The sequence below is a fragment of the Ochlerotatus camptorhynchus genome, unplaced genomic scaffold (assembly GCF_037179485.1).
Source record: "Ochlerotatus camptorhynchus isolate MF236.1 unplaced genomic scaffold, CSIRO-AGI_Acam_v1.1 ptg000265l, whole genome shotgun sequence".
Classification (NCBI taxonomy): domain Eukaryota; kingdom Metazoa; phylum Arthropoda; class Insecta; order Diptera; family Culicidae; genus Ochlerotatus; species Ochlerotatus camptorhynchus.
The window spans coordinates 2,326,692-2,470,870 of record NW_027040755.1 but is presented as its reverse complement, the minus strand read 5'-3'; the positions used below and the strand labels follow the sequence as shown (position 1 = coordinate 2,470,870).

The 144,179-nt window shown below is 37.4% G+C and overlaps 10 protein-coding genes across 15 annotated transcripts; 7 read left to right on the top strand and 3 right to left on the bottom strand.

The window, feature by feature from the left end:
- The first annotated feature begins 59,470 nt into the window (after window positions 1-59,470).
- Window positions 59,471-64,460, top strand: pds5 (cohesin associated factor B pds5). The gene is made up of 9 exons (XM_065227010.1): window positions 59,471-59,608; window positions 59,833-60,371; window positions 60,435-61,008; window positions 61,069-62,766; window positions 62,831-62,967; window positions 63,045-63,121; window positions 63,184-63,446; window positions 63,508-63,726; window positions 63,954-64,460. Exons 2-9 carry the CDS (start codon window positions 59,905-59,907, stop codon window positions 64,098-64,100), a joined length of 3,582 nt encoding a protein of 1,193 aa, XP_065083082.1. The 5' UTR covers window positions 59,471-59,608; window positions 59,833-59,904; the 3' UTR covers window positions 64,101-64,460.
- Window positions 64,461-66,212: 1,752 nt separating this feature from the next.
- Rs1 (Dead-box helicase Rs1) lies at window positions 66,213-69,197 on the bottom strand. Its single transcript, XM_065227069.1, has 5 exons — window positions 68,981-69,197; window positions 68,061-68,909; window positions 67,019-67,854; window positions 66,484-66,912; window positions 66,213-66,411 (listed from the first exon to the last, which is right to left on the bottom strand). The coding sequence occupies exons 1-5, from the start codon at window positions 69,119-69,121 to the stop codon at window positions 66,252-66,254; spliced, it is 2,415 nt and encodes an 804-aa protein (XP_065083141.1). The 5' UTR covers window positions 69,122-69,197; the 3' UTR covers window positions 66,213-66,251.
- Window positions 69,198-71,099: 1,902 nt separating this feature from the next.
- Window positions 71,100-74,484, top strand: LOC135705326 (uncharacterized). 3 transcript variants are annotated; one of them, XM_065226997.1, is made up of 7 exons: window positions 71,100-71,236; window positions 71,586-71,866; window positions 71,935-72,222; window positions 72,317-72,337; window positions 72,406-72,885; window positions 72,950-73,191; window positions 73,250-74,484. In XM_065226997.1, the coding sequence occupies exons 2-7, from the start codon at window positions 71,600-71,602 to the stop codon at window positions 73,599-73,601; spliced, it is 1,650 nt and encodes a 549-aa protein (XP_065083069.1). In that variant the 5' UTR covers window positions 71,100-71,236; window positions 71,586-71,599; the 3' UTR covers window positions 73,602-74,484. The 3 variants fall into 3 exon arrangements, with proteins under 3 accessions (XP_065083069.1, XP_065083070.1, XP_065083071.1); XM_065226998.1 differs by having other exon boundaries at window positions 71,581-71,866; XM_065226999.1 differs by lacking the exon at window positions 72,317-72,337 and having other exon boundaries at window positions 71,101-71,236.
- Window positions 74,485-79,540: 5,056 nt separating this feature from the next.
- Window positions 79,541-81,922, top strand: l(3)02640 (porphobilinogen deaminase-like protein l(3)02640). Of its 2 annotated transcripts, XM_065227067.1 has the most exons (5): window positions 79,544-79,645; window positions 79,713-79,854; window positions 79,955-80,064; window positions 80,221-80,293; window positions 80,354-81,922. In XM_065227067.1, exons 3-5 carry the CDS (start codon window positions 80,011-80,013, stop codon window positions 81,832-81,834), a joined length of 1,608 nt encoding a protein of 535 aa, XP_065083139.1. In that variant the 5' UTR covers window positions 79,544-79,645; window positions 79,713-79,854; window positions 79,955-80,010; the 3' UTR covers window positions 81,835-81,922. The 2 variants fall into 2 exon arrangements, with proteins under 2 accessions (XP_065083138.1, XP_065083139.1); XM_065227066.1 differs by having other exon boundaries at window positions 79,541-79,854.
- Window positions 81,923-82,270: 348 nt separating this feature from the next.
- On the bottom strand, window positions 82,271-82,738 carry LOC135705373 (protein anon-73B1). The gene is made up of 2 exons (XM_065227068.1): window positions 82,541-82,738; window positions 82,271-82,473 (listed from the first exon to the last, which is right to left on the bottom strand). Exons 1-2 carry the CDS (start codon window positions 82,691-82,693, stop codon window positions 82,369-82,371), a joined length of 258 nt encoding a protein of 85 aa, XP_065083140.1. The 5' UTR covers window positions 82,694-82,738; the 3' UTR covers window positions 82,271-82,368.
- Window positions 82,739-87,682: 4,944 nt separating this feature from the next.
- On the top strand, window positions 87,683-89,021 carry LOC135705324 (uncharacterized). The gene is made up of 3 exons (XM_065226995.1): window positions 87,683-88,121; window positions 88,185-88,606; window positions 88,668-89,021. The coding sequence occupies exons 1-3, from the start codon at window positions 87,776-87,778 to the stop codon at window positions 88,881-88,883; spliced, it is 984 nt and encodes a 327-aa protein (XP_065083067.1). The 5' UTR covers window positions 87,683-87,775; the 3' UTR covers window positions 88,884-89,021.
- Window positions 89,022-89,226: 205 nt separating this feature from the next.
- Zmynd10 (zinc finger MYND-type containing 10) lies at window positions 89,227-91,149 on the top strand. The gene is made up of 4 exons (XM_065226994.1): window positions 89,227-89,612; window positions 89,669-90,706; window positions 90,811-90,951; window positions 91,017-91,149. Exons 1-4 carry the CDS (start codon window positions 89,521-89,523, stop codon window positions 91,078-91,080), a joined length of 1,335 nt encoding a protein of 444 aa, XP_065083066.1. The 5' UTR covers window positions 89,227-89,520; the 3' UTR covers window positions 91,081-91,149.
- On the bottom strand, window positions 91,094-91,997 carry RpS12 (ribosomal protein S12). Its single transcript, XM_065226996.1, has 4 exons — window positions 91,910-91,997; window positions 91,690-91,710; window positions 91,294-91,627; window positions 91,094-91,227 (listed from the first exon to the last, which is right to left on the bottom strand). Exons 2-4 carry the CDS (start codon window positions 91,704-91,706, stop codon window positions 91,156-91,158), a joined length of 423 nt encoding a protein of 140 aa, XP_065083068.1. The 5' UTR covers window positions 91,707-91,710; window positions 91,910-91,997; the 3' UTR covers window positions 91,094-91,155.
- A 6,135-nt stretch (window positions 91,998-98,132) lies between these two features.
- LOC135705330 (uncharacterized) lies at window positions 98,133-118,849 on the top strand. Of its 3 annotated transcripts, none has more exons than XM_065227007.1 (4): window positions 98,133-100,750; window positions 113,099-114,638; window positions 114,706-114,859; window positions 117,649-118,849. In XM_065227007.1, exons 1-4 carry the CDS (start codon window positions 98,747-98,749, stop codon window positions 117,857-117,859), a joined length of 3,909 nt encoding a protein of 1,302 aa, XP_065083079.1. In that variant the 5' UTR covers window positions 98,133-98,746; the 3' UTR covers window positions 117,860-118,849. The 3 variants fall into 3 exon arrangements, with proteins under 3 accessions (XP_065083079.1, XP_065083078.1, XP_065083080.1); XM_065227006.1 differs by having other exon boundaries at window positions 113,099-114,650; XM_065227008.1 differs by having other exon boundaries at window positions 113,099-114,650; window positions 114,706-114,843; window positions 117,649-117,780.
- A 4,315-nt stretch (window positions 118,850-123,164) lies between these two features.
- On the top strand, window positions 123,165-125,642 carry LOC135705371 (uncharacterized). The gene is made up of 7 exons (XM_065227065.1): window positions 123,165-123,515; window positions 123,602-123,693; window positions 123,860-123,985; window positions 124,040-124,153; window positions 124,216-124,410; window positions 124,475-124,683; window positions 124,739-125,642. Exons 1-7 carry the CDS (start codon window positions 123,455-123,457, stop codon window positions 124,779-124,781), a joined length of 840 nt encoding a protein of 279 aa, XP_065083137.1. The 5' UTR covers window positions 123,165-123,454; the 3' UTR covers window positions 124,782-125,642.
- Window positions 125,643-144,179: the final 18,537 nt, after the last annotated feature.

Here is a 144,179-nt window from a genome sequence, read left to right as displayed (position 1 = left end):
ATTTAAGGATGACAATAGTTCTATAGAATCAATGCTATGTGATACGATATCGTTTACGAAAGAAATCATAGCAAATTCACGACGCTCGGTTAATGTTTGAATATTTATGAGCATACACCGAGCTGTGTAAGATGGCAGAGGAAATACAGTCCAACCTAACTTGCGGAATGCATACAATAGAAACTGCTTTTGAACGGACTCTATTCTTTCTTCGTGTGTGATTGAAAAAAGGAGACAAAACTATGCTGCAATATTCTAATATCGAGCTTACATAAGCATAATATTACATAATGTTTTTATCGTATAAGGATCATGAAAGTTATAGCAGAAACGTTTTATGAAACCAAGCATGTTGTTAGCTCTGTTAATAATTGTGTTATAATGATCGGTGAAAGTAAGTTTTGAGTCCAAAATAACACCTAGATCCCTGACTCTATCACACTTTTCTACGATCTGGTTTCCGAAAGTGATTGTTATATCGGGTAGGATTCGTTTTCTACTAACGGTTTTGAGTTACATTTTTTTAATATTTAATTGAAGCAGGATTTTTTGGAACCAAGTATGGAATATCTGTATTTCCTCTTTGAATGTGATGATGTATTTGGCATCTTTTATTTAAAAAAAAAGTTTAATGTCGTCAGCATAGATTAAAACTTTCAATTTCTTGCTGGCATATGGTTCTAAGGTTGGGCGCATCGCTAATTAAAATGTGTGCTACTACTGAATTTATGAATGGGCCCAAATTAGGGACATTTAGGCCGACATTAGAGCCGTTGTCCCTATCTCGAGATTTTGGCAAGCTGTAAGGTAACTTTCTATGACAAACTTGTTCTGGATACCAAAGTCAATATGATGGGCAGTTAGATCAGAATGTATTCACTACGTAGCGCTAGTATACACGAAGTAATATCTCGAGATATTGACCAGCTTGAAATTAGCTTTTAAAAGTAACTGAAAGTTGTTCAGGAAATCAAGGCCAACAGGATAAGACTAGTTTGGTCCAGGCTTCCAGTGCGCGCGCTACCGGATGCGAGACGCAATACGAATAGTCTCATAATCATAGCAGTCTCATGCGCAAGAGATTTGTAGCACTCTGTTTCTCACTCTTCAGTTTTGTCGCATCTCACATTCTCATAATTTCTGTGTGTCGCACTGTTTTGTAAGCACAGCACATTTGCGGATGTATGCGTTTCATGAAAACGAGTATCATGCGACGTCGCGTGAGCCGAAGCTCATGCGCTTTTCGCAATGAGACGTCGCTAAGCGACGTTTCAATGCGACATCGAAATAACAAACTCAACTGGAAGACCAACTCGTGTTCTTGATGTGGGGAAAGTGTTGTTTTGTTTTGGAAACGATGGAAAGCGACCTAGCTACTACACTCTTATCGAACATGGAGAAGAGGTGTCGGATGGTTATGACCAACAAAGTTTTCCTAGCGGCAATTTTCGTTGATTAAAGGATTAACTTGAAAAATAGCCCATTCATAACGAACGAAGTAAGAGATGTGGCTTTGGTAAGCGAAATGTACAATCAAGTTGTGGTTTATTTGCTCGTTAATATTCTCTTTTTTTTTTAATTTCACCGAGGGTTCACGGTACTAACACTAGGACTATTTAGAAATCTGTCGTCGCAAATTGATTGTTTCAATTCAGCATCATGGTGGCTGATATGAACTATCCTGTGAGCGCTAACACATCTGAAGAATTCAGTTGCTGCCGTAGTAAGTTTTGTTGATTGACTGGTATTCAATACAATTCCTGAAGCAAGAAGCTTAGCAACAATCCGTAATACAGATATGACACAAATTGTTCCTAAATTTATTACTTTAACCTTAATCCAGCATTTCGTACCTACGTACACTGTGGTGCAAAGTTGATCGGACAAAGGTCGTTTTCATACAAACTAGCCAAGTTTAACATGTTATAAATGTGTTCTGTTATGATCGATTGGGCTGAAATTTTGACGCAAAACTACAAATATGTTGAATTTCACGTGTAAGAAATACCAAATTTTTTGAAGCACCTGCTGGAAGGTGACAATAAAAATAAAATTTGTGCATAGCTGATCGGACAAAGGTCAATGGAAAAGCAAGTTTTTTGTCAAAAATTTCAACTCAATTGATCTGACAGAACACATTTACAACATGTAAAACTTGGTTAATTTTTAAGTGCAGACTTGTGTTTATGCAATGAGAAGTCACCACCAACGTTTTTGCAAATAAAAATATTAATCTTCAGAGTTCTATCATTACTAGCGTGTTGATATGATCGGTCAAGTCAGACCGAAATGGGAATTTTTTATTTGATTTTGAGAAAAAAGAATTTAAAGTTTGCTGTTCAATATTGTGTCTTATGTAATGGGAAAAACCATTTGACCGTTTTCTCGTGCTACTCTAATTTTTCAAACCTGGCTGAAAAATTGAAATGTAGCTGAGGGAATTCTTGATCTTATGATATCATTAACTAATTTTTTTGTTTTTATTTTGCTACTTAGTCCCTTCTGACTTAAGGCCGACCATATGATCTTGTATAGTAAAGTACTGTTTTACATTCAAAATCCTCCATTTATATTTTTACTGGTCTGAGTAAAAGTATTCTGAGGGATTCTGAGTTTAATTTGGTGCAAATGCGCAATAACTTGTTTATTTTTCCACCAAATGGGCTGAAAGCTTTACAGGCTTCCAAAAAGGTATTTTAGAAGATTTCCGCATAAGGACTTGTTGAAGGACAAACATAGTTCCACAGATATTCCGGTATTCTTTGGGTGCTAACATGCTAAAGGTATCCCAACTACCGTAAGGTTGCCATCCACCGCTCACGTAGCCTTCCTTTACCTTCCTTTAGCATCCTTTCGACAAGCAATTGCGTCTTCCTAGGATCATTAGTGGTGATCTTACGGTGATTCCAGTATATCCCTGGAACCATGAGTTGAGTCTGCTTGAATCTATACTAGAAGATATTTCTGGAACCATCTAAAAACTTTACCCCATTTCAAAATCCACATGTGCAAAGGGCCACAAGTCTTCTGTGAACAAACCCTTGCAGTGTCCCTTATCTCGTCACCCGACAACATCACTTATGATGGGACCGCGAGAGTCAAAGCATACGAAACAGCGCACGGCGATGGCGCCCTGAGAGAGCGCATTGAGATGTTTCAATGAAACAGTCGCATGTGATTGAATACATGCGTCGCATTGAGAGAGCAATGCGATGAGACAAACAAAAATTGAAACGCTCGAATTTGTTGAGAGCGTGTAGCTTGTCGCGCGCATCGTTCTGGTCTCTCTTTTGTACAATAATGTAGCACACCATGGATTTGAGAGTCATGCGACGCTCCGTCTCACAGCTCGCTGTCGCATTTGTGTACGCGTGAGATTTCCGGAAGCCTGGTTTGGTCGGAAGTTTTTCAATTATCAGCCTTTTATTTTATTTTACAAGTAACAATTATAATACACATTGTTTTAGCTCTAGTTTATCAATATATCATAAAAACGATGAGAGTAAATGCAGGAGTGAATATTTTGACAGAAACGATGAAACAGCTGATTGTGGCTTCCATGCCTTCGTGAGCCTGTTATTGAAGAAGAAAAAAATTAAATGTATAATAAAATAACACAATATTTAGAAGCGTACAAATCGACGAAATCCTTATTTGCCTTCAGCAGTGAGTGCTGCTCCAATCTGGCAGCGGAAAGCTGAGATCGCGTTTGGCTTAATATCGAACCGACAAGCGAAAAGAGGCGCTCAACGCTGGCACTGGCAGGGATAGCAGTATTGTACCGAATGAATAGCCCTTTTAATCTGTGGAATGGCATTGGGTTACGGTTACCGTAGCACTCCTCAACGGTATCGAAAGTACATGCCAAGTAGCGGTTCAGCTCTTCTTGAAATGTTTTCTTGTGAGTTGCTTGCAGTTTGGGTTGACTAACGCCGAAAAACGCCGCTTCCTTGTCAAGTTCTGAATTGTCATCGACGTTTGAATCGTCCTCTTCAGCATCGACATCACGACCGTCAGCTTCAGTCATTCTTAGGACAAGTACTCAATAAATATCATTTCTGTTCATGTTTTTGAATGCATCCCATTCAAAAATAAATGCCGGTTTCAATGGAGCGGCAACAATCAGTTCTTTATCGGTCATCATAGTTCCGAATCGCTTATCGGATTTGGTCGATGATATAGCTGCTTCCAACAGTGATAGGCAATGTTTTAAAGGTTTTCCATCTTTGATTCGCTTCGCTTCCAATGACCGCAACAGACCATAGACTCTCGTAGAAGAATTCGATCAACCGCTTATGACACCGTCGGTGGGAACATTAACGTTTATAAAACTTCACGCCCACTATGATTTATCAGACGTTATCGATTCGATAACATACAGTAATTATCGTCATCGCCGATCACGTTAACGTTTGCATACGTTATCGTCATCATCGTTAACGATAATACACGTTATCGTCAACGGCGATGACGGTAATTTATCGATTAAGAACCCTGGTAGCGATGCTGATAAACTCCTTTCCAGATCTCTGCGTGATAGGGCTACCTCGGAAAACGACGTGAATTTGAAGAATGTAAGGGGTAGAGCAACCAGAGCCAAGATCTTGAACAGTACGGCGAGCTCATCTATCAAACGAGCAGATTCTGAAAATCAAAAATCAGCTGGATCCAAGCACTAAAAAGGTATGTCACCTATACTTGTTTTGTTGCTTTTAGTCTGTTTTAATTTACTTTTTAGACAACCAAACTTGCTCAATCTCTCCGAAAAACCAAAGCGGTTTCCATACAACCTGCGTTGTACAGCGTTCTGATTAGTTCTACTCACTAACTTGACGATTTTTTCGAAGTTGAGCTAACAACTTTTGCCAAAACGAGTGGCAATGTAATAAGCTACACCCAACAATATTTGGTTTATTGCCGAAGCACCCAAGGTTTGATTGAGTATGTCAAAGGTCGCCGGAGTATACCGGATGCTCGCATGCTAGTAGGAATTGATGGTGGTCAAGGGTCGCTGAAGTTTGTCCACAACATTGAGGATAATTTGGAAGGTTCGGAACAGTCGGTTCATGAGGATTCTGGAATCAAACGCTTCTTCATTCTCGCATTAGTAGAAGATGTTCAGGAAAATAATGAGAAAGTTGCCAAAATATGGTCAGAGTTGGAACTTGGATTACTCGATATCGTTGTCCAGGTACATAATTGGGTAGACTTATATACTTGAAACGGTTCTTCATTTTGATTTTTCGTTCTAGGTGATCTCAAGATCATTAACATAATACCGGGTGTAATGAGCAATAGTTCAACGTATTGCGGCAACAAGATAAACGCAAAAGATTATTTCAACTGCGTACACACACCGCTTACCCCTGGAAATGACGCAACCTTGATACTGGAAGTGTGCCCACCACCCTCGTTGCATCTTTTTCTGGGTATGGTTAATGCGATATTCGATGCGATTGCAGAGCACGATTCCGATCTTGCTCAGGCTTGGACCATAGCGTCAAGTCGCTATCTGCTGACGAAGCGAACCTTGTTGGATACTACCTCGAAACACTTTGTGAATGTTCTCGATGCATTGCAGAAGGTTATTGATGCCTGTTTCGGTGCAAATCTACAAAAGGACTACGAGCAATCCATCAGTGAGTTTTGCAAATCATGGAAATTGGCTCAGCTACCGGCTACTCCTAAATTACATACGATCCAGCAGCATATTGTAATAGGAGGAAGAACACATTTAAAAGTTGACGCAGAAATTGTCCAAATTGGAGCTAAAATGACTAACAGTTCTTGATTTGAGCTTGAGCTGTTAAGTCTTTTTTATCATTCTAAGGTACAAAAGGGTGAAATACTAAAATCCCTTTTTTTCAAGTTTACGGCGATGAAATATTTTCAAACTTTCACAGTTTGTTTAACCCTATTGACTAACTTTTGATAAAGAAAGATCAGAGGTTCATAAAAGTTCGATAATATTCATGTTCCGATAGCCCGTGCACCGTTCGAGATGGCCGAAGTGTTGACGACGCGGATAAGTCGATTTTTAATAAAAAATTTGGTAAAAAGGCTATGATTTGGCAAGCCATTTGTGAATGTGGTATGCTTTCCAAACCGTTTGTGACAACGGAGACAATGACAATCAATGTCTACATGCGTGAGTGTTTAAACAAGCGTATGTTATCCATGATCCGCTAACACGACGCCTCAGTACTGTTTTGGCCGGATTTGGCGTCGGTTCATTAGTTCAAGGACATGGTAGCCTGGTATAGACGCAACAAGGTCCAATTCGTACCCAAGGAGATGAATCCGCCAAACTGTCCCCAGGCCAGGCCAATCGAAACTTTTTGGGCCCTGACCAAAGCGGATTTGCGGAAACATGTAAAGGTAGCGGATTGCGTTACAAAGATTTCGAAAAACTGGGAAAAGTATCCACAATTTTTGGAAAGGCATCTGTGCTGAACCTGAGTGAGTAGCGTGAGATCAAAAATCCACTTCTTGGCTTACGACTGATCGGATCTCGGATTTTCTACGTTTAACCGTAAGAGAGTACTATAGAGAACATGGATACAAAATAAAAATCGAACTTGCTGTAAACAGAGTTACGTCATCGCATTTTGATATCGTGCTTAGAAATTCTGGGACACCCTATATATGCTCTGCTTAGTAATAAATTTGATATATTTTCATTTTCATTTTGCAGTGTTTGGTGGGGCAATGGGAGCGCAAGTCAATCCAAAGCCAAGGATAAAGGAAGGGTAATGGCTGAATAGTCTATGCAGACCACTAGAACGCCATGGAAAAAGGAAGGGATTGAAGGGGTTTTGAGGAAATGGCACATAGTACTAGATTTGTGCTACAAAGTGTAAACAAACCGAAAATCCATCTTCCACTGATTTATCCTTTTACATATATACCAAATTGATATTTTAAAGTAACCATCAAAATAAACAGACAATATATGAAAAAGCTACAGTCAGGAATCCTTATTGCCGGGGTAACGGGGGCGTGAATAAGAAACCGCGAATAAGGATACCCACAGCTTATGAGATTTGCACTAATAGGGGCTGTAGTGGATTTATTTCATTTGTTTCAATATATAGAGCTATACTATTTTCGACAAAGTTGTTGTACTGGGATTGACCAACAAGCCTGTGTCATTGGATACAGGTTTAATTGGGAACTACGCAGCTAGAGGCGCTTCACTTTTATATTACTTATGACGGGCGCTATAATATATGGATCTTAGGTCCAACATAGAATATTTCGTGGCCATATAGAAAGTTACTGTCTTCAGCAAAGTTGTTCAAGTGACCAAGTCCTTTCAGATGGTCGCCATATTAGTTCAGAACTCTCTCACTACACAGTGCTGGTGTGCACCTGAGCTTCGTAATAGCTGTATAAGCTGTATCTCAAAATCCTGGCCATATAGAAGGTTACTGTCTTCAGCAAAGTTGTTCAGGTGATCATTTCCTTTTGTATGGTGTTCATATTAAATCAGAACTCTCTCTCTCTCTCTCTCTCTACGCAGCGCTAGTGTGCATGTGAACTTTCTATATAAACTGTATCTCAAGAATCAGGCCATGTAGAAAGTTGCTGTCTTGAGCAAAGTTGTTCAGCTAACCAAGTCCTTTCTGATGGTGGTCATATCATTTCAGAACTCTCTCACTACGCGGCGCTAGTGTGTACATGAACTTCCTTAATATGTTATGTATGAAAAGCTTGTTCATATAAGGATGTTGTGTTACCTGTTAACTCAGGATAAGGGATTTCAGGGTCATTTACTGTAGCTTGTATCTTCCACTTTTGCGTCAAATATGCGAATTCCAAATTAACAGGAGCAACAAAGATAATAATACTCAACCCACATATGTCGTTAGTCTGGCAAAGAGAAGGTAACGAATGAATGCTCAACACACCCGAAGAAGAAATTTTAATTCGTATCACTAGAAAGGCGAGGCCTGACGGTTCCCTTGTGAACCCGGTTCCAGACGGAATTACGAAAAGGGTGAAAATATGTTAACCAGGGCTGCTCTTGGAAATAACTGACTACCACTGAATCTACTTTTTCATTCTACATTTGTATATTCGTGACGACACAATTTAGGGTACTTGCATACTTTATTTTCGGACCGAGTCCAGGTTTACGCTGGTGATGGTACTGTTGGCGATGCTGATTAGGGTTGGCCGTGCTGGCGATGATAACGGTGGTTGACCATGATGGATGACAATTGTAGCGGTGGTTGAAAGCTGATGGTGGTGGTGGCGGTCGGCTGCAGCCGGATAATTTATTCGCACGGGCGAAAGAGGTTACCCGAAGATGACGATGATGAAAGCCGGGCACTAGATTCAACCCGCTAACACTAGCGTTGACCACGCGGTGGCTTTGCATACGGTGGATCTACGATGGCGGACGGGTAGCTTTGATGATGGCGGATGTGGCTTTTGGGGCCAGTCACTGCCTCTCCATGTGGCAATAATCGCAATGGCGGCCTTCCGAGACGTCGGAAACAACCTGCCTTTTTCGCGGAACACGGAGCACCACCTGAGTTCCACTCACCGGACACTTTCCTGTCGGATTGGACCACAAAATAAAAGAAAAAGGCCATTTGGACCTTTTTCTTCTCGTTTCTTTCTTCTGTAGGTTCAACTGAGAGTGATTTTTACAAATGTTTTTAGTTTTACTACCCTCCTTTATCGTACTATTTACAATAGTTGTACTTCCTCAGATTAACTGCAACACACGCGCGCACTATTCCGTGCTAGGATAAGTTGGAAAAAGATCTTTTCCTGGTAGAAGCTGAGCTATATACATCAATTTTAAAATAATGTCCTTAATCTAGAACATTCCACATGACATTTATGTTGTGTGTTGTGAAACACCTTGCTCTCACCTTAGGCGCCATCTGCGGATGAGCTCAGGTACTAATAGGGCTGGGATATGTTTTGCCCGCTCAAACTGTTATAATAGAATCGCGCTCGAATCGGTACTCGTGGAAGGGGCCCCTACAATTGCACCGAAAATAAACTCGTCGAACTGATCGTTTTTATGTCACATTACTCTTTACACATGAGCTTGATTAGTGTTAGTGAAAGCTTATTTCCAAAGCAAATGACAGCTCATGTGTCGTGTTGAATGTTGTTTTTGTTGTTTTCAAAACATAAAGCAACAACTAGCCCGGGAGCTAGCTCAACTAAAGTTCAGCTAGCCAACTCAGGCAACAATCGTCATAATTCCGCAAGTTAAACGACAACAGTCTCCACAAACCAGCGCATCCGGCAGTGCCAGCTCAGAATCTTTCCGTGCCAAATAACAGTATCCTGCAGCAGATGAGCAACTTTCTGATCGCAGTCCCGAAAGAACTTCCACACCGAAGTCTTCACCGAACATTGATGAAAACAAATCCAGGGCTGTTACAACAGGCGCGGATATCGCGGATTTGAAGTTTCAGTCGTGAAAATCGCGGAAAGAATTAATGATGTCGCGAAAATTGCGATTAGAATGATGTACTGTCACACAAATTGTGGAATTCATTGTAACCTTTCAGTCCCGGAATATTTAGCTGTCATCAATTTTGTTGTTCATTTGGCTTTCAATTTTTTACCGGTTCAAACTAAACACCCTGCAAATAATCTAGACATGATCTTAATTCCATAAGTAACGCCGGATTTACACGGAAATTCCCTGGGGGTCCTTCCAATGCGAGACATTTTCATATATTTTTTTTATTTCCAATATGAACATAGCATTTTTCGTTGTCAAATCATAAACGAATCGTATATATGCGAGTAATTGCCATGTATACCGGACATTATAGGTTCTTCAAATCGTCCTGGAGTTGAGTTATTGATTTGTTCTACTATATCAACCAAGACTGCAATAATCGACTGTAGTATCGAAATATGTCCAAACAGATTGAAAGTGTCTATTTGGATCGTGCCCGACCTATTGCTACGTATACAAGATGTTATGGGTTCTGAAATCATTCTGGAGATCAGATTATGTTTCTACTAGATCACCCAAGACTAATTCATTATTTGTAGTATCGAAATATGTCCAAACAAATTTGCAGTGTCCTGTTGCATTGTTGCATTCAATTCGGTTGAAGCTCTGTGATGAATTTTTCCCACTAGGGTTCTCTGTTTCTTGTTGAATTCTCATCATAATTCTCTTGGAATTCTTCTTAAAATCCATCTGTTATTTTCCTCACGATTCCCATTCACATTTCCTCAGAATCACGTAGGAATTTCCCTTAAAGTTTTTCTTTCAAAACTCCTTTTAAAATTTTCTAAAATTACTTAAGAGTTTAATTTGGAACTTGCATTCTTCTGCATAGAAATCCCTCTAAATTCATCTAAGGACTTCATGTCATATCAATTCTGGAATTCTGTTGAGAATTTTTCCCTTGGAAAATTATAAGGGAACCCTCCTCAATATTTATTTGAAATCATCACTTTGAATACTTTTAATTTTTACTTAAAATTCCAGGGTTTGTCCGCAATATTTTATAGATTGTTCTGTACTTTTTTATAACCCTTCAAATGCTTTCAAGTCTCGGAATATTGACGATTATAACTCCACGACCCACAAGTATGATTTTGACGTAGGATTACGTATTTCGGAACCATATTGCGGGTGCAATTACAAAAAATCGATCGCATTACGAAAAGAGGTCAGGTTTTGACCACATAATATGCAGATAGATTTTAATTCTAAACAAGCCAAACAATTAGAAATTTATCTACCAATCTGCTAAAATGAACACTTTATTAATTTTCAATGGGTTACTATTGAAAATTACACAAATGTCCAACTTTTGCAATGGTGATCAAAATTATCACCGAATGTCTGAAAACAGTGCATTCCCTAACACAGACTTAAAAATCGAATTCAATGCGGTCTCACTGAACGGTGTACATTCAATCACCGTAAGTGGTGGTGACCAGTCATCGGTATCAGCAGGAGCAGCAGCAGCAGCAGAAAGTAGCAGCAGCAAAAGTAGCAGCAGCAAACAGTAGCAGGAGTGCTTCGGAAAACATTGTTCTCCACAGTAACAACGGAAGGCTGCCTGCAAGCAGCGAGCTGCAGTGCTCGTATGAGCAACCATAGGAGGAAGAAGCTGCACCGCTATGCTGTGAATCGGAATCAGTAGCTCTTCGTGGGTCATCTATGCCAAGCGTGTCACCCTTGCTCTAAACAACTTACAGCTCGACAGCCTCATCCGTGTAGAACCCCCACCTCAGATTTTGTCAACCATCACTACAAAACGGTCCTTTTCAGGACCACCAAAAATTGTTTGGAAGAGTATTACTAGGACATTTTTTAAGGTAATCAGTTCCCGCAAGCAGCTTGGTATCAAGGCCCTGGTCTATAGAAGGTATAGAATTGTAGGCACGAATGTATTGGTGAGATAAATCATCATCCGGCCACGCTGGTGGAAGTGTTAAAATCAATATAGAATTTGAGAGAAGCTAAATAAATAAATCCAGGGACATTCATTTTTTTCCCCCGGAAATTGATTTCTCCCCATGTAAGTTCTACTTGCTTTATTACCAATCCCCAGAAAGCCACAATAAAATCAAATTTGTGGGAAAATAAGCTCACGAGTTTCGAAGTCCCTCCTTTTTTACATATTCTGCATAAACGATACTTTCCGCCCCGCCCCATTCATATAATTCGGAAGGAAATCATGTGAGGGGTGAGCTATTTTGAGTGCAGAATGTGTAAAGAAGGAGGGACTTCGGTTGTTAATCTAAATGCATATATAGAGGTAACAGCAGCGTTGCCAGTATTGCAAATTTATCTGGATTTTACAGATTTTCAGTCGCCTTGCCAGATACACGTTTATTTTCAGATTTTTTAAATAGGGGAAAAGGCTCTAATGTTGGCCAATGGATCTAAGATTGGGCCCATCGCTAAAAATCTGCTATTCATCAATTTTATCTAGATGAATGCGTCATTGGGACGGTACTGATGGATATTTTTGGTCGCTATTGAAAATTCAATCGATTGCTGAATTTATGTATGGGCCCAATTTAGGGGCATTTAGGCCGACATTACATCCATTTCCCCTATGTTCCAGATTTTTAAAATGTGTTGCTTTATAAATATCACTGAAATTAAGGGATCGTCCATTAATTATGTCACACTTTTAGGGGGGTTTTGGAAACTGTGACGAACCTTACAAAAACAATTAAGGTCCATAGAAAAAATGTGACAAAGGGGTGATGGGGGGGGGGGGGGTTGAAAATGGACCCTCTAATCAAAAAATATAAAGCCAAACTTACTACTTTAATTACTAAAAGCCATCAACGTTTGGACATTATTGCAACATCATGCATGGAATTGTTACAGCATGTTTGTAATGGGTTGCAGAATCATAAAAATCGAGACATTATTGGCTGTAAAAAATCTTCAAATTTAAAAAAAATATCGAGCCAGCTTTTTTTTTATTATCTGGAGTTGTTTAGATTTTGGCTATAATTACATTTCTTGGAATCTTGGATTTATAAAAATCAATATTTCAATATGGAGGAATTTTCCTAATTTTTGGAATTTAGAGACATCGAAAACTGTTCAGGATTGAAAACAAAAAAATGAGTTTTGGAAAATTAGCAAGGCTTTTGAATCTTGACAACCACCAAGACTTTAAAGTATGTTCGTGATATTTTTGATGATAATTAATTAGATGTTTAAATAGAGTTTTGAAGTAATATTGAGTTACCTTAGCAGTCTGCAATACTTTGGAATTCTGAATTGCCCTAGATTTCAGAACTTTAAGGTAATTCTGAAAATAGTTTACAGTTAAGTGTAAGTATGCAGTCTGTGCAACCTTTGATTGAAGTGAAGACGGTATAAATTGTCTTTTGCAAACTCTTATGACAATTGCATGGAGATTTTGGCAAGAAAAGAAATAGTTAGAATCCGGAAGAGAAATCAAAATTCTTAAGATGAAACTTAAGGAGTATGCTGATACGAATCGTGAGAATAATTTCAATGGAATTATGTCCAATGTTTCTATGGAAGATTAGGTTTTATCAAGTTTTAAGAAATCTGGCAATTTCTGGGAGACTTTCAAAGGTATTTGGCAAAGTACTTGAGTACTTAGGAAATACTGAAGAGGATTAGTCTGAGAAGAATGTGACGGTCATTCTGAAGAGCAGTCATCAGGAATTATTCCGAATAATAAGAAATTATATCGGAAAATGAAATCGAGTTCTCCATATGTTCCCTCATCACATCAAATTGATCAGAATTTCTTCCAAATTATCAGAATTAATATCGAACACGTATGACTAATTGGAAATTGAAATTGAGTTCTCCATATATTCCATCAACATATCAAATTAATCAGAAATCCTTCTGAAGATCTTCGGGCAGTTCGAATGTATTTCAAAATACAAGGATGATCAGGAATTATTTCGAAATTTCACCGAATTATCAGAAGTTATATGGAAACCCTATGACTGATTGGAAATTGAAATCGATTTCACCATAATGTGTACCCTATGTACCATATCAAAGTGTTCAGAAATTCTTCCGGATTATCAGAAATTATATTGAAGGTCTTCGACTAATAGAACAATTGCAACCAAGTTTCCATATATATCTCAATCAAATCAGGTTGATCAGGAATTCTTTCGAATTATCAGAAATTATAAAAAAAAAAACTTCCTGATCAGAAATTGAAATCGAGTTGTCCTTATGCCCTTACCATATCAAATTGATCAGGAATTCTTTCGTGTGACCAAAAATTGTATCGAATACCTACGAATGGTGGGAAATTGAAATCGAGTTTTATCAGGACATCTTCCGAATTATCAGAAATTATATCGAAGACCTACGACTGATCGGAAATTGAAATCGAATGATCCATATACACCCTAGCAAAGTGATAATGAATTCTTCCGAATTATCAGAAATCATATTCAGGGCCTTCGACTTATAGAAGAATTGTCATCGATTTTTCCATATAGGTATATCTTTATCATATCAGGTTGATCGGCTATACTTCCGAATTATCAGAAATTATATCGAACACATACGGCTAATTGGAAATTAAAATTGAGTTCCCCAAATATTCCCTCATCATATCAGATTTATAAGAAATTATAAAAAAGACCAATTACTGATCGGAAATTGAATTCGAGGTCTTTGTATATTTCCTCATCATATCAAAGTGATCAGGAATTCTTCCGGATTATCAGAAATTATATTGAAGGTCTTCGACTAATAGAACAATTGCAACCAAGTTTCCATATATATCTCAATCAAATCAGGTTGATCAGGAATTCTTTCGAATTATCAGAAATTATTTTAAAAAAAAACTACCTATTTCTGACAGGATATTGAAATCGAGTTCTCCTTATTCCATGACCATATCAAATTGACAAGGAATTCTTCCGAATTATCATACATTATATCGAAGGCTTACGACTGATCGGAAATCCAAATCGAGTTTTCCATATATTCCTTCATCATATCAAAGTGATCAGGAATTCTTCCGAATTATCATATATTATACCGAAGGCCTTCGATTAAAAGAAGAATTGAAATCGAGCTCTCCATATATATCCTTTTTCCATCAAATTGAATAGAAATTGCCAGTTGGTCAGTAAGAATGTATTTACAAAATGTAATAATGATCAGGAATCATATAGAAGACTTTCAAATAATCAAAAATTTGTTTTAAACCCGTTGAATACTATCCAACAATGTCAGTTTGATAAATAATTCATTCGAATTATCATAAATGATACGAAGACCTACGATCGGAGATTGAAATCGAGCTCTCCATATATTCCCTGGTCATATCAGAGTGATCGGGAGTCCTTCTGATTATCTTTGGTCTGTAAGAATGTATTTTCAAAATTTAGCATTGATCAGGAGCCATGTAGACGATCTTCAAATGATCTTGAAATAAAACCATTTGAATATTCTTACATCATATGAGATTGGTTAGGAATTCTTCCGAATTATAAGAAATTATTTCAAGGACTTCCAACTTATAAAAAAATTTATATTGTGTTCTCCATATATTCGCTTCTCATATCAAGTCATCTTCCGAAGATCTTCGATCAGTTAGAATGTATTTTCAAAATATAAAGATGGTTAGTCGAAGTCTTTCAAATGATCTTAAATTGAAATTCTATCTTTTGAATATTATCGTCCCATATGAGGTTGATCAGTAATTCCTCCAATTTATCAGAATTTATATCGAAGACTTACGACTTACAGGAAATTGAAATCGATTCTCCATATATTCGCTCATCATATCAAAGTGATCAGTAATTATTATGATGATCGTCGGTCAGATAGAATGTAGCAAAACTTCGAATATTCAAAGGATTTTATTTCAATTTCTGACCGTTTACAGATCTTCGACATGATTCCTGAACAACGCTATGTTATGAAAATACGTTCTTATTGACTGAAGATCTTCAGAAGAATTGCTGATATATTTGTTATAAAAGGGGCGCTGGTGGTGTAGTGGTAAGTGTGATTCCCAAAAGGCCTGGGTTCAATCCAAGTCGGCACCACCGGGGTTTTCTGAGGAATAAAATTTCTTATCACGCCTTCCTTCGGAAGGGAAGTTAAACCGTTGGTCCCCAGTCCATGAGTTGATGGGCCGATATGTAGGGTCCAGGTGTGGAAACTATCTCCCTGGTGCCGGTAGCATTGGTACTCAGTACGCAAAAGAAAATCGAAGGAAACAAACCAAGGATTTTTTTTTATATGATAAAGAAATATATGGAGAACTCGATTTCAATTTTTTTATTAGTCCAAGGTCTTCGATATAATTTTTGATAGTTCGAAAGTATTCCTAATCAACCTCATATGATGAGAGAATATTCAATGGAATTATTTTTAATGTTTAATCATGTGATTCTTATATTTTGAAATGCATTCTTACTGACCGAAGATCTTCATAAGAATTTTTAATAATTTCGATTTGATAAGGAAATATTATATCAATTTATCAATTTATTTATTAAGTTAGTCGTTAATCAAAAGCGTAAATTACATTATAATATCATTACTTATGATCTATGATTTCGCAGTGCTTGGAATTATTTTTCAATTTTAGCGGTGACATATTTAGGACTATCATTTCACAGTTTTCATTATATATAGATATCATCTGACTTATCGGTCCATATTTCGCTTAGCTAGTGCGGTGGCGATCTACCGCGAACAAATGTCTATTACGCAATTTTCGAAACGGTGCATAAAAATTAAGTCTTGATAATAAATAACCTGAGTCAATGCGTTGCGAAGCTATATTGTTTACGGAAGAGACCAAGAGACGATGCTCTTTCAATACCTGAATGTTGATTAACAAGCAACATGCTTCATAAGATGGGAGAAGAAATGCTGTCCATCCCAATTAACTCATATAATAAAAACTACTTTTGGATTGACTCTATTCGTTCAATTGTGTAAGGTGTAAAGTGGAAACCAAAACGCTTTATAAAATAAAATTGCTTTATAAAATAAATATGAATTGCCTGCTCTAAGAATTATTGTGTTATAATGATCCACAATTGCTTATTTAAAATCTAGAAAAACTCGTAAATCTTTTATTTTATATATTATTTATTTTATCAAACAAACTTTTACAACACCACGTCTAAAAAAACATGTACTTCATCAGCATGAATAAGCAGTTTGAGCTTTTTCAAAATAAGAGAGATATCGTTAACGTACAAAATGAAAAGAAGAGGTTCGAAGTGCGAGCCCTGAGGAACTCTTGACAGGACTTGAAATTAATTAGATTTTTTCTCGCAGTATCTTATAATTTTCTGACGGTCCGTTCCCAAGTATCACTTGCAACATCGTTCTTGACAAATAAAACAAATCCCAGTTGTGAATAAGTTCTATATTAATTGCTTGCAAAACGTCTTGTTTTAGACCCGTTGTATTTTTTTTTTTTTTTTTTTTTTTTTTTTTTTTTTTTTTTTTTTTTAACTCTTTATTTGTTCCAAATTCAAAATAAATTACATTTCATTTTAACCTAGGTGCTCCAGTTACTGCAGTAACGTACCAGCCTTAATTGTTATGATATATATCTAAGTGTTTTTACATTGTTCATGTCTTGGCAATTCAGTATTTTAAACAGGTTTTTTAACCTGCATGTCAGTATAACAATTGATATCTTAAAACTAAAAACTAAAACTAAATCTTATCTAAGTATAAAGGGAATTAATCGTTGCAATTGAGGATTGCAACGATTTTTGCCTGAAATTATTCATTATTTTGTTGGACATTTGTGCTAAAGTCTCAACATTCGAAATTCTATGTACTTCGGTTGTACTGTACCAGGGAGGCAACTTCAAAATCATTTTCAGAATTTTGTTCTGAATCCTTTGAAGTGCTTTTTTCCTGGTAGTGCAGCAACTAGACCATATTGGTACAGCGTAAAGCATGGCCGGTCTAAAAACTTGTTTAAATATTAGAAGTTTATTCGTCAGGCAAAGTTTGGATTTCCTGTTTATAAGAGGATACAAACATTTTATATATTTGTTACATTTGGCTTGAATGCCCTCAATGTGATCTTTAAAAGTTAATTTTTGGTCAAGTATTAATCCAAGATATTTCACTTGGGTTGACCAGGAGATTGGAACTCCGTTCATAGTGACTATGTGACTACTACTAGGTTTCAAAAAGGAAGCCCTGGGCTTATGTGGAAATATTATAAGTTGAGTTTTGGAAGCGTTGGGAGAAATCTTCCATTTTTGTAAATAAGAAGAGAAAATATCTAAACTTTTCTGAAGTCTGCTGCAAATAACACGAAGACTTCTTCCTTTAGCGGAAATGCCTGTGTCATCAGCGAACAAAGATTTGTGGCAACCCTGAGGCAAATCAGGGAGGTCCGAAGTGAAAATGTTATACAATATAGGCCCAAGAATGCTACCCTGAGGAACTCCTGCCCTAACAGGTAGTCGATTAGATTTGGAATTTTGATAATTTACTTGAAGAGTTCTGTCAGTTAAATAATTTTGAACTAATTTCATAATATAAAGTGGAAAATTAAACTTTTTCAATTTAGCAATCAAACCTTCATGCCAAACACTGTCGAATGCTTTTTCTATGTCTAGAAGAGCAACTCCAGTTGAGTGGCCTTCAGATTTGTTTGAACGAATTAAATTGGTAACTCTTAAGAGTTGATGAGTAGTTGAATGCCCATGGCGAAATCCAAACTGCTCATCTGCAAAAATTGAGTTCGTATTGATGTGAAGCATCATTCTATTCAAAATTATCTTTTCAAAAAGTTTACTTATTGAAGAAAGCAAACTTATTGGACGGTAGCTAGAAGCTTCAGCTGGATTTTTATCCGGCTTCAAAATTGGAACAACTTTTGCATTTTTCCATTTATCAGGAAAGTATGCCAAATGGAAACATCTGTTAAATAATTTTACCAAGAAAGACAAGGTACTCTCTGGGAGTTTTTTGATGAGGATATAGAAAATTCCATCATCACCAGGAGCTTTCATATTTTGAAAATTTTTAGTTATAGACCTTACTTCGTCCAAATCAGTCCCCCAGGAATCATCAAAAATATTTTCCCGAGAGAAAATATTCAGAAAATCCCGAGCAACCTGATTCTCAATAGGACTAGTAAGACCCAAACTGAAATTATGGGAACTCTCGAATTGCTTAGCAAGTTTCTGAGCTTTTTCCAAATTTGTGATCAAAATTTTACCACCTTCTTTAAGCGCTGGAATAGACTTTTGAGGTTTTTTCAAAATTTTTGTGAGTTTCCAAAAGGGTTTGGAACTCGGGTCTAATTTAGAAATATTATTTTCAAAAGTTTTGTTCCTCAGGGCAGAGAATCGCTTTTTAATTTGTTTTTGCAAATCCCGCCAGATAACTTTCATGGCAGGATCGCGTGTTCTTTGATATTGTCTCCTACGGACATTTTTAAGACGGATCAAGAGCTGAAGATCATCGTCTATTATAATTGAATCGAATTTAACCTCGCATTTTGGTACTGAGGCAGCTCTTGCTTCAACTATAGAAGTAGTCAGAGATTCAAGAGCATAATTAATTTCATCTTTGGTTTGCAAAGGAATGTTTGGATCGAAGTTATATTCCATAAATGTTCGATACTGCTCCCAATCAGCTCTATGGTAATTGAAAGTAGAGCTGTTGGGATTACAAATTATTTCTTGGGATATTTCAAAAGTTACTGGAAGGTGATCAGAACCGAAGTCAGCATGGGTAACCAATTGGCTACAAAGTTGACATGAATCAGTTAAGACCAAATCAATAGTGGAGGGATTTCTTGCAGAAGAAAAGCATGTTGGGCTGTTTGGATATTGAATAGTGTAATAACCTGCAGAACAATCATCAAACAGAATATTACCATTGGAATTGCTTTGAGCATTATTCCATGAGCGGTGTTTTGCATTAAAATCACCAATAATGAAGAATTTAGACCTATGACGGGTAAGTTTCTGGAGGTCACCCTTGAGAAAATTCTTTTGCTGGCCTACGCATTGGAATGGCAAATAGGCAGCTATAAACGTAAGTTGTCCAAATTTTGTTTCAACAGAAACCCCCAAAGTTTCAAAAACTTTGGTTTCAAATGAAGAAAGAATTTTGTGCTTGATTCGTCTATGAATAATGATGGCAACGCCACCACAGGGTCCATCAAGACGATCATTTCTATAAATCAAGTAGTTTGCGTCCTTCTTAACCTTATGGGCAGGTTTAAGGAACGTTTCAGTTATAACGGCAATATGCACGTTATGAACTCTTAAAAAGTTAAATAGCTCGTCTTCATTATCTTTAAGAGATCGAGCATTCCAATTTACAATATTTAATGCTTTAAAATCCATTACTGAATTTTAAAGTCATGACAATATTATTTGCAAATTTTACTCCAGTTTGAATAGCATCAAACATGGAGTTAGATTTAAGCATATCAGAAATCATGTCAATTAATGAATTCTGTAAAAATTCCATTTTGGGGGCAGTAATGCTTCCTAAGTCAAAATTGTCAAAATTTCCATTAGAACGTTGGTTAGTATTTTGATTTCTACCCGCTGCAATAGCAGCATAGGTAGCTCCATTAACTCGCTGAACATTGTTAGCAGCGAGGGGAGTAGGTACAGATGAAACATTTGAAGCAGGGGAGATATTTGTACCTACGGGTACGAATGTAGAATTTGTTCCTCGCTGACCGTTGTTAACAGCAGAGGAATTTGTACCTGGTCGGAAACGTGGAGCGTTTCCTACCTGACGGTTAGAACGAGATTGTAGGATCGCTTTGCGAGTCTTACATTCCCAAAAATTGGATTTGAGGTTTTCACCACAATTTGAACATTTAAATTTCTTAGGATCTTCCTTCACAGGACAGTCGTCCTTTGCGTGAGAGGAATCACCACAATTCATGCATTTAGCTGGCATGTAGCAATTTTTAGTTCCGTGACCCCATCCCTGGCACTTACGGCACTGGGTGAGGTTTTGGAAATTTCCTCCAGTCTTCCTGAAGTGTTCCCACTTCACTCGGACATGGAGCATAAGGCTAGCTTTTTCTAAGGCCTTAAGGTTGTTTAGTTCACTAGACTTGAAGTGAACTAAATAAAAATCATTAGAAATCCCGTTGCGCGAATCGCCAGGACGGGATTTCATCTTCATTTTGATTACTTGGAGTGGCACAACTCCAAGTAATTTTACCAGTTCATCTTTGATCTGATCCAGGGATTCACCACTGGGCAGTCCTTTCATGACAACCTTGAACACACGTTCAGTTTTGGTGTCGTAAGTGAAAAATTTGTGCTTCTTCTCAGTAAGATACTTGAGAAGACATTTAAATCCGTCCAAGGTTTCAGCCAATACACGGCATTCACCCCGACGTCCAATTTGTAGTGAAAACTTAACTTTCACGAAATTCAAAAGTTCCATGCGAAGAGCATGGAAATCGGTAGTGGTTATCACAATAGGGGGAATCTTTTCCTTCTTGGCATTAAGCCGGGAAAGTTTACTAGAATTTTTCTTGGATGATGGATCATTCTCATCATCCGTGAGCAAATCAAATTGATTACTCAAATTAATTTCATCAGAAGGGGGGTCAAGAGTTTGCCCCTTTCTTTTGCGTTTAGGCGCCATGGCGGCAGTAAATTTTTATCCAAATCGACTTTCAAGCAGATTACTATAAGAATCTGAAGGATCGAAGAGGAATTTTCCAAATCGATATCCAAGAAGGATTACCTCGGGTAGGGTCCAAACAAGGATCGAAGAGGAATAAGAGTTGAACAAGGTAGAAAATTTTTACAGGTTGAGCACTGAAAAGTGCTGTTTAAATTTGTTGTAGCTTTAGGTAGTAGTAACACTTCCTTCAGCAAAAAGCAAATAGATCCGCACGGCAAGAGAGCACGATGCGGACTGACCCGTTGTATTGTTTTTGTGAAGTATTCAACCTTTCTGACATGGGGGGAGAGGTAGCTCATCGATTCTTCCGGTTCGCCTCCTAGCACCGTGCTATAAGGTACCAGGCGATAACCAGGGTAGTTGATCGATAGCTCGATGACGTCATTTCGTTGGCGTCTGCAATGGGAAATTCTCATAGCAGGCGTTGACGATGGGACGTTGTCGAGTTGTTGAATAGCAACTATCGTGGTAACTCACCGATTACCTGTCGATCTGCCAAATTTGGAAAGACGTCTGCATTGAATTGTCTCATATAATAATATTCCGCCCACTATATCACAAGAAATTGCGAGTAGCTGAGTGGAATGGAGATAAGTTAAGCATTGGGTACAGGACCAAGTCTCCCCTGGGTGGTGCCAAAAGATGAGCGCAATAGAATCATCAAGTTGCCATAAGGCACGGATGAGACTATTGCATGGCTGGGTAGTCAAAGTCTTCCATTCGTTAGTCATTTCAGGTGGACTAGAACAGGTTTAGGTGGGCGTTGGCCAGATTTGGATTTTTCAGATATAATCCTGGATAGGACCCTGTCATTGAACGTCGCGTGAAAGTGGAACTTAATGAAGGCCTAAGTACTTTTTCGTAGTTTTTAGTTTTCGGATTTGAAAGATCGTCGGTTACAGTCCCTCCCCATGGACATGGAGGTTGACGATACTGAAGCAAAGGGTTATGTTTAATTTCTTTATATTTGCAACGATGATGATTTCCTATAGTGACACATATCACCTTCTTAATGCTTCAGTATGCCTCAAACGATTAATTCTTGGTTGTTAATAGAACTTCCTCGATGAAATGAGCTGCTTCATGCAGACTGAGCAATTCTGATTATAGTATCAGATTTGTTCTGTATACGGAGGAACTGGGAGGGCTTATTAGAAACTTCTCACCAATAAAGTAATGATTTTCTAGTAAATTTTGCATTTAATTATATTAATACTTTATTTTTAGCATACGATACAAAAGTGCTCGTTTTTGCGTAAAATAATTAATATTTATTTTGTAATTACGTTTAAAAGTTTTTTTGTGATCTGTAAATTTTCCTAGTTTGGTTAGAAGTTTCGAAGCTAACGCATGTCCGCAGGCCTAATAGAAAGATAGGCAGAAAAAGTGATTTTCGGAGTTTTATTCGTTAGGTGTTGTAGTGGAGATTTGTGTTGTTGGATGCAGGAGGAGATTGGAGGGCGGGAGTTTGACGCATAGAGCCTGCCAATTTCGCTTTCAGAATGTCGCAGTCAGCGGTTTTATGATTCGTGAGCGCTCGCGATTCGTAGAACCGTTGATTGTGACTGCAAGTGGATTTGACAGGTTTTGTGAGTCGGACGTTTGCTTTTTGGCCTATTCTTGTGTCTAACATGTGCAGAGTATCATTATAACATCTAATGGTTTTGAGATTCCTGGTTGCATGAAATATATTTGTGAGAATATCTTTTTGAGATTTTAGTAGTCACGTTTTGTTTGTAGTTTATATTTTATTTCTTTCATGTAATTATCGTAAATAATAGTTATTCAATAATAGATAGTTCATCCATATATTCGGACTTTGACGCGAAGCGCTGTGGATTATGAGATGCTTGATGACCCTTGTGGGATCGATTTTGCTTACTGAGCAAAAAATCATGGATTTAATTTCAAGCTCTTTCACAGCACAATAAATCGCCACCATCATTTGTATATTTGATATTGAACATTAATCTTGGAAACTATTTGCATATCAAGCGAAAACGTAGTCCTGTATTGTCGCGAAGCGTTATGGTTCTGAGATGCTCGATGACCCTGGAGGGATCGTTTTTGCTTACTGAGCAGAAAATCATGGGTTTAATCCCAAGCTCTCCGTCATGACTCTTAAAATTCATGATCACTAAACAAAATGAATATGTTCTTTCGATAGCCGGCTATCGATAGATTAAATAAACAACAAATAAACAATACATACTTTTGGTTGCATCGCCAACTTGAGGTGAATCCTAACCGAATACCCTACCCAACCCTCCAACTCCGTAGCACTTATGAGGGTGTCGCTAAGTCGGTGGCCTCTCGTTAAGTAAGTACTACATCAACATTTCCTTCCCTATCCCTAGTTATGGTAAAGATGGGCGTGGCCGGGAATAGCGACAGTCATGCTTCTGTTACTCTTGTTTTGATTGGAACCAATGTTTACTCCCCAGCATTATTCCTGAAAGTAGTCTTACTGAGAATTTCAGAAGAGTCGTGAGTGTCGCTAGTATCCAATCTACGAAGTATATCATAACAACGCTAACGCTAACGCTAACGCTAACGCTAACGCTAACGCTAACGCTAACGCTAACGCTATTCAACCTTTCTGACATGCTGTTTATCTTGAAGCTATAATTCGGTATTGAATGTCTCAATTATCGGTTTACAACATATTTATAAAAAAAAAACTTGGTGAAAACTTGCTAGCCTTATAAACATCATCTTTTCGTATGTCAGTTTTAGAAACGTGAGCAAATATGAATACATCTTAAATATAACTTATTTAAAATATGAAAGTAATAAGTTATATTTCAGTGGTACACATGACTAGCAAATTTTCATCAAATACCATCACTTATAAATGTGTCATAAACAGGTAATTAAGAGTTGCAATACCGAATTATAACTTCATTATATGATACAAGTAATGTTCTTGTTTTTCGAATACATTTCATTCATGCTGTATCATCCCAAGTATGGTGTGTAGAAGAGAAACGTAAGATAACTAAAAATAAGTTGACATTCTATTTTTTCCCAAAAAAAAAACATGTGTGTAAAAATTGGGAATTTTATCAAGAATATGGTGTACAATTCTATTAACAGTATCAAGCTTTTTCTAAAGAGCCCATGAGTTTTTTGAAAGTAGAATGTAAAGATTCACCAAAAAATTGCATCTGCATTGGGAGTATGAGATCTCATTTTATGCCCTTTTTTCGCACAATTAAATACCCCAGAATAATAACTTTTGTTAATTCATGATGGAAACATAAAAATAATCCATTCGTTGGAAGGATGAAATTTATTTACAACATGCCCAAATTAGTAGGTTGCGTTATAATTATAATTAAGTTGCGCTAGCCAATTATATTTACCATAACATATGTGTTTTATATAGACATAACCTCTTGCGCTTTTATCGTGTGACTAGACTAAGTAAAAAATCTTGAAAGCGATTCTGCTGATTTTTACTTGATTTATTTGGTTTAGTCCTAAGAAAACAATTTTTTTTAAATAAACTGCAATGTCTCATTTACACCATGCTACACCACAGAATGCTCTTATTTTCTGAATCAGAAATGAATGAAATCAGCATGCGTTGATTGAAAATGCCATAGATATGAATTTTAATTTCAGGAGGAAATTAAGATACTATTTATTCGGCTATTTGGAAGAATATTTCAATAGAAATATTACAATCATAATCTGTGGCGAATATAAAAGTTTCACCTGCTATATTTGTTTTCACCCACACACGCTCAAATTCTTTAGATTATGATTGGATAATGACTTCCTAATTATTTTTTTTATGAAATTGCGATGCACTATTCATGTGTTTGAAATTCTTACAATAAACCAGAATTACAATAAAAAGTGTTTCGGAGAAAAAATTTCTGATCAGCCGTAAGGCTTCTATATAATTTCTGATGATTCGAAAGAATTTTATATGATGGGAGAATTTGGAATAATTCCTGATCATTCTTATATGGTGGGATACTATTCAAACGATGTAGATTCAATTTTTGGTCATTTGAAGGTCTCGACAGTATTCCTGAGATCCTTATATTTTGAAATACATTCTAACTGAGAAGATCTTCAGATGAATTTATGATCAATTTGACATGATAAGAAAATATACGGAGAACTCGATACCAATTTCTGATCAGCCGTAAAGCTTCCAACTAACTTCTGATAATTCGGAAGAATTTCGAAATATTTCCTGACTATCGTTGTATTTTGAAATACATTCTAACTGCCCGAAGATCTTCAGAAGGATTTCTGATCAATTTGATATGTTGATGGAATATATGGAGAACTCAATTTCAATTTCCCGTCAGTCGTAGGTCTTCGATGTAATTTCTTATAATTCGGGAGAATTCCTGATCAATTGATGTGATGATGGAATATATGGAGAACTCGATTTCAATTTCCAATCAGTGGCAATTTCTGATAATTCGTAAACAATTCTGATCAATATGATATGATGAGGGAATTAATGGAGAATGCGATTTCAATTTCCAATCAGTCGCAGGGGTTCCATATATCCTCTGATAATTTGGAAGAATTTCAAAATAATTCCTGACCATCCTTGTATTTTTAAAATCAGTTTACTGCCCGAATGTCTTCAGAAGGATTTCTGATCAATTTGATATACCGTGGGGGACCGAAATCCGTACAGCATCGAAATCCGTACACCTCATACAAAAAGTAGGCGTTTTGTATGAAATGTACGGTTTTTGATTCATATCTTAGGTGTACGGATTTCGGTTCGCAACGGTATTGATGGAATATATGGAGAACTCAATTTCAATTTCCGATTAGTCATACGTGTTAGGTATAATTTCTGATAATTCGGGAGAATTCCTGATCAATTTGATGTGATGAATGTACGGAGAATTGATTTCAATTTCCGATCAGCCGTAGATTTTCGATTTAATTTCTGATAATTCGGAAGAATTCCTGATCACTTTGATATGATGAGGAAATATACAAAGACCTCGAATTCAATTTCCGATCAGTAATTGGTCTTTTTTATAATTTCTGCTGATTCGGAAGAATTCCTTATAAATCTGATATGATGAGGGAATATTTAGGGAACTCAATTTTAATTTCCAATTAGCCGTATGTGTTGGATATACTTTCTGATAATTCGGAAGTATAGCCGATCAACCTGATATGATAAAGATATACCTATATGGAAAAATCGATGACAATTCTTCTATAAGTCGAAGGCCCTGAATATGATTTCTGATAATTCGGAAGAATTCATTATCACTTTGCTAGGGTGTATATGGATCATTCGATTTCAATTTCCGATCAGTCGTAGGTCTTCGATATAATTTCTGATAATTCGGAAGATGTCCTGATAAAACTCGATTTCAATTTCCCACCATTCGTAGGTATTCGATACAATTTTTGGTCACACGAAAGAATTCCTGATCAATTTGATATGGTAAGGGCATAAGGACAACTCGATTTCAATTTCTGATCAGGAAGTTTTTTTTTTTATAATTTCTGATAATTCGAAAGAATTCCTGATCAACCTGATTTGATTGAGATATATATGGAAACTTGGTTGCAATTGTTCTATTAGTCGAAGACCTTCAATATAATTTCTGATAATCCGGAAGAATTTCTGAACACTTTGATATGGTACATAGGGTACACATTATGGTGAAATCGATTTCAATTTCCAATCAGTCATAGGGTTTCCATATAACTTCTGATAATTCGGTGAAATTTCGAAATAATTCCTGATCATCCTTGTATTTTGAAATACATTCGAACTGCCCGAAGATCTTCAGAAGGATTTCTGATTAATTTGATATGTTGATGGAATATATGGAGAACTCAATTTCAATTTCCAATTAGTCATACGTGTTCGATATTAATTCTGATAATTTGGAAGAAATTCTGATCAATTTGATGTGATGAGGGAACATATGGAGAACTCGATTTCATTTTCCGATATAATTTCTTATTATTCGGAATAATTCCTGATAATTCCAATATGATATGATCAAGGAATTAATGGAGAATTTGATTTCAATTTTCAATCAATCGAAGGGTTTCCATATAACTTCTGATAGTTTGGAAGAATTTTTGACCATCCTTGTATTTTGAAATATATTCTAACTGCCCGAATGTCTACAGAAGGATTTCTGATCAATTTGATGTGTTGGTGGAATATATGGAGAACTCATTTTCAATTTCCGATTAGTCATACGTTTTATATATAATTTCTGATTATTCGGAAGAATTAATGATCAATTTGATATGATAAGGGAATATGCAGGATTCGATTTCAATTCCCGATAAGTCGTAGGTCTTCGATAGATAAGATACTATTTTGAAGAACTCCTGTTCAGTTTGATATGATGAAAGAATATATCGACAGTGAGCATGCATAAGGGCGTATATGCGATGATCGATTCTCTTCATCGATTTTCTCTTTGCATTGCTGCAGCTAAGCGAAACAATTTTCTAGAATTTGTTCAATGCAGAGTTGTAGCGGGTTGTATTGGCTATCAAAAGCAACAGCAAACGCACCGAGAAACGTTAATTCTAGCGAGTTATTAACCAAAGAGAAAATCGACGAAGAGAATCGATCATCGCGTTTACGCCCTTATGCATGCTCACTGTCGATATGGAGATCTCAATTTCAATTTCCGATCCGTCGTAGGTCTTCCATATAATTTTTGACATTTCGGAAGAATTCCTGATCAATTTGATATGATGAGCGAACTAGCGAAAAAGGACTCGTGGATCTACGAACATGTGATCCGGTAGCAAAGGAACAAGAAAATGTGGCAACGTGGTAAAACAAATGCGTAATTGCTTCTTTACTATGTCCGTGACGAATTTACAGCGAGAATGTTTGGCGCATGGTTTGGAAATTGAAAAACCATGCTACAAATTTTCGAAAATCATATGTTTATGTATACCATCATGTTGTGCATAGTCTGCAAAATGTCCTGGTATAAAAATATGGTATACTTTCTTGGGAAATTCCCGGGAAAACATAGGCGCAAGATTGCATTTCCTTGCGTGCACATATACACTCACGTGCATATTCTCTTTGGGTGGAAATGCCACTTTCCCGGAAAAAGCACACCACTTGAAGTTGAATGCACTTTTCCACCTAAATTTTACCCCACTAGGAAAACAAAATCCTTGGCTACAATCGGACGGAATTTGTTTCCCGATATTCGATTTCCTTCACAGGATTTTCGGGACGTTTCCTGGAAAACAACCCAAATCACAGACAAACGGCTCAAAATGTCCGAACGATGGCCTTAAGGAGTCATTGAAAAGTGCTATAAACGCTTTTCATCGCTTGCTGTACAATGATTATTTAGGAGTCATAAAAGAGTGCAACAAACGCCTCTCAGGTTTACTCTCTACTAAATTTCAAAGCAGCTGTCAAGCAGTGTCTACAAACATTGTATAAGAGCTTTCACCAAAATAATAAAGCTTGAGTTTAATCAGTCCGCATCGTGCTCTCTTGCCGTGCGGATCTATTTGCTTTTTGCTTAAGGAAGTGTTACTACTACCTAAAGCTACAACAAATTTAAACAGCACTTTTCAGTGCTCAACCTGTAAAAATTTTCTACCTTGTTCAACTTCTCTTATTCCTCTTCGATCCTTGTTTGGACCCTACCCGAGGTAATCCTTCTTGGATATCGATTTGGAAAATTCCTCTTCGATCCTTCAGATTCTTATAGTAATCTGCTTGGAAGTCGATTTGGATAAAAATTTACTGCCGCCATGGCGCCTAAACGCAAAAGAAAGGGGCAAACTCTTGACCCCCCTTCTGATGAAATTAATTTGAGTAATCAATTTGATTTGCTCACGGATGATGAGAATGATCCATCATCCAAGAAAAATTCTAGTAAACTTTCCCGGCTTAATGCCAAGAAGGAAAAGATTCCCCCTATTGTGATAACCACTACCGATTTCCATGCTCTTCGCATGGAACTTTTGAATTTCGTGAAAGTTAAGTTTTCACTACAAATTGGACGTCGGGGTGAATGCCGTGTATTGGCTGAAACCTTGGACGGATTTAAATGTCTTCTCAAGTATTGTTGCAGATGCAACGTAAAATATCGCAATTCATTATGCATTTTCAAGTTCCCACGATAGGTCACCGCCCTCGTACGGGAAATAAGCGAAAGCAAGAAATTTGTCTAAGAGAGGTGCAAGAAGCACAAAGTCAAGACCAAACCTACCCTAACTCACGCCTCGTAAACGAGAAGTAAACATGCCACACCGCCAGATCTGGCTGACGCATATAGAATCAGTACGCATTTACTTTCCACTTTCTTCGCTCCACGGTGAACCATATGCAGCCCTGCAATGCGTGCAGCGCTGCGGTGTATTAGACGCTCGATGCCAAGGCAGTCCGCGTGCTATGTGAATGGAATGGTAATGAATCGGTCGCATGGAGCTCGGTGCGCCCGGCAATGCGAGCCTGGCGCAAAGGTAATAAAATCTGGTTCCCTAAAAAGATGCGTAACAACGCCAAGATAAACGAATTATCGTAATAGAACCAGTCTTGGGAAGGATAGTTGAAGCATTAATAGAAAGCAATGAAATCGTCCCAAGGGACAATCTTGCGTTCGGCATCCTTCCAAAAACACAAAGGGCAATAAAACCGAGCTAGCGACGGTTCCACCGCAGAGAGCAAAATCAATGGAAAAATGCACTTAGGCCTAGATAGGCAGCGATGCATGCGTACGCATCCAAGCTATAGGCTAGATCTGGGGAGCGGGCCAATGTAAACAGGAAGCCTGGTGCGGATTGATTTAAAGTAATTTACATGCACCAGCGAGGCGCGAGAACTTGGGTCATAAAAGTTAAAAATGAAAACGTTCCCCTACTAGGATGCGTGACCAAGGGAAATCTAGAATTAGGAAGAAAGTGCGTCTAGAACCCCTGTGCGGGAAGATAGACGCACATGCGTACGTGGGCACCGACGCCCAAAACTTAGGTCTAAGGGACGCTATAAAAGCGTTTTGATACAACCAAAATATATTCAGTTTTCACTATCCTATCCAAGTGTACGGACTTGTCGCCAGGTCCACCCTTACTCCTACATATCACCTCAATAACACTCTTCGCCTCCAGCCTATCAAACTCTCTCGCGGTAATCCGTTTCCAATAAGAGTTTCCTCGGAATCGACGCTACTGCCCCCATCTGAGCTGGGCAAGTACCGGCCGAGCACCTTTATTGGTCGGAACCCGTTTCAGAGTTTGGGCACTCCCCGACTAGGCTGATCAGGTTTACCGCTGGTGTATCTGTTGGAATCGCGCTACTGCCCCCATCTGAGCTGGGCAGCTACCGTCCAACCATATCCCAACCGTAGAGCACTCAGCCAAGTCCTAAGGAATCCTGTTCGAAAGTAGGCGAATCTCGCTTCAAGTGGTATCGGTTCCTGCTGTTGGAACGACGAGCTCGAAGCCAGTCGAAACCTACCAATTCGATTAGGATCCTCCGTGAGGCATTCGAACCCCTTCCTCCGGTCTGGTCTGTGAATAACCGCACGCCGAAAGTTCGCCGCGTGATCCTTCGCGGATTGCGAGTTCCTCTCGAAAAATAATAATAAAGGACGAAGCCCCTTCGGCTTCGTCTGATGAACGTGACACGCGCGTCGCGAACAAGTATCTTACTGAGAAGAAGCACAAATTTTTTACTTACGACACCAAAACTGAACGTGTGTTCAAGGTTGTCATGAAAGGACTGCCCAGTGGTGAATCCCTGGATCAGATCAAAGATGAACTGGCAAAATTACTTGGAGTTGTGCCACTCCAAGTAATCAAAATGAAAATGAAATCCCGTCCTGGCGATTCGCGCAACGGGATTTCTAATGATTTTTATTTAGTTCACTTCAAGTCTAGTGAACTAAACAACCTTAAGGCCTTAGAAAAAGCTAGCCTTATGCTCCATGTCCGAGTGAAGTGGGAACACTTCAGGAAGACTGGAGGAAATTTCCAAAACCTCACTCAGTGCCGTAAGTGCCAGGGATGGGGTCACGGAACTAAAAATTGCTACATGCCAGCTAAATGCATGAATTGTGGTGATTCCTCTCACGCAAAGGACGACTGTCCTGTGAAGGAAGATCCTAAGAAATTTAAATGTTCAAATTGTGGTGAAAACCACAAATCCAATTTTTGGGAATGTAAGACTCGCAAAGCGATCCTACAATCTCGTTCTAAACGACAGGTAGGAAACGCTCCACGTTTCCGACCAGGTACAAATTCCTCTGCTGTTAACAACGGTCAGCGAGGAACAAATTCTACATTCGTACCCGTAGGTACAAATATCACCCCTGCTTCAAATGTTTCATCTGTACCTACTCCCCTCGCTGCTAACAATGTTCAGCGAGTTAATGGAGCTACCTATGCTGCTATTGCAGCGGGTAGAAATCAAAATACTAACCAACGTTCTAACGGAAATTTTGACAATTTTGACTTAGGAAGCATTACTGCTCCTAAAATGGAATTTTTACAGAAATCATTAATTGACATGATTTCTGATATGCTTAAATCTAACTCCATGTTTGATGCTATTCAAACTGGAGTAAAATTTGCGAATAATATTGTCATGACTTTAAAATTCAGTAATGGATTTTAAAGCATTAAACATTTTAAATTGGAATGCTCGATCTCTTAAAGATAATGAAGACGAGCTATTTAATTTTTTGAGAGTTCATAACGTGCATATCGCCGTTATAACTGAAACGTTCCTTAAACCTGACCATAAGGTTAAGAAGGACGCAAATTACTTGATTTATAGAAATGATCGTCTTGATGGACCCTGTGGTGGCGTTGCCATCATTATTCATAGACGAATCAAGCATAAAATTCTTTCTTCATTTGAAACCAAAGTTTTTGAAACTTTGGGAGTTTCTGTTGAAACAAAATTTGGACAACTTACGTTTATAGCTGCCTATTTGCCATTCCAATGCGTAGGCCAGCAAAAGAATTTTCTCAAGGGTGACCTTCAGAAACTTACCCGTCATAGGTCTAAATTCTTCATTATTGGTGATTTTAATGCAAAACACCGCTCATGGAATAATGCTCAAAGCGATTCCAATGGTAATATTCTGTTTGATGATTGTTCCGCAGGTTATTACACTATTCAATATCCAAACAGCCCAACATGCTTTTCTTCTGCAAGAAATCCCTCAACTATTGATTTGGCCTTAACTGATTCATGTCATCTTTGTAGCCAATTGGTTACCCATGCTGACTTCGGTTCTGATCACCTTCCAGTAACTTTTGAAATATCCCAAGAAATAATTTCTAATCCCAACAGCTTTACTTTCAATTACCATAGGGCTGATTGGGAGCAATATCGAACATTTATGGAATATAACTTCGATCCAAACATTCCTTTGCAAACCAAAGATGATATTAATTATGCTCTTGAATCTCTGACTACTTCTATAGTTGAAGCAAGAGCTGCCTCAGTACCAAAATGCGAGGTTAAATTCGATTCAATTATAATAGACGATGATCTTCAGCTCTTGATCCGTCTTAAAAATGTCCGTAGGAGACAATTTCAAAGAACACGCGATCCTGCCATGAAAGTTATCTGGCGGGATTTGCAAAAACAAATTAAAAAGCGATTCTCTGCCCTGAGGAACAAAACTTTTGAAAATAATGTTTCTAAATTAGACCCGAGTTCCAAACCCTTTTGGAAACTCACAAAAATTTTGAAAAAACCTCAAAAGCCAATTCCAGCGCTTAAAGTAGGTGGTAAAATTTTGATCACAAATTTGGAAAAAGCTCAGAAACTTGCTAAGCAATTCGAGAGTTCCCATAATTTCAGTTTGGGTCTTACTAGTCCTATTGAGAATCAGGTTGCTCGGGATTTTCTGAATATTTTCTCTCGGGAAAATATTTTTGATGATTCCTGGGGGACTGATTTGGACGAAGTAAGGTCTATAACCAAAAAAATTCAAAATATGAAAGCTCCAGGTGATGATGGTATTTTCTATATCCTCATCAAAAAACTCCCAGAGAGTACCTTGTCTTTCCTGGTAAAATTATTTAACAGATGTTTCCATTTGGGATACTTTCCTGATAAATGGAAAAATGCAAAAGTTGTTCCAATTTTGAAGCCGGATAAAAATCCAGCTGAAGCTTCTAGCTACCGTCCAATAAGTTTGCTTTCTTCAATAAGTAAACTTTTTGAAAAAATAATTTTGAATAGAATGATGCTTCACATCAATACGAACTCAATTTTTGCAGATGAGCAGTTTGGATTTCGCCATGGGCATTCAACTACTCATCAACTCCTGATGAATGTGGGCGTCTTAGTGGAATACCTGTATAATGAGAGAGAGAAGGATTAGTATTTTCCATTTAATTCCACTACTTTATTTGCTTATCCTTGACAGATACGCGTATTTCGTCTACAATGTGCAGACTTCTTCAGTGTCTTGTACTAATACTCGAGTATTAGTACAAGACACTGAAGAAGTCTGCACATTGTAGACGAAATACGCGTATCTGTCAAGGATAAGCAAATAAAGTAGTGGAATTAAATGGAAAATACTAATCCTTCTCTCTCTCATTATACTCATCAACTCTTAAGAGTTACCAATTTAATTCGTTCAAACAAATCGGAAGGCCACTCAACTGGAGTTGCTCTTCTAGACATAGAAAAAGCATTCGACAGTGTTTGGCATGAAGGTTTGATTGCTAAATTGAAAAAGTTTAATTTTCCACTTTATATTATGAAATTAGTTCAAAATTATTTAACTGACAGAACTCTGCAGGTAAATTATCAAAATTCCAAATCTAATCGACTACCTGTTAGGGCAGGAGTTCCTCAGGGTAGCATTCTTGGGCCTATATTGTATAACATTTTCACTTCGGACCTCCCTGATTTGCCTCAGGGTTGCCACAAATCTTTGTTCGCTGATGACACAGGCATTTCCGCTAAAGGAAGAAGTCTTCGTGTTATTTGCAGCAGACTTCAGAAAAGTTTAGATATTTTCTCTTCTTATTTACAAAAATGGAAGATTTCTCCCAACGCTTCCAAAACTCAACTTATAATATTTCCACATAAGCCCAGGGCTTCCTTTTTGAAACCTAGTAGTAGTCACATAGTCACTATGAACGGAGTTCCAATCTCCTGGTCAACCCAAGTGAAATATCTTGGATTAATACTTGACCATAAATTAACTTTTAAAGATCACATTGAGGGCATTCAAGCCAAATGTAACAAATATATAAAATGTTTGTATCCTCTTATAAACAGGAAATCCAAACTTTGCCTGACGAATAAACTTCTAATATTTAAACAAGTTTTTAGACCGGCCATGCTTTACGCTGTGCCAATATGGTCTTGTTGTTGCACTACCAGGAAAAAAGCACTTCAAAGGATTCAGAACAAAATTCTGAAGATGATTTTGAAGTTGCCTCCCTGGTACAGTACTACCGAAGTACATAGAATTTCGAATGTTGAGACTTTAGCACAAATGTCCAACAAAATAATTAATAATTTCCGGCAAAAATCGTTACAATCCTCAATTGCAACGATTAATTCCCTTTATACTTAGATAAGATTTAGTTTTAGTTATTTAGTTTTAAGCTATCAATTGTTATACTGACATGCAGGTTTAAAAAACCTGTTTAAAATACTGAATTGCCAAGACAGGAACAATGTAAAAATACTTAGATATATATCATAACAATTAAGGCTGGTAAGTTACTGTAGTAACTGGAGCACCTAGGTTAAAAATGAAATGTAATTTATTTTGAATTTGGAACAAATAAAGAGTTAAAAAAAAAAAAAAAAAAAAAAAAGCTTGAGTTTAAATATGTATCTATAAACGTTGTATAAAAGTTGCTTCTACTCCTATACCGCGTATACATATAATGCTGTAGTTGAACAGGTCCTCCAAACCAGTGTAAACAAGAGTTTTACAGAAGTTGTAATAAACAAATTGTACAGTTATTATTCAGCATGCAGTTGAATAAAATCACAATGGAAGCGTTTCTTCAACAAGAAATTGATTTTGGGTAAACGTTTTACTGAATACGTTAGACAACACCTTTGTGTTGCAGTTGTATAGGTTCTCCAAACGAGTGTAAACAAGGGTTTTATAAAAGTTGTGGTGAACACATTGTGCAATTATTATTCAACATGCAGCTGAACAAAATCAAAACGAAAGCGTTTCTTCAACTGGAAATTGTTACTTGGGTTACATGGGGAGAAATCAATTTCCGTGGGAAAAAAATGAATGTCCCTGGATTTATTTATTTAGCTTCTCTCAAATTCTATATTGATTTTAACACTTCCACCAGCGTGGCTGGATGATGATTTATCTCACCAATACATTCGTGCCTACAATTCTATACCTTCTATAGACCAGGGCCTTGATACCAAGCTGCTTGCGGGAACTGATTACCTTAAAAAATGTCCTAGTAATACTCTTCCAACAATTTTTGTTGGTCCTGAAAAGGACCGTTTTGTAGTGATGGTTGACAAAATCTGAGGTGGGTGTTCTACACGGATGAGGCTGTCGAGCTGTAAGTTGTTTAGAGCAAGGGTGACACGCTTGGCATAGATGACCCACGAAGAGCTACTGATTCCGATTCACAGCATAGCGGTGCAGCTTCTTCCTCCTATGGTTGCTCATACGAGCACTGCAGCTCGCTGCTTACAGGCAGCCTTTCGTTGTTACTGTGGAGAACAATGTTTGCCGAAGCACTCCTGCTGCTGCTGCTACTTGCTTGCTGCTGCTACTTTTGCTGCTGCTGCTGCTGCTGCTACTTTTGCTGCTGCTGCTACTTTCTGCTGCTGCTGCTGCTGCTGCTCCTGCTGATACCGATGACTGGTCACCACCACTTACGGTGATTGAATGCACACCGTTCACTGAGACCGCATTGAATTCGATTTTTAAGTCTGTGTTAGGGAATGCGCTGTTTTCAGACATTCGGTGATAATTTTGATCACCATTGCAAAAGTTGGACATTTGTGTAATTTTCAATAGTGACCTATTGAAAATTAATTAAGTATTCATTTTAGCAGATTGGTAGATACATTTCGAATCGTTTGGCTTATTTAGAATTAAAATCTATCTGCTATTGGTCGAAACCTGACCTCTTTTCGTAATGCTGTGCATATTGGTTTGTCGGTAAAATCACAATTTTGATTTGAATTTTGAAATTTTTCACTAATAACGAGTTAAGAAATCAATTTAACAATTACTATACTTTTTCTGTGACATCATAACTCGATGTCAATTATACAAGGTCTGGCCCAACCGGCTTATTGGTTTTAGTGAAATGTGAAAATGTCTAGTGGTGGTCGTATTTCATCGCAATGTTTATCTTTTTACACGAAACAGCTGTTTACTGTGACGACACGTCTGCTATTCGCAGTATGTTGGAATGTTGTGATGCCGTGACATCGGCATTCGGTTGCTCAGCAATGTTTACAACATTTGTGCTTCTAACACCAGCAAGCTACTTGTTGTTCCAGACCTTGTATGATTGACATCGATCATAACTACCTTTCGTAATCCTACGTCAAATTTACGGTCGTGTCTTGGATACAACCTCTTACTTTTTTTTTAAACTAATAGTCGATTTAGTCCTTAATATGTGATGCAGTACCAGAAAATGTCTTAAATTTTTTATTAATTTTAAATTAATTGTAATATTTCTCTGAGATTGATCAGGCTTCCAATTTTATTCCTGACATCATACAACTCACAACACTCGGTAGACCAGTAGGCAATTTTATTTTAAACTAAAATTCTCCTGACTGAAGTGAGAATCAAAGCCTTACATCGTGGTACTCACACACAGTTTACCCATTTGCCTAAACTACGGGTAACTCCACATGACCATTACAAATAATTTATGCCAAAGAATAATATTATTATATAACTAAAATGAAAGTCTGAAAGCGTCATTTTTGAAGTCTCAGAATCATGAAATGATTCTAAATTCTGGTAATTTATATTTTTCCTGGGTCCCAGATCATGAAATTTTTTGTTACTCTGAAATTACTTCATTTACAGAGTTCAATTTGAATCATCATACTTCTTTTCCGGATTTCCCTAAACTAATCTTGATAACATCCAACCTTATAACATTCTAAGAGTGCTTAGCATTATTTCTTTTAATCTCTTATAAATCGGTCTCTGATTCCACTATTCCCTCAAACTGGTAATAATTTTCAAGAATTTGCATAATTTAGTCTCATTTTTTCTCTATGAAATTCCCTTAGAATATTCTTAATAATTTCCTTGGTATGCTCTTCAGAATGACCGTCACATTCTTCTCAGACTAATCCTCTTCAGTATTTCCTAAGTACTCAAGTACTTTGCCAAATAGCTTTGAAAGTCTCCCAGAAATTGCCAGATTTCTTAAAACTTGATAAAACCTAATCTTCCATAGAAACATTGGACATAATTCCATTGAAATTATTCTCACGATTCGTATCAGCATACTCCTTAAGTTTCATCTTAAGAATTTTTATTTCTCTTCCGGATTCTAACTATTTCTTTTCTTGCCAAAATCTCCATGCAATTGTCATAAGAGTTTGCAAAAGACAATTTATACCGTCTTCACTTCAATCAAAGGTTGCACAGACTGCATACTTACACTTAACTGTAAACTATTTTCAGAATTACCTTAAAGTTCTGAAATCTAGGGCAATTCAGAATTCCAAAGTATTGCAGACTGCTAAGGTAACTCAATATTACTTCAAAACTCTATTTAAACATCTAATTAATTATCATCAAAAATATCACGAACATACTTTAAAGTCTTGGTGGTTGTCAAGATTCAAAAGCCTTGCTAATTTTCCAAAACTCATTTTTTTGTTTTCAATCCTGAACAGTTTTCGATGTCTCTAAATTCCAAAAATTAGGAAAATTCCTCCATATTGAAATATTGATTTTTATAAATCCAAGATTCCAAGAAATGTAATTATAGCCAAAATCTAAACAACTCCAGATAATAAAAAAAAAGCTGGCTCGATATTTTTTTTAAATTTGAAGATTTTTTACAGCCAATAATGTCTCGATTTTTATGATTCTGCAACCCATTACAAACATGCTGTAACAATTCCATGCATGATGTTGCAATAATGTCCAAACGTTGATGGCTTTTAGTAATTAAAGTAGTAAGTTTGGCTTTATATTTTTTGATTAGAGGGTCCATTTTCAACCCCCCCCCCCCCCCCATCACCCCTTTGTCACATTTTTTCTATGGACCTTAATTGTTTTTGTAAGGTTCGTCACAGTTTCCAAAACCCCCCTAAAAGTGTGACATAATTAATGGACGATCCCTTAATTTCAGTGATATTTATAAAGCAACACATTTTAAAAATCTGGCCCCTGCACCGTGCCAGCGGAAGGACTACCATCGAGTCAACTGGGTCCAGTTTCGACGCGTGGTCGACCGCCACATCGACGACAACCCACCGCTCGACACAGTGGAGGACATCGACCGGGCCCTGGAGGGTCTCCATCAAGCCATATCCGTGGCTGACGAAGAGTGCGTTCGACGAGTTCCTGTGAGGGGTAAGTTTCAAGCAATTGATTCCCACACCAAACTCTTGATTCGGCTCAGAAATGTTCGTAGACGCCAGTTTCAGCGGACTGGGGATCTGCAGCGTAAATACGAAATGGTCGATCTGAATCGGCAGATCGCTTCCAGAATGGTCTCAATCCGGAACGAGAGTTTCGGGCGGCTCGTTCAGAACCTGGACGACCGTTCCAGACCATTCTGGAAGGTTGCCAAGGTGCTGAAGTCTCACCCCAAGCCCATTCCACCACTTAGAGTCAATGACGAACGGCTTATCACCAACGAAGAGAAGGCCAATGCGATTGGGGAGCACATTGCCCAGTCGCATTTGCTTGGCTCTAAAATCCCAAGTCCACTCGAGAACCAGGTTGCGCAGTGCGTCCTGACGTTAGATGCCTCCCCTTGTGCCGTCCCTCCAGAAGAACGGATTACAGAGGAACAAATTTGCTCAGCGCTGAAATACAGTAAGAACATGAAGGCTCCCGGGTTTGACGGAATATTCAACCTAGCGTTGAAAAATCTCAGCCCGAGGGTGCACTCGCTGCTAGCTGCCACCTTCAACAGATGCTTGGAGCTGCACTACTTTCCAAGCATCTGGAAGGTGGCAAAAATCATCCCGATCCGCAAACCTGGGAAAGACCCTTCACTACCGTCAAGCTACAGACCGATTAGCCTGCTCTCAGCGCTGAGCAAGCTGTTCGAAAAATTGATCCTCAGCCGACTAAACAAGTTTGTGGAGGAACATGACATTCTTCTTCCGGAACAGTTCGGGTTCCGTAAGGGGCATTCCACCAATCATCAGCTAGTGCGGGTGATGAATAACATCCGGAGTAACAAAGCTGTATCCAAGTCCACAGCCATGGCCTTGTTAGACGTCGAAAAGGCGTTTGACAATGTCTGGCACGACGGACTTATATACAAGCTTTGTAACTCCAACTTTCCACCATACCTTGTGAAAATTACCCGTAACTATCTCCAGCAAAGGTCGTTCAGGGTGTCGTTGAATAGTTCCCTTTCGGGACAATTTCCGATCCCAGCAGGTGTTCCGCAAGGGAGTCTGCTGGGACCACTGCTTTACAGCATCTACACGTCGGACATCCCTCCTCTAGGAGACGGTTGCGTGTTCTTTCTGTTTGCAGATGACACCGCGATAGCCGTCAAGGGTAGGATGCCTCGTGAAATTACGAACAAGCTCCAACGATGCCTTGACACCTTTACTGATTATGCCACCACGTGGAAAATCAAAATCAACGCCTCGAAAACCCAAGCGATCATGTTCCTTCACAGACAATCATTAAAACTTAAACCGTCTCCCTCCTGTACCGTAATAATGGATGGTACAAGGGTCGAGTGGTCCACTGATGTTACTTATCTCGGGATGTTGTTCGATGAGAAGCTCCTGTTCCGCTCGCACATAGAGAAAACCCTAGTTAAGTGCTCCGCCTTGGTTAGGTGTTTGTATCCGCTCATTTGCCGCAGATCCCGCCTCTCAAGGCAAAACAAACTGGCTGTTTACAAACAGATCATAGCCCCCGCGATCTTCTATGCCGCCCCGGTGTGGGAATCGTGCGCTCAGACCCACAGGAACAAAATCCAGGTTGCACAGAATAGAGTGTTGAGGATGATCCTAGATCGTCCATTCGACACAAGAATAGCAGACCTCCATCAAGAGGCAGAAATTCCCAAAGTAGATTCCAAAATTGATGATATGACAACTAAATTTATTCAAAAATGCAATCTTTCTGAACATGCTTTAATAAGCAATTTGTACATAGTAGGTTAAGTGTATATAGTAGAGTAGGTTAGTTTTAAGCTGTAAATAGTAGTATTAAGTAGTTTCTCTTCAAATTCTAAAAACAAAACAAACCAATCCCACCAAGGTGGTCGACCGTGTACTAAGTCTAGGACTAATCCTGTAAAACAAATTTTAAATTTTGCCCATACCTAAAGATGAAGAAAGCAATTAAATCACTTAGTAAAAAATTTATATGGTAATCGTCCAAGTTAAACTAAAATAAAGATCATTTAAACTAACTAAAAATCTGGAACATAGGGGAAATGGATGTAATGTCGGCCTAAATGCCCCTAAATTGGGCCCATACATAAATTCAGCAATCGATTGAATTTTCAATAGCGACCAAAAATATCCATCAGTACCGTCCCAATGACGCATTCATCTAGATAAAATTGATGAATAGCAGATTTTTAGCGATGGGCCCAATCTTAGATCCATTGGCCAACATTAGAGCCATTTCCCCTATTTAAAAAATCTGAAAATAAACGTGTATCTGGCAAGGCGACTGAAAATCTGTAAAATCCAGATAAATTTGCAATACTGGCAACGCTGCTGTTACCTCTATATATGCATTTAGATTAACAACCGAAGTCCCTCCTTCTTTACACATTCTGCACTCAAAATAGCTCACCCCTCACATGATTTCCTTCCGAATTATATGAATGGGGCGGGGCGGAAAGTATCGTTTATGCAGAATATGTAAAAAAGGAGGGACTTCGAAACTCGTGAGCTTATTTTCCCACAAATTTGATTTTATTGTGGCTTTCTGGGGATTGGTAATAAAGCAAGTAGAACATACATGGGGAGAAATCAATTTCCGGGGGAAAAAAATGAATGTCCCTGGATTTATTTATTTAGCTTCTCTCAAATTCTATATTGATTTTAACACTTCCACCAGCGTGGCCGGACGATGATTTATCTCACCAATACATTCGTGCCTAAAATTCTATACCTTCTATAGAGCCTTGATACCAAGCTGCTTGCGGGAACTGATTACCTTAAAAAATGTCCTAGTAATACTCTTCCAACAATTTTTGTTGGTCCTGAAAAGGACCGTTTTGTAGTGATGGTTGACAAAATCTGAGGTGGGTGTTCTACACGGATGAGGCTGTCGAGCTGTAAGTTGTTTAGAGCAAGGGTGACACGCTTGGCATAGATGACCCACGAAGAGCTACTGATTCCGATTCACAGCATAGCGGTGCAGCTTCTTCCTCCTATGGTTGCTCCTACGAGCACTGCAGCTCGCTGCTTGCAGGCAGCCTTTCGTTGTTACTGTGGAGAACAATGTTTGCCGAAGCACTCCTGCTGCTGCTGCTACTTTTGCTGCTGCTGCTTCTTGCTGCTGCTACTTTTGCTGCTGCTACTTTCTGCTGCTGCTGCTGCTCCTGCTGATACCGATGACTGGTCACCACCACTTACGGTGATTGAATGTACACCGTTCAGTGAGACCGCATTGAATTCGATTTTTAAGTCTGTGTTAGGGAATGCACTGTTTTCAGACATTCGGTGATAATTTTGATCACCATTGCAAAAGTTGGACATTTATGTAATTTTCAATAGTAACCCATTGAAAATTAATAAAGTGTTCATTTTAGCAGATTGGTAGATAAATTTCTAATCGTTTGGCTTGTTTAGAATTAAAATCTATCTGCATATTATGTGGTCAAAACCTGACCTCTTTTCGTAATGCGATCGATTTTTTGTAATTGCACCCGCAATATGGTTCCGAAATACGTAATCCTACGTCAAAATCATACTTATGGGTCGTGGAGTTATAATCGTCAATGTTCCGAGACTTGAAAGCATTTGAAGGGTTATAAAAAATTACAGAACAATCTATAAAATATTGCGGACAAACCCTGGAATTTTAAGTAAAAATTAAAAGTATTCAAAGTGATGATTTTAAATAAATATTGAGGAGGGTTCCCTCATAATTTTCCAAGGGAGAAATTCTCAACAGAATTCCAGAATTGATATGACATGAAGTCCTTAGATGAATTTAGAGGGATTTCTATGCAGAAGAATGCAAGTTCCAAATTAAACTCTTAAGTAATTTTAGAAAATTTTAAAAGGAGTTTTGAAAAAAAAACTTTAAGGGAAATTCCTACGTGATTCTGAGGAAATGTGAATGGGAATCGTGAGGAAAATAACAGATGGATTTTAAGAAGAATTCCAAGAGAATTATGATGAGAATTCAACAAGAAACAGAGAACCCTAGTGGGAAAAATTCATCACAGAGCTTCAACCGAATTGAATGCAACAATGCAACAAGACACTGCAAATTTGTTTGGACATATTTCGATACTACAAATAATGAATTAGTCTTGGGTGATCTAGTAGAAACATAATCTGATCTCCAGAATGATTTCAGAACCCATAACATCTTGTATACGTAGCAATAGGTCGGGCACGATCCAAATAGACACTTTCAATCTGTTTGGACATATTTCGATACTACAGTCGATTATTGCAGTCTTGGTTGATATAGTAGAACAAATCAATAACTCAACTCCAGGACGATTTGAAGAACCTATAATGTCCGGTATACATGGCAATTACTCGCATATATACGATTCGTTTATGATTTGACAACGAAAAATGCTATGTTCATATTGGAAATAAAAAAAATATGAAAATGTCTCGCATTGGAAGGACCCCCAGGGAATTTCCGTGTAAATCCGGCGTGACTTATGGAATTAAGATCATGTCTAGATTATTTGCAGGGTGTTTAGTTTGAACCGGTAAAAAATTGAAAGCCAAATGAACAACAAAATTGATGATAGCTAAATATTCCGGGACTGAAAGGTTACAATGAATTCCACAATTTGTGTGACAGTACATCATTCTAATCGCAATTTTCGCGACATCATTAATTCTTTCCGCGATTTTCACGACTGAAACTTCAAATCCGCGCCTGTTGTAACAGCCCTGGATTTGTTTTCATCAATGTTCGGTGAAGACTTCGGTGTGGAAGTTCTTTCGGGACTGCGATAAGAAAGTTGCTCATCTGCTGCAGGATACTGTTATTTGGCACGGAAAGATTCTGAGCTGGCACTGCCGGATGCGCTGGTTTGTGGAGACTGTTGTCGTTTAACTTGCGGAATTATGACGATTGTTGCCTGAGTTGGCTAGCTGAACTTTAGTTGAGCTAGCTCCCGGGCTAGTTGTTGCTTTATGTTTTGAAAACAACAAAAACAACATTCAACACGACACATGAGCTGTCATTTGCTTTGGAAATAAGCTTTCACTAACACTAATCAAGCTCATGTGTAAAGAGTAATGTGACATAAAAACGATCAGTTCGACGAGTTTATTTTCGGTGCAATTGTAGGGGCCCGTAAATATAGATCAATGACAGTTATATACACGCTATTTCAAAACTTTCCAAATTTGGGTAGAATCCACCCAGATCGGACAAAAACTGAACCTACCCAAGAATGGGTAAACTATGTTGGGAGTGACTACACGGTAATCACAACAAACTCTCTTATGACTACACAGAAAAACAAAACTACCCACCGCTTGGGTTTTTTAAACTCAAATTTGAGTTATTTGACCTCTGCCCGTTTCATTTTCCTCTCGCTATTGTTGTCAAAAATAGAACGAAAGATTCGACTCAACCGTCTAGTTCCGTACGAGAAGCCAAAATTGAGTAATATGCGATATACCCAAATTTGAGTTAATTGAACTTAATTTTGGGTAGAAAAAATTGAAAATAACTTAGCGATGGGTATTTTTTTTTTGCCGTGCTTAAGGCCATCGTTCGGACATTTTGAGCCGTTTGTCTGTGATTTGGGTTGTTTTCCAAGAAACGTCCCGAAAATCCTGTGAAGGAAATCGAATATCGGGAAACAAATTCCGTCCGATTGTAGCCAAGGATTTTGTTTTCCTAGTGGGGTAAAATTTGGGTGGAAAAGTGCATTCAACTTCAAGTGGTGTGCTTTTTCCGGGAAAGTGGCATTTCCACCCAAAGAGAATATACACGTGAGTGTATATGTGCGCGCAAGGGAATGCAATCTTGCGCCTATGTTTTCCCGGGAATTTCCCAAGAAAGTATACCATATTTTTATACCAGGACATTCTGCAGACTATGCACAACATGATGGTATACATAAACATATGATTTTCGAAAATATGTAGCATGGTTTTTCAATTTCCAAACCATGCGCCAAACATTCTCGCTGTAAATTCGTCACGGACATAGTAAAGAAGCAATAAGCAATTACGCATTTGTTTTACCACGTTGCCACATTTTCTTGTTCCTTTGCTACCGGATCACATGTTCGTAGATCCACGAGTCCTTTTTCGCTAGTTCGCTCATCATATCAAATTGATCAGGAATTCTTCCGAAATGTCAAAAATTATATCGAAGACCTACGACGGATCGGAACTTGAAATTGAGATCTCCATATATTCTTTCATCATATCAAACTGAACAGGAGTTCTTCAAAATCTTATCTTATCTATCGAAGACCTACGACTTATGGGGAATTGGAATCGAATCCTGCATATTCCCTCATCACATCAAATTGATCAATAATTCTTCCGAATAATCAGAAATTATATATAAAACGTATGACTAATCGGAAATTGAAAATGAGTCCTCCATATATTCCATCAACACATCAAATTGATCAGAAATCCTTCTGTAGACATTCGGGCAGTTAGAATATATTTCAAAATACAAGGATGGTCAGAAATTCTCTAAAACTATCAAAAGTTATATGGAAACCCTTCGATTGATTGGAAATTGAAATCAAATTCTCAATTAATTCCTTGATCATATCATATTGGAATTATCAGGAATTATTCCGAATAATAAGAAATTATATCGGAAAATGAAATCGAGTTCTCCATATGTTCCCTCATCACATCAAATTGATCAGGATTTCTTCCAAATTATCAGAATTAATATCGAACACGTATGACTAATTGGAAATTGAAATTGAGTTCTCCATATATTCCATCAACATATCAAATTAATCAGAAATCCTTCTGAAGATCTTCGGGCAGTTCGAATGTATTTCAAAATACAAGGATGATCAGGAATTATTTCGAAATTTCACCGAATTATCAGAAGCTATATGGAAACCCTATGACTGATTGGAAATTGAAATCAATTTCACCATAATGTGTACCCTATGTACCATATCAAAGTGTTCAGAAATTCTTCCGGATTATCAGAAATTATATTGAAGGTCTTCGACTAATAGAACAATTGCAACCAAGTTTCCATATATATCTCAATCAAATCAGGTTGATCAGGAATTCTTTCGAATTATCAGAAATTATAAAAAAAAAACTTCCTGATCAGAAATTGAAATCGAGTTGTCCTTATGCCCTTACCATATCAAATTGATCAGGAATTCTTTCGTGTGACCAAAAATTGTATCGAATACCTACGAATGGTGGGAAATTGAAATCGAGTGTTATCAGGACATCTTCCGAATTATCAGAAATTATATCGAAGACCTACGACTGATCGGAAATTGAAATCGAATGATCCATATACACCCTAGCAAAGTGATAATGAATTCTTCTGAATTATCAGAAATCATATTCAGGGCCTTCGACTTATAGAAGAATTGTCATCGATTTTTCCATATGATATATCTATCATATCAGGTTGATCGGCTATACTTCCGAATTATCAGAAATTATATCGAACACATACGGCTAATTGGAAATTAAAATTGAGTTCCCCAAATATTCCCTCATCATATCAGATTTATAAGGAATTCTTCCGAATCAGCAGAAATTATAAAAAAGACCAATTACTGATCGGAAATTGAATTCGAGGTCTTTGTATATTTCCTCATCATATCAAAGTGATCAGGAATTCTTCCGAATTATCAGAAATTAAATCGAAAATCTACGACTGATCGGAAATTGAAATCAATTCTCCGTACATTCATCACATCAAATTGATCAGGAATTCTCCCGAATTATCAGAAATTATACCTAATAATCGGAAATTGAAATTGAGTTCTCCATATATTCCATCAATATATCAAATTGATCAGAAATCCTTCTGAAGACATTCGGGCAGTTAGACTGATTTTAAAAATACAAGGATGGTCAGGAATTATTTTGAAATTCTTCCAAATTATCAGAGGATATATGGAATCCCTGCGACTGATTGGAAATTGAAATCGCATTCTCCATTAATTCTTTCATCATATCATATTGATCAGAATTGTTTACGAATTATCAGAAATTGCCACTGATTGGAAATTGAAATCGAGTTCTCCATATATTCCATCATCACATCAATTGATCAGGAATTCTCCAGAATTATAAGAAATTACATCGAAGACCTACGACTGACGGGAAATTGAAATTGAGTTCTCCATATATTCCATCAACATATCAAATTGATCAGAAGTCCTTCTGAAGATCTTCGGGCAGTTAGAATGTATTTCAAAATACAACGATAGTCAGGAAATATTTCGAAATTCTTCCGAATTATCAGAAGTTAGTTGGAAGCTTTACGGCTGATCAGAAATTGGTATCGAGTTCTCCGTATATTTTCTTATCATGTCAAATTGATCATAAATACATCTGAAGATCTTTTCAGTTAGAATGTATTTCAAAATATAAGGATCTCAGGAATAATGTCGAGACCTTCAAATGACCAAAAATTGAATCTACATCGTTTGAATAGTATCCCACCATATAAGAATGATCAGGAATTATTCCAAATTCTCCCATCATATAAAATTCTTTCGAATCATCAGAAATTATATAGAAGCCTTACGGCTGATCAGAAATTTTTTCTCCGAAACTCTTTTTATTGTAATTCTGGTTTATTGTAAGAATTTTAATCACATGAATAGTGCATCGCAATTTCATAAAAAAAAATAATTAGGAAGTCATTATCCACTCTTAATCTAAAGAATTTGAGCGTGTGTGGGTGAAAACAAATATAGCAGGTGAAACTTTTATATTCGCCACAGATTATGATTGTAATATTTCTATTGAAATATTCTTCCAAATAGCCGAATAAATAGTATCTCAATATCCTCCTGAAATAAAAATTCATATCTATGGCGTTTTCAATCAACGCATGATGATTTCATTCATTTCTGATTCAGAAAATGAGAGCATTCTGCTCGCAGTCATTGGTGTAAATGAGACATTGCAGTTTATTTAAAAAAACATGTTTTCTTAGGACTAAACCAAATAAATCAAGTAAAAATCAGCAGAATCGCTTTCAAGATTTTTTACTTAGTCTAGTCACACGATAAAAGCGCAAGAGGTGATGTCTATATAAAACACATATGTTATGGTAAATATAATTGGCTAGCGAAACTTAATTATAATTATAACGCAACCTACTAATTTGGGCATGTTGTAAATAAATTTCATCCTTCCAACGAATGGATTTTTTTTATGTTTCCATCATCAATTAACAAAAGTTATTATTCTGGGGTATTTAATTGTGCGAAAAAAGGGCATAAAATGAGATCTCATACTCCCAATGCAGATGCAATTTTTTGGTGAATCTTTACATTCTACTTTCAAAAAACTCATGGGCTCTTTAGAAAAAGCTTGATACTGTTAATAGAATTGTACACCATATTCTTGATAAAATTTGCGGCTGAAAATCTCCTAAATAGAGATAATAATAATTGATAAAATTCCCAATTTTTGCAAACATCTTTTTTTTTGGGAAAAAATAGAATGTCAACTTATTTTTAGTTATCTTACGTTTCTCTTCTACACACCATACTTGGGATGATAAAACATGAATGAAATGTATTCGAAAAACAAGAACATTACTTGTATCATATAATGAAGTTATAATTCGGTATTGCAACTCTTAATTACCTGTTTATAACACATTTATAACTGATGGTAATTGATAAAAATTTGCTAGTCATGTGTACCACTGAAATATAACTTATTACTTTCATATTTTAAATAAGTTATATTTAAGATGTATTCATATTTGCTCACGTTTCTAAAACTGACATACGAAAAGATGTTGTTTATAAGGCTAGCAAGTTTTCACCAAGTTTTTTTTTATAAATATGTTGTAAACCGATAATTGAGACATTCAATACCGAATTATAACTTCAAGATAAACAGCTTGTCAGAAAGGTTGAATACTTCACAAAAACAATACAACGGGTCTCAAACAAGACGTTTTGCAAGCAATTAATATAGAACTTATTCACAACTTTTATTTGTCAAGAACGATGTTGCAAGTGATACTTGGGAACGGACCGTCAGAAAATTGTAAGATACTGCGAGAAAAAAATCTAATTCATTTCAAGTCCTGTCAAGAGTTCCTCAGGGCTCGCACTTCGAACCTCTTCTTTTCATTTTGTACGTTAACGATATCTCTCTTATTTTTAAAAAGCTCAAACTGCTTATTCATGCTGATGAAGTACATGTTTTTTTAGACGTGGTGTTGTAAAAGTTTGTTTGATAAAATAAATAATATATAAAATAAAAGATTTACGAGTTTTTCTAGATTCTAAATAAGCAATTGTGGATCATTATAACACAATAATTCTTAGAGCAGGCAATTCATATTTATTTTATAAAGCAATTTTATTTTATAAAGCGTTTTGGTTTCCACTTTACACCTTACACAATTGAACGAATAGAGTCAATCCAAAAGTAGTTTTTATTATATGAGTTAATTGGGATGGACAGCATTTCTTCTCCCATCTTATGAAGCATGTTGCTTGTTAATCAACATTCAGGTATTGAAAGAGCATCGTCTCTTGGTCTCTTCCGTAAACAATATAGCTTCGCAACGCATTGACTCAGGTTATTTATTATCAAGACTTAATTTTTATGCACCGTTTCGAAAATTGCGTAATATACATTTGTTCGCGGTAGATCGCCACCGCACTAGCTAAGCGAAATATGGACCGATAAGTCAGATGATATCTATATATAATGAAAACTGTGAAATGATAGACCTAAATATGTCACCGCTAAAATTGAAAAATAATTCCAAGCACTGCGAAATCATAGATCATAAGTAATGATATTATAATGTAATCATAAATCATAAGTAATGATATTATAATGTAATCTACTCTTTTGATTAACGACTAACTAAATAAATAAATTGATAAATTGATATAATATTTCCTTATCAAATCGAAATTATTAAAAATTCTTATGAAGATCTTCGGTCAGTAAGAATGCATTTCAAAATATAAGAATCACATGATTAAACATTAAAAATAATTCCATTGAATATTCTCTCATCATATGAGGTTGATTAGGAATACTTTCGAACTATCAAAAATTATATCGAAGACCGGACTGATAAAAAAATTGAAATCGAGTTCTCCATATATTTCTTTATCATATAAAAAAAATCCTTGGTTTGTTTCCTTCGATTTTCTTTTGCGTACTGAGTACCAATGCTACCGGCACCAGGGAGATAGTTTCCACACCTGGACCCTACATATCGGCCCATCAACTCATGGACTGGGGACCAACGGTTTAAGGGGGTATTCCCGATCTTTTTTTTCAAAAAATCAAATTTTTTTTTTTTACGTTTTTTTGTACTTTAGACTATATACTTTCATCCCCCCAAGCCGCCGGCGCCGGTGGTGTAGTGGTAAGCGTGACTGCTTTCTAACACCCCAATGGGTCTGGGTTCAATCCCAGTCGAGGTCGGTGGGATTTTTCTGAGGCATAAAAATCTCTGGTCACGTCTTCCTTCGGAAGGGAAGTAAAGCCGTTGGTCCCGGCCCATGTGTGTTGTTGAATGGGTGCGATATCCTACGCAGGTGTGGAAGCTGCCTTCCTGCACATTCGATTGCCGTCAATGGATGGCAATCGATGTCCGTCGGTGATTGGCACTAGATTGCGGAACAGAGACCGACGTTAAATAAAGGAAAGATCCCCCCAAGCCGTTTTTCGATCAGCGAATTCGGTGTCCAGGCATAGCTGACTAATGGTAAGAACTCCCAAAATGGTTTTAACTAAAGTCAAAACTTTAAACGCGTTTTTCTCGAAACCACATTTTTTTTTATCGGGCGAAGATTTTTCTCAGAAACTATAAGAGATATTGACTTGAATCTTTGCGCATTTTGTTCCTTTTAAATTCTTTGGAGCTTCTCCCACAGCCAAAAATATTAACATTTAACATTGTTTGAAGCACCTTAAAGCTGCAAAAAAGCGGGCTAAAAATCGCCTGTTTTTTCATATGGCCGCCATTTTGTTAATTTGCAAGATTTTTTGCTGCCAATGGGAGAAGCTCCAGAGAATCTTATGCAGATTATTAATTTCATCACGAAATCTGTTTCAGATGAAGCCGTTCCAGAAAAAAGTCTTCGCCCGTCCAGGCGTTTGCGGCGAACAGGGGTCTGTTTGCCGTCATTTTGTGACGTCAATAATGTCTTTTTTTATGTCGAAAAAAATTTATTTGTAAACTTTAATGTTCAATAAACAAGAATCCCAAAGAGTTAGGCGCATTACTATTTATTTTCCTTGAAAAAAAATTAATTGAAAAACAGGCCGAAAAAAGGCAAAAGATTGGGAATACCCCCTTAACTTCCCTTCCGAAGGAAGGCGTGATAAGAAATTTTATTCCTCAGAAAACCCCGGTAGTGCCGACTTGGATTGAACCCAGGCCTTTTGGGAATCACGCTTACCACTACATCACCAGCGCCCCTTTTATAACAAATATATCAGCAATTCTTCTGAAGATCTTCAGTCAATAAGAACGTATTTTCATAACATAGCGTTGATCAGGAATCATGTCGAAGATCTGTAAACGGTCAGAAATTGAAATTAAATCCTTTGAATATTCGAAGTTTTGCTACATTCTATCTGACCGACGATCATCATAATAATTACTGATCACTTTGATATGATTAGCGAATATATGGAGAATCGATTTCAATTTCCTGTAAGTCGTAAGTCTTCGATATAAATTCTGATAAATTGGAGGAATTACTGATCAACCTCATATGGGACGATAATATTCAAAAGATTGAATTTCAATTTAAGATCATTTGAAAGACTTCGACTAACCATCTTTATATTTTGAAAATACATTCTAACTGACCGAAGATCTTCGGAAGATGACTTGATATGAGAAGCGAATATATGGAGAACACAATATAAATTTTTCTATAAGTTGGAAGTCCTCGAAATAATTTCTTATAATTCGGAAGAATTCCTAACCAATCTCATATGATGTAAGAATATTCAAATTATATTTCAAGATTATTTGAAGATCGTCTACATGGCTCCTGATCAATGCTAAATTTTGAAAATACATTCTTACAGACCAAAGATAATCAGATAATCATTTATGATAATTCGAATGAATTATTTATCAAACTGACATTGTTGGATAGTATTCAACGGGTTTAAATCAATTTTTTGATTATTTGAAAGTCTTCTATATGATTCCTGATCATTATTACATTTTGTAAATACATTCTTACTGACCAACTGACAATTTCTGTTCAATTTGATGGAAAAAGGATATATATGGAGAGCTCGATTTCAATTCTTCTTTTAATCGAAGGCCTTCGGTATAATATATGATAATTCGAAAGAATTCCTGATCACTTTGATATGATGAAGGAATATATGGAAAACTCGATTTGGATTTCCGATCAGTCGTAGGCCTTCGATATAATGTATGATAATTCGGAAGAATTCCTTGTCAATTTGATATGGTCATGGAATAAGGAGAACTCGATTTCAATATCTGGTCAGAAATAGTTTTTTTTTTAAATAATTTCTGATAATTCGAAAGAATTCCTGATCAACCTGATTTGATTGAGATATATATGGAAACTTGGTTGCAATTGTCCTATTAGTCGAAGACCTTCAATATAATTTCTGATAATCCGGAAGAATTCCTGATCACTTTGATATGATGAGGAAATATACAAAGACCTCGAATTCAATTTCCGATCAGTAATTGGTCTTTTTTATAATTTCTGCTGATTCGGAAGAATTCCTTATAAATCTGATATGATGAGGGAATATTTGGGGAACTCAATTTTAATTTCCAATTAGCCGTATGTGTTCGATATAATTTCTGATAATTCGGAAGTATAGCCGATCAACCTGATATGATAGATATATCATATGGAAAAATCGATGACAATTCTTCTATAAGTCGAAGGCCCTGAATATGATTTCTGATAATTCAGAAGAATTCATTATCACTTTGCTAGGGTGTATATGGATCATTCGATTTCAATTTCCGATCAGTCGTAGGTCTTCGATATAATTTCTGATAATTCGGAAGATGTCCTGATAACACTCGATTTCAATTTCCCACCATTCGTAGGTATTCGATACAATTTTTGGTCACACGAAAGAATTCCTGATCAATTTGATATGGTAAGGGCATAAGGACAACTCGATTTCAATTTCTGATCAGGAAGTTTTTTTTTTATAATTTCTGATAATTCGAAAGAATTCCTGATCAACCTGATTTGATTGAGATATATATGGAAACTTGGTTGCAATTGTTCTATTAGTCGAAGACCTTCAATATAATTTCTGATAATCCGGAAGAATTTCTGAACACTTTGATATGGTACATAGGGTACACATTATGGTGAAATTGATTTCAATTTCCAATCAGTCATAGGGTTTCCATATAGCTTCTGATAATTCGGTGAAATTTCGAAATAATTCCTGATCATCCTTGTATTTTGAAATACATTCGAACTGCCCGAAGATCTTCAGAAGGATTTCTGATTAATTTGATATGTTGATGGAATATATGGAGAACTCAATTTCAATTTCCAATTAGTCATACGTGTTCGATATTAATTCTGATAATTTGGAAGAAATCCTGATCAATTTGATGTGATGAGGGAACATATGGAGAACTCGATTTCATTTTCCGATATAATTTCTTATTATTCGGAATAATTCCTGATAATTCCAATATGATATGATCAAGGAATTAATTGAGAATTTGATTTCAATTTCCAATCAATCGAAGGGTTTCCATATAACTTTTGATAGTTTTAGAGAATTTCTGACCATCCTTGTATTTTGAAATATATTCTAACTGCCCGAATGTCTACAGAAGGATTTCTGATCAATTTGATGTGTTGATGGAATATATGGAGGACTCATTTTCAATTTCCGATTAGTCATACGTTTTATATATAATTTCTGATTATTCGGAAGAATTATTGATCAATTTGATGTGATGAGGGAATATGCAGGATTCGATTCCAATTCCCCATAAGTCGTAGGTCTTCGATAGATAAGATAAGATTTTGAAGAACTCCTGTTCAGTTTGATATGATGAAAGAATATATGGAGATCTCAATTTCAAGTTCCGATCCGTCGTAGGTCTTCGATATAATTTTTGACATTTCGGAAGAATTCCTGATCAATTTGATATGATGAGCGAACTAGCGAAAAAGGACTCGTGGATCTACGAACATGTGATCCGGTAGCAAAGGAACAAGAAAATGTGCCAACGTGGTAAAACAAATGCGTAATTGCTTATTGCTTCTTTACTATGTCCGTGACGAATTTACAGCGAGAATGTTTGGCGCATGGTTTGGAAATTGAAAAACCATGCTACATATTTTCGAAAATCATATGTTTATGTATACCATCATGTTGTGCATAGTCTGCAGAATGTCCTGGTATAAAAATATGGTATACTTTCTTGGGAAATTCCCGGGAAAACATAGGCGCAAGATTGCATTCCCTTGCGCGCACATATACACTCACGTGTATATTCTCTTTGGGTGGAAATGCCACTTTCCCGGAAAAAGCACACCACTTGAAGTTGAATGCACTTTTCCACCCAAATTTTACCCCACTAGGAAAACAAAATCCTTGGCTACAATCGGACGGAATTTGTTTCCCGATATTCGATTTCCTTCACAGGATTTTCGGGACGTTTCCTGGAAAACAACCCAAATCACAGACAAACGGCTCAAAATGTCCGAACGATGGCCTTAAATGCAAACTACTTTGAGCCGGTTTACCCAAATTTGGCTTATCGTACGGAACATGGGATATGAGTGAAAAGAACTTAATTTTGGGTCGTTTTGAATTTCTGTGATGAAGTACGCTCTTTCTTTGGAAAATGGGACTAACCAATAAAGAAGTATACACAGAAAAACAAAACTACCCACCGCTTGGGTTTTTTAAACTCAAATTTGAGTTATTTGACCTCTGTCCGTTTCATTTCCTCTCACTATTGTTGTCAAAAATAGAACGAAAGATTCGACTCAACCGTCTAGTTCCGTACGAGAAGCCAAAATTGAGTAATATGCGATATACCCAAATTTGAGTTAATTGAACTTAATTTTGGGTAGAAAAAATTGAAAATAACTTAGCGATGGGTAATTTTTTTTGCCGTGCTTAAATGCAAACTACTTTGAGCCGGTTTACCCAAATTTGGCTTATCGTACGGAACATGGGAGATGAGTGAAAAGAACTTAATTTTGGGTTGTTTTGAATTTCTGTGTACTGTTTTTACTCTCTTTTGCGTAAATTTAATGTACGTCAGAATCTGCATACTTTTTACACCACATAGTAAACTTAAAAATGCGTACTTTTGACACCCCCAAACAAAGTATAAATGCGTAATTTATACTCCCACATGTTAAATGCATAGTTTTAACATTGAAAAAAAATATATACCTACGATAAAACAAATTTTGTATTTCAAGTTCGTTTCAAATATTGAATGAAAATGCATAAGAATTTTAACAGTAATATTCATTTATGTAATTAAATGGAATAAATCCTTTCTAGATTTTATTCGCATCAATCGTCAAAACACTTACACCAATCGATCGAATCAGCGGTGCTGCCAACTCCTCCTCGACTCCCAATGGCATCACATTTGGCGGTTTTTTAACGCCTTTTCTGGACAGTTCAGTGCTAACATTTGAAAACGGCGCAAAAGCCATTTGTAAACAAATGGTTTGTGGGCCCTTTACTCGCTACCCGAAGAACGCCCACGCAAACCAACAGCATCGTCAGGAAGGGGAAAATTTCCCCTACCCGATGTTGCTGTTGTGTCGCGTGGGTGTACTTAAAGTAGTGAGTAAAGGGCCCACAAACCATTTGTTTACAAATGGCTTTTGTGCCGTTTTCAAATGTTAGCACTGAGTTGTCCCATGATTCGGAGGCATCCACGGACATGATCTACATTTAGATGAAAATTTAATTTAACACGTAATGAATACTCGATGTCCTTTTTTATTAGGTTAAAAAAATTTATTTGGCTAACAATAAAAGTAAATGCTTTAATTACCTGCCAGTGTCGTGAATACGTCCTGTTCCAAAGTGGACAATTCCTCCATTTTCCACTGACCCACCGCAGAAATAATCCGGGACCGGGAACTGAATAAAACTGTTGATAAAACGCTGCTTTTCCAATGAACGCTGTTTTGAAAATGGCGGCACGTCGCGGCATAAATTTTCTTTTCTCAGCGGGGACTACTTTTTACACATTTTTGTTCGTCGTTGACACACTCGGAAATGCATAAAAAGTACTCTTCATTTGTAACTAAAATCTAAACATTTTTTGACGTATAAACCGTATTCTCGAAAATGTGTAAAACATAGTCATAAAAGGAGTATTCTAGAATTACCGTGTAGTTCACAAAAGAACAAAGTCGATCGAATTCATGATGATTTTTTTTCTTTCCTTTATTTAACGTCGGTCTCTGTTCCGCAATCTAGTGCCAATCACCGACGGACATCGATTGCCACCCATTGACGGCAATCGAATGTGCAGGAAGGCAGTTTCCACACCTGCGTAGGATATCGCACCCATTCAACACACATGGGCCAGGACCAACGGCTTTACTTCCCTTCCGAAGGAAGACGTGACCAGAGATTTTTATGCCTCAGAAAAATCCCACCGACCTCGGCTGGGATTGAACCCAGACCCATCGGGGTGTTAGAAAGCAGTCACGCTTACCACTACACCACCGGCGCCGGCTGGATTCATGATGATGTTGTCCATTTGTCAACTTGTCACTCCCAACATAGTTTACCCATTTTTGGATAGGTTCAGTTTTGACCATTCTTTTTTTTTTAATTCTTTATTAAGGAGATTTTTAGCCTATGACTATTTTCATCTCCGTTTTGACCACTCTGGATGGATTCTAAATTTGGGTAGTTTTGAAATAGTGTGTAATTATTATATATACAGATAAGGAAATGATCGTAAAATATAAAAACATTAGTTTTGTCTATACAGCAAAAAATATGTAATATCGATCAATGTAATTCAAGCTGATGTATGAAATAACGATGTAATAGCAAAAAGCAGGTACAATATACATCAATGGATGTAATTTTGTTCGCAAAATCGATGTACATCGTACAACGTTATATTACACAACCGATGGATTGACCTGGTTGCAGCAGTTTGGATGTAATATTCAACATTTTTTTTCTGTGAGCATCTTTGTCTCAGGTGTCATTTTGATCAGAAGTGCCACTTTCGCGCAACATTTTTCTGGAAAATTTCAAAGATGCCATAAGGCATTTTACGAGACGTTTCGAATCAGCTGTTTTTTTCTGTTTACCTATTTTGACGTTTACCAGCGGGCCGATTTGTTGACATACCACGACCAAAATCAAAACAAAACCATCAGAGGTAAACAATAACAATGCCTCGAGTTCGTTCGAGTGGCCCGCCAGGAACTGTCATCAAGACGTCACGTAAAATAGCTTATTTGAAAATTTTATAAGATCCAAAATGACAATTTTTTTGCAAAAATGTAAATCAGTGCCAATAACAAACAATTATGCAAAAATTCTTGGTAATCGGAGAAGGACTCCCGAAAAAAAAAAATATAATAAAACAACGAAATTACAATGATTTTTACTGTTGAATTTCGAGAACATTAAAATTTATTGTTAAATTATTGTACGGGAGGAAAAATAGATTTCGATTTTTAACGATACCACCCTAATAAACGGGTACCATACTCTAACGATATCACAGATGGTACGCCTATCCCACATAAAGTTGGGATGATATCCCGAATTGGTGGTTAGGCGCTTCTTATAGTTATTATTTATGTGGGAATGCTCAAACAACGAAAATTAGTGTGATGAGATCAAATTTGTACGAGAAAAATCACTTTTTTATATTGTTAAGATGTTTAACAACCTCGTAACAACCCCCCTTTTTTACTGTAAATTTTTCAAATACTATGATTTTCATTGTTGTGAACCTTGAATTTCGCTGTGATTTTATGGTAATGGACAAAAATGTCCAATATTGTGACAGTAAATAACATGGTTACAATGACAATGAAAATCATTGTATTTTTATTGGATTTTTTTTTTACGGGCTAGCAGATCCGAGAGCAGAGCTTAAGGCTGTGTTCCATTTGGAAATTTTTCTATTAAATTTGGCACTTCGAAAATAAATTAAGATGTTCGCCCTCTGTTGTTTATCGGCCGATTTTCAAAAGAGCGTCTGTCAAAGTTGATTCCTTGTCTGTCAGAAATAATTCTGCTGGAATAGTAGGTTTATTTGAAAATTTTACATCTGTCAAATTTAAGTGAAAAATCACAAAATGGAACAAACATAAAAAAAAAGTTGTTGAATATTACATCCAAATTGCTGCAACCAGGTCAATCCATCGTTTGTGTAATATAACGGTGTACGATGTACATCGATTTTGCGAACAAAATTACATCCATTGATGTAATATTGTATCTGCTTTTTGCTATTACATCATTATTTCATACTTCAGCTAGAATTACGTTGATCGATATTACATTTTTTTTTTGCTGTGTAATACCCTGGACAGACTATGGCTTATATCATGTAATATAGGCTGTCTTGCAATGAGCACTCATACATAGGATTTCCAGCGAAAACTAGATGTATGAGTGCTCATTGCAAGACAGCTTATATTACATGATATGAGCCATAGTCTGTCCAGGGTATAAGCATAGAGGTAACTCTAAGACCACTGGGTCCCGAAGAAAATCATTATTATTTTTGGCTCACTCAGTACCAGAACAACGGTCCCAAGCAGTCCCAAGCTATTTCACTCACCCCTGCATGTTCTGAATGAATCCACACACCCCTGATGTTATCTGTCAAACTTTCATAGCGAATCAAAACAAACATAGTGTAGTAATAGAATTTCAACTAGAATAGGGTACGTTAATCGTTTGCTTGGGACCAATAGGCTACTAAAGTGGTGAGCCAATTTAAAATCGTTAGTTTCGTATTGATTGTTGGTATAAGTCTCGGCTTAAGTTTTATTGAACTTTTGAAATGTTGTGTTTTACACGCTATTTAAAAACTACCCAAATTTGGGTAGAATCCACCCAGATCGGTCAAAACTGAACCTACCCAAAAATGGGTAAACTGTTTTGGCAGTGACAAGTTGTCAAATGAACAACATTGACATGAATCTGATCGACGTTGTTCATTTGTCAACTTGTCACTGCCAACACAGTTTACCCATTTTTGGGTAGGTTCAGTTTTGACCGATCTGGGCGGATTCTACCCAAATTTGGGTAGTTTTGAAATAGCGTGTATTGTATCTGTGTAACTGACCGATATGCCAGTGTTTTCTCAAAAATAATATGATTTACACAACGCAGGTCGAACTGTATATGTCCGTCAAAATATGTTTTCCACCATGCAGAGTTACCAACTGCAGATGCCGGGAGATTTTTACCTTCTTTGCTTTGTAGTTCACTTCGTGTCGAGGGGTTGGTGAGTGTATCGCTAAGTATTAAGATAATCGGTAGCTATACATTCATTCAGAAAACAAATGATATTAATTGATGAAAATAGCCTGACTGTATATCAGAAAAAGTATACCAACTGAGTATGAAAACTGGTTTCATTTGCAATAAATGTCAAACGTTAAACGGCATTCAAATGAGGTAATGAAAATTTAAATTAATGTTTTCGATTCGTTTTTTAATTATCACCATCGGTGCATCCCTCACCGAGAGGAGAAAAACTTGCCACAGCAAGTAATTTTGGCTGTCCTCTGTTGTGTGCGCTTGAAGGAAGCAAAAATATCGCAAACGGGAAATTTATCACCCCAAAAGTTGTAACTTAAGAGTGTTTAATAATCATAATTGATTATAAGTTCTATTGTGCTTCGTGTTGAAGCGAATGGTACAAAAAGAAGGTAATTTCTCGGTTTCTTGAGGTGAAATTTTAATGCTTAAAAAAGAGTCTGTTTTGCAGAACGCTTACTTACTCAGTGGCCATTGGAGTTTTTTTTTTCGATTCTTTCCTCACCTATTCTCTATGGTTTGCTTGTTTCTATCGCCCCTAATACACTAGTCTTCGTTTTTCTGTAAAAAGGTAGCAACAATAATGTTTTTTTTGTGATTCGTACCCTGTACGTAGTATTATATACTAGGCGAACCAGAGAGGACATTCTACCAATCATCTAGAAGTGCTAGTAGGTGGTGAACCATTATGGCTGATATTGTATACCCACCCGGATGTCGACCTATAAACGAAGATCTCGGACCGGATGAGTTGATCCGGCGACTGAAAACGTTAACACACACACTGCAGGCCATGGGTCAGGACGAGGGCATGTACACTCAGTACATTCCATTGGCGGTACATTTGGCAGATGATAATTTCCTGCAGCATCCGTCCAGGGATGTACAATTGCTGATTGCTTGCTGCATTGCCGACGTATTACGTGTATACGCACCCGAAGCTCCGTATAAGGATCAAGATCAGATAAAAGGAATTTTCTTATTCTTGATCAAGCAATTGAATGGTTTGAAAGACCCGAAGGACCCTGCATTCAAGCGATACTTTTATTTGCTGGAGAACTTAGCCTACGTTAAGTCTTTCAACATGTGCTTCGAGCTTGAAGACTGCCAGGAAATTTTTTGCACCTTGTTTAGCTTGATGTTTAAAATTGTCAAGTATGATAGTTTGGGGTGTAGCTAGAAGGAACAATTATTAATGTTATGTTTTGTCTATTTCAGTGACGAGCACAGCAGCAAAGTGAAATCATTTATGCTGGACGTACTTTGTCCACTGATCACAGAATCGGATTCCGTATCGTACGATTTGCTGGATTTAATATTCATCAACATTGTGGAACCATTGCGCACGCAGAGGAAAAATGCTTACCATTTGGCCAAAGACTTGATCGTGAAAACGAGTGACACGTTAGAATCATACACGCAGGCATTTTTCAATCAAATTCTCATTCTAGACAAGTACGAAAAGCAGTACCAGATAATGTCAAAAATCTATGATGTCATCTACGAGTTGAATGTGATCAGTCCTAGCATACTCCTCTCGGTCCTTCCTCAGCTAGAATGTAAGCTCAAGTCCGCACAGGAGAACGAACGATTGAAAGCCGTTTCTCTACTGGCAAGAATGTTCTCGGAAAAAGATTCTTCATTGGCCAAACAATACGGTCCACTATGGCGACAGTTTCTCGGTAGATTCTACGACATTGCTGTTCCTATTCGAATTAAATGTGTTCAAAGTACGATGCATTTCCTATTGAATCACCCACATCTCAGAAAGGACATAATTGATATTTTGAAGGTATAGATTATTGCGTTATGAAGCTAAAATGAATGTAATACAAGGCGATTTCTATTTTAGGTACGTCAACACGATTCTGACGAAACGGTCCGCTACGAGGTAGTAATGGCCATAGTTGAAACAGCGAAACGAGATTTTCAGATTGTATCCGAGTCGGAGGATCTGCTAGAGTTTGTAAAAGAACGAACGTTGGATAAAAAGTACAAAATCCGTAAGGAAGCGATGAATGGGCTAGCAATGATCTACAAAAAATATTTGAGTGACAGTAATGTTCCGGAAGCAACCAAAAAGGCGGTGAATTGGATAAAGGATAAAATTTTGCATGGATATTATATGACTGGTATCGAAGATCGGTTGCTTGTAGAGCGTCTTCTGATCACTTGTTTGGTACCATATCAACTTCCTGCAGAGGATCGAATGAAGAAATTATATCAATTGTTGGGAACAATAGATGAAAACGCGACGAAGGCATTCATCGAGCTACAGAAAAACCAACTAAAAGTGCGTCGCAGCGTTGCTGAGTGGATTAAACTGCATCGAATCAAAGAGATCACACTCAACATTCAGAAAGATATGAATGCAAAATGCGCCAATATCGCTAAACAACTTCCGGAACCGATCAAAGCTCAAGAGTTTTTGCTCAAGTTCAGCGCTCAAATGCGTAAAGATCCTAAACTGATCTCCGAAATGGAAATTATTTTGAAACGAGATGTCACTTGCAAGGAATGTGCCGATACAATGGCAATTGTGTTGAAGAAACTAGGACAACCTATCATGACTAACACGTATTACAATACGGTAAAAATGTTGCTGGAACGAATCGCTTCAGTTATGGTAGACAAACAATCCATTGGAATTCTGATTGAACTCATTCAAGAATGTATGAACGGTTCAGAAGTCATTGATGAGGTCAGCTTACCGTCAGAATCAGCTGGAGAGCGCGGTCTTAAACTGCTCACCGTGCTTGCATACGTATTTTCAGCCCACTTTCAGCACGAGGAAATTCTGCGCCATATGATAGGGTTGTTAAATTTTGATGAAGAATACGTTGCACCTTACGTTCTGAAAGCTTTCACATATCTTGGACGATACAAACCCATTATCGAGTCTCATTTGGAAATAGTGAAGGAACTTGGTCCCATTTGCAAAGAATTTGCTGTTGCTGGTTCACCGAAACAAGCAAAGCACGCAATCCGATGTATGTTTGTTAATACGCAAACTAGTGATCCAAATGTGGATACAAGCGTAGACATTTTTCCGGAAATTGTAGAATCGTTTAAGCTCACCTTAAACCCAGAAAATGAACACTATCGTACGGCAATTGTTAGTCTGGGTCATATTGCCTACAATTTACCCGACAAATTCCATGTACAAATCAAAAATATAATCTCACGAAAAATAGTCAAAGAGCTGTTGGTGAAGGAGACCTCCAACAACAGATCTGACGTGCCCACTATGGATTGGTGTGATGAAGACGATCTTCCGGAGGAGACACGGTGCAAAGTGGAAGGTCTAAAAACAATGGCTCGTTGGTTACTCGGTCTTAAAAAAGATGTCCTATCGGCGCAGAAAACGTTCCGAATGCTTAATGCATTCATCAGCAAGAAAGGTGATCTACTCGAACAGGGAACTCTTTCATCGGCTGAAAAATCATGGTTGCGGCTAAGTGCGGGCAAAGCAATGCTTAAAATTTGCGAGCAGAAAGGCGTTGGAGATCAGTACATAGTGGAACAATTCTACAACCTTTCACAGCTGATGGTTTGTAACCAAGATAGAGAAAAGAAGTGTCTTTATTTCTCAATTTTGTTTTTTTTTTTCGTAGTCGGATCCGGTTATTGAGGTACGTGACATATTCGTCAAAAAATTGCACAAAGGTCTGAACAAAGGAATTCCTCACAAGTGTCTACCGTTGGACTTTATGGGATACTACGTACTAGCAGGACGTGAAGCAGACAGAAAGTAAGTGGTCGTACATTAAAATAAAAATCTTGATAAATTCTTGTTAAACTTCATAAAATTGTTGTTCATTTCTGCAGGCTCCAGCAGCAGATTAAAACTAACATTGAAACAGACGTCAATCGCCGAAGAGAGTACGTCAAAACTTTTGCTACAGGTAAGTGATGGCTTTCAAATATGTCATTATGACTGTTCTAAATGGACGTTTACCTTCTTTAGTGGAGCGCGCAATGAGTCAACTTCCTCATATTCTACCAGACTATATGTTGGTTTTTGCTGTACCAGTATTAACTCACGATCCCCGTTTCACGCGACACACGGATCCGGCCCAGCTGCGACAAATTGAACGTTGCCTATGGCTTATTTTAGAACCATTAGTTACTAACAAAGAGTTCTTCTGTTTTGGCTTTTATAAAAATTTGATTGAGCGAATGAAAAATCATAAAGATGCTCTTAAACCTGACGATGAGGAAACTAATCAAGTAAGACGCATTTGAACATTTTGATTGTATTTTCTATGATAACGCTTTTTTAACATAACAGAAAATGTGGGCTATATGTGACGTAGCACTTGGATTGATTCTGACCAAAGTGAACACATACGATGGACGAGATTTTCCAGTAGATGCACGCATTCCGTCTATGTACTTTCAAACACAATCCGAGAATTTCCATAATACCAGATTGTACATACCAGAGGACATGTATAACCTGACCGGATCAAATTCTGCCTCCACAAAGAAAGCTCTTGCAGGATCGAATGTAAGTTTATTGCTAAGGAGAATATAGTCAAAGATAGTGTAGGGTAAGATGGGATAGCTGGATTTACTATTTGTTTTGTTTGTCAATATCAACAAGTTCAATGTAGCCTGAAAAAGCACACCACCATTGGATATGCATATTGATTTTGACAAACAAATAAATCAATAAATGTACTAGCGCATCTTACCCCGTGCCCCAGCTGCCCTACATGTGTTTCTTTATGCCAGGACCGAAAAAAAGCATCCAGCTTAAAACATATGGCTAACAGCGAAGGAAACGAAGATGGACCGGAAGATCTGGATGAAGACACCGGAGCTGAAGACGACGGGCCACCGACGAAAAAAATGTATGCTAGTAGAAACGATGAAGATTAATCGCATACTGGAAGCGGTTGCATCTAATGAGTAAAATGTTTAAATCATAGGACTACGAAGGTTTATCATTTTTTTTTCTGAAAGTAGTATGCATGAACTACATGAATACTTTTTATCGATTCGTGTTTAAATTTAGGTCCAATCGTAAAGTAAGTATGCAGTTAGTAAGCAACAAATTATATTTTATAAAGTTGCATTATTATTTATAAAATTGGACCTGCATGATGTCTGTATTGAAAATCGAAATTGCATTCTTTAGTTTCTCGTTCAGATGAAAAGGAAATTTCGAAAATCCTTGTTAGACACGATAAGGTAGGATATAAAGTGAATAAAGATATTGCAATCAATCGTAATACGGAATAAATGATGACCTTAGTCAATCTTGGGCAAATATTGTCCAATTTCCCGTAAGGTTTACGTTCTTGTAATTGTAATTGGTCAGTTCATATCCCGTGTTTTCCGCTAAGTTAACGTATCTAGGGACCAACCCCCAGGTCTATGCACCTAATGTCCTTCCCGTTGCACTTGTTAGCTTGTGCGATACTCTAGACTCACATGGGTGGTCGCATCCGGTTCCTCCCCTGGATGATGATTTCAAGCACCTGCGGTGGATAAATTAATCAGGAAAGGTGAAAATATTGTCCTCTTCCTATGCTTCACGGTGAACATTTCCACCCTCATCACTCTTTTGATGGTTCCTCTATTCACCACCATAGGCTGAAACGATCGCTTAGTTTCTACTGGATTCGCCTATAGACTTCTCTGACGTTTGTGAAATGCACAAGTATTAGTGCAGAACTTTGGGTAAATTATAAGTATTAGTGCAAGAAAACCTTTTACCCAATTTACCCAAAGTTCTGCACTAAACTTGTGCAATTCATAAACGTCAGAGAAGTCTATTGGCCAATCAAAGTTGGCACTCGTGGAGAATAGAAGAACTATGAAAGTAATGATGGTTTTCAAATCTTACACGTGCACCAGCTTGGACTTCCGGCCGTTCGGAACCAATTTATTGGTGGTAGGATCAATATCATAATGATATTGAACCTACCACCAGTTTATTTGTTTCATGCAGCTAGAGATCTAGGACCAAACTGCGGGATGCTCACTATGCCCCTCCTCCCCCTACGTAGACTTCAGATTTTCTACCACTGTAGCAGCAACCAAATTTAAATAAAATGCTCCATTTGCAAAATAAAAGCATTTTAAGATTGCACTCGTATACCTCACCATGTAAAATTTTGAAACCATCATCACACTCATAGCACCGACCAACCGACATGCCACTGGAGTATTTCGTTTGTCCGTAATTCGATTTGCCAAATGAGCGATTTGATCCGTCCACCGGGCGATCAGATCTTTCAAATGAGGTGAGACGCCAACAAAGTCAATATAAATGTTACGTGTGTTCGTGTCCTTGCTCATGATATGTTGCGATCGGATGAGTAGATGGCGGTAGTGTTTAACGTATTTTAAATATAGATGCTATAGATTCCATAGATAAGCGAAGGAAAAGTATAATGTAGTCAAACGAACTGTCAGTTAGTGTAGCCAAACGAGCATGACGTCATAATGGTGTTGTTTGAGGGAGAAGTATTGTAATATTATGAGCACAAAACGCTTTCCACACTCCACATTCCGATTTATTTCGCGGACAACGGAAGAAGGAAAGATATAGCAAACCATTCCTCGATACATTGTTGCAAAGATTTGCTTTGCACTTCATTTTGAACATTTATGCACGAAACAAAACAAAACTGCATAAAGAAGAGCTCTATGATGGCATGAACGGATGCCAGTATGATCATTTATTTTTCATGGTTGTCAAAACAACTTTTTGTGCCTCCGCTTATCTATGGAATCTATAGTATCTATAATTTTAAATATAGCGTCTTGGGCAAGATTTTGAAAGTAGCTTCTATGAGCTGTCACGTCGGCTCATAGTTCTTCTATTCTGCTCGAGTGCCAACTTTGATTTGCCAATTGTTATCTTCGTTATCTTCACTTTCGGATCATCAATACTCGCGCATGTAGAAAAGACTATAGCAGAGTTCTTTCAAATTATCCCATTTGTCAAATGAAAGTAAAAATTCACCAAAACACAGCGTTAGAAATGTTCTTTATTTATCACTGATGTACTTTTCCATACATTTAATGCTTTCCTTTTCTCGACTGCTTGGGTCCAAAAGATTTACCCTTATTTGATTTATTAAGACCCTTCTTGTTGCGGAATTTATCAGCACTTATTTTCATGTTCGGCAGTTTGCCTTTATCCAGTTTATCCATCTTCTGTTTCTTCGTTGCATCATATCTATAAATAGGATAATAAGCATATTAATTTATATTCTCTAACTAGAAATTTCAGAAGAGGTTAGGTACTCACCTTAACTTTTTGACACCTTTCTTACTCGTATCGGTAAGGTCCTTCTCGAAGCGAGAGAATCGTTTCTTGTTCTTTCGATTGGCGTTATTCTTGCCTTTTCCAAAGTCATCGTCATCAGCAGTTGCCGTAACACGCGTAGGACGATTTTTTATTTTGGACAGTTTGGCCTGAACTAACGACACTTTGGTCAGTTCCTGTAGGGCACGTTCCTTTGCCTGCTGACTGGGAGTTTTGTTAGCTTCCGTCTTTTTTTTTGCCACCTTTTGCCTTTTCTCTTGTTGATATTTGATCGGATCAAATTCGTCCTCACTGTCTTCACCGCGCTTACGTTTCTTGTTTTTCTTAGGTTTTTCATTTTCGTCTCCATTTTTCACGGAAAGGCGTTCCTTTTCTTCTTTGCGCTCATGATGGGATTGGAACCACTCGCGGCTAGAATAGACCAAATGACATGAATAGTTATGAAAGTGTGCATAAAAACGGAGATGAACCAGTTGGCTAAAAGTCTCCACAATAAAGTCAAGTTTTGTTTATGTACCTTGGTCCGCTAACAACGCCTTTCAATTTCCGTTCCGTTTTATTCAGTTGTTGTTCCGTCTGCAGTAGAAGTTTTTCTGCTTTTTCTTCGTATAGGACCTTTTCGATTTCATCCTCCAAAGCTTCAACCTTCTTCCTATACTTGCCTACTATCTCTGTCGGTATTATGCGATTCTTTACAGGACTCACAGCGTTTTTAATAATGTCCTTGACAATTTTCCTCTCCAGTTCTCCTGCCAATGACACAGAAACTCCAGCTTTACCAGCACGAGCTGTTCGACCCACACGGTGAATGTAGTGTTCCATTGTAGCGGGCATCACGAAGTTGATTACCGTTTTCACCCCACTAATATCGAGACCACGTGCTGCCACATCGGTTGCAATAAGAACGTCCACCTGTTCGTCTTTGAATTGTTTCAAAGATTCCAACCGTTGAGATTGGGTCAAATCACCGTGCAGTTCTCCTGCTTTGATTCCCAGCAGTCCCAGAAGAATTCTCAATCTGTGTGCCGTTTTCTTCGTCTGTACAAACACCATACAGTGATCGTGGAAAGTACGGCAAATTAAGGCTGCTAGAATAGGCTCTCGGTCTGATTCGCGACCTTCACGAATACGTATGAACTCTTGTCGCAAGTTGAATGCAACCGTTTGATTAGTATTCACAAAAACTTTGACTGGTTTCGTGAGTGAAACCGAAGCCAAATCCTTTACTTGATCGGTCATTGTTGCAGAAAACAGCATCGTCTGACGTGTCTTACTACAGCTTTGAATGATTTCCTTCATCTGTTCTGCGAAGTACTCGTCCAACATACGGTCAGCTTCATCCAAGATAAGAACCTAAAATTGATACTTCGTAAAAGAATGTTTCTGATGTTGGGAAACTGTGTACAATAGATGCGAAAAAAAATCAGAACCATTTTAAAATCACTCGGCGATTTATTTGGTTGATCTCATCCTAAGTAATGTTCAGAGCGCAAGGAATTGGTTCATCATATACGTTTGATAGTCATGGGCTATTGGTTAGCTAAAACAAATATGCTTACCTCGATCGAATCCAATGAAAAGCTTGGTGTATTTTTTATGTGATCGATCAGACGACCAGGTGTGGCAATTACCACGTCAGGATTTGTCCTCAACACGGCTTCCTGAGCTTTCACATCCAATCCTCCAATGGCAATACCGACTTCAATATTAGTGAATTGCGTCAACTGCTTAGTGACCTGATAAACCTGAGCGCCCAGTTCACGAGTTGGCACAAGTACTAAAACCCTAGTGACAGCCTGAGCCGCGCTTGGTTTATACAACAAACGCTCCAATGTAGGTAGCATATAGGCAGCAGTTTTACCTGTGCCGGTGGCAGCACAACCGCAGATATCTCTTCCTAATAGGGCAATCGGAATGGTGGCAGCCTGAATAGGTGTTGGATATATGTATCCAAGTACACCAATTGCTTTCATCAGTGGACGGGAAAGGTTCATCTGATAAAATGACGATATTTCTTCATTATTTTCAGCTTCTTCGAAAAAGTCTTCAGGTTCATCTTGCTCATCTTCAATTGCAACCTTATCGACGCTCTCAATTTCGCGTTTTCTACCTTTCTTCTCCTTCACTCTCATGACATCGTGCGTCAATTCGTCGTCAGACAGATCTACCTCGTCATTATAAGAATTGGGATCCGGATCTTCGGGTTCATCCAACATTTCAGCATTTTGTTTCGATCGACGTTTGATTACATTAGCAATTTTATCATCCACCTTGCCTCTATTCTTTTTCTTAACATATTTCATCAAATCGTCCCACGTATCATGATTATATTCGCTCACCGAAGACACGAATTTGAAATCATTATCAAAATCACCCTTTTTCTGGTTCTTCAGTTTAGTGGGTTGATACTATAACAAAAAAAAAAGGATTACCAAAAATGCTAACAAAGGTACCTCAAACCTCAGTGACAAAAACGCACCTCAACCTCGACGTCGGATTCCTCTGAGAGATCCTCAACTTCATCATTTTCGTTGATCGTTTTAATCAGGTCGTACTTTCTGTCGATCACTTCGGATGCCTTTTTAACTTCCTTTGGGGGCGGTTTTTTATCAATTTTCATGATTTATCTTTATATTAGCACTGAAAAATATATTTAATAATCCGGTATTTACACCATTAGCACGTGTGTTTACAAGATTGACGGATGACGACGACTAAAGCCCTACAGTAAAAGTATGGACGTCTATCAAAAGTTGTTCCAATCGAACCGTCAAAATGTACCTCACGCTTTTTCAAAACTCCCCAAATTTGGGTAGAATCTACCCAGATGGTCAAAACTGAACATACTCAAAAATGGGTAAACTATGTTGGGAGTGACAAGTTGACAAATCGACAACATCGACATGAATCCTGGGGTGGGACGTGCTGTCAAATCAGCCTACTGATCATTCTTGTATAAAATTGGTTCCAAACGTAAACAAACCCTGTAGGTTTCTTACGGCTTGTTTACGTTTGAAACCAGTTATGCGAGGTAGGCGACGATTGTTTGTATTTGACAGCCACCTCCCCCCCTTGTTATGTATACGTATAAGAAGAAGAAACGACAGTCTAAAAATTATCCAAATTTGAGTAGAGTCCAGATCGGTATACACTAAGATGCACATACCTGAAAGTCGGTAAAGAATACTTAGGCATCGGTAAAATAACCGATAATCGAAAAAGTGCCCGCATAAATGCGAACCATTGCTCGAGCCATTGCTTGACTTTACCACAAATGGTTAAACATTATTTATAATTCCTGCTAAACTTTAACTGAAATGGTTAAAGACACAATTTTTAACCATTATGAATAAGGTCAAGTAATGGTTCGCATTTATGCGGGCGTTTCTTTGGGACCTTCTGGTCTTAGAGTTACCTCTATGCTTATATCTGCGAACAAAATTACATTTATTGAAGTAATATTGTATCTGCTTTTTACCACATACAGACATTACGCATTCTCAATGTAAAACATCGTCGCTAAAACATTACCACCATCTGTTGAGTACACTGTGCTGGGTAGTACGCTGAACAGATGGCGGTAGTGTGTAAACGTCAAACGCAAGGGAATGGACTATGCGCGCTACAGGTGGCAGTACTACCAACTACGTACTTTTAAATTGTCCGTTAAATGCTTGTTCCATGAACAACTTGCGAGTGTTATGTTTGTTTGTCTGTGGCGGTAGTGTGTAAACGTAAAACGCAAGAGAATTGACTATGCGCGCCACAGGGGGGCGGTACTACGGTACTACCAACTACGATACTTTTAAATTGTCCATTAAATGCTTGTACGATGAACAACTTGCAACTATTATGTCTGTTTGTCTGTGTTTTTTTTTACATAATAATTATGTAATAGTAAAAACACAGACAAGCAGACATAATACATAATTATTATTTCATACATCAGCTTGAATTACTTTGATCGATATAAAGTTTTTGTTTAGTGCCATCTGCTGCGAAAATCAACCATGCTGTTAATCTACACGCTATTTCAAAATTCCCCAACATTGACATCAATCCGATCGACGTTGTCCATTTGTCAACTTGTCACCCCCAACACAGTTTACCCATTTTTGGGTAGGTTCAGTTTTGACGGATCTGGGTGGATTCTACCCAAATTTGGGAAGTTTTGAAATAGCGTGTACTGAAAGTCGTCAAAGAAAAGGCTCAGCCTTTTGCTATGTTTGTCGACATTTATAATTGGCGTTGACGGCACCGTCGAAAAATTTGCTCTTCCAGCAAATTTAGATAGTTTCTTATGGGAATTTTCGGTGGAGTGAAAGGATAGTACAAAGTGCGCCATGTTTCATGCACAGTCTGACGTTTGCTTATGGATTTTCTCATAGGAGTAAAGAGCTACAGAGTCACCGTCAACGCCAATAGAGATTGCTAAAGTGTGATTGTGTCAGTGATTTGTTTTCATCTGGACAAAATTTTCACTATGAAGTTTTTTTTCCTGATGAAATTATTTTGCGTATACGTATACGTGACGTAGTGTGCATACGATAAACGTCAGCAAGCTCTATGGTCGTGTCATTTTGTTGTTGTCTGAACCAGAAAGTTAGCAAAATACGCAGGAAAATGAGCTGGGTTTCTGGCTTATGTATCTTTTGAGTTTTTTTTTGCTTTTCATCGTATTTGTATAGTTAAATAACGCTGATAGTTATTTTCGTTTTCAAAATCCATTCAAAAGGTACGTAAATCGTAAAAATATGAAAAGGTTGAAATTTGACCTGGAATGGTCAGATGGAAGAATTGCATTTGTAAAATACATCATACTTATCTTGCTTGGTACCAGCGTTCATCAGCTTGAAAAGTAAAAACGAACGTTTTTGTTGTAATCAGTAATGAACCGTGACGTGTATATATTTTACTTACATTTGTGTTAGCACAGTACATACATATCCGTATCACATTCCATCACTCTTTAGAAGGAAACTCAATGTCAGACAAACCTGTTGATTGGCCTTATATTATATGTGCTAATTATTAATGCAATTTACGAAATTAAGACTTAACCATTTTAAAACTTTCCAGTACAGATCCTATCTAAACAATGGGAAATTCGCACAGTAGCAAAAGTAGTTTCGGGGGGAAGCCCGTAAGTTCACCATCCGTTAGCCCTACTGAAGTCCAACAAAATCCGGCTGGTTCCAGTAGCAATAATGGTGCCACTAAAGGAATGACCCGATCTGCTTCTGGAGCTGATCTCCAAGATCGCTTACAAACGCAATATCATCCGGTGGAGAAACTTGGAAAAATATTGGCCAAAAAATGCGAAGAGGAACACGGAATAAATGGAATAACGGGGGACATATTTGCAGTAAATAATAATACTATCATATTCGGAGTTATATGTTGTATATGAAACCGATTATTCTTCTTTTTTAGAAGTATGTATTTCCGAAGTTTCCTGATTTGGGAATGAAGCTCTTCAAGTATCTCCGCCACAACAGCCGAGCAAAAACCGATCACTTGGGACTGACTGCGTTCAGACAGCAATGTGAAAAGTTTCTTAGTATTCTGGATGATTCAGTTATACTCGAGAACTATGTTAAAATGTTTGGAGATTTGAATGAAACTGAGCTTATCAAACCGGAAAACTTGAAGGATTTATTACGAACGTGCTACAATCTGGCCATGGCGCATTATCAGGATGGGCCTCAGACGTGTCGGTTGGTAAGTATCGCTCGCGTGCATATTTTTTGTTTTACTTTACAAATATCATGAGCCATTAAAATAACACTTTTGATTCTAATGCTGCTAAATGAAGAAAGTTGACGATGAAGAATCGGTAATATAATGATCGATTTTGATAACCTTGTTTGTGAATCAAGTTTAAACAGATGTTTCTTTCTACAGCTTGATCGCACGTTGAATTCCGTGGTGCAATCCTGTTTTTTCTCCAAAGAATCATTGAGCTCCGGTTACATATGCCGCTGGTTGGAAAACAATGTACCCCGTCTTGTGCCTCCGATACACAAATACTGCGTACACGCTCTGAGCACATCTCACCGTATCATCATCGATAAAAATATGAAAAACAATAGCGACACAGTGGTATCCATCACTGCTATTAACGCTGGCGAAGCCAGTTATGGATTAGAGCTTCAAACACCAATTTTGGAGAAAGGTAGCCCGAGTTTCGGTGTTAATTCTGTGAACCAAGCTGACTGCAGTAAACCGTTAACCCAGGAAGCTCGTGATAAATTGAACATTCAACAACCACTACTACCGTTATCTGAAGCTTGGCTGTTGGCCGGATCTTTGCCTGCATCGTATTCCAGGCCCCAATCCATCCAACCACCACTTAATTCAAATTCGTCCAACTTGGCGTCTCATGTTCGTATATCTTTGTAAAAATTATTGTGGGATATCCAGATGTTGACAATCTTTTATTTGATAGGTATTTATGGCCAAACTGTTATCGATGGTACCATCGCACTGGACGCTGTTGTACGACTCCCGACAAGATGGTGCTGGAACAAATCGTTTCTTGCATCATGTGTTGGGCTATCGAGGTCCTAATTTAATACTATTTCGTTGTGACGACAATCTGCTATTTTGCGTAGCAAATCCAAACGAATGGCGCGAAACGCACCTCTACATTGGTGATGAAGACAGTTGTTGTTTGCAGTTACTACCGAAGTAATGCTGCTTCAGTTTGCTTCCGAACAATATATTTGAAAAAATATCTTATTTGCAGATTTGTGATGCTGGAGAAGAAATCCAAAAGCTTGTATTTGAATACGCACATTCGAGGCTATCCAAAGGGGTTACGTGCAGGGTCGGATACTCGTAAACCGGTATTAATCGTCGACGAGCACTTTGAGAAGCTTGAACATCGGGGTTTACAGCACAAGATATTGTCTATAGAGGTTTGGGGCTGTGGAAATCCGTATCAGCGAGAAGTACAACTGGATATTAAGAATTGGCAAATTAAAGAAGCCGAACGCCAACGAACAGTTAAAATGACTGCAGCCGATTGGATGGACCATCCGGATCGTTACCTACTGGAGCTCGGAGGGCGTCAAAATTACAACAATTCATCGTCATAAAATCTAGCATGTTGCACGCTTAGTTGCTCCATTCGCGAGTATCGAATGAAGTACTTATTAGGGTGGTTCAAAACATCGATTTTGCTCCACCCCACTCAATCGATTCCAAATCAGGGCACCTGATCATCCTACCAAAATTTGAGCTTTTCTAGATGCGAACTCGTACTGCACTTCCCCTTTGAAGTTTATATAGGAAAGGTTAACTTTTTACACTATGATCATAATGATAAACGGAATAGTTTGCTACCTGAATTTTGTTTGATTTTTCCCAGCTACAACTTTGCTGACTTTTTCATATTGCACTATGCCATAGTTCATGGGTTTTTTGCCCTATACTTCGCACCAGGTACACCAATGTTTCCTACTGAGCAGTTGCTGGAAAAGGTCTTGTCACATGGACATCATCTTCCTAATTAATTAATCACAAATTATTCTGAGGTTCAATCAAAATGTGGTCTTCAGCAAAGAAGTTATGAAAAATTCACATAAGCAAAATTAGCAAACTTTTCCGTACATCATTATGGTGATGTGTGTGATGCAAGAGTACCTCGTAAAAAAATAAATTATTTCATAGTAATTCCCATATAAACTTCAAAAGGTCAGTCCAGTACGAGTTCGCATCTAGAAGAGCTCAAATTTTGTAAGGATGATCAGGACCTGATTCGGAATCGATTGAGTGGGTTGGAACAAAACGAACATTTTGAACCACCCTAGTACTTAATACCTTATTTCAAACAAGCGACTTATGCATAATATTCTGTGAACATTTTCGGCATGGAATGTTGCCTGTAAAAAGTTTTCGTTAGTACTTAAATTTATGGCAGCAATTAAAATTGTAGACGCATGTTTTCTGGAGCAGAAAATAAACTCGACTTGTTGATCATCGTAAGACGATTCATTTCAGAGAAAATGTATAAAAAAGGTACAATTGTATTGATGATATTGTTTAGCCCTGCGCTTTGGTCAGAGAGCGTATAGGGCGTCGTTGTGCCAATTTGGTCGTGGCATATTTCGAGTATGAGAGAGTGATTGCAGTTTGCTCAAAAGTGCCTGAGTAAAATGCAAGTATTTTCGATGATTACCCGTAGTTGTTACAGTGAAGATATACACCCATATTCTCGTCTATGTCTGGACGTGTTTGCCATACAGAAACATTTTTATTTGATTTTGTGTGGTGGATGGGTTTCGGGCGTGGACAGGCATATGGGTGATAATATTAAGTTTACGTTAGGATAACGTTGAAACATTGAGAAATGTATCGCTTCAGTTTAAGAAGCACTTCACTTCGCAACCGATGAACCATTCTGACGGCCCACATTGCCGTGCAGGCGCCGTGTGTTGGCAGGGTCCAATATTGGACAGTTTGAAGTTTATAAAGTACCATCAGTTAAAACTGTATTTTTGAACTTTATCTCTATACATTCTTAGATGTTTCTTAGTAGATTATCATGTTTGTGTAAGCTGATTCAAAGAGTAAATGGTATTAACATTGAGCTGTCCATAGTTGGGCGTTGTTGAACTTCTGGTACTTGCACAACATTTCATGTGAATACCAAAGTAACCATATAATCACAAAATAGCTTTAGGTGTGGGTTCAGAGTGGTACAATGTCACTGAGATATGGTTAGTTGGGTATTCAGATGAAACTATTACTTTAAAAAACTAATCCTGGTTGTATCTCTTTTTCGTTTTTTCGTTTGCATGTAACACTGTTTGATATTACTAACCGCACCGAGCCTTCATTCCGGGTGGTGAGCGAACCTGAAGAAGAAGAAGAAGAAGAAGAAGACCATAAACCCTTCTCGGAACGAGTGTTTTGTTAGTGGACCTGGTCTGCGATTCAAGGTTGGACTCTGTGATGATAAGTATCACATAACAGGTAAAGTAGGCAGCACCATCTTTATCGAAATGTAAGTATTATTGACAATAATCATAACTAGATTATATGCAAATTTATATGATAGGTACCTGGATCAACGTTGTTTAAACATGCGCATTCAATCGTGACGGCATCTATTTCTGTATTTTAAACCTACCCAGCCCTTTTCCTTTCTACAATCCCTGAGCCGCTGGTTCACCACAAGTGTACCTTGCAGAACTTTTTTAACCCCCATGGGTAAAGATGCTGTGTTGCTCACTCCTCTCCCCTTCCCTGGTGTATTATGGATGGTGTGAATATTCACATCGGTGACATGGCCCCTGACCCCCTTGTACATCATAAAATGAAAATGAAAATGAAATTGTATTGATGATATTGTTTAGACAGGGACAAGGAACGAAAAATCCCTGGGCAGTGGTAAAACATTGAGGTAGTTTAATTAGGCTACCAGGTTCCAGGACCTGTCCGGATCTTTGCCTCATTGAAAAGATGCACACTAGTGTTAGCAGATCAGTGGTGATGTGGACCAAAAGAGCATTTAAAATCCCGCTTGTAATAATAGATTTGCTTTTTGCTCTCAACTGATTACACTAGTTTACAGCATATTTGAACTTTGTACGCTGGTGGTCATTTCCCATGTGAAATCGTGTGCTTGAAATATTTACCTTTAAGCAACGGAAATCAATTTTTTCTTGGAAATATCCAAAAAATAAATAAACAAACTATTAATTTACAACAATACCACGAATCTAACCGAGGGGTGGTGTCCGGTCGATCGGGGACAATTTTTCTTACCTTTGGTTTGGCGTTGGGATGGTTGACTTATTGAAAACTTTAGCAACTGAACTTACTGCTCCATTATTTTAGATTTTCAATATGTCACTGGAATCCGGAAACTTCCCTAAAATATGGAAAAACTCGTTTTTAGTGCCTATCTGTAAATAAGGAAAAATAATCTGACATACGTAATTATAGTGGTATTGCCATTATCTCTTGCATTCCGAAACTTTTCGAGGCGATTGTAAATGAAAAACTCTTTCTTCAAATTAAAAACAGAATAACTACTATGCAACATGGCTTCTTTAAAGGCCCTACAACAACTATGAATTTGCTCGAATTAATTAATTATTCCTTGAATGCAATGGATAACGGAAACCATGTAGAAGGTTGTATACAGATTTCAGCAAAGCGTTTGATCGAATTGACATACCCATATGCTTCTTTTTAAACTTCGAAAAATGGGAATTCATTACGCACTCCTCAAGTGGCTTGAATCATATTTAAGTTGAATTCCATCCAGTCTCACCAAAAGGTGACGATCGCTTGTGGCCGCCACAATCTGGCAAAGTTTCTGGTAGGGAACATAAAGTTTGGGTTGTGTCTTTTGACGTGTAAACGATCAAATTTGAACGTTTACACGTCAAACGACACAACCCAAACGTCAAATAACATGTTCCCTACCAGAAACTCATGCTGGAAATGCTGTCTTACAATGAGCACTCATGCATAGTATTTCCAGTGAAAGCTAGAAAACTAGATGTATGAGTGCTCATTGCAAGACAGCCTATATTACATGATAATATAAGCCATAGTACGGGGTATAACAATCATTTGGTAGATTCTCCAATCAGGGCCGGTATTAAAAGTTAACTCGAGCTGAAGCTTACCGCCTTAAACCGGATATTCTTCAAATTCTCTTAAACCTTCTTCTATGGTAAATAACCAGCGAATCCAAACACATAAAGCAACCAACGATACAAAATTTCATTACTTCATTATGATGGCTATTGGTAGCCTTTGGGATTTTTTTTCCTTATTAGAGATTTGAATAGATTTTTCTCTTTTACTTTACTTAAATCTTTGGTTAATATTAGTTAATTTCAAATTTTCGTCCAAAATAAAGTAAAAATAACTCAAATTTTGGGTAGTATTTTTCCGTGTGGTCTACATCACAAATTCTAGATAAAAGGTCCTATCTGAATTGATCGATTCTCTTCATCGACTTTCTCTTTCGTTAAAACCGAAGTTAAAACTCAGCTGCAAAAGCTTTCCCTGTTGTAATTGACGTTTTGGACGCTTGATAAGAACCTCCTTTATCAAACTATGCGATACAATTAGCGCGAAATCTGTTTGCATAGCAGTGATTATAAAAAAAAGATGAAGAGAATCGATCAAAACAGATAGGACCATTTGAAATGTTCATCGAGGAATACTATATCAATGTCATTTATATAAAGTCTGCACTCAAAAAAATGAGCACGGCACTACAATGTGTTTCACACCTGATTTCGCGCAAATTGTTAAACATCAATTTCATGTGTGAATCAGATGATACAATCTATTCAGTAACGCTATAAAGCCATTTGTTACACATTTGGATTTCATGGACTTCAAATGTCAGTGTCAACAACCAATCCCATAATTGTCGAATATTCTACTCTCAACATCATATTGTCTATCATATATGAATTGCGTGTCCTGCATACTATTAATCTTTTTTTATAGTTTATTTAAAATATTTATTATTAAATTACAACAGATAATAATACTGAACATTATTGAAATTGATTTTGTTTGGTCCAGACATGCCTCGTTCTTACTCCCGTTCATATTTCTCCAGCTGCAGTGACTGCGACTGATGGAATCGCCATACGGATGATCGTTCTTCCAAATTCCGTTCGACAACGACATTACGAAAATTTTGACAAAAATTAAACTGCACCTTTCTTCTTCACCAAAGATCATCTCCTTGCCAATCCTTTTTTTTTTTTTTTTTTTTTTTTTTCCTTTATTTACAAGGCTTTCAGCCATTGGCTGGTTCGCCTTGGGTTGCCAATCCTGGATTACATCAGTTCTGAAAAGAAAAAGTTGTTTAGGCGGCATATTTTGAACAAATTACCATCCCGATTTTGTTTGCAGTAAAATTAATCCAAACTCGGTTTCACAGTACCTTAAGGCTGATGTTTTGGCAAAAATGTATAAGTGAAACACTTGAATAAAAAAATTGATTTTCTTTTCGTGTACACGGCACGCTATTTCAAAACTCACTCCCAACACAGTTTACCCATTTTTGGGTAACTGAAACAAGAACCATAGTTAGGAATACTATTTTGCAGAAAACACTTATTTTCAATATAACCACGCTTATTGCTGTTGAATCTACTATTATTATTATTATTTAGCTTTATTTAGGAGGCTTTCAGCCTTAGGCTGGTTCGCCTCCAATTGAATCTACTATGAATTCAGTATAGTTGACTATGAATGTTAACAAATTTACTATGATTCTGGCAATACTACTATGCTTGCTTAAAATGCATAGTAATTTTGATAGAAATAATAGTAAAATTAAATGAAATTGTTTTCTGCAAAAATCTATTGGTGAGGGTACACAGAAACAAAATCCATTGGCAAAAATACTATATTGATGGTTTAAATTAAATACTCCCACCAATAGATTTGTGCAGAAACGAAATTCATTTAATTTGACTAATTTTTCTATCAAAACTACTATACCGTTTGAGTCAGCATAGTAGTTTTGACAGAATGGTAGTAAATTTGATTATATTTATAGTCAACTATACTGAAATCATGGTAGATTTAACGGTATTAAGCGTAGTTATACTGAAAATAAGTGTTTTCTGCAAAATAGTATTCCCAACTATTATCTTTGTTTCAGTGTATTTAATCTAAAACGCTGTCCAGACTGGAGAGTTATAACATGTTATAACGGTTGTCAACTAATTGCAACACAGAAACCACCATCAAGATAGCGCTATAACATGTTATAACTCTGTAGTCTGAACGTACTATAAACCATCAATATAGTATTTTTGCCAATGGATTTTGTTTCAGTGTAGGTTTAGTTTTTACCGATCTGGGTGGATTGTACCCAAGTTTAGGTAGTTTTGAAATAGCGTGATACCATTTTACGATCCACGATTTCCACACCTGCCCACATACACCTCATGGCACGTCGACGAGTTGAGTTGGCCTTTCCCCCCTCTTTTGAGAGTTAGTGGGATCGGTGGTATCAAATTGACTCGTGGACAAGACAGGACAGTCGTGTCGTAGACCGAGTCGTAGACTTGTCGTTATGTAAAAGAAGTTTTTGACGTTCAGATTTTGTGGATTTCGTAAGAATTGTCCTGATAACAATAAGAAAAAAGTGCGACCCATCGCTCGTCAAACTGCAATAGTACCTAGTACATTATCTGAATAAATGTATATCTTAGATCAACAGCATTAGTAATCAAGGCCAATCATATTCATCCACAAGAAGAGAGCATAGATATTAGACGGGTGAAGGGAAAGGCTTCTTGTCTAGCAGCATTTAAGTGAATCTATTTGGTTCACACGAGACAACAAACATCTTAGGTGGGTACCTACTCTAAGAGCGCTTCGATTGAGTAAGCTGACGCAGCAATTTGGTGATTATGTAGTTAAATTGGTTCGTATCGTTCTTGTTTGCTTGCAGATTCCAATATTTAACTATCAGTCAAGTACAGACGTTATAATTAACGAGGAGACATTATGACTGGCGCGTCTAAGGAAAAAGTAATTCGTGTTGGCTCTAGAAAAAGTGAGGTAATTCAGAGTCAATAACAATCAGAAACTGACAAAACTATATGAGTTGTGTGGAAAATAAATTTAAATTAATTATTGTCGAAAATGCAAACGTAACTTCGCTACTATTTTTTTAGTTTATATAGTTAAAACTACCAAATATTGTTTTTTTTTTAGCTGGCGCTGATTCAGACCAAGCATGTGATTGCCTGCTTGCAAAGACTCAATCCAGGTGTTCAGTATGAGATTCGTGAGTTATAGTGGTTCTTGTACCGATGTGGCAATTCACTGAAATATTTGTCTTTTCCAGATACGATGACAACCGTTGGGGATAGGGTACTCAACAAGTCACTGCCGAAGATTGGCGAGAAATCGCTTTTTACAAAAGATTTAGAAGATGCCTTGCAAAATGGAGGTGTGGATTTTGTCGTTCATTCATTGAAGGACCTACCGACCGCTCTGCCGGTTGGAATGGCCATTGGGGCCGTTCTCGAACGAGAGGATCCTCGTGATGCCTTGGTGCTCAACGAGAAATACCAGGGCAAAACACTATCTACGTTACCAAAAGGTGCAGTCATCGGCACATCATCCCTTCGTAGATCCGCACAACTAGCGAGATTGCATCCTCATTTAGTTGTATGCGACATACGAGGAAATTTAAATACGCGTCTGGCAAAGTTGGATGCCAATGGTTCAAAATTTGCCGGAATCATTCTGGCACAAGCAGGACTCATGCGAATGGGGTGGAAGAAACGTATTGACCAAGTCATTGAACCGGCGGAGATGTTGTACGCTGTAGGACAAGGAGCGCTTGCTGTAGAATGCCGGTCTAATGATGAATATATACTGGATATGCTATCGAAGCTTTGTCACGTGGAAACTCAGTGTAAAATTTTGGTGGAAAGAAGTTTCCTCAAAACGTTGGGAGGCGGGTGCAGTGCACCAGTTGCAGTTTGTACAAATTTAAAGCGTAAGCACGATTCTAAAAGCAACAACCTCAACATCCTAGGTTCCGTATGGAGTTTGGATGGCCAAACGGAAATACGTGCTGACGATGGGTGCTCTATTCAATTAGAAGATGTCCAACTAGATATTGAAAATGGTAACAGTGTTCCCTCGAAAAGAAGCAAAACGGAAGATGTTGTAGATAATGCACTTCACACGGAGGCAGAACCACAAATCAATTCAATCGACGATAAGCGAAAGAGTCCTGAGATAGTGGACGACTCTCAACCAAGCTGCTCTAAATATGTAGACAATCTAAACATGACCAAGTTCATGGATGTCCATGGCGAAATGTTCAAAAAGTGTCCTTATTCGGCTCAGCTACAGAAACTGACGGAATCGGATCAAGTTCCAGAGAAAGGTCAAGGAGATGCTAAGGCAGTAGCATGTCCCAGTAGTGCTTTCCCTGTGGGAGTTGATTTCATGGGAGATTGTCCGTATGTTACCACTGATCAAAAGGTAGACCAAACCACACAGGGTGGTATTCGCTGTCCCATTAGTGCACAGTTGACAACTGCAAAGGAAGACCACCCAATCACCGACAAATGCCCGTTTCTCGCTCAAGCAAAAGTACTAGACTACAACGAAAATGTGGAGCGGAAAGCACCGAAATTAGAAGACAACAGCGAGCTGCTGTTTTGCGGTATGCATAGGCATAAGAATGTCGAAAAGGGAACTTTTGAGGAGTGCGAGCAGTTGGGTCAGCGTTTGGCACAGGAACTGATATCGAAAGGAGCAATGGAGGTCATGAAGTGTGCTCAAAAAGAGATCCACTCGAAAGTCTAGTGCAACGCAAGTGTTTCTGGTTATCTCTGGTATAGCGGTAATTGATTCCATGGGGCTATTTGGTAGAATTGTTGATATTGTTGTTAGTTTGGATGTCATATTTTTTGTATGAATACACACATTGAAAAGAAAGAAGTTTTGTATCATTTTGATCATTTAATTAGTCTCTGTTTCTAGTGAGGTGACTACGTGTATTGAGAGTCACACAATTTGCAGAGTAAGGAGGTGGTACCTACAAGTTTAGATTGTAGCATTCTGTTACAATTAAGATCATTTATAAAACCTTGGATATTACATCTAGCGGAGGCTATTCGAGAGTTACTAAAATCACCACTGTTTTTAGTGACAACTTAAAATTAACTAAACCTAATTTAAATTATTCGCGAGCATATATGTAGACATAAACGTTAATACAACAATTTAAACACTTTTGATGTTTTAAAAGTAGTTACCCTTAGTTGATACAGTTGCAAATGAATGTGCAAAGTATGAAAATTATAATAAAAAAATAATTATAATGAACTTTGCGCGAATTTAACGTCTCTTCTTCTTATCCTGTTTACGGCTTCGGTGATACGGACGCCTAGGTGTATTTTGGGGAGACGAATGCTCGGAGCTCGAATCTTCGCTATCGTTTGCCTATTAATGAGAAAAGTGGTGTTAATGCACCCAGCCAATGGGCCAATGAAAATGCACTATTCATTACCTTGGAACCGTTCAAGCCGTCTGCCCCTCCATCGGGGAGCACAATGCAAGCGGCAAGACAAACCATCTGAAATATGGCACCCACGTATAATCCGTAACGAATAACAGTGCCGAAAAAATCCTCTTCTGCGATGCTGACTAGCGTCGCACTCATTTTATTCTTTTGATAAGCAGCTTTCCAACAATGAGACCACCGTAATTTAATACAATCTCACTGAATATTGATTATTTTACCTCCCTGCGACGACGCATCACAGCGAGGGGCGCTCAATAACATATTCGATTGGTATAAGTAATCACAACACCCTCGACAACAGGGATGCCAGGTAAAAATAGAAAAAAATCTTCACATAGGGTACAGCGCTACTTCGTCGTAATCGCTCATTTCCGTTCTATCGATCAGAAAAGATCAATAATATCAATGATATCACGGTGCACAAATCAGTAATAGGTTCGTTCCGATCCGTTATTTCATTAGCTACAACATAAATCCTGTTAGAGCGACATTGTATGAATATTTACGCAAATTATTCTCAAAACAAAAGAAGCGCTCCTACACGGTAACCGCAAAATACCCAATAATGACTACAAAGTAAGCATTTTCGAGGGAAACTGGGACTACCCATTAAATGAGTAAAATTTTACCCATTTATGAGTAATTACAACTACAAAAACAAGTAGTAAGTATTCATTTTTGAATAACAAATACTCATAAATGGGTAATATTTTTACTCATTTAATGGGTAGTCCCAGTTTCCCTAATAAAAATTGTATGGTTAATTTGCTTAACGACGTGTTCTGGGTATCATCCAAACCATTTGTGGAATAGTTCAATGATTTGGGTTATCGTTCGTTTATGGTTATTTTTATTAGGGTTCCCTCGAAAATGCTTACTTTGTAGTCATTATTGGGTATTTTGCGGTTACCGTGTAGCGAATCCCCTTTTTCTACGTTTATTCGTACGACGAAGAAAATCTAATCTGGATCAACAATAGAAAAGGGCCCATCAGCATTTGTAAACAAACCGTTCTAAAGCCCTTTCATCACAAAGCGAAGGCCACCCTCGCAAACACTATCATCGGATAGGGGAAAGTTTCCCCTACACGATGATGGTGTTCGTTTGCGTGGGCGGCATTTGCTTTAAGCGGAAAGGGCTTTCGAACGGTTTGTTTACAAATGCTGATGGGCCCTTTTCTATTGTTAATCCAGTAATGGCGTTTCAATGAGTTTCAAAACTCGTACACTCAAAAGATTTTCAAATCTAAATAGATTAAAAGTTACACTAAATCGCAACTCTCCTGCCCGACGCATAGGTCGGTATAAAGGGAGAGAATAAGAACTTAGTATAAAAATGATTTATTCATTGAATGGTGTAAAGTTGCGGTGTTCATAGAATGCATAAAGCCTGCCTATCCGTCAAAATGCGTTTTTCATTGATGTCAAGTGAGGAATTTTGGAAAAAGCAAACAAAAGATCTGGAAGTCGTGGAATTGGGTTCTTATTGAAGAATTTAAATTAAATATAATAAGGATGCCCGATGGCATAATAATCGCACCACGGCAGTCGAGAAAGGATTGTACGAATATTAGTGATAATAATTCCACAATTAGGCTGCAAATAGACGTAACATCTGGTGCAGGACATGTTTGAATCGGCCCTTCAGTCATGATCTTGTAGATTTTGCACGAACGTAATCGGACTGGTTCCTCCTCTACGTACACCCAATGGCTGTTGATACCGTTTTGCAGTGTGATCTGTCGGTTCTCTCAAACACTCGCGCATAATCGTATTCAACAGTGTCTCTCTCATGTGAACCCAAGCCCGACGATAGCAAACGACCTAAAACAGTAATAAAAAGTCAAACTTCTTTGTCAACTTCGAGTCAACCACAAACTCTTTCTTGCCTGATTTTGGAATATAATCAGCTTTTGATTGTACTTATTGTCCACGTCATTCTGTTTCACGTACACCTAGTTACTCTCTATCGGAAGCTTCATCATTGTTGATCCTTCTCAGCATTCAATTCTGAATCACTGGATATAGCGGCTTGATTTCGTTTTTTCTTCCACTTCGGAATCGGCCGAATCAGAACGGCCGCTTCTCGCTAGAGGCCGCGATCCAGAGTTTGATCGAGTTGATTTTTCAGGGTGGATTTGAGCTATTATGGATACAATTACTCTTTTAGTATAGAAATGTTTATAATACTATTTGAGTAATAACTTACCGGAGAATGTGACCAAGAACCCGTTCCAGTTCTGGACTTAGTGGGATTTTTTTTAATGCGGAACAGGCTGTTTGTTTCCTTTTTATACAAGGTACTAACAAGGAGGTAACTCTAATACCATACTGTTGTACTCCTTTAATCGAGTACCTCAAAAGGTACAATTTGAGGTACTAGCTTAAAGAAATACAACCATAGAGGTAACTCTAAGACCACTGGGTCCCGAAGGAAATCATTATTATTTTTGGCTCACTCAGTACCAGAACAACGGTCCCAAGCAGTCCCAAGCTATTTCACTCACCCCTGCATGTTCTGCATGAATCCACACACCCCTGATGTTATCTGTCAAACTTTCATAGCGAATCAAAACAAACATAGTGTAGTAATAGAATTTCAACTACAATAGGGTATGTTAATCGTTTGCTTGGGACCAATAGGCTACTAAAGTGGTGAGCCAATTTAAAATCGGTAGTTTCGTATTGATTGTTGATACAACGGTAGTACAACCATAGAGGTAACTCTAAGACTAGAAGGTCCCTAAATAACGTGCTCAACTTTTTGGCTCAGCTCTGGTACTCTCTTCGGTCCCAAGCTAATCGATTCACCCCTCGAAACATAGGGAAAACCAATAACCCCTCATTTTATCTGTCAAACTTGCATAGCGAATCAAAACAAACATTGCGTAGTACTAGAATTTCGACTAGAATAGGGTACGTTAATCGTTTGCTTGGGACCAATAGGCTAGTCAAGTGGTGAGCCAATTTAAAATCGTTAGTTTCGTATTGATTGTTGGTACAACCAACAATCAATACGAAACTAACGATTTTAAATTGGCTCACCACTTTAGTAGCCTATTGGTCCCAAGCAAACGATTAACGTACCCTATTCTAGTCGAAATTCTAGTACTACGCAATGTTTGTTTTGATTCGCTATGAAAGTTTGACAGATAAAATGAGGGGTTATTGGTTTTTCCTATGTTTCGAGGGGTGATTCGACAAGCTTGGGACCGAAGATAGTACCAGAGGTGAGCCAAAAAGTTGAGCACGTTTCTTCGGGACCTACTTGTCTAAGAGTTATCTCTATGGTACAACCAACAATCAATACGAAACTAACAATTTTAAATTGGCTCACCACTTTAGTAGCCTATTGGTCCCAAGCAAATGATTAACGTACCCTATTCTAGTCGAAATTCTAGTACTACGCAATGTTTGTTTTGATTCGCTATGAAAGTTTGACAGATAAAATGAGGGGTTATTGGTTTTTCCTATGTTTCGAGGGGTGAATCGATTAGCTTGGGACCGAAGAGAGTACCAGAGCTGAGCCAAAAAGTTGAGCACGTTATTTCGGGACCTACTAGTCTTAGAGTTACCTCTATGGTACAACCAACAATCAATACGAAACTAACGATTTTAAATTGGCTCACCACTTTAGTAGCCTATTGGTCCCAAGCAAACGATTAACGTACCCTATTCTAGTTGAAATTCTATTACTACACTATGTTTGTTTTGATTCGCTATGAAAGTTTGACAGATAACATCAGGGGTGTGTGGATTCATGCAGAACATGCAGGGGTGAGTGAAATAGCTTGGGACTGCTTGGGACCGTTGTTCTGGTACTGAGTGAGCCAAAAATAATATTGATTTTCTTCGGGACCCAGTGGTCTTAGAGTTACCTCTATGGTACAACCAACAATCAATACGAAACTAACGATTTTAAATTGGCTCACCACTTTAGTAGCCTATTGGTCCCAAGCAAACGATTAACGTACCCTATTCTAGTTGAAATTCTATTACTACACTATGTTTGTTTTGATTCGCTATGAAAGTTTGACAGATAACATCAGGGGTGTGTGGATTCATGCAGAACATGCAGGGGTGAGTGAAATAGCTTGGGACTGCTTGGGACCGTTGTTCTGGTACTGAGTGAGCCAAAAATAATAATGATTTTCTTCGGGACCCAGTGGTCTTAGAGTTACCTCTATGGTACAACAGTGTACTTTGTATGTCTGTACAAGGTATAAGACTAGTAGGTCCCGAAGAAACGAGCTCTACTTTTTGGCTCAGCTCTGGTACTATCTTCGGTCCCAAGCTAATCGATTCACCCCTCGAAACATAGGAAATTCCAATAACCCCTCATTTTATCTGTCAAACTTTCATAGCGAATCAAAACAAACATTGTGTAGTACTAGAATTTTGACTAGAATGGGGTACGTTAATCATTTGCTTGGGACCAATAGGCTAGTCAAGTATAGTGAGCCAATTTAAAATTGTTAGTTTCGTTTGATTGTTGGTACTAATTACACGCCATTATTCAGATTTAGCCATACACAGCAAAAAAAAATGTAATATCGATCAATGTAATTCAAGCTGATGTATGAAATAATGATGTAATAGCAAAGAGCAGATACAATATTACATCAATGGCTGTCATTTTGTTCGCAAAATCGATGTACATCGTAGAACTTTATGTTACACAACCGATGGATTGACCTGGTTGCAGCAGTTTGGATGTAATATTCAACGACTTTTTTATCTGTGTAGTTTTGAATGAAATTTTAATCGGATCAATGTTTTCGGGGAGAAGTCGACAATCGATTAAATTTTAATCTATCTTTGTTTAGTAATATTTTTGAGTGTAACATTGTATCTGCTTTTTGCTATTACATCATTATTTCATACATCAGCTTGAATTACATTGATCGATATTACATTTTTTTTGCTGTGTACTGCTATGACGATTACCTGAGATTTGTCAAATTATTTTTAATATTTACACCGATTGCATCGAAGAATTATTATTTTATTTTTTTCTCCGTGTATGCAAAATTAATGAACGTCAATGTTTTGGGTACCGAAATTACATTGCTAAAAAAAAATCTGTCGTTTTTACAACCCCCTAGTATCGTCAGAGATATAAACAAAATATTTTGCGACATGGATTGAATCGAAGCTAAAAATTTAATAAAATAAGGCTTGAATTGCTTATTTAAGACAATCCATAATAATTTACGTGATAATGGCAAGGCTGAGCAACGTGCGTGTGAAATTATGTGACCAAATTTTGCTACACAAGCTGCATGTATTGAATAATGCTGTATCTCAGAAGGGGGTGACCGAACGAGAAATGGAAGAAGCTTTCAAGCTATCCATCGGTTATCGTGCGAGCCGTCTATCGTGGACTCAGTGGAACGACGGAACGCTGTCGATACTGTACAGTGTTATATTCTTGATAGCATTGTTTGTGTTGACGCCATTTCTGGCTTCTTTCATTGAGGTCATTCTTGGCACACGCTGCATTGTACCGAACAATTATCTTGTGTGGGAGGCAACACGACCCTTGTCCGATTGCGATTTTTGTAGAGGTATTTGGTTTGTGTTTTATTTAAATTACCATCTTGATTCTTGAACTAATTCTTTTATCTTAGGAGTTCAAGGACCAATAATATTGTCCAATCTTTCCCGCGAGCAGTTTAAGCCATATGCTTATTCGTCAAGGCCAATTATCATTAAGAATGCAATATCACATTGGCCGGCAGCAAAGATGCTCAATTTTACTTTCCTGAAAGATCTGTACTACAAACACCCTTCAGCGCTCGATACCTTCCATGAGGACTGTCAGTTTTTGCACTTCAAGTCCAATTTTCAAACCCTGAAGGACGTATTTCGCATGTCTGAAGAGTTTCGCACAGGCCACAAGCCATGGTACGTGGGATGGAGCAATTGCAATCCCTTGATACTAGCGGAGCTCAGGAAACTTTACCCGAAACCGCACTTCTTACCAGAGGATGCCGAAATGCCTAATACGGATTTTGTGTTTCTAGGCTACGAGCAGGGTGCAGTCATGCACGTAGGGCTTAGCACTGTCTCGTGGTTTTACTTTATCCTCATGAACATCTTAATCATTTTAGATCGATTACATACCTCGGCTGATGTGGCAAGCCCAGCTGAGAGGTAATAAAAGTTGGATACTGGCACCCACTCCAGAGTGCGATAACGAGTGCCGCAGCTTTAGCTTCTACGTTGAACCCGGAGACGCTCTTTTGGTGGACACACGGCTCTGGTACCACGGGACATTTATTTCCAAAGGAGAATTTTCTCTCACAATTCAATCCGAGTACGGATAGGATAGGTATGTTCGTCTTTCTTGAATGTTAAACTTTACAAACCTGTGTACATGTATGTAAGTACCAATAATTTTGGTTTTGTTTGAATAAGCTTGTGTGTCATCAAAACGTGTATGGGAGCATGCATTAAGTACATCAATTAAGGGAAAATTAACCTCCTTTTCGCCCTTAGAGCGTGACGTACTTAATGGATGCTCCTTATTTTGAATTTTCTCTAATTTGACTGAATTAAGTATATATATATATATATATATATATTTGAGTGATGCATACTAAAGAAGCAATAAATATTGTTGTAAATACGTGTAAATTGAAAGATGATTCATTAAATGATGACAATATATATTTTGTGTTGGTTTATAACCCCAAGTTAAACAGACATTTGAACAATAAGTCTGCCCGCAGTTCGATTTAATAAAGTCGTTAAGGAGAAACAAGACGAAAAACATGAAAACAATGAACATAAACATAATTTCTGCAATGGAGTTTCTTGAAAAATGTTCTGCGTCTCCTTGCACCGTAGCCCCAATGTTCCCTATGAATCGATGTATTGTTTCTTTTAACGGATTGATTTTCCGTTCCCATGGATACTAGTTTTTGTTATTTTCATTGAGCAGAATTCCATCCAAACGACAAGATGTCTTATCCTTGTGCTGTCTTCCCGGAAGAGGTAGATTATTTCGTTGAAAGTCTGCGACGTTATCAGGTTGTGGATATCGGAAGTGAAAGGTAGGGTTGGTTTGGGTTAATGAAACATCAATTTTAATCCACATTTTTTTATCTAGCTGGTTCGCACAGAATGAAGCCATCTTGAAGTTGACCCAACAGGCATTCATCGAAGCGAGTACTAAGCAGGAGGAAATAATAAAAGAAAAAATTTTAATCGAAGCAAAGCTTCCTGTAATAGTGCATGAGTTGTACTGCATTTTGATTTGGAGGGTTAAAATTTTACCCCATCTTATTGATACGAAAGATTTGCAAACTTCGTTTGTGCTCTATAGTGTTCTGTACTATGAAGTGAATGTGGTTGCTCTACTGGAAACCCTCCTGTTCCATCAGAGCTGTTGTGAAGGACTTGGTGATACGACTTTAGATCTGATTGATTATTGTGCTCAAGCTTTAGGGCTCTTGGTCGGAGCTGCTAATAACAAGCATCAAGATATTGACGATCCAAAGGAGCTACTAAAAGAACCATCAGCAGATGAAATTGAGCGACTGAAACGGGATATGGAATTCAAAGTAGGACTAAAATGTGTTACAATGTTAAGCTACTTGGTTAACAACTTGGCCGTACTTCCACTGAGTGCCGTAAATCGTGTTCTAAAAACCCATGATGTACCATGCTTGATAGCAGAACTTTTACATGCCAAACCATGGCTGAGAAAAACTCGTGCCGGCTTTGAAAAATTTCTAGAAGGACGCTGGACACCGGTTTACGGTGAAGATGTCTTAAATGTGACAAAAGATGAAGCGCAGGCATGGTTTTGTTTGTACGCAATACTGTTTCACGAAGAAGCCATGCGAAGTTATGAAGCTACTAATTTCCGAAGAAAGGAGATTGGAAAGTGTATCGGTTTGCTAAATGACCATGTTTTAGATCAAGTTCCAGCACTGGCTCAGTTGAAACAGTATCTGTGCACATTTCAAATGGGCAGCGGATCGACTGGAAAACAGCAAGATAAATTTATGCTAGACGAAATACCACAAATTAAGGATAAACTTGTAGCGAATGCTAAAAAATATGGATATGAGAAGATTATACAGAAGCACAAAGAGATATTTGTCGACTTATCGCAAGAGGAAATTGAAAATATGGCCAAAAAGTAATGTATTTATGCATACTATTTTTCCTGTGAGCTCATATTTACTCAATATCACCGAGCTCATAGAGTCAACCGGCAAACTTTGACGGATTCAATTCTTTCAGATTAGCCGCATCGTACAACACAGATATATTGGAAAAATTCACAGAACTAGACCGAAGAAACGCTCAGAAGATGTGCTTCACATGCGGGAAACTATCCGAGAAAAAATGTTCTAGGTGTGAATCTACATACTATTGTTCACGGTAAGTAATTATACCATAAGCAGAAGTTCGCGGATTTACAAACATTTCACTTTCGTTATTTACAGCGATTGCCAAGTTGCTGACTGGGTGAAACACAAGGAACTATGTCATCATTTCAAAACATTGTAAATCACTTACTTAGAAATTACTGGATTTTCACGTTATGTATTCTTCAATAAACACTCTTGCGATTACTTATTTTGTTTAGCTTGATTGCCTCAACTGCTTGAGATGCTCTCGGATGACATCATGGGCTGGGGTTTCCTCACCGTAAGCCTACGAATTGCGAAGTACAAAACCCATTAAGAACTCAATAAACTTCAGTAGGTTACAGAAAATTACCTTCAATACTACGCAAGAAGCACCGCAGATCTTGCGGGGTTTGCCTTCTTTGTCGATCTTGCACAGCCCGGACCACTCACCAAGCTTCTTGTTGGAATCAACACGAATCAATGGAATCTGGTGCTCGTTACATAGAGCCGTGACGAGTTTCTTGTACTGTGGTTCGTCACAGCTTTCGGCCAGGATGCAGAGAACAGCTTGGCGTTTGTCCAGGGCTTTGCAGGCTTCATGGATACCGTGCACCAATCCATCGGCAATCAGGGACTTCTTGAGCACTTCCTGCAGAGCTGTGTTGACGTCCATCGTTCCGTCGACTGGAGCGACCGGGACTTCACTGAAAACATTATTTTCCTTATTATTGCAAACGCTTCTTTCGAACAAAATCAGTTTACTTACACTTCGACATCCGACATGTTTCTGAAAATCAAAAAACAGTAGATTAGTCCGATGAGTATCAAAACACCGTCAAAAAGAAGGGGAGGTTAAAATACAGTAAACAAATTTAGTTTAAAGTCTCTTATCCCTTACAAATTCAATAACTAGTTGTGCAAATCTAACTGTTGGTTTATTGACTTTAACGAAGTAATCAATTTGTGATAAATTAAAGCAAACTTACATTAAATTTTTCGCAAACTTTACGAAATGTGTTTCAACAGCCGTAGCTAGATGACGGAAAAAGAGCGAAAGGAAAGTCGACAGTTCGCTCCCGGAAGTTGATGGTGGTTTTGACACTTGACTTGACAGTTCACAGCGTTTGCATGAAAATTTTCGGAATTGGTTTGTTTTCAAACAAGAGGAAACAAAATACACTGTAGTAAAAGCTCTCACAGAAATTATTGCACACCGGAAAAGTGAAAACAATAAGTTTCAATTTCAAAAATTGAATTTATTTATATTGTCACGCACCAACCAAATCGGAATGCGCGTGTGGGACACATTACGTCCAACGTCATAATTAACATTAGTGACTGAGTACAAATGCTATACCGACGCCAGGGAGACAGCTCCCACAACTGGACCCTACCTATCGACCCATCAACTCATGAAACGGGGACTAACGGCAACATCCCGGGAATATGAGCTGATATAGCAATTGAAATCTCATGTAATTTGATGTGTCGCATGATGATTTTGTTTCTTATCAGATGCTGGCTGCATACCCTAATAAAAAATAACCATAAACGAACGATAACCCAAATCATTGAACTATTCCACAAATGGTTTGGATGATACCCAGAACACGTCGTTAAGCAAATTAACCATACAATTTTTATTAGGGTACCCCGGGACACCCTGAATGTGTCCCGATGTGGCAAAGGTGGTTCTTGGAACTAAATTTGAGTTCCATTGAACAAGTAATTGAATTATCATGTATTTTGATTTTTCCCATGACGGGGTAGACTTAATATTATTGTTAGGTTAGATTAAAATCTATTTAATAAAAAAATATATATATTGGAAATGGCTCTAATATTGGCCTATATATGGATCTAATGCCTAGTTCAGACTGGAGAGTTATAACCAGGGGTTGAAACAGTTGACGTTTTTTACTACACTTGCTCCGTTGTCGTGCGCGACAGTCTGTTTGTATTCGAACACTCATGCTCTACCGTCGTCTCTCTCACGCAACACGAGCGGTAGAATAACATTCTAGCTAAAAGAAAATTATCAAAATAGCTATCATATGACATGCGTGATTTCGTTGTAATTCCTCAATTTGGTGTAAATCAAACCATTTCTGATCAGAAATATTTTTTCTAGGACATCATTACTTGCTATTTTCAGAATTCACACAAGTACAACATCAGCAGCTCTTAATATGAGAAAAACTAAAATACATACATACGTGACGGTCTTCGACGACAGTGTCGTATGACAGAGCCTGTCATATTACATTTTAGTTTCGTACTATACTATGATAGCTTGTTTTGCAAGTGTCGGAGGCAAAGGCAGTCTATTATCATAGAAAATGTGTCGACTACCGTGACCGCTTATAGTACGTTCAGACTACAGAGTTATAACATGTTATAGCGCTATCTTGATGGTGGTTTCTGTGTTGCAATTATTTGACAACCGTTATAACATGTTATAACTCTCCAGTCTGGACAGCGTTTTACAAGACTGGTTATAACTATTTTCAAATGATTGCAACACAGAAACCACCATCAAGATAGCGCTCTGTAGTCTGAAAGTGCTATAAGAGATTGGTCTCATCGCTAAAAATCGGCTATTTATCAATTTTATCTAGATGAACGCGTCATTGGGACGGTACTAATGGATATTTTTGGTCGCTTTTGAAAATTTAGTCGATTGCTGAATTTATGTATGGGCCCAAATAAGGGGCATTTAGACCGACATTACATCCATTTCCCTATGTTAGTTATAAGAATATGATATATTAAGTTTATTGATGAAGTCGCGTTTATGCTTCAACTGTTGAAAAAGAAAATGGTGGTGAATCACCAGGGAGTGCGCCGGGGCGTATGGGGGCGGACAAAATGGCCGAAACGATCAGTTTTTTGACAGGTATCGTTTTCGTCTCAAGCGCTCAAATGTTGCAAAAATGAGCGCAGGCGCCGTGGGGGCGCGCAAAGGTTGACCAAATAGCGCTGAGGGGGCGCTCCGCCCAAGTCCGCTGGGCGGTCCGTGGGCGCGCTGCTGGCAACTCGCCCGCTGTATGTGGGAAGGGAAACGTACACTCAAAAAATTTATCACATATCTAATGGATGGAATCCATGTGAATTTCACATAACTTTCCTGTGATCACATAGCAGCAAATCCCACCACAAAATCACATGAATATTATGAGGCCGATGAAATTAATATGAAAAATCATGTAAAATTAATGTGATCGCATAAATGTATTATGTATTATGGATGAAAATCATGTGCGTTTCCAATGGAAGTTACAAGAAAATTATTTTCGGTGTAGCTGAGAGTGTACACGGAGGATGGAATGGAATGGAATGGAGGATGGAATGGGAGGAACGGGAGGATAACTAATCGTACTAAACCTTTAGTACAAATTCCTTGGAGGATGGAACTTGGAGGATAACAAAACTGCGCTCACGGATAGAAATCTCCTTATACACAGCAAAAAAAGTTGTTGAATATTACATCGAAACTGCTGCAACCAGGTCAATCCATCGGTTGTGTAATATCACATTGTACGATGTACACAGAATCAAATGATGTGACACACAAAACCGATGTAATTTTTCTGACGTAATATATGTGATGTACACAGATGAGATGTAAGTAAACGAAGCGATGTAAGTAAACGAAGCGATGTAATAGTGATGCGATGTAAAGAAAAAACCGAGGAAAAAACGATGTATATACGTATACGTGGTTGATTAAATTGCTTTGCTATCTTTTTTCTCACATAAATTTTAATCAGTTGTAAAAACTGCAGTTACTCAGTTACAGATTACGGCTTCCTCTGGTACTGCGTGGAGTACTGCGCAATGTTGATCGGCATGAAAGACTTCCAGAAAGCATAACGACTAGTCTCCGCCGTGTTGAAGGGCTGACCACCGGGTGGTAGGAGCCATGGACCATGGACAATCAGCATTCCTACTGAATTCGGGTCAAGTAGAAGGTACAGCTAGCTGGATGGACTTCCTTCGGCACTGCGTGAAGCACTAACAATATTGGTCGGCATTGAGGGTTCCCAGAAAGTATGGCGTCTCTGCTTAGTTAACCGTCTGGTTGAAGGCAATGAAAAAATCTCGTCGCGGATGTTCTGCAAAGATAAAAGCGAAATCGTCAATAAATCAACTAAAATTTGAAAAAATTATTTCAACTCACAGGTTGCTGCTTCCTCTGGCAATGCGTGGAGTACATTCACTCCCGATCATCTAGAACGAAGTCTTACAGTGTTGCGAGATTTAATATAGCATCAACATTATATGATATTACACAAATTTTGTGTAATATTACACAACTATTTTGGAATGACTTGGTTGCATCTGATTCTGTGTAATAATTATGTTATTGATATGTGAATATTACACAGATGCAACATAATGGACAATGGTAATTTTGTTTCGGTGTAATTTAAAGAGCAAAATATGACATCCAAATGGATGTTATTATACATCTACTTTACTTGATTACATCTGTTTTGTTGTACATCATGTGAATTACGTTGATGCATATTACTTTTTTTTTGCTGTGTATATTGCGCGTTTCACACAAAATTGGACTAATAAACGCGTTTTCACTTATTAAAAAGTGTGATTACGTCTAATCGTCTTGGTGTTTTCGGTGCACTTATTCCTTATGATGCAAGCAATAAGTGCTCCGAAGACATCAAAACGATTTGACGGAAACGTGCACTTTTATCACACTTTTTGCATTTTTGGGACAGACCAGTTTCAGATGCAATCAGCAATACCTTTTGGCAAATTTCTATTGCTGATTATTCATAAAATGTATCAGTCAACTAATAAGCAGACGCCTTGCAAAAAGTTAATGAAGATCATGTTTCAAATGAAATGTATAAGCGGTCACACATACTTTTTATGTATTCTTATAGGACCTATGTGGTTTGTCTTATGTAATGTATAAGCACAGAGGTAACTCTAGGACCAGAAAATCCCGAATAAACGAGCTCAACTTTTAGCTCAGCCCTGGTACTATCTTCGGTCCCAAGCTAATCGATGCACCCCTCGAAACACAGGAAAATCCACGAACCCCTCATTTTATCTGTCAAACTGTCATAGCGAATCAAAACAAACATAGTGTAGTACTGGAATTTATACTAGAATGGGGTACGTTAGTCGATTTTCTTGGGACCAATAGGCTAGTCAAGTAGTGAGCCTCTTTAATAAAGTAACCTAATCTATTTTAAATTGAATTTTGACGTATTTATGATTGATGCTAATGAGCCCTAAAAAGTACGATGATTCAAAATTACCCATTTTTCCGACCAACCGTTCGTGAATCTTCTTCAAAGTTCTTAATACAAAAATAAAGATTAATGTCGGCAATTCTTTACTTTAAATTTTCTATGATTTCGATGTACACATTTAAAAATCTTTATTGATCGATACTTACATTTAAGATTATTTCTTCATCGGTCATATGATAGTAATCTTTAAAGGTGCCATACTAAATTTCTTTTAATTTCGATATGTCACATGGACTTTAGTATTCTTTACAAATATTCATCAATAAATATTTAAATACTGATATCATCGTAGCTTTGAACTTTGACGAAGAACAACAAAGATTGCTATCGATGCACATTTATAATCACCTTGTTATCGATTTGTATCGCTGGTTAAAGAGAGTTCGAGACACACCAGGTGACAGATGGCAATGTTTATATTATTTATCGACATATTCGGCATTTCATCGGAAGAAGCAATCTGCCGGTAAATGAACGAGAAGATCGATGGCCGCGACGCAGCAAATGTTTACCATTGTAGTTCTTCAAGTTTACGTCTATATATTTAATAAACCGTGATAGCATGCGTGGTGGGATTCTCGGCATTTGGACCCAATGAGAAAAATTGATACCTTTTTGACCTCTATTACACCTACATGGCTGACTGGTTGATGGTTATGCCAAATAAATATTGAATTCACCAAGGCGAACCAGCCAATGGCTGAAAGCCTTGTAAATAAAGGAAAAAAAAAAGAAAAAAAAAAAAAATATTGAATTCATGTATGAAAAGATTTACAGAAATTTCAATACACCACATACTAGAGTGTGTTTGCCTGTCGTTGATAAGCTCATCAACAGCAGCCGTGGACCCGAGGATTAGCAACCAACAACGAAATCAGTACACCCCAGATGGCATGGGATCGAAACTAGAAATTATGCAGATAAAAAAATCACAAATAAAATCAGCAGTTGAGTATCGATATTTTGATTTTACAACAGAAATCGATATTTTGATCTGACAACACAATAGATATTTTAACATTGGTAACGATTGGTAGCAATATTTTGAGAAAGATCTTTATAAACGATTCACGATTAGACTTTTAGCATCTTTACAATTATTCATGAAATGGTGACGATCGCTATCGATTTTTCTTATGAATGGCTTTGAAGATCGATGTATAGAAAATTAAAGAAAATTAACGAAATGGTTGGTCGGGATTCGTCAAATACTCATTAATGAGTAAAGTTGGCTTTACTCATTTCATGAGTTAAGCCACTTTTCTTCGAAATGGGTACTTTTTTACTCATTAATGGGTACTTGGGGGTTATACCAACAATCAATACGAAACTTTCGATTTGAAATTGACTCACTACACGGTAACCGCAAAATACCCAATAATGACTACAAGGAAGCATTTTCGAGGGAAACTGGGACTACCCATTAAATGAGTAAAATTTTACCCATTTATGAGTAATTACTACTACAAAAATAAGTAGTAAGTATTCATTTTTGAGTAACAAATACTTATAAATGGGTAATATTTTTACTCATTTAATGGGTAGTTCCAGTCTCCCTCGAAAATGCTTACTTTGTAGTCAATATCGAGTCTTTTTCAGATCAACATCTTCTTCCAAAATTCGGTCTAGTGACCATTCGGCCTAATAACATTCAGGCTAATGACTCAGCATCCTCTATGCATAGACACATAATTCGCTTTCTTTGAAAAAAATGCAAATTTTAGTGCCCGGCTGACCTATTCAATATTATATTATATTTTAACCCCAAACATTATGACGTCATATTATTTCAATCAATACTTATGTATAGCACCTCACCTTTCAATTGGTACATGTCATACACATTCATTGGTACAACTCCGAACTGACAATTCAATGAAAGAAGACTGACAAAAAGAAAATATGAAAGACTCGAAAAGTTGAAACTTCGAGGTGTATTACTATCATTCTCTTTTATAGTTTTGATCGCAAGTACCACAGGATCGCGTAATATTGGAGTGATAGTTTAGCAGAAACTGAAGTGAACCTTACTTCATTGGTGCTGAAGAATAATTTTGTTGGTGCTTGTGACTGACAATGTTTCGGATATATGTTTTTTGTTGGACATTTTTATGACACTTCGTGGGTGAGATTGTTTTGGTATCAGATTTAGTAAAACATAGCAAAGAGGGCAAGGCTATGCAAAATTGTGTATAACGGAGGTCAGAAATTAACACTACCATTTCATATGTACGTTTTCGTGACATCAAGATGAATCAGAGGATTATGATCATGAATTGCCAAAAATAAAAAGTGATTTTCAGTACCAAAATAAATATAGTAGGAATAAAACCAGTGATAGCGAAGGTGAAAAATATACTTGTCTGGCCTCACACACATAGCAGCAAAGGGGCTGAGCCTCTGTTCGTATGGTGTTCAATGACTAACGTAAATATGAAACACGAAATAATGACATCAGTCTCAAACCTCTTTTGGGCACAGTAGAAAGTGTTAAAAAATTGGGAACATGTAGTTTCGTCTGAACAGTATTCGCCAGCAATGGATCACATTGAAGAACTCAAGTGCAATATCGATAAAAGTTTGGATAGAAATTCTACGGAAATGGAATGTGAAGCAGAGTCTGAAAAATTTGATCTCAGTCCAGAAAATTCAAAAAAGAGTGATAGCTCTCCGCTGGATGACCGAATTTCAAAGCCAGTTGCGGAGAAAGAAGATGCAGAAGAGGAAAAAATGCAATATAACAACGGTAGTTTCAATAGCGGAACGAGTGATAACAATAATGTAAATAAAAGCGTGTCGATGCAGGAAATTGAGAAGATCCAACGTAGTGCCAGTGAGGATCCGGATGTCCGCAATGCTCTTGCATTTACGATCGAATTCAACGAGGGCCGTAAGTCTGTTGATACTCAACGTCACGAGAAAATGCTTGAGCGTTTTCAAAACCGACACAAACGAGGTGTTTCCTTGTCTAAATTAGAAAGTGGCTCAACTCCTCCGGTAGGAAAAATGAAGCCTCCTCAAAGCGTAAATTTACCTAGAAAAAATAGAATAGAACAACCGGAAATTCAAGATACTGCAGTAAGATTACGAGATAAAAGCAACGCTTCAAAAGACTCTATTAGCAAAAGACATAGCTGGAGCCCCCGATCCAGTATGACTGAAACAGGTGCAAAAGAACCGGCAGCAAAAGTAAAAACCAACAGATTTACGCCAAGATCTACAGCACTGCAGATGGCTTTCGATCAGCAAAATATTATGAAAGATTCATGTTCAAGTTCAGAATTCAACGTTGAAAGTTTGGATTCTTCAATAGGTCTTCCGTGTATTGAGCCTCCTTTAGAAAATTTCAAGAAAGATAATGACGATGATGATAGCGTCAGTGAAGCGGGAACTTATACATTGGATGGTGATAATTATACGGAGGAACAGAAAGAGCGGATGAATATTGACCGCATGCCTCCCTTTACTCCGGAATTAACACCGAAGCCCCTTTTCACGTTGGGAACGGGTATAGGACACCCGCAACGACCAACTAGTTTTCAAGAAGATTTAGAAATCATCGACTTAGATCGACCGTGTTCTGGCATAGCATCTAATGAGAGACGGAATAATAATGTTCTGGAGGTAGTTTACTTTCACGAGTCATCATCGGCGCAAACTACAAAACCGAAACAATCATATCTAGAAAAGTTGAAGTCACGTGTTAAGAATATTACCCACAAAGGAAAATCTCCGGATAAACAGATTTTACCGCAGCAAATGAATTCTCCGGATCAAGGAACATTTACTTCCGTCACAACAAGTGGAATATTGAGTGTTAAACCTTCACTGGAAAATCATCCTCATATGCATCGGCGCAACAGTCTGACAAAATCTCACATCGATAGTTCTGAGTATGTGCAGGGCGTAGCAAAGTTGAACATTCATAAAAATGAAGAAGAGGCTAAAATTCTCAACTGCTATACTGATTCTGAGAAAGCCACAGGGCTATCCGACTTGAACACAAAGTACGATCATCCAAGGCGTAAAGCAGGTTCTGATGCATCTGCTATAGGATCAGCCGTTAGTAAAAAAGACTGGATTCAAGAATGGGCCAAAAACGCGCGGGAATATTCAAAGAACCCCGCTCCCAACAATGCTACTAGCAACAACAATTCTCAGATGGTTAGAAGCTACGAGTTCGATAATAGGAATCAATTTGGCTACGATTTCGATATTGACATGACAAAAAGTGATTATTACGACACGAAAAAGTATCAAGAGTTTGGGGACAACTTGGATCGCCATCATTTACATCGAAAACAGGTTGAACGGCTTTTGAACAACAGTAGCAATAGTGATCCATTGCTTAAGCAAGTTTTCGGAAACGAGTGTGGTGCAACAAATTATGGCGAATTCACTCGACGAGGAAGTATTAGGCAATATACGAGCCCAACAGCGGCAAAGCCACCCATCAGCCCAAGTAAAATACCATCTCCAATGGGTTCCATTGGTAGAGCCCGAAGCGTTAGTAGAAATCGCAGTCTTCAGGGAAGTAATTCGGTGAGTTACATATTTCAAGTAGAACTTTAACCATCGTTAGGCGTTGGTGTCCCAAAAGTCGATCTAAGATCCTGTATAGGCCACTGGCCGCTTATAATCAGAAAAATTACGGTTTCCGCTGAACCGTTTCATGCAAATTTCATTTGAATGTCAACTACTTACAAAGGTAGTGCCCCGTAACGTGGGTAGATCACCTTTTCGTGGTACGTTACGGGATATAAGATCTACCACCGATTCCTAGTCCTGACTACTTCAAACTAGGGGAACAGGATTTTTCAGTAATCCAAGGAACACATCTTAGTCCTTGTTACTTTTTATGCCTTGTTGATAGTGACAAGACTCGGCTTTGTCTACCGAGGATGATCTTGAAACAAGGAAAAAAATGAGTTAGTTGTCTTCATCTATGTGATTCCTAATCTTCTATTCGTTGTTCCCTAGTTTGAAGTGGTTAAGACTAGGGTTCTGATGCATGGTCATTATCGGTGTCATACCTTAATTTTGTTGCTAAGGAATCCAATTTTGACTGACAAAGGGGCGCGCCTTTGGAGGATGTTTCAACACTCCGAAGGGTATAAATAGCGGGACCTTTCAATTAGAGTCAGATCCTTGCGATAAATGCAAGAGTTGCAACTATAAAAAAAATCGAATACTTCATCATTTCTCAATAGTGATGGAGTAATACGACATGCACTAAACTAAGGACACGGGATATACTACAATAGATCAATTTACTGGTCGCAGTAGTGTTAGGTCCCGAACAGAGGAAAAAAAGGTAGCGCGCGGTCTCACGCACACTTTTGTGCATCTGGAGAACTCTATATAGACTTCACCGGAACCGGTTTAGACTTCTCGGATGTTTGTGAATGCCCAAGTATTAGTGCAGAACTTTGGGTAAATTATAGATATAAGTTCGTATATCTACACGGTGCACTAATACTTGGGCCACAGACAAACAGACATAACTCTAGCAAGTTGTTCATTGAACAAGCATTTAACGGTCAATTTAAAAGTATCGTAGTTAGTAGTTCCACCACCTGTGGCACGCATAGTCATTTCCCTTTAGTTTAACGTTTACACACTACCTCCATCTGTTCAGTGCACTACCAACAATCAATACGAAATCGATTTTAAATTGGCTCACTACTTGAGTAACCTATGGGTCCAAAGCAATTCGATTAACGTAGCCCATTCTAGTCAAAATTCTAGTACTACACAATGTTTGTTTTGATTCGCTATGAAAGTTTGACAGATAAAATGAGGGTTTAGTGGATTTCGAGGGGTGAATCGATTAGGTTGGGACCGAAGATAGTACCAGAGCTGAGCCAAAAAGTTGAGAACGATTCTTCGGGACCTACTAGTCTTAAGGTCCACGCACATTAGATCCGGTTGGACGCGTTGCGCTAAAGTGACAGCTAAATCTATTGTTTAACTGTCAAATTTACGTCAACGCAACGCAAACGGATCTAATTTAGGTGACCCTTTAGAGTTACCTCTATGTACCACAGTGTACTCAACAGATGGCGGTTATGTTTTAGCAACGATGTTTTACAGTGAGAAATATTCAATGTTTTATGTCTGTTTGTCTGTGCTTAGGCATTCAGAGAAATCACGGTTTTCTTGCACTTATAGTTATAATTCACTCAAAGCTCTGCACTAATTTTAGGCATTCACTAACGTAATAGAAGTCTATATAGAGTTCTCCAGATGTACAAAAGTGTGCGTTAGACCGCGCGCTACCTTTTTAAGTAGTTGTGATATCGCGATACCTTTTTGGTTATTCTTCTTATTCTTATTCTTCTTCATTTTTATATATGGATGTTGGATTTTAGTGATCATGAGATTGCGCTTTGAGATCTCTATGGAACACTTACTATGAGTATTAACAAAAAATGACAAGTAACAAAACAAAATAACATGATGATTTGTATGAGTTGACTCCCCGTTTTAAATTGATATAATTAAGCACCAGCTTTTCAAATAGACTGTGGCAGTTCTCTTTCTATTCCCAGTCATTCTCAGAAAACCTTGCAATGGCCTTGCAAAAAACCTCAGAATTTCCTTAGTATCCTTGAGAATAACTAAGATATTTTCCGTAGAATTTCCTTGGAATTGTGCTCAGAATTCTCATCTAAATTCTATAGAAAGTCTCCTCTGAATGTTCAGTGCACTTTCATAATTTGCATGAATCCTCCACAAAAAGTTCATTGGAATGCTTTCAGAAATATAATTAAATGCAATTGAAAATTTCTTAGGCATTCCTTCTGCCATTCCCTTAGCATTATAAAAAAAAAACTTCCTAAGAATTCTTCCAAAAGTTTGCTAACATTCTTCTAAGAATGATTTTCCATCCCTGCTCCCTTCATAATAATTCCCTTGAATCTATCCTCTAAATTTTAATCTCATAAGAATACCGTTGGAACTATCCTAGTACCTTTGAGATCTTATCGAAATTCAGTTGAAATTTTGCCTACACGAAACGAAAATTAATTATTTTATTCATGTGTTTCACTTATAAATTTTTGCCAAAACATCAGCCTTATACATTCCATAAGACAAACCACATAGGTCATATAGAATGCATAAAAGGTATGTGTGACCGCTTATACATTCCATTTGACACATAATCTTCATTAACTTTTTGCAAGGAGTCTGCTTATAAGTTGTCTTATACATTTTATGAATAATCATCAATAGAAATTTGCCAAAAGGTATAAGGAGATTTCTATCCGTGTAGGATGTTTCTGGAGTTTTCCTCAAAACTCTGTTGAAATATTACTCGAAATTCTGATGGAACACTCTTCCTCATCCCCATGGACTCTGCTCAGTAGAACCATAGAGGTAACTCAACTTGGAATTCAATTCAAAACTACTACTACACAGAATTTTTTTTTTTAATATTACATGCAAACAGCCGCACAGACGTCATTCCGCTGCAATCAATTTCAAGTCAATTTCAACAACAAAATGCATATTTAATCTAAATTCAGATTACTTATTACTATCGCATAGTAATATCACGCAAAAGTACCATTCTTACCCTTTGTCACGTTTTTTGAATGTATCTTATTTTTTTGTATTAATCGTCATGGTTTCAAACCCCTCCTCCCCTTTAAAAGCGTGACCTAATCCATTTTTTTTTTAATTTAACTAGAAACCCATACCTTTCGAATGGAGCCAAGGGCTTGTTCGTAGCTTTCATCGAAAAATAGAAAAAAATGTTGAATAAAAACTGTCTTACTGTCGACTACTTTCCCCTACATTTCTTATGTGATGTCAATATTGGTATATTGCAGCATAGCCTAGTCACTAGACTTATGCAAAGTTTAAAAATATGCGCTCCACGGTGCTCAAACGATTTCAAATAGGGTCCTCACTGTAACTAGTGAGGGTCTAGTATAAGAGAGGAGCGGACTGGCTGGTTTTGAGCCAAACGAACTGTCAAAGCCAGAGCCAATCGAGCAGCGCCTATCTTGATTGCATTGGCAGTGTTGCAAGAAATCATCTAGGCATAGGTTGCCAAGGCAGTTTGTTTTGAATCCACCCCTATCTTATACTAGACCCTCTCTAACTGTAACTATTGTGCAGTGTGACATAGTAGCCATGATTTTTGTGCTCTATTTCACGCGCCAGAAACACTAATGTTGCCTACTGAGCAGTTGATTAAGCATGATCATAAGACGTCGGCGCCTTTTTTTTATCCATTTCGTTTATTTGGAAGGCTCAATCGCGTTAGCTTTACGGAGCCGATAATTCATTGTTCACTGTTTGTAACAAAATTCACTTAATTCTATGTCTAGTAGGAGTTGGGCCGATTACTCGCGGCTTACTCGAGGTTAGAGGGGTACATTGTTGAAGGATAGGATCAGGGGAGGAGCTTGGGGTAGGGTTTCGTTGTCTCATCAGAGCGTTGTCGCCAGTATGAATGGTAGTGCTGTTCTAGCTTCGTCTGGAGTTCGACCGGCTATGGTGACCAGTGGGCGACGATGAGAATCATCGAGACGGGGGAACGTCGGCGCCTTGAACCAATATTAAATTTTGTTCTTTACACACTAATCCAGACCTCTGCCGTTTGGCAAATTTTGAAGTACAGAACTGTTCGATAAAAGTTTAAAAATTGGTGAGAAACCCAATGCATAGTAAATTTATTCCGAACTTGTACAGATTTTGTTCTGTTAACCCCATTTATTTATAAAAAATAAAATATGTCAATTGATTTTTCAAGTGTAACGGTCATTTAAACATTTTACCAACTTGTTCTGCTGTTCAAAATCCCATAAAATTCTACAGACTTCGGTGATCTGAATTAAGTGTGTACATTTAAAAGAAAAGTGGTCTTGAGCAAAGTTGTAGCTTAGATAATTTAATACAAGGGGAGGGATGGTGAGGGGTATCCCCCTCCCCCCGCCACTGGCAAAAGAGATGATCGCTGATTTGCTCACGCACCTTCGATGTGCGGAAACAGTTATATCGATTGATTCACACTCAGATCGCCAGAGATGAACTATTATTATTATTTATCTTTATTAGGGAGGCTTTCAGCCTGGGAGAGATGAACTAGCCTTCGGCTAAAAATCTCTTAAATAAAGAATTAGATTCTTTAATTTTGAAAAATGTATCGTTTTTTATACATCATCTGAAAAAGCTTCGTTTTCTGAGCACAGCGATATTTTTTCGAACCCACACATTTTTTTGAAAATAATCGATTCACCGATTTAATCAATCATTTTGAATCGATTTTTTTTAATCGATCTTTTGAATCGATTCATTTTTCAAAATAGCACAAAAATAAAACGAAAAAAAAAATGTTTCAAATATAACGGATCATAGGAAAGTTGGTGCAAGTTAAGCCAAGTTCAGTCTAGACTTTACATACACTATCTTGTTATGACATTTCACCTATAATAGTCATTTAGTGTGATAATTGATATCCTTCAGAAATAAATTGTGTAGTACGTACGCAGTAAATGTTGTGAGTGTAACATACATCACTGCTGAACATTAAAATAGGTGTAGATAAAATAAATACGAAATCAGTGCTAACATTTGAAAACGGCGCAAAAGCCATTTGTAAACAAATGGTTTGTGGACCCTTTACTCGCTACCCGAAGAACGCCCACGCAAACCAACAGCATCGTCAGGAAGGGGAAAATTTCCCCTACCCGATGTTGCTGTTGTGTCGCGTGGGTGTACTTCAAGTAGTGAGTAAAGGGCCCACAAACCATTTGTTTACAAATGGCTTTTGTGCCGTTTTCAAATGTTAGCACTGAAATGTTAGATTATGCTCATTCAACTTCATTTTATTCGACTTTAAAGTTTGGCATTTGATAGTGTTATAAAAATTAAGTAATTGCACGAGAAAACTCAAAGTTAAAACATTAAATGACTCACTCATTAGAATCAAATATAAAATATGCCTGGTCAGTGAAATAGGAGTGTTGCATAAAACTATAGTATAGAAAACTTGAAAATAATCGTATCAGTTTTATTAGACTAATGACACTTAGTAACCGCTGTGCCCTCCATTGTTAAGTAGAACCTAGTTCAATCTTCTTGTCATTGACTCAACCAAGCACTGATAAGTTTCCTTTGGTATAGCATACCACTCTTTTTGAACTGTGGTCCATAGTTGATCCTTATTTGAAAATGCTTGACCAGATAACTTTCTTTTAAGCTCGTTCCATAAATTTTCGTTGGGGTTGATGTCAGGAGATTGGGTAGGCCATGAAATAACCGACACTTTGTTTGCCCGAAACTATTCCTTTACATACATAGAATTGGGTTTCGGATCGTTGTCTTGCTGCAATGCCATATAAGAGGCATGTTCTCTTCTGCATAAGGGAGCATAACCTCCTCCATGATTTCTTTGTATTCAAATCTGGTCATGATGGAATTAATACGGAAAATGGGACCTACTCCATACTAAGAAAAACAGCTCCAAACCATGATCACAGGAGTGGAACTTAGGATCAGAAAGTGACTCCATTTGTCATTTGCGAACACTAGTGCACCTAGCGGTAGAAGGCATCTTCTGCCTGCAGTTAAGATAGGCAGCATGCTATGATAGTGTGAGTGTACATAGAAATCCCGTGTGGAACGTTACCACAACGCATCGCTTGTTGAGCAGAAAAACGAACCACTTTTTGATTCACGGTTTCTTTGCACTTCCCCTTCTGTTCTGTGCCATGATGCTACAACCTCCATGCTTTACGGTCTTTACCGTGTACCTCGGATCGAACTCTTTAAAGGATGGTCTACGTGAGAATATAGTAGATGAATATTTTGATTTCATTTGTCATGTGGACAAGCTCATGATTCTTGATTAGGCAAGCGATTTAACAGGTTATAAAATTCGTTTTATTGGTATTAAATGAAAGATTAACATATGAAACAAAACGATTAGATGGTCGGAGTGTAAAAGCAGGTAAGTACTTAATTCAGATATCCCAAAATTCATTCGAGAGGGATCTTAAGAAAGCTTATTGAGCCATGCGTTTTGCATTGAGCCGATATCGATTCTGTGTGGTTCCACCAGTTTAGAAGAATAGTCTCTCTGACGAATCACTTGTTACCATTTTTGATAAATAGTCTCGAGCATGGGGATATACACTACGATGTTTTTACCATGCTCGAAAAGGATCGACAGAACGTGGTAAAACAGGCTGATGCAAGAAATTTTGTAATTCTGCCGATATGGCCCCAATGGCGATCCAGTACTGACATAGCAGGGAACTGATGAACCTGAAATATGGCATAATAAGTGAATGTAGATGTAGAATAATAACTTTCTTTACCATTTCGTCATGAATATCCCACAGACCTCCGGTTGGTTTTGGGGAGACAGATGTGTGCAATCATCGTATACTCTTTCGGTACTATAGATCTGCTCAGACACAATTTTAACTACCCGAGCGTGAGCTGAAGACTCCAGGTACAGGTCTATATAAAATTGCAAATGTAAATGCACTGATTTTTTTTTTGTTGGATCGAAACAAGGATCGATCCAGTCGATTTTTGTCGTGTTTGAGATCGATTCAAAAAATCGATTAATCGAACCAAAAGAATCGATCTTTTTGTGATTCGATCCAAGATTGCCCATTGCTAGTTATCCTATCATTGGGTAACTTGCAACAAGTAATGAACTATCGGACAGGTTTGGGTCGATGGGTCTCAGAATGTGGAAATTTTCGCTACCGCGATAATATTTTTTCCCATTTTTCTTTTCAGTTTTCCTCCACCGTGAACATTTTCGAGGAGTTATTTTTTTTCAGATTATGTTATATTGATTACGATACTTGGTTAATTAGTTAAGAATTTTTGAAGCACGTAGTCCGGGAGATTCCGAAAACTTCGACTAAAGTTTTCCTGAAAAATTGGCCACCCCCATTTTTTACTATTTTTTTCGTTCATAGGGTAGGTGTATCAGTAACTTTACCATATACGAAATGGTACCAGTTATGGCACTAATCCATTTAAACTCCGTAGCTGGGTCTTGCCACAAGTCGTATATTTTTTTAGTTTTGCCATAACTGGTACAACTCCCCTAAAACTATAAACCGAAGGGCGCGCAATTCCAGGTATGAGTGCGTGATTTTCAAAATACATCGTAGTAATTTAAATACTTTGAAGACAATAATAATTTGCATTTAAATACTTTTAGGATTATTGAAAGTAATCAACAAATAATTAACGATAATTATGTAATGAAAAATAATTTAAATTTACTGAAAATAATTAAATTATCAAATTTTGTCAGTAATTAAAGAATTTAATGAAATTAAAAGTGGATTTAAAGTAATTACTTCAGTAATGGCAAGATTTTAAATATTTGGTCAGCAGGCTCCGTAGTATTGAAAGATTAGTGGGTGTTCCTTCCTATAAACTCTACATATGGGCAAAATTTTATAACAATATGAGATCCTGCAGCCTAATTTGTCCGATACTTAAAAGAAATCCCAACAAGCAATGTTGTATTGAAAATTATTGAGTTGGAAATGCGAATGCAAAATAAAAAAAATGATATAATAATAAAACTCGATCCGTAACTGTCCCTGCTTCGAAAATAAAAAGTTAGACATTTAAACAAGCATACATGTCAGATACATCAGAAAGTTAATTTTAGGTGTGAATGAATACACTTATTACAGGCTAAGTTTCATGTAATGTCCAATGTTCTATGTAAATCTGATGGAAAGTGGGGCATCAATATGAATAAGAGTAGCATAATACATTCAAGTTGTAACCATCTAGGATACTGATAAAATGTTAAAATAAGAGATGTTTTGTAAATTTGCTGACCATTCATCGAATGATGTTATTGATTAACAGCGTTGATCTCTATATAATAAATACCAGTCCCATACATAGAGTAAGAATTGGAAAGTGTTACACCCTATTATCACGTTACAAAACCTCCCAAATCTTCACACATCACGTCAACCTTTTTCGGCTGAAGCTGAAATCATCTCCAACGTACAACATAACATCAATGTTGTTTTGTTAAATATTTTCCTCCCTTGTTCGCTGCTGCTACACTTGGTTTAGCAGACGCTGTGTCTGCACGGCCATTCGCCATAAGTTTTCACTTTTCTTTTGAACGAACCTTACCTACCTGATGCCTACCTATTAGCTTTTGCTTTAGCCACATGTGATGCGATCTGATAACATATTGTGCACAATACGCTTTACCATCAGTGCCCACAATTTCGCGTTCACCATTGAAACAAATGGAATGCGAAGTGGATAGTAAAACAATGCTAAAATAAACAGATATTGTTAGATGACTTGTTGACTTAACTTTTGTGGCAAATAAAGAAATGTGTGATGTTAAAATGTTTTTACGGTTTCCTCTCTTATACGCGAAACTGTTGATTCCTAATTTATTGGAGTATCGGTGGGACCAATGTAGACAAATTTGTAATAGGGTCTGTGTACCAGTTACGGCAGCACCTTAGCGCGTTGTAAATGTAATTTTCACATAGTTTTTTTGCACATTTTATTCCATTTCTAGCGTCCAGAATAATAAGGGCCTATCTGAAACGATCGATTCTCTTAATCGATTTCCTGTTTTGTTCATCATAATTAACATTTCTCGGTGCGTTTGATGTTGATTTTACAAGCCAATACAGCTTTCTACAGTATTGCAGAAAATTGGTTCACTTACTGTAGTAACTCAAAGCGAAAATCGATAAAGAGAATCCAACATTACAGTTAGGCCCTTATGATTCTGAACGCTAGATTTATATTTGATCATGGGTCATAATTACTGAGACTAATACATTGATACTTCTGGGACATTTTTTCAGTATTCGGAAAAGCCTCCAGAAAAAACTGAACGATCCACTTGGTTCGTCCTGTCGCTTATTTTGATAATTTTCGCGATGGCCATGTGTTTAGGGGCTGTTCATAAACTACGTAGACGTTTTAGGGGGGGGGGGGTTGATAATTATCCACGGCCCATACAAATTTTAAATTATTTGTATGGACAATTGTCTACGCAGGGGGAGGGGGGGGGGTCAATAATCCAAAAAAACTGTCTACGTAGTTTATGAACAGCCCCTTACCTACACATTAGAAATTATTAATAACTTCGGTAATTTTTTACTGAACTTTAAACAACTGAACGTTTGGTAAAACTTTAACCCTCATTTCAAGAGCTGTTTCACTAAATTTTAATTTCAAATCACTGTCAGTTTTGTTTAATTAATCGAGTTTTGCCATTGCGGTGAAGTTTCCTTGTTTTGTAGGTGTAAAACTAATAAATTAAGATGTCTGATTTTTCCGAACAGTTCAGCTGTTGAAGTCGGTAATCATTTCCATGTGTGTAGACCTCCTTTTGCTTATTCTACTTATTTTGGTTACTTCTTGCACAGTTTTTCTTACAGCTTATGTTTTACAACCAATGTTTTTCTAACAGCATATACAGTGGCACCGGTGGTGTAGTGGTGAGTGTGATAACCTCTCACCCAGCAGGTCTGGGTTCTATCCCAGTCGGTGCCACCGGGATGTTCTGAGGCATAACATCTCTGATCACGCCTTCCTTCGGAAGGGAAGTAAAGCCGTTGGTCCCCGGTTCATGAGTTGATGGGTCGATAGGTTAGGGTCCAGGTGTGGGAGCCTCCCTGGTGTCAGTAGCATTAGTGCTCACGGAAAACAAATCAAGGGAAAAAATAACAGCACATAGATTTTGTTTTTATACTTGACTTAAGCAGTGCTTTGTTTGAACCTTCATATTCGAAATTTACCAGGCAATTGATATATAGCAATAATGGCGATTCAACTGCTCAAACTATGACCATGCACCATATAAATTCGCCCCATCATGGCAACTTTTAATGGTAAAGAGGCTGAATCCAGAAAGAGACAACAAAATGTAAAATAGATGAGATATCGCCTCCTTACTCAATGGCTATACAGACGATTGTTTCAGAAGCCTCTGGCGGTGACTAACGGAACCATTCTATCGTGATGTGGCTGTGCATTCTGTCCAGCGGATGATTTTTTTGGGCAATGGGTGGAGTTGGTGTTTGATAATCAATCATTTTCTTGGAATTTATTTTATTTGGAACACTACATCGCGTCAATCTTACTAATTTTAGACAAGCAGACGCACCAATGGTTCCACAATGAAGCGGGAGGGAAGGAGGGGTGCTAACGATTGTCAACATGTCTACATGTCAGGTATTCTTTATTTTTTTTCTAATTCTGATGATGAACATGCCCCTGGCTGAAAACCTTGTAAATAATGAGAAAAAAATTAATTCTAATTTCGCGAAAAAATATTCCTGGGAGCGAAGTGTCCGATTATATTGAGATCCGTATTTATCGAAAGCCAGATTTTATTTAACGTCTGGTATTTATATGTTGAGTTAAGAATGACACAAAAAATGATATCTCCGCTACTTTAGAAAAGCTTGTATTGCTGTGATTAACAGTCTTGGTTGTACACCGATGACTTGATCGACAACTGATTCTCATACTAAACCCCTTTTTTATTATCAGAATCCTTAACATTTCAGTCTCAAACTACTGATTTTTTAGGATCGCAAATTGCCGGACTTAGACTGTTACTGGTGTCAGAATCTTGAAAAAAATTTCTTGTCCAGCGTATCGAAAAGTTTTCCAAGTTAGTAAGTATCAGTTTCAGAACGCAAAAAAAAAAATTCACGTCCCAAAACCATTAAGATTTTTTTGGGGTCCGTTTTTGATAATTTTTTTCCGATGATTGTATTAGATTAATAATGTTGTTGGAACTTTTTGCGCTTGTGAAAATTTGTCAAGAAAAATCCTGAGATTCTCTGTAACGTTCCCTTTGCTTTTTCTCAATACCGATTTTGCAATTCTCTCCAGGTAGCACGTAGAAAATTGTTTCTCGTCCAATTCTTAATAAATATCGCAAGAACTCAATTTTTTCTCTTTAATATTTCTTTGAAATATTAATCAGAAATCTCTTAGTATAACCATCTAAAAATCAATTAATTTTGCTCAGAAATAGCCTGGAATTCTCTGGTTTCTTTCATAGACTTAATAAAAACCCAGTGAAATCACAACATTTTATTGAGTCCGAAATGAGCAGTGATTTTTCTCTTTTAGTTTTTGGTACTACTGTCACTGATAATAGATTTTCGTTCAAATACAAATCTACTGTGTTTTACGTACTTATAAGATCATAAAACTCTTTTATATCAGTTGCTTCAAGAAAAAAACCTGTTTCGTCAAGTGAGTGCAGAGTTATTAACAAATGTGCGAAAAATTGAACATGCGAACCCTGCCCTTGGCACTACTTTGCAATGTACCAAATCGAATGCATCAACCGCCAAATAAGAGGTAGCATGGTCCCATATAACGCCATTGAATATTTTTGGAACCGGTCGACTAGTTGTGGAGATATGGCCGGAACATGTGCCGGTGAGTACGGACCGTGATATTTACCAAAAAAAACGGGCCTATCCCGGTACCACACATCACAACTCAAATCACATGAGAATTCAAAAATAATATCAATAGGATTTTTAATGAGTGCTCAGGAAATGCATTTGCCACACTGGGACATATTCCGGGGACCCCCGAGGAGGTGGCTAAAATATGCCTCAAGTCAAAAACCATCACATTAAATCACATGAAGATTCAAGATCATTCGCGGATTGAGTGCCTGACTAAAGTCAAATATCATGATTCGATATATCAAATTTTATATTTGTAAGAAGATTCAGATCTCACCATATGTGAATTTACGGAAAAAGAGTCATAGATTGATTGATGATAAATGAAGAGCAATTAAAATTCCTACAATAATTACAATATACTTGAATATACACATAAAACTAATGACCATTATTCTTACTATTTCAGGATCTATCTACGAATGAAACCGAAATGTATCTTCAAAAGACTGCTGCGGCAATATCTACTCTACAAAACCTGCATAGGCGGAACTCGTTACGCAACTCTTCGCGGCAGAATTCTTCGCACTCAAGTCCACTTAGTCCGGCATCCCGAAGAATTTCACCGAAGATTTCTCCTATGAATTCTTTACAATCACCGGTGCAGTCACCTCATCGAGAAAGAATGATTCATACCGAAGGAAGTCACACTTATATGCCACATCACCAGCATCAACAGATACTTACTCTGAAGCAACAGCAGAACTTGCTGAATCACAAACGGAATCTCTCCCTGGATGGTTCAGAATCCTATGCTAGTGCCCTAGCAACACTAGGTTATGGGAATCAGATGTCAAATAGTCTCAACTCCGAGAAAATGAATGCAATATTAGATTTTAAAAAACAACACACACGGCACAACTCGTTTGAGGGAATGTCTTCCCTGCCACCAAAACCTATGAAATGTTTTCAAAACTTTGATCAAAAGACTGCCTACTACTGTGCGAAGGGTCAAAATGAAGACATTTCAGGTCACGAAACCGTCGATGAAGATGACGATGAGAAACTGATTGTGATTACTTCTGCTGTAAAGGATATGACCTTGGGCACTAAGAAACAAGGTGGAGTATTGATTAAACAGCAATCATCGTCATCAACAAGTGCAAAACCCAACGGTGCACAAGCGAGAGCAACAGGAAGCACTGCAAATAAGATATACAATCCCAAACCGGTGCCAACTCAAATGTCTTCACCTATAAAACGATCAAGCTCATTTTCAGTAAAGGCAATGAAACCAACCACGCCAACACTTACGCCTAAGTTTGGATCCAAAGCAGCAACAGGAGGCACAAGGATTCAGAAATCTGCCAGTAGCACTAGTTTCAAGAAGATCGTTGCCAATTATAATGACGAGGACGATGACTTTTATATAAATGATGATGATGACCTAGAGCTAGATCCAGAATATTCATCTAGTTCGGAAATCAGTGATAAGGATGATGAAGGTGGTGAAACTGAAAAGGAACCAATAACCAACACAAAATATAACAAAACCTTCCTTATGCGAATGGAACAAAACAAAAAGCTTGCTGCAGGTCTTAAGCAAGGTGTGGCAGCTTGTCCGAATACTCCTGAATTACCTCGCAGAACACTTCAGGTTAGAGGCAGTACTCGTGATCGAGCATCAATGCCACGTGATTCGAGTCTAAATCGAATGAAACAAGACTTAAATAATTCGCGAAAATCAATGGGCAGAGACTCGATGCCAAAGGAATCAACAGGTAGCGCTGGTGGCAAGCAAAAAGTACAACCAAAATACTTGGATATATCAAAATATAAGAATCCATCTGCGGGAAGCTTTTTAAAGAAAGATGAATCTAAGAGTTATCTGCTCAAATCGGAAGTGAAAAAGAGTCCAAGTAGTGCTTCAGTCGCTATGAATAGAGCCGAGCCAAACAGAATGAGTACTAGAAGTATTAAATCAGCAGGAGCTAAGCCAACACCAACTAGTAAAAGAGAAAGTAAGAAATAAATATGATCCAATGTATTCAACAAATTTCACTCTTAATTTTGCAGATCAAAAAGTAGTAAAGGAGCAAGAACTGGAGATGTGGCGCAGACGGGCTAGCTATGATCCAATGAAGGCTGCTATGGAGGGCAAAAAAAAGCAAGAAGAAGCTCGCCGCCAAGTTCAAAACCAAGCAGAACGAACAAGTAAATCGTGTGAAAGGTTTGCTCGTTTTTATGTGCTTCACTGCCTACGGTTTTACACATTTTCCAAATCATCAACACTTGTTCAAACGCTTGTAAAACTTTGTAAATAATTTGAAAAAAAAAACCATTTGAGATCCTTCCCGGATTATATTGTAAGGTTTACCCTCCATTATCTATACTTCACCTCACTTTGCTTGCATTGCACGCTTTGAACCACTGCTTTAGTGTATATTAACCAGACAAATTTTAAGAAAAGCTACACTGGCTTATATTTTAACTGAAGTTTGAATAAATATCAACTCCAACTAGGATTATCTTTTAATACCGGCCCTGAGGATGTATCAAATGTTTGTTTAGGATCGTATTGATTAATACCGAAATCGGTATCAAAGCAACCCGATATTCGTGGTTGGAATTTAATCCGAGGATAATACCGGTTGGAGCTTTAGTTTTAATATTTTGGCACGCATCGGATTTTTTTTCCAAACTGCCAACTTTTGCCTATACCGTCTAGATAGTCTTATCGTTCTAACGAAGGTATACCACCGTTGCAACATCGGGAAACTACCCGATTAGTGTGCCACGGATATGACGAACCTCTTGTACACTTCTCTAACTTTAGTGATCAGAAGAAAAGATAGTTGATTCGAGAAAGCTGAGCACTGCCAGCTTTGTCGCAACAACCTTGAGAGCCAGCTTCTCGCTAATCTTTCACTCTGCCGGGTCAAATACAATTCCCTTTGTCGAGCCTTCTCGCATCAACAATCTTTTCATCCGATCACTGTAGCTAGTGAAGTTTACTCTTCTCAGGGCCACAAGTAAGAATAACCACAAAGCCATAAAGAAGAAATCTATACTTAACTTTTTTCCCATTTGTAGAAAAATAGATTTTGGAGTGGGTTGAGTAATTTCCTTTCATTTCTTCATTTTAAAGTTTATTTTTGACCGATACGGGAAAAGTGGGGCAGTTTTGCCATCGTAAGAATGTCATAACTAATGATACCAAAATCAGTCAACAAATGATTTTCAAACAAATGGATAGTTTCAAGCTCTATTTACATCATGAACACAAATTCAATATTAAAGTAAACGTTTGAATCTTAGGAAAGAAGATTTAAAAAAATGTTCGTTTTGTAACCGAAATAGAACCATTGGGTTAAAATGAGCACCCTAACGGGGTGATATGATCGCTCTTGTAAACAACCGGTATGAATATTCTGTTCTCTTGAGGCTTTATGAAGGATAAATAATGAACAGTTTTAAAATGAAAAAAATATAAGAAACAATTATTTTCTGTAGAATAAATTAAATTTAAGAAGTACTGCCTTATAGGCTACATTTTTTCAGTCTTTTGTGAATGACCGATTTTTTACCTAAGCAGCTGCTTCAATGATACAGTTATATTTGCCACTTTACCAAGTGCCACTTTTTGAAGGTTGAAGGTTTCCTCGATATGACATTATGAATTATGATGATGACATATACCACCAGGATGTATTCACCTGATATTTTGACAGTTTTTGTACTGAAACTGAAAAAAAATCAAACTAACCCTAAAATATTATTGCAGATTTGGAAAGTCATATGATTTAATATGAGAATTGATCATGAGTTAATAATTTGAGTAGCTCAAAATTATTTGGCGAGCGACTATGTTACGTGACTTTTTGCACTTCTCAACTACACTACTAAACACCTACACTACTAAACAACTATACACCAAAACGTTTTCAAATCTGAAACTTTTGTTCAATTATTATGTGGAATTTAATGTATTTGCCAAATCTGCAATAATATAAACTGTCAAAAAAAAAAGAGGGTCTAGTATATGAGAGGAGCGGACTCACTGGTTTTGAACCAAACGAACTGTCAAAGCCAGACCCAACCGAGCAGCGCCTATCTTGATTGCACTGGCAGTGTTGCTGGAAGCCACCTAGGCATAGGTTGCCAAGGCAATTTGTTTTGAATCCGCTCCTCTCTTACACTAGACCCTTTCTAGTGAAAACCGTTGCAACATAACGTAGAACGTGTCGGAAAGCATCCTGTGTGTCCTCTTTCTGCCGTGTGACACCAATGTGACGTAAGCGTCAAAATCGTTAAAAAATATTGTTCAGGAGATGCCTGTTTTTTTTCTGATTAGGCTTATTAAAGGTAAATTTTCATCGAAGTTTGATTTCAATCGATAATTATAACCCTAATTGACATCCTCCTGCAAGCGATGTCTGGAAAATAAAATTAATTTTTTTGAAATTTTGTTTTACGAATATTGCTGCAAGAACGGTATTTCAAATCGACAATTATATTTAAGTGTAATCTTAAATGGAAAAGCACTAGTGATTTTCCCCCCTGTGGATATCCTTGTCTCGTTTCATACTATTTTTTAAAAAAATGACAATTTCGCTAACTATTTTTTATGTTAATGACGAAAAATTAAGTAATAGCTGTACCACAGACAAACAGACATAACACTCGCAAGTTGTTCATCGAACAAGCATTTAACGGACAATTTAAAAGCATCGTAGTTGGTAGTACTGCCACTAGTGGCGCGCATAGTCAATCCCCTTGCGTCTGACGTTTAAACACTACCGCCATCTGTTCAGCGTAGTGCCCACCACAGTGTACTCAACAGATGGCGGTAATGTTTTAACGACGATGTTTTACAGTGAGAAATACTCAATGTGTTATGTCTGTTTGTCTGTGGCTGTACAGTGTGTTTAATGATGAAGTATTGATGATTTGTGTTTATGAAATAAAATATTATTCTAGATAATAGCTAAGTACTTTGAATGATTTTTATTTTAACAGCTCCGTATTGAGGTCTCAATCTTGTCACAGTGGTGTTGGAGTTGGAACAAGTCGCTTGTATTTCAGCAATATAAACAACAACACCAATGCAAACATAAAAGGGATTCTCGATCATCCAGATAACAACAGCAGCAGCAGTCAACCGAGTAACCGCTGGACGCTAACGTCAACCGAATCGAGCGATGATTTCGACGATGAATACAATAACTAAGATTCTTTTAAGTGTGATTTTTGGTTTATAAGTTTCCACGAGAGCATAATTTAACTTGTACCACCATTATTGACACAAAAAGTGTAGATTTGCAAAAAAATGTGCCTGAAATAATGTAAAAGCATGTTAAAGTCTAGAACAGGATATGAGAACTGGTTTCTTATTCTGTCTAAATGTTAAAAGGCCTAAATTTTTATATTATAATTTTATTTTATTTATTTTTTTATTTTCTTTTATTTTAATTGGCTTCTTTTTTATTTTTTATAAGCAAATTGACTTCTACTTTGATTTGGCATCTAACCAATGCACACACACATACATAGGGTAAGGTGGGGCAAGATGGGTCAGCTAGTACATTTATTGATTAATGTGTTTGTCATAATCAATCAATTTCAGCGGTGGCGGTGGTGTAGTGGTAAACGTGATTACCTCTCACCCTAGCAGGCCTGGGTTTAATACCAGTCGGCGTCGCCGGAATGTTCTGATCACGCCTTCCTTCGGAAAGTAAAGTAAAGCCGTTAGTCCCGGTTCAGGTGTGGGAGCTGCCTCCCTGCCCCTCTAGGTAGCATTGGTGCTCAGCACGGAAAACAAGATCGACGGAAAACAAATCAAGGAAAAAAAAATAATCAACCAGCATTGGATCCTGTAGATGTTGATAATTATTAAAAAATAATAAATCAAGTAGATGAACCATCTTGCTCAACCTTATACATTCAAACACACACGCACATGCGAGCACATTTTCGAGTCTGTTTCCTACAAGAATAAGCTTATTTTGTTTGAACAATTATTTTGGGCACATTTTCATGACTGCACTGTGGACAAGCTAGGGTTAAAACACCTTAAATCACCATTTTATATGCAATTTACTGTACTGGTCATAACGCCACACTTTGATGATTTACCGTGTATCGTTTGATCATGCATCAAATTTAGTATATTATGGTGAAATATTCAACCCAATCCGATCCTTTCAGCTTTATATGAAAAGCAGCTTATAATCCTTCCGAAAGTAGCAGTTATATGCATAATACAAAAGGCGACAACGACCGATTTTGGATTAAAAACTAGAATTATTGGATCGCAGCTTGCAATACATTCACATAAACTCGAGTTTATATGTAAAGGTATACCTATTTTATTGTTAGAATATCGTGCAAGGTATCGTAAATTAATCAATATTTTTTGCTTAATTTTTACTAACACAATTATTAAACAATTATTGCAATCTATTATTCTAGTAAATTGTACTGTTTGGTTGTCGACTCGTGTGCTTTAAGCGAAATTCAAGAACTATTTTATCAGTCTCTCTACCTAGAATTATTTTTGAATGACAAAAAGGACTCAATGGAAGCGTAATTTTTCATAACTGTTGAGATCTACACTAACTTGGTTAATGTTCCGCTGTATAACGTACCATCTCCGAACGAGCTAGGCTTAAAATGATTGTATTTTCTTTGTTACGATGGACTTTGTCTGATGTGATTAGATTGACGTATTAAATACCTTCATGTTATTTTCCACTCCGTTTGGAATTTGTTGTTATAATCAAATTAACTTTTATTTCGGTTGTCTACCTTAATTCATGCAAAAGAGTTATTTAACACAATCCAAAAACCGCAACATAAACAAAAAAGTTAATCATATATAAACATAAAACGAACTGAATTAGTTACAACGTAGTTGAGTAAGATTTATTTGAAACTGTAGCATCATAGCCTTCCGTTAAAGCGTTCATGAAGAAAATGTGTTTTATGTAGCATAAAATTAACAAATTTAATTTGTTTCATTGTAATTTATCATTAGCTAACATTTTATACATGAATCATTTAAAACTTAAGATTGTTCATAACAGTTATGTGGAGTAAAATTATTTTCATACAATATATGTATTTTTGTGTCTTTTTATTTTATTTTAGCGGTCCATATCAAATTACTTTCTTAAAACATCGTCAACAGTTCTACGCCAATTGGCTCGATTTATGTCTGATTGTCTCGATCCTCGGTCAAGCCCCACGCTTTCCAGATCATGTTATTGGGTTGCCCACCTCGCCGGGGTCCTCGCCTTTTTGTACAAACCGAATTAATAACAAACACTATTTGTTGCCTTTGCCCGTTCTGCTGGTGTTAACTTGCAGCTTTTTCAGCTTTCTTCGTACTGGGTAAACCGTAGAGTTGGCGAAGTCGGACATACCATTTTTATGTTCCCCACCAGGCATGGCCCTAACTATATGTGGTTCGAATACTTCGAGTGCTTGAAGGTCCTAGCTTTCTGGTACTTAGAGCATTTTCCATTTCTCCTGTAGCTGAAAAAAATCCAACGGTAAATCGGTGCAGATATATTACCCAACTTCTCCGAGCTCAGTTTTGTTAAGTTCGGTTCCAATTTACAGCTGCATTTATGTTGTTTAGCTGTTTGATGGCATTCTTAACATCTCTTATCCTGGGAGTGGTTGCAGCCTGTAACAGGTGGCATGCACTAGTGAGACCCACTATATTTACTGCCTCATGGTCGGTGTACGCGTTTGAATAGCGCGGCCAAGAAAACACTCAACTGCATTCAAGTCTTCTTTTACACAGTACTTCGAGTACATATTTTCGATACGGGAATCGAGGCCGAAAATCGATGATTCCTACCATTTTGGAATCCATGATGGCGACTTCCGGTTTGTGATCAGCAAACGAATCGCTTAGTGACGAGTACAATTTTCTACTGTATTAAAATTCATCCAGTATTGGTTTAAGCTGGAGACAAAAATGAGTAATAAGGTCTTGTTTCCAAAAACGGGAAGACACTGTAGTTATTATCAATATATATAAATATATATTCATCCATGTATCTTTGTAGTAGGCGAACACACCTTGATTTTGCCACGTGAGTAATACAATTCATTTAATGTATCTAGTATGTATGTATGTATGTATGTATGTATGTATGTATGTATGTATGTATGTATGTATGTATGTATGTATGTATGTATGTATGTATGTAAAGAAAACCAGGCACAACCATTAGACAGTGGACTGTCCACCTCGTACGACTTGATCAAGTACAACACCTGACTGTATTCAATTTACCATTGTATGAAGAGCCAAAAACGGAGGGCGAACCTGTAAGCAGAGACACTTACGCTTAGTCCGCGGGATCAAAGAAAATCTCCTTCCAACAATAAAATCCTACAACCCGGTTACAAGCTATCGCACGAGGGGATGTCCCAATGACTGGGGAAGAAAAGCTCGCCTTCAATTCACGATCTGTTAAGGACAGGAAGTTGGCAATTCCACTCTCCCCATCCAAATCGCTTCAATCGGGTGCCCTGGTTGGACCCTCCTATACCCAGCATATAATGTGTCATATAATAATGGAATGAATGTTAAGAGAACAATAAAGGAAAGATCTCACCCGATATGTTGCAAAGGAATCCATGACTTCACGGTGATTTCGAAGAGCTCGCATAGATTAGAGGACGATTTATATCCTTCAGAAACTATCGTCTCTGAAAGACTCAAATTCATTTAATGTATCTAGTGTACCTAAACTAGTAAAACTCCACTTTTTTATGGCACTACTGTATATGGACGGTCCTAGTACATTTTTCATAGCATGCTATGGTCAGCTGTGTCCAAACCGCATCATATTCATTAATCCTAATGAAAAACACATTGAAGCACTCTTTCTTTTGCCATCAAAATAAAATTAGAACAGAATTGCATAGTACATTTCCGGAAGACGTTCGCCTTTCACAGTTATGGCTGGCGTACAATCATTTGTCATTCACTGTAGGGTCCATTTCCACGTACGTTTCATAATTCAAGCAATTTCACCAGCCATAATATTAAGGTTTTTGTGAAACCACGTAATGACTAGGGGAATTTACGTATTCTCGTCAATCTAAGCAGCGTCTGTACTTCTACTAGCATTATCTCAGCGTCACGCACATATATGATGTGTCTGTTTGTTTACATTCATCTGCTGCTTGCTTCTCTATCCATTCCAACCGACAGAATTTTTCAAAACGTTTTGAAAGCGTTTTTACAACGCTCCAAACTTCTCAGGTGAGTGTGACTATTGTCGGCAGTCTCTTTTTCTTCGGCAACCTTCCCATTAGAACTGCGTGTTAACCAGCTGTTCTATTATCGGCAACTCGAAATCAACCCTATTTTGTAGTGCGTATGCTTTATTTGAAGAAAAATGTAGCATTACTGGATTGCTCGATCGTTCAAATATAATCAGATTGAAGCTGAAAGGCTAAACAATCGTTTGGACACATTCAGGGAAGTGCGTTCATGGGAAAACATAGTGAAATTAACGTTTAAATTTTGGTTGCCGAAAACAGTCAATGGGTGCCGAAGCCAACATTTACCCTATTTGTTGTTTGCTGTCGAGAAGCAAGCAATGCCCGAAATGTGAAGATTTACAAACCTCGTAATTTTTAATATTTGATGTCTTGAATTTCAAAGTGTGAAAAGAAAAAGGACCCTACAAGGAAACCTCTAACGTTCGAAATTTGAATAGCTCGATTTCAGATTCACAGAATGTCCAAAATTTGATTTTTTTTTTCCTTGATTTGTTTTCCGTCGATCTTGTTTTTCGTACTGAGCACCAATGCTACCGACGCCAGGGAGGCATCTCCCACACCTTGACCCTATATATCGACCCATCAACTCATGAACCGAAGACCAACAGCTTTATTTCCCTTCCGAAGGAAGGTGTGATCAGAGATGTTATGCCTCAGAACATCCCGGTGGCGTCGACTGGGATTAAACCCAGGCCTGTTGGGGTGAGACCTAATCACGCTTACCACTACACACCGGCGCCACTGTAAAAAATTTGTAGTTGATAATAAATTGATTTATAGCTGGACCGGCACAGATAACAAAACCTCCCATCAGTACTTCACATTGAAATGTTTTACGATTGCTTTCGAAATGCTTTGATAACAGCTTTATGAATACTCACTAACACGTTATACCCCGTTTACATTACAGCGTATATCACGTGATATACGCTGTCTTGCAATGAGCACTCATACATCTAGTTTTCTCTGGAAATCCTGTATGAGTGTTCATTGCAAGACAGCCTATATTACGTGATATACGCTGTAATGTGAACGGGGTATAACATGAATACGATTAGAACATGAAACGAATTGAGTTTGATGAAGCGATGTTAAATATGTATAAATATACATTCATACAGCGTTGCGAAAGTTTATGGGTCTTCATACATATTGCTCCGAGTAGTAAGTGGAATAACATATCAACAATTATACAGTCGATGGAGTTAAATATGTGAAATTTACTATACCATAGATTAGTAGTCAGAGAGGGTTGCTATGATTTATTGGCACAGGGTTTATCCTTGCTGACTGACACGTGGCACCAATTGAACACTTCACCCTGACAATGCGCAAGTTTCGTGTGTGGGTGAAATGACAGCAAAGGAAACGCAAGCAAAGGATACAAGCACAACGACAGTGGAAGGAAATCCAACCCATAGGGAGGAAAATTTTCATTCAAGGATTGTGTTCTCAGGCGACAGCAGCGATTTTGCAATTTTAGTGTGTCTGATTCTCAGGCTTTTAAATTTAAATCATGAATTTGTTCAAAATGTACAACCTACCGGAGTTGGTGCTTTTGTTAACATTTTTAATAGGTACAGTACACGACGATTGTAATTTTCTTTGCTCCGAGACACGTTGACTGTGACTGTGATGCAACTTGTGATTCTATTTTGTACAGGCATAAAATTTTCTTCAGCCCTTCAACTTGAGGGACTTTCTACTAAAAAACCCAGAATTACAAAATACACCATGAAACCAACATCTTCATCAGTAAGTATTTAATTGTGCAGTCTCACGTAAATGTTGAAGCATTTTTTTTTGTGCGATAAATGAATTATAAAACGGTGTATCGATTTTTCCTTTGTTGTTTCATTCTCTGATTTCAATCCACCCTTTCATGATATTTTTTTTCATTGATTCATGCTTAACATTGTAGGCTACAGCAGTCCCTTCTTCGTTGTCTCTCTACCGACTTAACGGGACCAGTGGAGCAACTTGCATTTTAATGCAAACTGATGGGCTCCTGAGCATACAGTATCGGGACAAGTATGGAGAGGATAAGGTATAGTACTTAGTGAAATATGCAGTTCTTATAATGCTGATGGGAAATTTTCAGGAAGCAGACACATTCATGCCGGATCAAATGGATATTTCTGGTGAATGCTTTGAAGATGAATCAAAGATAACATTGGGGTGGAAAGGTTTCACCCTTAATATGTATTTCTCAAAGGTAAAGTTATTGAGTACGTTCAAATGTTCTATATAATGAACAAAGCATTCTTACCAATACAGACTCCTGGAGGAGAAAGGTGGTATGTTAATAATGTGGAGCTCTTTTACACATCATCGAACCAAATTTTCGAGCATATCGATCGACCTGGGCTGGATGTCAAGCTATCCACTCCTCCTGGGACATTGCTCTTTCCAACTCCCGTAGGAAAATCATACACATGTGATCAGGAAGTGATCATCACGATGTTCGCGCAGGTATGCTATGATTTTCTTGAAAGTAATGTTAGGACATGTAATGAAATTTTAACTATTCTATCAGGATGAAAACGATAAATCTGGTCATCTGGCTAAACTGTACCTACGCGAGCTAAGAATGCAAAGCTTTATGTATAAATCATCAAACACATGGGGACCAACATTCCAATGTAGCGCGACTGGCACATATCGAGACGAGACAGCTCCAATTGCAGTTGGATCTACACTGGCAGTTGCAACTGTATGCACAGTAGTTGGTTATGGACTGTGGAGGTAATGAACATGTACATGCACATAAAAATCCTGGAATTCACACTTTTTTCCGCAGATACTTCAAGGTTAAAAAATTCCAATACGGAACCATGGCTTAAGCTGTCGTTAATTCATGATAAGCATCCACGAGGTGCTTGCAATCGTGGCCAAATTAATCCTGATCACACTCATTGAAGAAAAGAAAAATCGCTAGCGACATATCAAACCGATGCGTGCTGGATCTGGATAACTTTCGGCGCCATTGAGAGAGATTCATGCAAAATATTCAATTACCATATTATACTGCACGGAAATGTGCAATTTCGTTCAATGACGGATAACAATTAATAAGATTATCAGATATTTACTAGTATGGAGCGTACAATGCTGTATCAATATTATTAAAAATTACAAGACACAACCATGCGAAAAGATAAAGTCTTCCATTTTCATTTAAATGATGTTATCTAGTAAGTGATTAAGAATATACTGAAACTAGTGAAAATAAGCTTTAGTGTATATTATATGTAAAAGTTCAAATTAATGTGCACATACAATGTTTTGAATCTTACAGTTTTAGGATCTATTGTAAATATAAAGCTATAGAAACCAATAACTTTGGACGAGTATGAAAGCATATAGATACAATCAAACATTTCAAATCTAACTGCAGAGCGTTCATCTGAGCACGTAAAACTTATCACAGCAATTGTTTTAGATTCTGCCGAAAACCTCTACTGTTTCCAATTTTAAGTGTGATGTATCGAAAAGCCATGATTCAATATTTATAATAAAGTTCAATAATGTTAGTTTACTCTACACAATAAAGGTGTTGTTTCAATGCGACCTATCAAAACAAATCAAACATGTTAAAGCAATGCATATTGTATCAGTTTCAATTTTAGTTTCTGACTTATAATTCATACGATGATTTTTTTCTACTGAAATACCATATTTAATCTTATTTACGGGTAAAAGCCATCAGGGACATGGGGATTTTTTTTTTGAATAATGTATGTGGGAACACATGTTACAAAATACCGCGTAAGATAAATATACACATTATAATTTGAAATGATTTTGCCTTCGGTCTTATATGGTTCTAAGAAAAAGGTATTTTGTTTATTTATTTATTTATGTATCTATTTAATGATCATTTATTAACCTTTATTCATCAAACAAATCATCAAAAACAGTTCTTCTAAATGTGTATGCTTCAAATAAGACGACGAACAAGAAGAAAATTGTTTTGTTCAATAATCAAGATTGCGAAATTTGTCTGGGGTCATAGTGACCCCACGGTACTGACAAAGCATTGAAGAAACAGTAATTTGTGTTGGTGCATTTCCAGGCCAAAATTCAAAATAAAAATAAAAAATTTCCATGAAACTTAGCATTATTACTCGCTAAGGATAATAATTTAAATTTTTACTTGAGCCATTTTGACTCTCACGTCACTTTTCAAAAAGCCATATTTGATATTTTTCGTTTGAGAGAAAGTTAATGGGAAACAAAAGATATCAAGAAATGATCTCTGCTGTAAATGTGTTGAGAAATTTTGATGGAAATATTAAAAGAGTGTTATAAACTTAAATATAAAAAAAAATCGAATGATAAATAATTTCTCCAAATTATTCAAATGTCTGAATTTTTGAAGATTTTCAAATTAGTCATTTTAAAACTGGCAAAAATCATAAAACGTCAACCTATAATAATATCTCAGAAATGATAACTTTAGCATAATTTTTGTTTACATTTTGGCACGGAAAACAACTTTTAACGTTAAAAACCCTTTTTATGAGCAAAAGAAACTAAAAAGGTGTTTAACAAACCTGAATTTATCCACTATGGTGAGATTTAACCCTTCTATCTCATTTAAATTTCCACAAAATCATATAATCATAAGGGAAGATTAGTAAGATAATTTCCGAATGACATGTGGGTCTGTGTTTAAATTGTCATGCGATACATTTTGAATCATTGCAGATTTTGGACAGGGAGTAATCGCAATATGCCCAGCACAAATGATCATGTATTCAAAATTTGATGTGACTTGGCAACTTTCCTGGTGGTACCCGGAGCTTGTGTGGCCATTGTATTCTCGCTAATTGAGCTTTCAGGTGGTATGATGCATTGGAAGATAAGTTTTAACACATTTCAGACATGGCCAGGTATGGCTTATGTTGGCACAACATATAATCGCCAGAAAGGTTTATTTTAAATTCTCATGTGAATTTGAAGCGTCATTTGAAAATGTATGGCAAATCAGGTTTTGGCTTCCCCAAAGGTAACTGTAACATGTCCGTGACTGATATGGAACGCCAATGATCTTATTCTGTAGTTCTGAGATTTAATGTGCCGTATGATGGGTTTTGACCCAATTCAGAAACTGGAAACTACGCGGAACATGGGGCAATGTGCTCCTGGTCCTGGGCACTCGATATGACTAACATTGAACATGGTTTTGAGGTGTCACATGATGGGTTTTGGTCTAAATCTGCAATTAGTCACTTCTGCGTGGTGTCCGGAACATGTCCAGATTTTACCAATGTAATCCTACACTTCAAGTAAAAGAAAAATCCATTGAACGTCGTCGTCGACAATAACTCAAAAACAGCGAAAAACGAAAATGATCGAGCTCCCCTATCGACTGAAGATAGTTTTCAACAGGAAGTAAACTCTGTATATGACAACATTTTATAACAGATGGAACAGCATATAGAAGCAATCGTATCGTGGTGGATAATGCTTCGGATTTTTTTTTTACAGGAAACTTACTGACATCTATGACCATGTATCAATTGAAGAATTGATAGAATTCGGGTTTAAGTTTTTTTTTTCTGATAATGATATAGTGGATCTTGAACACAGATGAATGAATGAATGATCTGAGCTCTTCGACTCTTTTAGACATTTTGAGCTCTATCCTTGAAAATTTACATGAGTTGTTTTTCCTTGATTTATTTTCCGTCGATCTTGTTTTCCGTGCTGAGTACTAATGCTACCGACGCCAGGGAGGCAGCTACCAAACCTGGACTACCCACCAACTCATGAACCAGGGACCAACGGCTTTACTTTGTAAGGCGTGATCAGAGATGTTTTGCCTCAGAACATCCCGGCGGCACCGACTTGAAAAAAGTTATCCTAGCATCGAAACGGCAAATTGTATGGCTGTATGTATTATTTGACTCATCATATCAATCGTTTTGAAGAGGGGTGTAATCTTCATGGCTTTCCATCCACTACGGCTCCACCCGGAAATACCCAGAACATGTCCAGATGTTGCTAAAGTGGTCTTGGGTACTCGATATGATAAACAGGTGATTTTAGGTGGTTTTGGTCCATGTCAGAAACTGGTAACATCCCCAGGGATTCTCGGAACATTTACGGGTATGGCCAACGAGGTCTTGAGCACTCAATATGGACACCGTTGATCTTGTTTTCGAATTTTCATGTGTTTTGATGTGTCTGGTCTTATGGCCCGTATTCAGCGGAACGGGGTAGCATCCTTAGATATAACTAATTTTACACGAGACGGAATCCATCTTTGCCATAAAAGATGAGACGTAAACCAATACTTTCATGCACAATTAAATGCTCCGAGACTGAAAGGTTCGTTACTCGACGAAAAGTAGGTTTGATTGAGCTGAATTGCGCGTCTATTATAAATTTTATATCAAAATTGACGCTCGTATATGCCATTCTCAGAGCACCTATTTTTTCATTAATTTTCAATCTTTTGTTTTTAAATATCAAACCCAAAGCATGAGTATTGATTGTAGTACCCAATAAACCAACAAGCCCGCTAATAGATTTTTTTTGATATATAAGACTGATATAGACTAATATAAAGTTTGGTAAACCGATTATCGGGCAGCTAGTGGGCTTGAAGGTTACTTAGGCAGACACTCGACCAATGAGTGATCTGTACTACTAGGCATTATATTAGATGTCTTGATTTTAAATAACTAAAACACCTTTTATGGATGGAAATTTTTATATGCACAGCTTGAGTTTGATACTAAGGAACTAGTATAAGTTGAAGGACTATTCCGATTTTGAGAGAGCGATATTTTCATGTAGGAAAATGAATAATCGTTGAAAAATTAGAGATGAAAATATTGTTCATTCTCAGCTCTGCAAAAAGCAGCTTGAGTGATGCGTCGCTTATCTTGCAGCTCTCAATCTCTGTGTTTAATGATTATCGTTTTTCCTCTACGCGAAAGGGTGGCCCACACCATGAAACTAAGACCTCCAATAATAAAACTCAATTTTAATAGCGTAGAATGTGACATCGGGAAAATTTTTTAAAAATGTCTATTGATGCAAATATTTTGAATATACAGAAAATAATTACTAGAATATGTTTCTGGAACTCCTTGAGTAAAGCTGTTTTATTTCAATAATGCTGTGAAGTTAAGTGTCATAAACAGTACCAAAAAACGTTTTTAAAATTCACCATAGGCAAACAAAAGTTTGAAGACACTTTTATGTGGATAGACCAGATATTTCAACCTAATTTATGTTTTGGCTCTTTGTCACCCCCCATAAGGACATTTATTTAATATTAGTAAAATGAGATATCAATTTCAATCAACCATTTCCATGACAAATTGTTTTTCTTGCTAAAATGTGAATGTTGTAAGATAGGGAACGAAAAGCTTTGGTTTTTTGGCCCATTTGGCCTTAATCAACCTTGAGGTAAGGCTGAGATCTTTTACAAAATGTCAAGATCTGCGCAATATATGTGTAACGCAGTGTTGTTTATGCTTTATTTATGAGGAAATTAACTTTCTAGCGTCTTCAAGCTGTATGATACAATTCTATGTCTGATGAACAATGTCACCGACGGTCATTATTGGACGATTCTCCACAGGATTTTTTTTTTAAATGTGCAGATTTACTTTTATTGCGATCTGTTAAGAACAGGGATTAAAAAGTTGAATAAGATTATGTTTTATCTTTTAAAAGCAGATCGATACTCTCGTTCTCATCTGCTAGGTGTACGAGAAATTAAAAAAGAATTGTGTTGCCTATAAAAATCTAGAATGTGATAATTGACGAATTTCCAATAAAGAATCTTTCTTTTGCTTTATTACATCCCCACTGAAGAATTTAGCAATGCCGATAAAAATGTAAAATATAACAGAATAAATATAAAGTTTTCAACAAAAAATTGATAATATGCCAATGAAATCTGCAAAATCTATTAACTAATGTTCATTCCTTTTTGTGGCGATTTTATTGACATTCTGCCAATTTTTCTTGGAACTTTTTAATTCTTCATGATCATTTTTTTTTATATATTATAGGCCTATTTTTTAAGAGCAACTGTCGCATTTTTGAAAGGTAATTAATCAATTATATACAGAATTTCTGCTTGCTTACTAGACATTGAATCGCTTTCTGAGAATCTTTACGATTGAAATTCGTAGGTACCCAGTTTCAGTCAAATAGGTTGAAATTTCACGAAACAAGAGCAAGTTGAAGCAAATCTTTGTAAGGTTGGCTTTTAGAGATTTTTTCAGCTTGTTGATGTGAATTTTCAACCAATTTGACTGAAATTTGGTGCTTATGACTGTAGATGCTCTATAAACTTTCTAGGACTCTCTAGGACTATGCTGCCTCTATAGATTGTGTGTTCTATTTGTGATTGGTTTCAGTTTCAGCTTTAAATTGATTCAAATTTGACGATGTAAAAATAATGTGAAAAAAACTAATAATAAGGGTAGTATCGTAAAGGTTGAACAACCATGATACTAAGATTATTTCTTTTATGACTAATTATTTCCATACATAATTGGCTGATGGACTAGCGTGAATTAAATTCTAGCCTTCTGATTTATATTTTAATGTTTCATAGTTTCATTCACGTATGGGTAGAAGGGGAATAGAATTTCACAATGAAAATGCTGCGCCTAATGAAGCCTCCTGGGAATTTTATTCGTAAAAAAAAATCTTTTTATCGCCAGAGAGGTATCATTAGGAAATAATGATCAAAGCTTAAACAATTCATCAAATTTATACATGGGGCTCACAGTATTTCAACTTGTTTAATTAAATCAATTATGTGTGGTGGTTAAAGGAAAAACAGTTGATTATTGAATGTTGGTGTAAGTGCTAATCTCATTAGTTGCACACGGCATGACAAAAGGTTGGTCCGATCGGTGATAATGTCGGTTTATCTATCATGTACGTACATCCCCCGTGACAATTAACAACCGTAGTGGGAAAAGCCAATTTTCCGGTTGGTGTCAGGTATATTCCAGTGTAACAAGATCTTGCCCATAAATCTCACCCATGAGCTACGTTTTCAGTCTGGATCTCTAATTTAACGAATCCTATAACATCGTTGTCATCATTGACGCACCCTTGCTGGAAATATTCACCAGCATAAAGAGTTCACCCGTTGCATGGAAACAATGTCCCTCGCCAAAGCGACGTTTCAAGATGCGTGGCATATTCTACTCTTCTTCTAAATCACAACAGCTTTGATGTACGGTGGAACCGTGGAACTGTCGTTCAGTTCAACTACACGAAGGGAGCGTAATTTGAGACGGAAGAAAATTGTTTAATTAAATTCGGATTTAGATAACCTTTCACCAAACGGTTTAAAAAACATATTGTAAAGGTTTTGTACTAGATAACAATCATTATTTCTTAACAAATTTGAATGACCGATAGATAATGTAATAAAATATAGTTTATTAATATTGATTGATGTAGTCTGTATATGGATAATTTTTAGAGACTGTTATTTAGCTACGTAGATAGATTTTAGGAAATTTTTAGACACACCACCACCTCCCCGCGCCTTTCCATAGCTCACTAGGTAATTGCACAGCTATGTAGCAAGATCATGCTGGAAGCGGCTGGGTTCGATACCCGATCCTGTCTAAGAATTTTTCGAGTTGGGCTGTGTATAAAGTATTATTGCCATTGTCACACAACGTACGAATGAAAAACCTGAATGTATCCACCTGGGGTAAGATCTGTCCCTTCTTCGTTATTTGAATTCAGTCAAAATTGCTCAATTTCGCATTCAGGGAAGAGAAGTATGATAATCTGTGAATGATATCTGATGTAACTTTTCAACAGATCCTAGCTACATTGACCAATTTTATAGAACCGACTTTCTTTTTGGTTAATAACCTCAGTAGTAAAAACATTCCCAAGTCACCAACAAGGCCGCTAATTCGCATTTTTGCAATATAAGGCTAATATGCCGCTAATAAGCTTAGCATGCTCTATGTCAGCCGTGTATCAGCTTTATATTGCAAAAAGGCGAATTAGCGGGCTTGTTGGTTACTTGGGTTATCTGAGGTGTTTGACGTTTTTAGTTCTAGATAATACCTTTATTCAACAAACTATGAGGCGAAAATTGCACGAAATGTGTTTGTGTAGTTGTGGTAATCCAAAGAGACAAAGAATATACACACCAAAAATTAGTCATGGGAAAAATCGTTTCAAAAAATCATCCATTCAAAACTAACTTCTATATCTCGATTGATGTCATATTGACAAAATATAGACAGCTTTCCTATCTATGCTTCATTTTCAATTAGCGGTTATTTGAAATAAAGAAGTCAATTTGTTTTTGCACAAAGTCTTTTTTCAGAAAGTAATGAACCGATTTGTCAGTCTCCCTTTTGAAAACCTTTTCTATTGGTAACTTAAACATCTATCTTGAAGAAAAAAGAAAAAAGATTGGAATTACGGTTATTGTAAGATGAAAGTCTTATGTGTGGAGGGGCTAACAAAATCGGGTCATTACTTCTGAAAAAAGGCTTTGCGCTTTGTGTTTCTGAAGCATATTTCAAATGTCGATTTTTTTTTTACATTACACCCCTTATGAACTAAATATCTTTTAACAAAGTTTTTGAGTGTCAACAAGCTAAAAAATCACCAACCTGCGTACAGAATACACAAAAGCATGTTTTATTTTTTTTATTATAGTCACTTTAACGCTCTGGGGTCATTCGTGACTTGTCCGGGGATTAGATTTGAACTCGTGACTTTGACGTGAGAGGTATGGATGCTAACCACTACGCCGGGGTCGCCTCACGCATGTTTTATGATGAACACATCAATTGCCGAATGTTATAAATAGACGCGGGGGTAGACGCGATCTGAAGTTTATGAAACTCATATATGTTTTCTTAAAGAATAATAACCTTAGATTTCAAGTTTGATTAGCCTTGAGTAAATCATATTTCAAACCTCCTTTTCCCTCTCCCCATCCATGAAACTGTATATCTCCACTAACCTCGAGACGACCGCGTGTAATCGGTTCAATTACTTTAACATTAGATTTAAGACATTAATAATGTATAACACAAAAGATAATTTTGCTCTGTAAAGTTTATTCGATTGAGCCTGTACAAATAAATTGATTTACAAAAAAAAAATAAACCCACAATTTTCAGTGTAGATTGGTTGCTAAACGGTTCAGTGGTACCTGAAACATGAATGGCCAATGGGTACTCAATATTTTCTTTCCTTTATTTAACGTCGGTCTCTGTTCCGCAATCTAGTGCCAATCACCGACGGACATCGATTACCATCCATCGACGGCAATCGAATGTGCAGGAAGGCAGCTTCCACACCTGCGTAGGATATCGCACCCATTTCAACACACACATACGGGCCGGGACCAACGGCTTTACTTCCCTTCCGAAGGAAGACGTGACCAGAGATTTTTATGCCTCAGAAAAATTCCACCGACCTCGGCTGGGATTGAACCCAGCCCCATTGGGGTGTTAGAAAGCAGTCACGGTTACCACTACACCACCGACGCCGGCTGGGTACTCAATATACTTGTTATTTAAATTTTATGCGTATGATAAAGATAATTCGTGATCTAATATCCATAGATGCATATTTTGAGGATCAAATAAAAAGTTTCCTAATAAAGTAAAATTGCTATTAAAAAAATTGATATTGATTCAGAAGAAGAAGATGTAGATGATGATGATTTTTTTTTTTTTTTTTTTTTATTAATTTATTTGTACAGGCTCAATCGAATAAACTTTACAGAGCCGAGTTATCATTTGCATTATACATGATTCATGTCTTAAATCTAGAGTTAAAGGAATTGAACCGATTACTCGCGGTCGTCTCGAGGTTAGTGGAGATTTACAATTTTTTGGATGGGGAAAGGGAGAAGGAGGTTTGAAATATGATTTATTATACAAATATTTAATTAATCCTAAAACATGAACTTATTTCTATTCATCTTGAAGACAAACATAAAAAAAAAAACTACACGCACAATACACAAACTAAACACAAGGTTAATCAAACTTACAATCTAAGGTTAGTATTCTTAAAGTAAACATATATGAGTTTCATAAACTCCAGATCACGTCTAGCCAAAATATCCCGAACTGGAACATTAGGTTGTCTACCTCGAGCCCGAAGGGAATCGCATAGCTCAGATCTGACTCCACGATGCTCAGCACAAGACCAAAGGATGTGATCGGCGTCTTGGTAACCTTGTCCACATTCACAGAGATTGCTGTCTCCCAGCCCAACACGAAACAAGTGAGCGTTTAACGAATAGTGATTGGACATGAGGCGAGACATCAGACGAATGAAGTCTCGACCCACATCCAACCCCTTGAACCAAGGACTCTTCGACACCTTAGGGATGATCGAGAATAGCCATCGTCCCAAACTTCCTTCACTCCATTTATTTTGCCAGCTGGCGAGCGACTGTTGACGATAAATGAAGAAAAATTCATTGTAGGCGATTTGTCGATCGTAAATATCGCCTTGCATAGCGCCCACCTTAGCAAGTGAGTCCGCCTTCTCATTGCCCGGAATCGAGCAATGAGATGGGACCCATGCAAAGGTGATGACAAAAGATCTTAAAGATAAAGCACTTAAAAGCTCTCGTATTTTCATGAGAAAATACGAGGAGTGCTTTACCGGCCTCATGGATCGAATAGCCTCGACAGAACTGAGACTATCCGTAAAAATAAAATAATGATCTGGTGCAAGTGAGGCGATCGTTTCTAGCGTATAATGTATTGCCGCCAGCTCAGCAACATATACGGAACAAGGAGCTTGAAGCATTCGAGAGGCGCTATGAAATTCGTTATAAATACCAAAACCAGCGGACGCCTCTATTAATGATCCATCTGTGAAGAACGATCTTGCGGAATCAACTTGGCCAAACTTTGCAGCGTAAATTGACGGAACAATCATGGAACGATGATGTTCTGGGATCCCACGAATTTCCCGCGTCATGGATAAATCAAAACTAACTGAATTGCCGAAGTCGGAGAAGCATACACGATGAGGATTATGCTGTGAAGGGCTGACATCCTGAGTTATGTACACGTAGTACAATGACATAAAACGAGTTTGAGGGTTTAGCTCAAGAAGCTTCTCAAAGTTTTCGATTACCAGTGGGTTCATAACTTCACAACGGGTGAGGAGCCTGAGGGACAATTCCGAAAACCGATCCGATAGTGGCAACATGCCCGCCAACACTTCGAGACTCATCGTATGAGTCGAGTGCATGCATCCTAACGCGATACGAAGACAACGATACTGGATACGTTCCAGTTTGATGATGTGAGTTTTAGCCGCCGACTGGAAGCAAAAACTACCGTACTCTAAAACCGATAAAATCGTTGTCCGGTACAACGTTAGAAGATCTTGTGGATGAGCTCCCCACCACGTTCCGGTAATTGTTCGGAGAAAATTGATCCTTTGTTGGCATTTTCGTCTCAGATACTCAATGTGGGATCTCCAGGTGCATTTGGAATCGAACCAGACCCCAAGATATTTGAAAGACATGGAATGAGTGATCGGTTTACCCAAAAGTTGAAGCTTCGGTTGTGCTGGGCTATGCTTCCTAGAAAAAACGACCAACTCAGTTTTCTCCGTGGAGAATTCGATACCTAGCTGGATAGCCCAAGTAGACAAATTGTCTAAGGTATCCTGTAAGGGTCCTTGCAGGTTGACCCCTTTGGGTCCTGTCGTAGACACTACGCCATCATCTGCAAGTTGTCTCAACGTGCAGTTGTCACTTAGACAATTGTCAATTTCTCTGACATAGAAATTGTACAAAAGGGGGCTTAAACATGAGCCCTGGGGGAGACCCATGTAACTAAATCGAGAAGCTGTAGAGTTTCCATGAGAAAAGCTCATGTGTTTCTCTGACAGCAAATTGTACAAAAAGTTATTAATTAATGGGGAAAGGCCACAAGCGTGGAGTTTGTCTGAAAGGACTTCAACCGATACTGAATCAAAAGCCCCCTTAATATCCAAGAACACAGAAGCCATTTGCTCTTTTTTAGCAAAAGCCAACTGGATTTCTGTGGAAAGCAACGCGAGACAGTCGTTCGTTCCCTTACCCCTACGGAAACCAAATTGAGTATCTGAGAGTAGGTAGATGATGATGATGGCGAAGATGAAAAAGAAGATAAAAAGAACATTCAATCAAAGTGTGTTGTTACTTCATACGTGAAGTTTACGATTTTCAGAGTTGGGAGGAAAATGCTATACTTATATCAACATGAAGCTTTAGTGCGATACTTTTTTTAGCTAGTGGGCCATTAATGCGACAATACTAATCAAACGCACACTCCTTTACCTTGCTGATTCATTGATGGGTGAGGGGATTGGAGTTATGTCCTCAAAACCAGTGCGCCTTTGTGGAATATTTCTAGCGACGTTTATGACTACCTAAAGCCCCACGTTACCGAAAACATTTCCAGGCGAAGCACAGTGGCCGGAGCCCGGACAAAACCTCTAAAAATTTGGATTTTATTTTTGTTATTTAAATTTTTTTAGGTTTCCCACATATTGAATAACGTTGTCTCTTAATTTCGTAATTATTGGATAAGATTTCGATTTTTGACAATACTTCGAACGTTGCTAGTCAGCTGATTTGGATTATCTCTAATTTTGGAATTTATGGGTTTTTTTAAACTTTCGGTATTTAAGCTCCAATTTGAAAACAGCTTCCAATCTATAGGGAAAAGGTAATTTTTGTTTATATAAAACAATATTTACAAATTTCTTGTATTTCTAAACAATAGTTTTAACCTCCCGTACTTCTTAAATATGTTTAAAACTCAGTAAGAACTATGCTCAACCAAGTTAAATAAAATAAAACTTGAACCAATTTCTGATCGATTGATAGCTATTTCATCTAAATCGGTCAAGAACTTATGAAATGGGAGTAAAATCTATTGTTTTTGACAAAAAAGCTTAGCTACGCTACGCATGTTTAAAAAAATGACCGATATGGAGGAGCATGGTGATTAGTATATCAAACATAAACAGTTATTAGGTTCAAGGGGTTGGAAGGGGTTACGTTAATTTAGTAACTTAGTAGAATTAGTAAGAGTTGTTTGGTGTATTGTTTTTAATATAGTGTTTTTTTTTTTAATAAGTCAGTACCGGTACCATGATGGATTTGCTTGAGGTGATTTTGATGCAACTAATTTTAGTATAATAACCAACAATGGTATTTTTTTATAGTATAACACAGTTTTTTTTTATCCATACAACATAATTATCATCTTCACAATAGACGAAACAATTCTGAATATTTCGAGTAGGGACTGTTCACAAACTACGTTTAAATTTGTTTAAAGATGCAATTTTCACACTTTCTTCTACTGCATGGATAATCATCAATACAATCTTTAACCAAATAAAGGGCCATTTATACTTGGACATCCCCCATCCTACATTCCTCTAGTGGTATATGGAAGGCCACTAACGATAAAAATAACTTGCCTTAATCCGTTTTCTTTTTAAATAAGTTCTGCCCGTGTATACTCAATACCCGAGTAAAACATCTCAGAAATGGTTAGTTTGAGTTTTAATGAAACAAAATTGTTCATTTATTTTTTTGATAATGTTCGTGATGTCCTGGATACTGAATTTAGCCTCCTAAGGCTGTGTTTCATTTGGTAAATTTTAACTTAAATTTGACAGAAGGAACATTTTTAAATATACCTATTGTACCAGACTTATTTCTGATAGAACAGGAACAACAACCTTCTCAAAAATTGGAAGATCAACAACAGAGGGATTTTCGAACATTATATTTTATTTTTGAAGTGTCAAATTTAAGTGAAAATTTACCAAATGGAACACAGCCTCAAAAAAGAAGAAAAGTTCTGATTTTTATGAAAATTCAAAACTTTGTGATGCACTAGCCCAGAAGGTGCTAAAAATCACTCTAATAAAGAATAAAAAAAAAACTTGTTTTCGCAATTCCATACACAGTGTCTTCCAAGAACATTTTGATTACTTCCATCCCGAAGGAAAACGTGACCATACTCGATTTTAGATTCATGATTGATTATTGACCGCTTAATGCATTGATCTTCTTTTTATTCTTCAACTTCTTCTTCTAGGCTTCGTACGGAAATGTTTTGCTGGCTCTCATCTTAAATAGTGCACTTTCACAGTTTTTAATTGAGAGCTTTCTATGCCAACAAATGCATGAATTTGTATATGTGGTAAGCAGAATGATACTCTATGCCCAGGGAAGTCGAGAATATTTCCAACCCGAAAGATGTTCTGAACCGGATGGGGAATCGAACCCACCGCTTTTACTGACTAGGCTCTGTGAGTCGTTTTTCCCCTTGATTTGTTTTCCGTGCTGTCCACCAATGCGACGCCAAGGAGGCAGCTCCCGCACCTGGACCATACCTATCGAACCATCAACTCATGGAACCGGGGACCAACGGCTTTAGTTCCCGAAGGAAGGCGTGATCAGAGATGTTATGCCTCAAAACATCCCGGTGGCACCGACTGGGATTGAACCTAGGCCTGCTGGGATGAGAGGTAATCACGTTTACCACTACACCACCGGCGCCGCTATATGTGAGTCGTTGATCCATGGTTTTTTCTAGGTACCTTTTTAGCTGGATGATTTCGTGTGAGTAACCTTCTTGATTTATTATTGCTCACGTCACAGTATGCATCACAACAGGACATTTTCACTGCTCATTTAGTGACGATGTAAATACAGTAGCAACGTTTGTTCACTCAAGCTGCTCGACAATCATAATTATGCAACGGGACAATGGTAATGAGATGTGTTGTTCAGGGCAATTGCATATAATCTCAGTTTAGGGAGCAATAATCCGAAAATTGCAAAACAGTGTACCGTGTTTGCGTAAAACCTGCTAGGGCTCAAACCACAACATGAAAGCACAATACGACCGTGCAATGAATAAGGAATCTGTATGAAAAAATATGAATGACACAAAGCACAGGAAACTACACAGTGATACAATATTCAGAAGTGCTTTTCTCCTGTTATACCCTCTTCAAATATTAGTTTTGACTATTTTGGATAGGGATTGTAAATCTGTGGATTGCATGCGCCGAATGAAAAAGAACGAAACCGATGAAAGAAAATATGAAAGGTAGGTTCAGTTCAGATGTATGAAATGTTATCAACAAAAAGGTGTCAACGTGTTCTCGCTCGAATTCCAAATCTGATGACTGTATCTACTGCAGTAGGGAACAAAAGAGGATTAAATATCATGCTTGTTCGTCTTTTAGCCTTCAGCTAAAGATAGGATCAATGATGGAAGCATTACTGGCTCAAGTCATTTTAAATCTAGACCACTTATTTCTGCTTCCCGAAATGTAGATGTAGGTAAATAGGTAATGGGCAACAATTTTCTTCGGAAGCATTATCATCTTGAGGAAATCTATCAAACGAGCACATAGCTCTGAACGCCAGTTCGTCGTTTAAAATTATTGTTTGGTAGATTTTCAAGAAGAGTCTTTATTTTCAATAATCTCACGATCGCTTTCCAGAAGGACAGTTTTCATCAGACATAGGATTATGCTTTAAGCGTTATACCAATAGTAGTATTTTCTTAACACCTTGAGCCTATATGAATTAAATGTGTTTAGCACCAAAATGTAAAAAAAAAATGCATAATCATAAATATTATGGGGCTGCCCACACTCCACGTTAACAGCTTTTGAGAATACTGATGAATGTGGGCGGCTTAGTGAAATACCTGTATAAAGAGAGAGAGAGAGAGAAGGATTAGTAATTTCAATTTAATTCCACTACCTTATTTGCTTATCATTGACAGATACGCGTATTTCGTCTACAATGTGTAGACCGTACATAATATAACCACCAATGACAATATTTTGCAATTCTCATGAGATTGGACGTGTCGCATGATGGGTTTTGATCCAATATTATTTTGACCACTTTGCCGAGGGTAATCAAAATATGTCCTGGTGTGGCCAATGCTATCCTGGCCACTCACTATTAGAGGCCATACTTAAATTATGTCACGTTAAATTAAGGAAAAAATAGCCCTTCTCTCCCCTTTCGTCACGTTTTTCTTATCCCTAATGCATTGTTTGCAACAAAATCTTACAATCGCCTCCTGCTTAGAGCGTGACATAATATATGCATCATCCCACTCCCATTGAGCCTACTTTCAAATTCTCATGCGGGGTTATGTGTCGGAAACCCTGTCATGGTTCGTCTTATCTCGTTGGTAGTCCTTCTAACTCCAACTTTAAAAGAACGAGTTTTTTTAATTGTTCCAAAAATTGACGAAAAACATAAAAATTCATAGTAGCATGGCAAAATGTTAAATTTCTTACTCATTTTGAACTACTAAATTTATTGCCTAGGGTGGCGTTCTTGCCCCGTATTCCTTTACATACCCACGAATGGAAGAACTTGAAAATAACATCCTTAAACATTCATAGTGTTTGTAAAGAAAGTTTCAAGCGTTTCAATTCTTGATGTCATAGAGTAGAGCGCTACTTCGTCGTAATAGCCATTTTCCGTTCTATAGATCAGAAAAGATCAATAATATCAATGAAATCACCGTGCAAAAATCAATAATAGGTATATTCTGATACGTTAGTTCATTAGCTACAACATAAATCCTGTTAGAACGGATTGTATGAATATTTACGATCATTGTTCTCAAAACAAAAGAAGCGCTCCTAGCGAATCACCTTTTCTACGTTTATCCGTAGAACAAAGAAAATCTAATGGCGTTTCAATGCGTTAGGACGGAATTGAAACTCGTAGAACTAATTTATAATCAAGAAGCAGTATTAGATTTTAAACAATATCTCAACAATTTGTGACTTTTTATCAAATCCACGTACCTATGGAAAGGTGAATAGACCCTATTTAACCAGCATCCAGCTTTCACAAGCACAACAAAGGCGAGAAGCGTATCAATCGGTTCATGCCAGGAACAAGGTCTTTTTGATCTTTGCAAAGCTACGGCTTGAAGCTGAAAATTTCTATGATTTAACAAGCCTGCCTGCAGATGAAATCGTTCAATTTGTAGCATTTGGTAAGATTATGACAGCATCTTAACAGGCAATTTTTCTCAATGATGAAGAACTGGTTGATAATGCCCTCAAACCTATACGTTAGTCTGCGATTTTATCTTAATGATGGTAAGAACTTTTAACACATCAGCATTGATCAATAGCAAATTGAGGAATAGATGACTGACGAAAAGCTGAGTTTTCTACTGAATATCGAATCTGATATGCTTAGGAGATCGTAGTGTGCTGTGCTTGAAGCAAGACATAAAAATGCGTGAAAATGCATGAGATTTGATTGCAAATTCATATGCTTGTTTATTCGCTCAGGAGTGTTCAATTAGTGAGATTTAAGAATGATTTTCCAAACACTGATTTTAACTTAGTTTGATATATACCTGACATGACTCTTCTTTATTTCGAAGCAGGTTCATTTATGGATCGACTTTATTTCTTTACATCAATTAATTTTCTGTACAAATAATCAAGACTCCAGTCAGACTGCTCACCGGGAAGTTTCTTAAAAATTGCATTGGTATTCAAAGGATAAAAACCCGATTGAATCCATGGATCAAGGATTTTTTTTGCATGAAGCCCATGAACCAGAGTTGCAAAAAAATAACTCAATAACTCATTTTGAGAAGTTGAGGTCAGAATATATGTTTACGACTTCCAACAAATACTGTGACCCTTTATTTTCTTAAAGACATGTTGTTTGATTCTTAGAATACATCCTTAAAGTGTGCATTGTACTTAATAGATAACTTTTATTGAATGTGTGGAAAAGAACCTTCAAACTTTAGCCAATGTTCTGTCTACAAAATTCGCATGAAGCCCATGAACCAGAGTTGCAAAAAAAATAACTCAATAACTCATTTTGAGAAGTTGAGGTCAGAATATATGTTTACGACTTCCAACAAATACTGTGACCCTTTATTTTCTTAAAGACATGTTGTTTGATTCTTGGAATAGATCCTTAAAGTGTGCATTATACTTAATAGATAACTTTTATTGAATGTGTGGAAAAGAACCTTCAAACTTTAACCAATGTTCTATCTACAAAATTATCTGTATAGTCTGTCTGTTATGGAGGCCTGCGTTCGGTTCTGACCTCATACGCCATAAATACTCTTTTCTTAGTACTTCGCAGTTTGCTCAATCAAGCCTGAAATACGGTAAAGCAATTTTCGCTGACTACTGCTATCGCTTGACCATGAAACGATTTCATAACTTCACAAAAGTAAAACGCAAAAGCCAATATGATATTGACAATGACAGAGAATTTATGTAGAGCATCCAACGTTCATATATTTGACGAGTGCTAAAAAGTGAGGGTAAGAAATTTTCCATGTGCAAGCAGTCTGTTCGACTGAACCTGCTTTTCAATAACGGTAAGCATATGAGTGTCTCTTTTTAGTAAAAAACGGACAAAACGACAGATAAGCATAATTTGTTTTGTGATGCAGCGGGACACTCGTAAAATGCCAAGTATGAAAATTCAAAGCAATTTATAGAGTTTACGGCATTGAATTACCATTGAAAGCATGCTTCAAAAGCGTACATGTCGACTAAAGAAGCTATCCTCGTAGATGAGAAAAATGTAGAGAGGACTTCAAACCACGCCTTCATGGGTTGATGCGGAGTGCCAATCGCAGCGCAGAAGAGAGGAGACAAGGATCGAATGTGTTTTCGTCGAACTGTTGCGTGCAATAGGTACAGTATTGTACCGATTTTGTGTTGTAATTTTGGTATTCTTGAATTAATATGATAAATGAGCCGTATGAATTCATTTAAATTTCTGTGATACATAACGAACACGTTATTAATGCTAGATTTGCGTAAATTTACTCAATATTTCATGCAAATTTAAGCACAATATCACATAAATCAGCAATTTTGCATTCAAGCTGATAAATAGTTTCGTTAATTATGACATTTATAGCTCACTATTAAATGGGGCAGATTTCACGCGTTGGTTAAAAATCAGGACTTTTTCCTGTGCAGGTATAGTAAGTTATACTGTAGCAAAATATTGACATACTGTTTACTTTAACAATGTTCGAGGTAATTTTTTAACATATATTTCTAACATGCAAAAATTCAGATTCAGTTTTGGGTCAACTTTCTTATAGGTCATTGAATCGAGAATTTCGGCTTCATTTAGGTTTAATAGGTACACTCAAATCTAAAATAAATAGGATTGTAAATAATTTAACGAAATGTGCCATAGGTGTTTTTCTGTTCTTCAAATCATCACTCTGAAATATCAGATATAACCACTTTTATAAGAACATTGAATTTTACTCAGGTCAGTCATCCTTCCTTTGATATCGTCTTTTTTCTTTGTATACAATGATTTTGTATACAGTTTTTCCATCTAAATATTGTGAGATAGCCGCAATGATGTTCTAAGCCTAAGCATATCGAGGAAATTTCCATACCGAAAATATTATCGACCAACCCCGAAATCGAATCATCTCCAGAATCGATTTAAGATTAGCCTAAGGGAGGTCCCCATTTTTTATACTGCCAATAAAAGCATAACTGTCTCATATGGATAGGAAATCAAGCAAAGATGGGACAGTTATGCTTTTATGGGATACTACCCTACCTATAATAATTACAAATAAAAATATTTTGACACTGTACACCGTTTGGAAAATTCATACAATTCTCTGCGATATCTAGCGCACACGTTGTTAACGCTCCTAGAGCACACGTTGTTAACAATACAATATATTATGCAATGATTTCTGTAGGCAGATGGTTGAAAGGTTTTCTAATAAAGAATAATTAATTGTTCTTCTCTTGGAGAAAACCTAATTTTTCCAAAACAGTTAAATTTTCTATAACTAGTTATTATGTTTGACCGGTGAAGTTTTGAGCTCTACTGTATTATACTAATTTAGGAATTTCAAAACCAATGTTCTTCATGTTTATGTCATGGAAACAGTAAATCATTCATTCATTGATTTCATTCTTCCAACAACATAACCCCAATGTTTTGCAATACCTAGTTAAATGCGCTTGTAAGCACATTTCTCTGCAGGAAAAGTAAACAGTAGGCGGAGCGTATCAACCCTTCGTCATGTGCTGTATCCCGTTGCCCTTGACAACAGCATACGAATGTGCAATGCGCAGCATAATCACTCAATGTTACGATTTTGTAAGTTCGTATCCCTCCTTTCAGTTAGCTGATCCTGTAACTA

What these genes read in the sequence shown, in the direction of transcription:
- pds5 (XM_065227010.1), top strand. Translation starts at nt 59,905, where the DNA reads ATGGCTGATATTGTATACCCACCCGGATGTCGACCTATAAACGAAGAT. An exon ending in ACATAATTGATATTTTGAAG is followed by an intron (nt 61,009 to 61,068) that starts GTATAGATTATT and finishes TTTCTATTTTAG; the next exon opens with GTACGTCAACACGATTCTGA. An exon ending in ACAACCTTTCACAGCTGATG is followed by an intron (nt 62,767 to 62,830) that starts GTTTGTAACCAA and finishes TTTTTTTCGTAG; the next exon opens with TCGGATCCGGTTATTGAGGT.
- Rs1 (XM_065227069.1), bottom strand. Translation starts at nt 69,121, where the DNA reads ATGAAAATTGATAAAAAACCGCCCCCAAAGGAAGTTAAAAAGGCATCC. An exon ending in TTTCATTGGATTCGATCGAG is followed by an intron (nt 67,855 to 68,060) that starts GTAAGCATATTT and finishes TATCAATTTTAG; the next exon opens with GTTCTTATCTTGGATGAAGC. An exon ending in GGCGTTGTTAGCGGACCAAG is followed by an intron (nt 66,913 to 67,018) that starts GTACATAAACAA and finishes GGTCTATTCTAG; the next exon opens with CCGCGAGTGGTTCCAATCCC.
- LOC135705326 (XM_065226997.1), top strand. Translation starts at nt 71,600, where the DNA reads ATGGGAAATTCGCACAGTAGCAAAAGTAGTTTCGGGGGGAAGCCCGTA. An exon ending in GGCCTCAGACGTGTCGGTTG is followed by an intron (nt 72,223 to 72,316) that starts GTAAGTATCGCT and finishes TGCTAAATGAAG; the next exon opens with AAAGTTGACGATGAAGAATC. An exon ending in CGTCCAACTTGGCGTCTCAT is followed by an intron (nt 72,886 to 72,949) that starts GTTCGTATATCT and finishes TTTATTTGATAG; the next exon opens with GTATTTATGGCCAAACTGTT.
- LOC135705373 (XM_065227068.1), bottom strand. Translation starts at nt 82,693, where the DNA reads ATGAGTGCGACGCTAGTCAGCATCGCAGAAGAGGATTTTTTCGGCACT. An exon ending in ACGGCTTGAACGGTTCCAAG is followed by an intron (nt 82,474 to 82,540) that starts GTAATGAATAGT and finishes TCTCATTAATAG; the next exon opens with GCAAACGATAGCGAAGATTC.
- LOC135705324 (XM_065226995.1), top strand. Translation starts at nt 87,776, where the DNA reads ATGGCAAGGCTGAGCAACGTGCGTGTGAAATTATGTGACCAAATTTTG. An exon ending in CGATTGCGATTTTTGTAGAG is followed by an intron (nt 88,122 to 88,184) that starts GTATTTGGTTTG and finishes CTTTTATCTTAG; the next exon opens with GAGTTCAAGGACCAATAATA. An exon ending in AGCAGGGTGCAGTCATGCAC is followed by an intron (nt 88,607 to 88,667) that starts GTAGGGCTTAGC and finishes TAATCATTTTAG; the next exon opens with ATCGATTACATACCTCGGCT.
- Zmynd10 (XM_065226994.1), top strand. Translation starts at nt 89,521, where the DNA reads ATGTCTTATCCTTGTGCTGTCTTCCCGGAAGAGGTAGATTATTTCGTT. An exon ending in GTGGATATCGGAAGTGAAAG is followed by an intron (nt 89,613 to 89,668) that starts GTAGGGTTGGTT and finishes TTTTTTATCTAG; the next exon opens with CTGGTTCGCACAGAATGAAG. An exon ending in ATTGAAAATATGGCCAAAAA is followed by an intron (nt 90,707 to 90,810) that starts GTAATGTATTTA and finishes CAATTCTTTCAG; the next exon opens with ATTAGCCGCATCGTACAACA.
- RpS12 (XM_065226996.1), bottom strand. An exon ending in CTTCTTGCGTAGTATTGAAG is followed by an intron (nt 91,228 to 91,293) that starts GTAATTTTCTGT and finishes CGCAATTCGTAG; the next exon opens with GCTTACGGTGAGGAAACCCC.
- LOC135705330 (XM_065227006.1), top strand. Translation starts at nt 98,747, where the DNA reads ATGGATCACATTGAAGAACTCAAGTGCAATATCGATAAAAGTTTGGAT. An exon ending in ACCAACTAGTAAAAGAGAAA is followed by an intron (nt 114,651 to 114,705) that starts GTAAGAAATAAA and finishes TTAATTTTGCAG; the next exon opens with ATCAAAAAGTAGTAAAGGAG. An exon ending in ACAAGTAAATCGTGTGAAAG is followed by an intron (nt 114,860 to 117,648) that starts GTTTGCTCGTTT and finishes TTATTTTAACAG; the next exon opens with CTCCGTATTGAGGTCTCAAT.
- LOC135705371 (XM_065227065.1), top strand. Translation starts at nt 123,455, where the DNA reads ATGAATTTGTTCAAAATGTACAACCTACCGGAGTTGGTGCTTTTGTTA. An exon ending in TTAATATGTATTTCTCAAAG is followed by an intron (nt 124,154 to 124,215) that starts GTAAAGTTATTG and finishes TTACCAATACAG; the next exon opens with ACTCCTGGAGGAGAAAGGTG. An exon ending in TCATCACGATGTTCGCGCAG is followed by an intron (nt 124,411 to 124,474) that starts GTATGCTATGAT and finishes CTATTCTATCAG; the next exon opens with GATGAAAACGATAAATCTGG.